The sequence below is a fragment of the Brachyhypopomus gauderio genome, chromosome 2 (genome assembly GCF_052324685.1).
Source record: "Brachyhypopomus gauderio isolate BG-103 chromosome 2, BGAUD_0.2, whole genome shotgun sequence".
Classification (NCBI taxonomy): Eukaryota; Metazoa; Chordata; class Actinopteri; order Gymnotiformes; family Hypopomidae; genus Brachyhypopomus; species Brachyhypopomus gauderio.
Window position 1 is genome coordinate 39,906,559 of NC_135212.1, and position 144,179 is coordinate 40,050,737.

Sequence of the window (144,179 nt, forward strand, 5' to 3'; positions counted from 1 at the left end):
CCTCAGTAGATCACACACACAAACACACACACACACACACACACACACACACACACACACACACACACACACACACACACACACACACACACACACACACACGCATACAGTCCCCTGTGAGATATCTTAAAGACATCAGATTTTTCCTTTATGAATACTTTGCTCCTTTACTACCCACCTTTTCCTGTCAGACCCCCTCAGTCTCCTCAGTCCCCATCAGACTATACAGTAACATCTCACACACACACAAACTGACGGAAGAACAGTCATCATCACTAAGACTGATGTTTGTTCACTCGCTCCCTCATTCACTCACTCATTACCTTGCACCCTCACTCACTCTATCCCTCACTCCTTCACTCGCTTCCTCCCTCAGTCCCTCACTGTCCCTCACTCACTCCCTTCCTCACTCACTTTGTCCCTCAGTCCCTCATTCACTCACTCACTCACACACACTCACTCACTTACCCACTCACTCATTCATCCCTCCCTCCCTCTTTTTCTCCCCTCTCTGCTCAAAGCTTTCTCTTACCTTTAAATACCTCTGGGGCAGAAATTCCTTTGGTGAAGATGCATGTCTGACTATGTGAATGTATTTGTGTGTGTGTGTGTGTGTGTGTGTGTGTGTGTGTGTGTGTGGAGAGGTTTCTTTTCTTGAGAGTTAAAAATGAGTAAAGAAGATCTTCAAGAGCTGCATTTTTGAGGGCTTCATCTCCAGAGCACCACCAGCTCTGACTTCTCTTTGAACAAAGGTAAGAGGTGATGATCAGTAATTAGGGGACCTATTAAGAGACCTCAGGTTTGGGAAGGCACCAAGAGGGACAGTGAGAGCATGTATACACAGCCGGTCATTACACTTTTACCTGAGATTACGATTTTTTGTGATTAACAACATATACATGGATTACCATAGATTACCGTGCATTACGGTGCACGTGTGTGTGTTTGTGTACTTCAGGTACCATTTAAAAGTAAAACAGTAAAACTGGGGGCTTCATCATCATCATCAGCAGCAGCAATATCACAGTCTGGTGGTGGGCAAAGGGAGTATGGTGGTGGGCACAGGGAGTCTGGTGGTGGGCACATGGAGTCTGGTGGTGGGCACGGCGAGTATGGTGGTGGGCACAGGGAGTATGGTGGTGGGGACAGGGAGTATGGCTTCACTCTGCTCTCCTTACTTCAAGGCTGACTTCAAGGCTGAGATATTTCAGCAGGGCAGCACAGTCTTAGGCTGTGAGTGTTTCTGTTTGATCAGATTAAAACTCATAGAAGTTATCAACCTTTTCTAAATTTATCACAGAGCACAGACACATTTAAAATGAGTGACCAACAGCCTCACAATGCAATGTTATCTGGAGTCCAGGACTCGATTTATAATGAGAGCTGTAGTGAGATCTGTAGTGAGAGCTGTAGTGAAATCTGTAGTGAGATCTGTAGTGATAACTGGAGTGAGAACTAGTGAGATCTATAGTGAGAACTGTAGTGAGATGTAGTGAGAACTAGGGAGAGCTATAGTGAGATCTGTAGTGAAATCTGTAGTGAGATCTGTAGTGAGAGCTATAGTGAGAGCTGTAGTGAGAGCTGTAGTGAGAGCTATAGTGAGATCTGTAGTGAGAGCTATAGTGAGAGCTATAGTGAGATCTGTAGTGAGATCTGTAGTGAGAGCTATAGTGAGATCAGTGAGATCTGTAGTGAGAGCTATAGTGAGATCTGTAGTGAGATCTGTAGTGAGAGCTATAGTGAAATCTGTAGTGAGAGCTGTAGTGAGATCTGTAGTGAGAGCTGTAGTGAGAGCTATAGTGAAATCTGTAGTGAGATCTGTAGTGAGAGCTATAGTGAGATCTGTAGTGAGAGCTGTAGTGAGATCTGTAGTGAGAGTTGTAGAGAGATCTGTAGTGAGAGCTGTAGTGAGATCTGTAGTGAGAGCTGTAGAGAGATCTGTAGTGAGAGCTGTAGAGAGATCTGTAGTGAGATCTGTAGTGAGAGCTGTAGAGAGATCTGTAGTGAGATCTGTAGTGAGAGCTGTAGTGAGATTTGTAGTGAGAGCTGTAGTGAGATCTGTAGTGAGATCTGTAGTGAGATCTGTAGTGAGATCTGTAGTGAGAGCTGTAGTGAGATTTGTAGTGAGATCTGTAGTGAGAGCTGTAGTGAGATTTGTAGTGAGAGCTGTAGTGAGATCTGTAGTGAGATCTGTAGTGAGATCTGTAGTGAGATCTGTAGTGAGAGCTGTAGTGAGATTTGAGATCTGCCAAGAGTTAAGAAACTCTAACTCTGTTCCATCTTATTTACATGTTGTCTATTATTTTATAATTTGTCACTTTATTACATTATTTTATTGTTTGTTTCCTTTTTATCTTTAATTAATTTTAATATTTTATTTTTGTCCTCTTATCTTTGCTTCCTTTTAATGTTTCTTCTTTATTCTGTAAAGCACTTTGAGTTGCATGTATGTATGAAAGGTGCTATACAAATAAAGATTATGATTATTATTATTATTATAAAACAAAAACGAGTGCTATCGTAAAGAGACTAGAGACGGCAGTAAGTCCCTCAGGAGACATGAGGACAAACTCATTTAACTAACCCTGCTCATGTGGGGTGGGCTGAGCAGGTGTTCAACCACAGACAGAGAGAGAGACAGAGAAAGAGAAAGAGACAAAGTGGTAGATAGACGTAGAGAGAGAGACAAAGGGAGTGAAACAGAGAGAGTGAAAGAAAAAGATGTAGACATGGACACAAGAAGTCATGATGCCTACAAGTTGATGTGTATCCATTAACACACAGGTTTACACTGACTTTATTTAAAATTGATACAGTAACTGTTAAATAAGGAAGTCACAAAGGCCAAAAAAGGTCAAAAGGTTCAGATGCTTTGCATGTTCTAAATCTCTAAATCTAGGGTTCTATTTTAAACCTCTGCTGAGGACTGAAGGTTTTTTTTATGTGATGTGTCCAGATGTCAGTGCATGTTTGGGTTAGGTAAGGCTTGTGTGGTAGAACCACAAGATGAGAGACATTAGTGACACTGGTTAAGGTGTATGGACACAGTCCTACAGTCTCATCGTTATACAATCTGGCTTTGATCCCTCTCATTGTATGTTGATATGAACACTGTACAAATGGTCATTGTTACAGTTTAGGCATGGGTGTGTGGACACACACACACACACACACACACACACACACACACACGCACGCACGCACACACACACACACACACACACACACACACACACACACACACACACACACACACACACACACACACACACACACACAGATAAGGAAATGATTGAATCTGGCCTTCCAGCACTTGGCCAGTGGCTGATTTGCATATGTTCTCTGAATGGTGAGAGAGACGGGTGTATCCCTGCCGTGTGCTAACCCTCCCCTCCAGACCTGCAGACCAGACACTGCTGCTGACACACAGTAAACACAAGACAACTCTCTATGTACTAATCCAACTCTTAAATGGTCTGATCTCTTTGCATTCAATAAGAGTTTACTTACAAACTCCACCTGTCTGTGAACAAGGTCTCGGAAAAATCACTTAATAAGTCTGAAACATGAAAATCTCTCTTCTCTTTCCTATTTCTCTCTCTCTTCTATGTCTCTCCCTCTCCTCTCTCCCCTCTCTCCTCCATATGTCTCTCTCTACTTTTTTTCTCTCTCCTCTCTCTCTTCCATCTGTCTCTCTCTCTCTTTCTGTGCTTTCCCTATGTGCTTCAGGCCTCCAATCAAGATGCAAGAAACTTGGACCTTTCTCAATGTGATTGATGAGGCCAGTTTTACCGGAGTTCTCTTCCTGTGTAGACAGAACACACGCACTCACACACACCCACACATACACACACCCTCACCCACCCACCTACACACACACACACACACACACACACACACACACACATAGTATGGGACAGGGTACTTTGCAGTTTGCAGTTTTCAGTCTGATAATGTTTAACTGATGAAAATTCTTATTTTAACGTTCATGAGAAATGTTGACCGTGTTTTCAGCATTATAGCTGAAACAGCTGATCTAGCTCAAGCTACAGGTGATGGGGCTGAACTATGGGGCGATGGGGCCCTGCTAGGGGCGTGGCCAATGTTTAGCATGCCCTGTGTCCTGCAGGGGGTGTGGCCAGTGTCCGGCATGCCCTGTGCCCTACACAGTGTGGCCAATGTGCAGCGTGCCCTGTGCCCGACCGGGGCGTGGCCGACCGGCGCGAGAGAGTGCAGGTGTGCAGGGAGCCATGCAACACTTCAGAGGAGCTGCGATTTCCCCTGATTGGTAATGGGGGATAATGAACGGCTGGTATTTGCCTTCATAACAACAAAAAAAGGGGCTCAGACGAGTGGAGCAGGACGGGGGAGGTCTGGGGAGGACGGAGGAGGTCTGGGGAGGATGGAGGAGGTCTGGAGAGGATGGAGGAGGATGGAGGAGGTCTGGGGATGTCTGGGGAGGTCTAGAGAGGACGGGGGAGGTTATGGGAGGATGGAGGAGGTCTGGAGATGTCTGTGGAGGTCTAGGGAGGACAGGGGAGGTGAAGCGTTCTGGGAAATCCGTGCTCATTTGTCCTTGAAAGTGCAGCGTGAAACCACAACAAGCAGATCGTTAGCAAACATTATGCAGCTGTAGGACTACACACACACACACACACACACACACACACACACACACACACACACACACACATACACACACACACACACTGCAATAATCCACTAGTGATAGGTTTGTTCCCCTGTAGATGAATTCTCAGAATGGGGAGAGTTTTATTTTCTTGAGTATTATTGATGCTCACTTGGTTTATTTCTTTAAATATTAACAATTTAATAGCCCTTTAAAATAGATATAAATATATATATATATATTACATATATTTAATATCATTGCATATTTCAATCAGTTTTCCAGTTGTTTTTTCAAAAGGACTTTACTGAATTTTCTGTCCATGTAAATGCCTGCTGAATGCACGTATGTGACATTCTCCTCCACCAGACACAGACGATATTTACAATGTGACAATTATAAGTGCTTTGTAACTTCAGCTTGTTATTTGACCCTTATTTTGGTTATCTGAAAGATAGGCAGGTGGATAGACAGACATGTACACAGACAGACAGGTAGCTGAGGGGATTACTATCACACTGGCACATCAGCCCTTAAAGTTTGTTTAGGGTTGCCAGATCTTCCAAATGCCTCTTCCATGTCAGCACCTATTATAGTGTCCTCACTATGGCCTCGTGGAGATCTCAGCAGCGTGGAGACCTCGTCCTCTTGGAGACCCCGGTGGCATTTATGTAAGGCTTTAGTAGTGGTTCCTCACTACTGGAAGCCATGTCAGCATGGAAATCATGCAATGTTACAGTTTACTTCCATGACAACAGTAGTACTGCTCCTATTTCAGACAGGCATCTTGTCTGACAGGCCTCAGGGTCCTTGTCCAGCCTTGCCCACACTTGTCCAAGAGGGTGGAGTTGAAGTAGATGGAGCCCAGGGACTCGCCCTTCCCCATAATCTATCTTCCATCACACGTCCACATCTCCTCCTGCTTTTGTGTCTCTTTCTGAGTCTCTTTTGTCCGCTTTTTCATTCCAACTCACAAAATATCTCTCTCTCTACTACTACCAGTCTCTCTGCCACTCTCTCTATCAGTCTCTCCCAGTCTCTCTCTACCACTCTCCCTCTACCAGTCTCTCTGCCACTCTCTCTATCAGTCTCTCCCAGTCTCTCTCTACCACTCTCCCTCTACCAGTCTCTCTACCACTCTCTCTATCAGTCTCTCCCAGTCTCTCTCTACCACTCTCCCTCTACCAGTCTCTCTACCACTCTCTCTATCAGTCTCTCCCAGTCTCTCTCTACCACTCTCCCTCTACCAGTCTCTCTACCACTCTCCCTCTACTACTCTCTCTCTACCACTCTCTCTTTCTGCCACTCTCTATCATTCTCTCTACCAGTCTCTCTCTCTACCAGTCTCTTTCTCTATCACTCTCTACCAGTCTCTCTCTACCACTTTCTCTACCACTCTCTCTCTACCAGTCTCTCTACCATTTCATTCTCTCCCTCCATCCCCTCCCTCCTTTCTCAGTGCTCTTTACATGTGTACACCTCTTCTTCGCGTACACACGTCTGACACTCCACGTGGCAGCACCAGCGCACCTGGCAGTGACAGGAGAGGGTGGAGAGGCGGAGTGCAGTGTTGTAGCCCCGCCCACAGCACAGGCTGCTGCAGCTTGTGTCCTTGTCGCAGGGTCTTCCCGCCGTGCCGGGCGAGTAGCGCGACGCTCTGCAGAAGCTTGGAGACTCCTCCAGGAACACCAGCTCTGTGGGGCGGGGCCTGGGGCCAGTGTTGCCATGGAGCCGGGGACCTGCCAGCTCGGTCTCGCCAGTAGCGGCATTGGTGACGCTGAGCGCACGCACTGCCATGTCGTAGCGGAACTTGAGCAAGCGTCCCGTGTCGTGAAATGGGGAGAGCTGTTTCCAACACGTGCGGACGGCGCAAGACCCAGACACACCGTGACACTTACAGGTCGTCTTCAGACCACTCTTCACAGCCTAGGAGAGAGAGAAAGAGTTAGGGTTAGAGAGAAAGAGAGAGAGGAATGAGAGCAGTCCAAGTTGGAGACAGAGGAATAGAGACAGTGAGACAGCAAGAGTAAGACAGAAAGGGACAGATGGAGTGGGAGATGTCCTAATGAAGTATGAAAGGCATGCATATTATACACTTTGAGTAAGACCAAGGAGGAAAAGAGAGGAAGAGAACAGAGGACAAGAGAGGAGGACCCTGTCCATGTGGAACATGACGAGCAGAGCCGGCAGTCTGTCCAGGCTCACTCATTAGCAAAGACCTTATCTTGGCTTCCTATCTAACCTATCTGCTATCCTACAGATTGTGTGTGTGTTCTGGGATCGGGAGATTGTATGTACTCTGGGATCGGGAGATTGTTAGTGTTGTGTCGTTGAACGAATCATTTGAGTGAACGTACTGAATCGAATCACTTCCTCAGCTGATTCGTTCTTTTCTCAGTTCAGTAGTTGAGCTCAGCAGCGACCGTGCAGGCCAGCAAGGGAACTGCTGTGTGGTCTGTGAATCACCGAATCACCTGCGAATCTGGAGGCGGAGATTGTGAGACGGAGTTTCCTCTCATTGCGAGGGAACTGCGCATGCTCAGTGATTCGTTCACTGAACTGAGGGCTCTCGTTCACTCTCTGATTCGTTCACTGAATGTACTGTCACTGTTATTCACCCAGAGAACTGTTGCTAAGGACGTGATTCACGTTTGCGCTGCCACTCAATCACATTTTCTTTTTGATTGCACATTTAAGTTGATATTTTCTTCTGAATGTAGTTTTTATCTTAATTTTGCTCTTAATTAAATAGTTATTTAGCACTCAAAGTTGTAGGTTGGTTCATACTTATTTTTTGTATTATGCTACACTGATCCCGGACCACTTTGCGCTTCAGCTTTTGCGAATTCACTCTTTCAGGGGTTTTTATAAGATAATAATGGGAAAAATTTGCGGGCCTTCGCTTTTTCGCCAGTTGTCTGCGGAATTCGATTGGCAGAAAAAATATATATTTTATGATTTTTTACATGACAAATGTATAAAAATATATTATAAGTATTAATTCTAACAATAAAGGAATGTTATAAATAATAAAATAGTACGAATTACAGTAAATAGTGCATATTTACTCACGGAAACGAGAACCAGCATCGCTTGCCTGAGACGCTACTCGCCTACATGAGATTGTAAACAACACGACTGGTTGCTCACTGGACAAGCACACATGCACAGGACAGTGTGAGTATAGTTATTAAGGGAATGGGAAAGGTTTATGTAACGTAAAGCTGTGGGGCGGGTTTATAAAGCCTTAATATAGTGTATAAATACTTAAATAAATATACTGTTTCTACTTTGCAGATTTTCGGTTATTGCGGGTGGTTCTGGAATCTCCAGAATGCGATAAACGAGGGATTACTGTATTTGTAATGTGATTTATATTTCCTATAATAAACCCAACATTTAGTTGCATATTTTTTATTTATAATTTTTTTTACAACACTCTCGTCTCCTGGTCCCTGAGGCCATGAACTAAACTGAAACATGAACCGTTCAGCCGTGTATCAGTTAGTCCTGCCAAGCACTGAACAACTCGGTGAACAAATCTTTTGAACAAATCTTTTTAGTGAACTGATTCTAATGATTCAGTTCATCTAAAAGAACTACTGGGCCCATCACTAGAGGTCGTGTGTGTTCTGGGATCGGGTTGTTGTGTGTGTTCTGGTACCGGGTTGTTGCTCTGGGACACTCAAATCATCAGCTTGTGATGGTGATGGAAACAGGAGGACTATTTAACATGGAACATCTGATCTACTTTCTCTCTTCCCTCTCTCTCCCTCTCCCACCCTCTCTCTATCCCTCTCTCTCCCTCTCCCACCCTCTCTCTATTCCTCTCTCTCCCTCTCCCACCCTCTCTCTATCCCTCTCTCTCCCTCTCCCACCCTCTCTCTATTCCTCTCTCTCCCTCTCCCACCCTCTCTCTATTCCTCTCTCTCCCTCTCCCACCCTCTCTCTATTCCTCTCTCTCCCTCTCCCACCCTCTCTCTATTCCTCTCTCTCCCTCTCCCACCCTCTCTCTATTCCTCTCTCTCCCTCTCCCACCCTCTCTCTATTCCTCTCTCTCCCTCTCCCACCCTCTCTCTATTCCTCTCTCTCCCTCTCCCACCCTCTCTCTATTCCTCTCTCTCCCTCTCCCACCCTCTCTCTATTCCTCTCTCTCCCTCTCCCACCCTCTCTCTATTCCTCTCTCTCCCTCTCCCACCCTCTCTCTATTCCTCTCTCTCCCTCTCCCACCCTCTCTCTATCCCTCTCTCTCCCTCTCCCACCCTCTCTCTATTCCTCTCTCTCCCTCTCCCACCCTCTCTCTATCCCTCTCTCTCCCTCTCCCACCCTCTCTCTATTCCTCTCTCTCCCTCTCCCACCCTCTCTCTATTCCTCTCTCTCCCTCTCCCACCCTCTCTCTATCCCTCTCTCTCCCTCTCCCACCCTCTCTCTATCCCTCTCTCTCCCTCCTTCTCTTTTCCCTCTTGTCTCCATCTCTCAACCTGAGGGAAGAGCATGATCCCTTCTTCTCTTCATGTTCACACCAGCTTCTTTTCCTTTGCTGATTCTTCTCCCTCTCCTCTCCTCCTCTCCTCCCCTCTCTCCCCTCCTCTCCTCCCCTCTCTCCCCTCCTCTCCTCTCTCCCCTCCTCTCCTCTCCTCTCTCCCTCTCCTCTCCTCTCCTCTCCCCCTCTCCTCTCCTCTCCTCTCCTCTCCTCCCCTCCCTCTCCTCTCCCCCTCTCCTCTCCTCTCCCCCTCTCCTCTCCTCTCTCCCCTCCTCCCCTCTCTCCCCTCCTCTCCTCCCCTCTCTCCCCCTCTCCTCTCCTCTCCTCTCCCCCTCTCCTCTCCTCTCTCCCCTCCTCCCCTCTCTCCCCTCCTCTCCTCTCCTCCCCTCTCTCTCCCTCTCCTCTCCTCTCCCTCTCCTCTCCTCTCCTCTCCTCCCCTCTCCCCCTCTCCTCTCCTCTCTCCCCTCCTCTCCTCCCCTCTCTCCCTCTCCTCTCCTCTCCTCCCCTCTCTCCTCTCCTCTCCTCTCCCCCTCTCCTCTCCTCTCCTCCCCTCTCCCCTCCTCTCCTCTCCTCTCCCCCTCTCCTCCCCTCTCTCCCCTCCTCTCCTCTCCTCTCTCCCTCTCCTCTCCTCTCCTCTCCTCTCCTCTCCTCTCCCCCTCTCCTCTCCTCTCCTCTCCCCCTCTCCTCTCCTCTCCTCTCCCCCTCTCCTCTCCTCTCTCCCCTCTTGGTCTGGCTCAAGGTCTGTGTGTGCAGCTTCCAAGCAGATCCATTTTTTCGTGAGTACACAAATGACACGCGTCTCCATGCGTGCTTCTCGCTGGGGGTTTTGCTCTGTGTCTATGGTAGTTAGCAAAGGACGTCTAACTGGATGTACTGGTGAACCGCCATAGGTGGCCAAGAGTTCACCAGCTCCACAAAGAGCCCTGGGGTCAGAAAGAGGTCAAATCGCCACAGAGACAGAGGCTGAGGAGGAGGACGCCCACGGGGACGGAGCTGCTACACACATTGTTCCAGCCTGCACAGGTATGAAGACACCCTGAGGCCCATCCAAGTGTGTGTGTGTGTGTGTGTGTGTGTGAGACAGTGGAGGGTAACAGGCATACAGGCACCTCTACATTTTGGCTGAAGGTGTTAACTCAGGAAAGCAACAAAACCTGAAACAGATAAAAGCTCTCTCCCTCCCCCCCCCCCCCTCTCCCTCTCTCTCCCTCTCTATCTCTCTCTCAATCTTTCTCCTCCTCTCTCCCCCTTCTCTATCCTTCCCTCTCTCTCTCTCTCCCTCCTGCTCTATCATTCCCTCTGTCACTCTCTCTCATTCTTTCTCTCACTCTCTTTTTCTCTCTCCTGCTCTCTCCCTGAGGCGGTTTGTCTCCTGGTTATAGGGCCCGCTGTGGACGATCCTTAGAGGATTTATGGAAGTCTTTTAAGGGCACTGGTTGCAGGGCTGAGATCAGCCACGCAGGAGGCATACAGTATGTCGAAAACACACACTCCTGTTTTACAGAGGCCTCATCACATTATAATAAGTTTGATGGGAAGCCTCTAATTTTCAGAGAGCCCCCACAGCCTGCCCGGAGCAGAGGCAGGAACACCTGGCTCCACACGGCCTCCTGTTCACCTACCTCGCCCTTCCCTCACAGGCCACCTTCAGGCTCACCACGGGCCAGCTGCACCGCTCCAATCCCTGCCAAGATCTGGAGTCTGCACTCAGGTCAAACTAACTGTAAAAATGTCTCTCTCAACTTTTATATAAAATAAAATCATCTGCAATAAATATATTAAGTGCAGACCTAGACCTTCCCTACGAATGAGGACAAGTTTCAACCGTTTCCAACATGTTTCGTGTGTCATGTCACTCACCCGAACGCCAGCGTTTATATTATGAGCGTCCGTCTGCGCCCGCAGGTCCTTGCTGGCCCGTTTCTGGCCCAAGAACTTTTTGAGAAACTTGGTGCTGTATTTGAGGTTGTCTCCGCACACGCCCCACTGCCACGCCTCTCGGTGCTGGAGACCTGGCGAATCGTCGCACGTGCATCTCTCCATGCGTCCCGAGCTGCACGCTTTGGCCAGCGCGTGCGAGAGAGCCGCCGATGACACCGCCAAGAGGAATGCCGTCTCTTTGAAAGCTAGCGAAAGAATTATGTTCGTTTTTCATTGATGGGCTGTTCTTAAACAGGCCACTATACAATTACTCGTATAAAAAATCTATTTAAAAACTTTTTACGCTTCATATAATTAAATCTGCCTAATTCTGCCTAGAATTATAATACAAATGCTGAATGCTCCAGTGTAATTTACCATATTTTAAAAAGCCTCAACACTCTTTCCCTGCACCGCGATCAAACTGCGTCCTCAATAGGAAACGTGCGCGAGTTTATGTCTCACTATGTTTCCCCAAGGAACTAAACTGCGACGTTTATCAGGACTTTAGTCACAGTGCAGTAATCCCAAGAACACTGTTGTTTTCCGTCGTTGGGTGTATTTCCATCCAATTAATTGTTATTTTGACTAGAGTTTTTTTCTTAGATCAAAGTACGCGATCAGGCCACCCTTTCCTCTCAGAACTGGCCGCTCTTCCGTGAATTAAAAATATCTCCAGCGGCCCCGCGAGGCCCACCGCACAGGGATTCCTAACTTCCCAAGTCGGTAATTACCAGCGCTGACCTGCGCATGCATCTTAAACTCCCATTCTGCGTTTTTCAAAAGATTTACGCACATGTCCGCTTTAAAATACAGCGCTTTTAAAATAGTAAAAAAAAAACATTAATATTTTAAATACGATTTTCATCTATAAAGAGTTTTAACAGATTGTAAGTGTATTAGCCTACAGGTAAAAGAAATGGACATTCACATAGCATTTCTACAGAATATTTAATTTTTTATTTGGTTTTTCCATTCGATCATACCTCACCTCGTTTTAGAAGACTCCCTCGACCATCCATGCTACAGTTCCAGCGCTCATTCCGGAACTGATAACGGCACTCCAAAAGACTGAGGCGCACCGACTCGCGCAACGTCTCCGCCAGGCCCGGTTCGCGGCGACACAGGCGCTTTTGTCGGCGCGTCAGGGTCATCTGCTCGCATTGCTTCACGTGCGCTTTCCCGGTAGTCGGCTCACTGGAATACGGGCTCGGTAAAAAGACCAAGGGTTCACGTCCCATCAGTCTAGAAATAAAATAAAATAAAATAAAATAAAATAAAGAAATAAATAGACAGATAGATAGATGTGAAATATCTAAACAAATTTTTACTGACAGCGGTAATATTCTGGTAATAACTAAACACAAACTTTGACTTACTGATCATTCTAAAGACAAAACGGTTTTATTATTTTGCAAGATGTAGCCTACATTGTTGTTTTAAGATTCGTAATAGTAAGTTGTTACGCATTCAATTTGCTCACAAACGATAACATAAGCCAGTTATTTGCATGCGTGCCTACATGTTTGTTGTTGCGCACGTGCTTTGAATGCATTGTTCATTTGAATAGTTGCATTTGAATAGAGGTCTTACTCTAAAGACACCAAGCTATACGCGTTCCTTCTACGCATTCATTAAGAAAGAACGTCATCGCCATCTAACTTAGTGCACGTGGCGCACTTGGAATCCCACAAATATAAATGCGCACAATTTATTTTCTTATTATAAACATCACTCGCTTAATGCCCTGTCAACACAAGCCAGAAAGATCTTAATGATCAGGTAGAGTAAGGGCACGGACGCTCTGCCAAACCAGCGGGGCACGGCAGGCGGAAGACATCTGGGAACGGCGAGGGAGCGTTTCTCCTGCTCTGTTAACTACATTAAAAAGACATTAACAGCATGTTAAACGTTCCTGGGAAAATAAAGATCTGGGGAAATATATTTTAGCATTTTGTCCAGATAACGCCAACAAAAGCAGACACGCACTGAAAGTGCAGTATCTACTGGTCTATTCCTTTATTATGATAATAACCTTTAAAAACAAAACAATAGCAATAATAATAATGCTAATAAGTATGACATCTATTTTAAAAGTTCTTTACAAGAAGTGTTTCGTGAGAATTCTTAGACAAGTTCTTCTGTGAAAATAAAATCAAATTCTAACCATGCGTAATTGCGCACAACGTTCTCTAGATCGTCATGTGTCGCAACCTGTACGTAGCAACAAAGTTCTGCTGCACAATTAACGGGGAATCTGATTAAGACCACATTAGGATAATAAAAATGAGTCCCCGTGCTACTTCCGCGAAGAAGAGATCATACAAGTAGAAAAAGGTGGCTGACCCGAAATAGGCTGCCGCGTGGGAGAATAGGATGCAGAGGGCAATAAGTCGCAACAGGCACGCAGTCCTTGGAAGCCCGGTGCACATGATGACGGGTCGGCGCTGCTCTTCATTGCGTTGTCTATCCGCGTAGAAATCCCCGCTGCGCGGAACCACGCTGCCTCTTAAAGGGGCAGATACACATTTCAGCCCTGAGGGCAGGCGCGTTCCCAAGCGGGGTGTGACAACAGAGACCGCGTGATTTCCTGAGTGGTTTTCTGCTATTGGTTGCTGCCGTTTCACGAAAGCACTTCCGCTGGGAGAGTCGCGCTTACCTGTTCTATAACCTCAGCTATAACTAGATGTTAATTAATTAGTCATTCTGAGCTATCTTCTTGTTACATAGTTTTACTTTGTTATACCAAAGCTCTTAACAACAATTTAATTGTTTAAGAAAACTACCAAATACATCAAAGTTAACTAATTAATCAATCATGGGGTTTGTTAATTAATTAATTATCTATAATTAATATAATTAATCAATTATCATACCATAACACAAAGCACGTGCCAATCATTCTTAGTTCATTAAACCTTGTATAGTTCACTTTATATTGCTCACTTTTCACTATATATTATATTATTACAGGGACTCAAATGTTTAATGGTATCTTGATATATCTATAGTACTGAGTGCAAATTGTTGTATTTCATATATTTGAATCAGTCATAGTCACAGGTGCCCACCACCATGGCAACTACAGACCTGAGGATTTCACTGATGTAACATACCTGACTGAGCCAATAAAGGTCGAATGGCCAGGATCAGACGACACAGGAGTGTATAATACTGTGAGTTCAGAATCAGACGTGTCACAAAATGGACGACACACGCGTGTAATACGGTGAGTTCAGGATCAGACATGTCACATAATGGACATGTGTGTAATACTGTGAGCTTGCAGTGCTTCAGCCCCTGCCTGCACCCCAGTGGACAGCACTGTGTTTACTGGTGCTTAATGTGAACACTGTGTTTAAAAACGACGGCTCCATTCTCATTTCCTGTGCTTCATTAACCATCTGATGCTGTTTTCTGTTAGTAGCTGTCATCACCTCACATGGGATTGTGGGTGTAAACACAGCTATGGTCTCCTCATATCTCTGCCATCGGACCCTGCATTTCCAGGATGATGTCATACTCTTTGTTTGGGGCTCTAAGAGCGGATTCTGAAGGTGGGTCAGGTGCCTTCCCTGCTGGTGCAATGAGCAACAATATGGAACAGCAGGCTTCACATACAACAAGACCCACCAAACACCCCACACCTACACACACCACACTCCCCACACACACACACAACAAAACCCACAAATCACCCCACACCCCCATTACACACCACTCACATTAAAACCCACCAAACACCCCACACTCCCATACACACCACCTACACCTCACATATACACCCCACACACAACAAAATCCACCAAACACCCCATACCCCCATACACACCATCTACAACTCACATACACAGACACACCCCACACACAAAACCCATCAAACACCACACACCCACATCCTCCATACACACCACCCACACCTACACACACAACAAAAAAACCACAAAACATCCCACACCCATACACACGTCCCACACACAACAAAACCCACCAGACACCACAGGCTTTGCATACAACAAAACCCACCAAAAAACCAACACACACAGCCAATGGGCCACCCCCACACACCCCTCTGGTTCCACACACAACAAAACCCACCAAACACCCCACACCTCCCATACACACCACCCACACACCCACAGGCTTCACATACAACAAAACTCACTAAACACACACACACACACACACACATCACCCACAGTTTTCACATACAAAGAAACCCACCAAAAACCCGACACACACACAACAAATCTCACCATACAACCCATACCTACAGGGTAGATAGGTCCAATGGGGCAATTATGATGAGATGAGACGTATCAGTCACTTTGTTAATTTTTCCAAAGATAAATGGAAAAATGAGTAAAGTCCCCTAGTGGTGTTTAAGTGCATTGCATGGTTTTAGCATGACTGTGCTACTCCTGATCCCCTAAAAATCGTAAAGGTGTTTTAACATGTACTTTATTGGGACAGACTCTATGAACATGATTCATGTGTTTGGTGCCTAGTGTTACCCACTTACCAACGAGCCTCCTGCCACAAAATAAACATATAGTGCCATCTAGAGGATTTCTGTGAATGATAATAAATTACCAACACACTCTCGTTCCAATGGAACGTATATGTACATATTTACATCTACATATTTTATTGCTAATTCTGATAACCTGATGATCTTTCTCTCTCTCAAGTGTGGTTATATGTATCATGATTCCAGGTAAGTAACTACAGTGTGCTTACATTGGTATCATTGGTATGATACATGGAGATATAAAAAATTGTAGTGAAGTACACAAAGTTTCAAGAGAAACAGGACATCTCAGACAGAGTGATCAGCTCAGTCTGAAACACCCTGTTTCTCTGGTAACTTTGATTTATAATTTATAATCGCTCTTTCTCATATACACTGCTCAAAAAAATTAAGGGAACACTCAAATAACACATCCTAGATATGAATGAATGAAATATTCTCATTGAATACTTTGTTCTGTATAAGTTGAATGTGCTGACAACAAAATCACACAAAAATCATCAATGGAAATTTATTAACCAATGGAGGCCTGGATTTGGAGCCACACACAAAATTAAAGTGGAAAAACACACTACAGGCTGATCCAACTTTGATGTAATGTCCTTAAAACAAGTCAAAATGAGGCTCAGTATTGTGTGTGGCCTCCACGTGCCTGTATGACCTCCCTACAACGCCTGGGCTTGCTCCTGATGAGGTGGCGGATGGTCTCCTGAGGGATCTCCTCCCAGACCTGGACTAAAGCATCTGCCAACTCCTGGACAGTCTGTGGCGCAACGTGACATTGGTGGATGGAGCGAGACATGATGTCCCAGATGTGCTCAATTGGATTCAGGTCTGGGGAACGGGCGGGCTAGTCCATAGCTTCAATGCCTTTGTAAACCAGGTTATAAACCACAGCACACAGGAACCTCGCACAGGGGCGGAGCCACCGCGATTACGTCATTGTCGGCACGCGGAACCTCGCGCCGGCCGCGACGCGTCATGTATAAACCAAGCTTGACTCGCTCAGGGATTACGGCACATGCAGCACTAGTGCCCATACATTTACATTGTAATGGTCCAATGAAGGTAATTTAAAAACCAGGACATTTCCTCACAGGATGTGAAATACGTCCCGGGAAATACGGACGTTTGGTCGCACTACACAGTAGACAAATCATTTTTCTGCAGTTAGCAGCGAATGACTCGACATGCATATTACCAGAGGTGGGTAGAGTATTCAACAATTTTACTCAAGTAAAAGTACAGTTACTTGAACCAAATGTTACTCAAGTAAAAGTATGCATCCCAAAAATTTACTTGAGTAAAAGTAAAAAAGTACTTTGATTAAAAGCTACTCAAGTAGTGAGTAAATGCATGAGTACTGTCTCGTGTCAATAAATCATGGGAAATTGAATTACGGGAAACAATGACTTTTAATGATAAAAATAATTTATTATAAATAAATATTATATATAAATTATTTATTATAAATAATGTGTATTTTTGTTTGTTCCTAATTATTAGACCTGTGTAACTTTAATGTGTTCCACAAAGGCACTAACTGATGAGACTGTCAGCCAATACGTGTAGCTACAACTTGACACCAACTGAATCAATTTGTAGCAGACTTAATCATCCTATAGGCCTATTGCTAGTGTGTACAATCAGTGTGAGAACTGGTTTTTAGTATTGCACTGCGTTACATTTAATAATTACATCATACAAACGTTATGCCTCAGAGATATAGCATTACACAAAATTATACATACATTTACCTCTGATCCACATCTATGATTCAATGAGTTACTAGTTCGCTCTGGCGCCAACCACTGACGATCGATCGATCGCGATATAACACTTAATTTGTGTCCATTTTACCCCACCCCCGTCAACAATTTACGTTCACCACCCAAACCCCCACCCCCACCCCGTTTTAAATCTCACTAAAAGTGATCTTGAAAACTTGGCAACCCTGCAGCGCATTATACAGCTGTCCTTTTACACGTTTGTAATGTAAACATTTGCGTATGTAAAAGTTTGCGTATGTGATCACGTGACTGACCGGCTTCATTTGATTGGTCACTCATACTCGGGTGACGAGACGTTGGTCAGTTTTCTCACTGAAAAGACGAATTATTTACAAAACGAAAGTAACGGTAGCGCGCGGCGCAAATCCGATTGTAACGAGTAAAAGTCGCGTTTTTCTCACCACATATTTACTCAAGTAAAAGTAAAAGTCTTTCATATTAAAACTACTCCTACAAGTACATTTTTGTCCAAAAAGCTACTTGAGTAAATGTAACGGAGTAAATATAACGCGTTCCTACCCACCTCTGCATATTACTATTACGAGTGCCATCATATCGCTTGTGTTTTTCAGATTTCATATGAGAATCCAGCACTTTACAACCCATTGTACCAAGTTTGAATGTTTTTCGGCAAGTTCACAACGCGCCTCATACGAATTACTGGAAGGTTTCAGCCAGCCACAATATTTTTCATCCTCCAGCCACTTCACTGAATGGACATTTACCCATGTCTGCATTGGAGCCTTGTATTGTTATTCCCGCCGCAGCCCTCAAATAAAAGCAGCTTGTTAGGCAGCTAAAGCATCGTCTGCTGTTTCCACCTGTTAGGTGACGTACTACTGCCATTAGGCGGAGTATACGGCCGTTGCGGAAATGATAATTATTGTGGGATATACAGAAAAACTGAGCAACACACTTATTTAATGCCTCCCCTCCTAAAATTCCAGACATTTAAAGACATTTTTAGACCTTGAATATGTAAAACTAAATTTAAGACTTTTTAAGGACCTGCGGGTACCCTGAAACCAGGATACCATATTTAAATATGAAAGCTGTTATTAAATATTCTAATTTAATTAAGAAATAGTTTTCCAGATATTAATACAAAAATGACAAAGAATAATATTTTTATTTGATTTATTTTGTAAAATTTCCATTGGGTACACTGAATCCAGCCAGCCAATCAGGTGGCGACTTGGACAGAAGGGGAGTTTGTTCCCGCTGACAGAGATTTCGGTTCTCTTTGCATCCTGCCAGCAGACGAGAGTGAGGGTTCTCCTGCTGCAAGACAGATAGCAACGAATTTAAACATTCAAAAACAAGTTAAATTAGATATTTATTAACCTGTTGCTAACTGGTTAATAAATAACTGAGGGAAAGTATTTCATCGAGGAACGACCAACGTATGACACTTGTACTGGTCAGGTTTTTTTTGTTGGTTGGATGATCACATTCGGACCAATCCATTGATGGCGAGCCTCCCAGACTAACCTAGAGGGTTTTCTACATTCCATGGGCAACCACTGAATTGAAACTTCCTTGAGTTGAGCTATAAATATCAACAATAACTGGTAGGAGGAACACTTACCTTGCAAACTCCATGGACTGAATAGTTCCATCAACTGTGGGACTAAAAGAGAAGGACATTAACATAAAGACACCCATTGAATTCACATTGATTTAATCACCTTGAATATTTTGATTTATTGATATATTAATATATTTATTTATTTTCTACCCAAATTATATTATTTTGTGTTTTGTTTACTTACCCTTTGTAAATAAATGCGAATGCCTTTTCAAATGCCCAATTTTCTTGAGTTGCTGGTTGCCTGAGCTCCGTAGCGATCCTGGTACTCTTCTGATTGGCCCATGTGTATACCAGTTTAATGTATACATACTCTGTCCACATATCTAAACGCTGATTATTTATATACTTACCTGTTATTATATATTTTTTACTATAGCTGTTGAGTATATATTTATTTTACACATATATAGATATTTATTGCTTATGTACGTTACACCTTCATCTTCAACTGCTGACACACTCCAGCCACATGAGGTCTAGCATTGTCCTGCATTAGGAGGAACCCAGGGCCAACTGCACCAGCATATGGTCTCACAAGGGGTCTGAGGATCTCATTTCGGTACCTAATGGCAGTCAGGCTACCTCTGGTGAGCACATGGACGACTGTGCGGCCCTCCAAAGAAATGCCACCCCACACCATTACTGACCCACTGCTAAACCGGTCATGCTGAAAGATGTTGCAGGCAGCAGATCGCTCTCCACGGCGTCTCCAGACTCTGTCACGTCTGTCACATGTGCTCAGTGTGAACCTGCTTTCATCTGTGAAGAGCACAAGGCACCAGTGGCGAATTTGCCAATCCTGGTGTTCTCTGGCAAATGCCAGGCATCCTGCACGGTGTTGGGCTGTGAGCACAACCCCCATCTGTGGACGTCGGGCCCTCATACCATCCTCATGGAGTCGGTTTCTAACCGTTTGTGCAGACACATGCACATTTGTGGCCTGCTGGAGGTCATTTTGCAGGGCTCTGGCAGTGCTCCTCCTGTTCCTTCTTGCACAAAGGCGGAGGTAGCGGTCCTGCTGCTGGGTTGTTGCCCTCCTACGGCCTCCTCCACGTCTCCTGGTGTACTGGCCTGTCTCCTGGTAGCGCCTCCAGCCTCTGGACACTACGCTGACAGACAGAGCAAACCTTCTTGCCACAGCTCGCATTGATGTGCCATCCTGGATGAGCTGCACTACCTGAGCCACTTGTGTGGGTTGTAGAGTCCGAGTGTGAAAGGACCACCAACATTCAAAAATGACCAAAATATCAGCCAGAAAGCATAGGTACTGAGAAGTGGTCTGTGGTCGCCACCTGCAGAACTATTCCTTTATAGGGGGGGTCTTGCTAATTGCCTCTCATTTCTACCTGTTGTCTATTCCATTTGCACAACAGCAGGTGAAATTGATTCACAATCAGTGTTGCTTCCTAACTGAACAGGTTGGTTTCACAGAAGTGTGGTTGACGGAGTTATATTGTGTTGTTTAAGTGTTCCCTTTATTTTTTTTGAGCAGTGTATATAGGCTATATAGTGTGTGTGTGTGTGTGTGTGTGTGTGTGTGTGTGTGAAAGAGAGAGAGTGAAAAACAAAAACAGACTTGAGACATTCACAGTCATCTAACCAGCTTTAAACAAACGTAAATAAATATATAAAATAGACAAATACATCTTAATAATTAAATATGTGAAAAAGAAATTTCAGATAAGAAGAGGTACAACACTTTGCTTGGATGTATGTTCTGTTTCTCTTTACTCTTCAAATGATAAGACTGATCTAACCAAAACATCTTTAAAAGAGGCTAATAATTGACAGCTTTGATTCTACAGAGAAATGCTAGCTGGTTAAGCAAAAAAAACAAAACAAAAAATCTAGTTTAATTAATTAATCAAAATTAATCGCATTTCAGTATTTAACATGAGAAATATTAATTTAAGTTTGAATGATGAATGAATCAATGAACATAAGCATAAACTTCAACATCTTGTTTATTTTTCCACCAGTCTACTACACAGACCAATAGATGAGTGCAGAAAACAGAGCAAACACTGGAAATTCTGACCAAAAATGTTTAATTTTGGGAGATTTGCTCAGGATATTGGAAGAATAAGAAGTAAATCAGAAGATGTTTTTAATACCATTTTAGATTTTTTTTTTATTTCCCAGGCCTCTGCCACAGCGATAAAGTCCTCTACAGAAGAGGGTTTTCCATCCACAGAGTGTTTGTGCATTTTGAAAATGCGCATGAAAAAAGCTGGATGGAAAATAGAGGTGTGCCAAAAAATCGATTCATATATCAAAAATCGATTCTCATTTACTACAATTCAGAATCGATTTTAAATGTCCAAAAATCGATTCTAAGTCGTGGTGAAGTCTCGAGTTACATAATTACAAAATTATGCGAGACTTTACGCAGCAGGTTCTGGGACACACTCATGCGCGGAAAAGGTTCAAAACAGATGGAGGAAAGAGATATTCAACCTGTCCGGTCTTTATTTAAGGCAAAAATATGGGTTCATTTGGTTTTTACCGAATGCCGGGGAAGACCGAACTGGACACAATGTAGCTCGTGTGCAAGGCTTGTGTAACGCGGAGAGCACCGGAGCGTTAATATAGAGAAGGGTGAGAAATAATATAGAGAAGGGTGGACCCAAGTGAAATAATATAGAGAAGGGTGAGAAATAATATAGAGAAGGGTGGACCCAAGTTCCGGTTCGCAAGATCAAGACATTTGACACTCGTCAAATGTATTAGCGAGAGGGAAACATGCACAGCGACCCAGAACGAACAAACAAAACAACACGGAAGACTCAACGTGCAAGAGAATAGAAACCAAAACCGTGAGGTCACGGAGTAAATAGAAACAAAAAAAAACAACGCGGAAAATACAACACGTGAAAAACACTGAACCGCAGAGAGACGGGAGAAAGAAGCAAAATAACAACAGTAACTAAAAATAGCGCGTATAAATGCAACGCGAAAACGAAACCAAGGACGCCAGCAGAAGTAACTGGCAAAAAACGCCGCAGCAAAATAAAACCCTTCCCAAAAACGGATAGGAAGAAATACAGGATTGGGAAAAGTGACGCAGGAAGCGACGCAGGAGATAGATACTCGAATAAGTAAAGAGAAAGCATAACAGAGAGGTGGAGAGACCATTAAACGATAAGCAATCACAGAGACTGGCTGAGAATGTACGGTTATGCCGGTTTAGTCTGGGACTGACTGTGGTGCCCCTAGCAATGGCTGGGGGAACTGCATCCGAGCCAGCCCTGACAGCTTGCAAAATGAAGCTCAAAGATTTTGGTAACAACAAAAACCATTTTATTTTACCAAAGCACTTAATTTTTGGTAATTAAATGTGAAATACACTTAATTTTCTGTATTTGTCATTCTGTCTTGCAAAGCAGACTGTAGTAGATCATGCAGATTTTATAGACTGAAGCAGACATTTTTATAAATCAAATCGTTTTTTGAATCGAAAATTGTTTTGAATCGAAAATTGATTTTGAATTGAATCGTGGCCCCCAAAATCGGAATCGAATCGTGAGATAGTAAACGATTCCCACCCCTAATGGAAAAAGTCCAAAATTCGAAAAAAGCCCCAAATATCGCAAAAAGATTTTTACGCTAGGAGGAGGTAGAAAAGTTAGATTATCGCATCGCCAAAATTTGGAAAAACTGGATGGAAAAGGGTTTTTCGCATAAACGATGACGTATCATGCCTCAAGTTATGTGGTTCTGTACATGATCGTGATGTAAAGATGGCAAATGCATACAAAAACAGTTCTGGAGAGAGCAAAAATTGAATTTAACTTCTCCATGTATAGAAAAAAAAAGAAAAAAATGTTTCAAAACCTCAACGTGCAAAAATGCGTAACTGCCAGATGGATGTAAAAACCACTATTGTTTGGCGTCCTCTCACGTGATCTAAAGTTTATTTGCATAACTGTAATGAATGGTTATATACTGGATACTGCATACTGGTCCTCGTAGTAGTATGCAGTACAGTTTCCAGTATGCGACAAAATCAAAGCATACTATGGGGTCACGTGAATGTGTAACCACCCATGATTAGTGTAACGTGGGTCCACTGACTACAGAGGACCCATGGGGTTTTTTGTTTGATGGGCTCAGGAGCAAACTCCAAACACAAACGGTGAACTGAGGCCTTCGCGAGGAGCGGGAAACGCAGAAAATAAAAGCAGAGAATACGTCTCTGAAAATCCCAACAGAAAACACACGGAGGCAACGACTCAACGTGTCAGCACAAAACAGGGGCACAAACGAACAAAAAAAAGAAACCTAAGAACCAAAAACACACGGAGGCAATAACTCAACGTGTCTGCACAAAACAGGAGCACAAACGAACAAAATAAAGAAGCCAAAGAACCAAAAACACATGGAGGCAATAACTCAACGTGTCTGCACAAAACAGGAGCACAAACGAACAAAATAATGAAACAATGATACAGGAAGGGAACAGTGAAGGAAAACTTGAGGTAGGCCAGGAAGGGCGCAGGAGAGAGACTCGAAGTGGAACAGGGGAAAGACAAAAACAAACGAGAGAGAGAACGCACTAGAGAGGAGTAGTAATTTCAGCATATCAGTCCAGTCCTATCAGCCCTGCATTGGCTCCCAGTTAAATTCCGTATTGACTTTAAAATTCTTCTATTAACTTATAAAGCATTGCACGGGCTTGCTCCTGAGTACCTTCAGGAACTTATTTCCTATTACGAACCCCCACGCCCACTAAGATCACAGGGTGCTGGTCTTTTATTAGTTCCAAAAATTAATAAGGTAACAGCAGGGGGAAGAGCCTTTTCTTGTAAGGCCCCCCAGCTTTGGAATAATCTTCCTAAATGCGTCCGGGACTCCGACACAGTCACAATCTTTAAGTCTAGGTTGAAAACCCACTTATTTAGTTTAGCGTTTGATAATTAATATCCCCCTTAGATAAAAGTACAGATCCAGGGGTTCATAGACAAAGGGTTTTATGGTAGACTGGGGCGCTGGTGCTGTCGTCCTGTCACTGCTCGTGGTCACTCAAGTTTGTTGACAGTGCAGTGGACGGATGCCATTGTCTCAGAATACCCCCAAGCCTATGTTACCTTCTGGTTCTGCCTTTTTAGCTAGGCTGTAATAATTTAACTAAATGCCGGAGTTGCTGCCACACTACGGAAATGTTTATAATTTTACCTGTCCTGTATATGTCCTCATACAGAGCTAATTTTCCCTGTTTCATTTCTCCACATGGCTGCCCGCCTGTTTGAGGAATAATGAGATGAGGAGACCAGCGATCCATCCTGAGCCAGCCACCTCCTGCCTAACCGGATGCATACATCATGATGGACATTATTACATCTTTTTCCTTTTCTTTCTCTTCTTTCTGTCTAAATTGTTGTTGTTGTCATGGTGACCGGTGTCGGCCAGAGGAGAATGGGTTCCCCCCCTGAGTCTTGGTTCCTCTCAAGGTTTCTTCCTCATGCAAAAAACTAGGGAGTTTTTCCTTGCCACTGTCGCCTTTGGCTTGCTCACTGGGGGCTAGGACTCGGCACTTGTAAAGCTGCTTTGTGACAACAACTGTTGTAAAAAGCGCTATATAAATAAAATTTGATTGATTGATTGAAAAGAGATTGAATAGTAAAAAGAATAGAAATATAAAACATTATTAGGATAGTCAACATTATAGGCCAAGGAAAAAAGGTAGGTTTTAAGGTGGGCTTTGAATTCGTTTATTCCTGTTATACACCTAATATCCAGGGGTAACGAGTTCCACAGTCTGAGAGCAGCAACAGAAAAGGCCCGGTCCCCTTTCTGTTTCAGACGAGACTGTGGAACATTCAATAATGATTTACCAGTAGACCGAAGTGACCTTTGGGGCTGGTAAGGGAGCAACGCGTCGCTTAAATACACCGGTGCCATGGAGGGCTTTAAAAACAAAGAGCAAAACTTTAAAATGTACCCTATATTGTTTTATATATATATATTAGCCTACATGGATATTATTACAATTTAGTCCATACTAAAATGTGAAAATGTATGTGTAAATAACAGGTAAACGCATTAGCTTATAAGTCTGCTTTTTATTGTTATGTTTAACTTTGAGCATAAGCTTGTAGCTAGCTGTACATTAAACTCGTGTTCTTTGTACACTTCGTTACACATCCTTTTTACTTTTAAATAATGTTAAGCACACCGGTATTTTTTCATACACTCCTTTTCATACATCCATGGTCCTTTCCAGCTAAGCAAAGCTGGTGCCAAGTCATGCTAGCTAGGATTCATGGGAGCCAAGGTAAAGTTTAAAGAAATGATCGCTACGCTAATCAATACAAAGATGTATCTTCGCGTCGTCTGCAGTTGGAGTGAGTGATCAGGTATTTCATTCATAGTGGATTTTGAGTGCACCATATTAGGCTAGTTTAGTTTATATCTTTGGGACTCTAAACGCAGACGGAGAGTGGCGCGCATTTCCGAAAAATGTGTGTTCGTTATTTGCATAATAGCACTGGATAAATGCAGTTAGCATCGCGTTAGCATCACTTACCACCAGCTAAGTGGACATCTAGACTCCCTGATATTATCTTCCAATAAACAGGCAACAGTTGAACAGCCTTGTTTAGATTAATGGACAAGTTTGGCTCTGTTGACAGCACTGTCAGCAAAAATTAAGAATAGCTCTACTGCAATAACAACACAACAGTCAGTATGTTTCATATATACATACATAGCACTCCCTATATCAGGGTGAAAATACACATTTTTGGCTTTTTAAGGTCTTGGCAAAAGTTGGCACAAGTTACACTGTAAAAAATGTTACCCCATATTTACTCAATAAATTTGAGGCAACAGATTACAAGCAATACTTTTGAGTAAATATTACTAGGCTTTCACTCAAAACCAAAAAACGAATTCATTTTAACACTTTGAAAAGGTTAATTTAGTAAGTAAATACAATATATGAAATAATCAATTTCAAACTACACACAAATATTGAGTGGATTCAAAGTGCAAACTAGAAATAGTACTAATAAAATTAAGTTGACTATACAGCACATAATTAGCCATATTTACTCAATAAAATTAAGGCAACAGACCCTAACCCTAGGCCTTGAATATGGAAAACTAAATTTAAGACTTTTTAAGGACCCGCGGGTACCCTGATTAAACAAATTAACTTTAACCATTTTAGTTTAACCATTCAGTACCTGTAAATGGAAAACACAGAAAAAAAGAAAACAAAAAAGTCCAACAAGCTCATTGAAATCACTTTATTAAACCACTGTCACTGCTAACAGTACTAATGTAACGAATCACGGGGCGGGTGTGACGCAAACGCAAGTATTCAAATTATTTATCAAATAAAGGAAACAAAACACTAAACAAAGGAGAGCAAACAAGGAAGGAGGTAAGTAGACTAGGGAGAACATGCAAAGGACTAGACAGAAAACCTACCAACTGAAACCTACCACGACAGAATAAACATACTACGACAAACACTTAAGATAACGTGAACACAATATAAACAGGATCAGAATTCCACACGAACATAAGGGCTAAGACACTCGGGCACAAAACACCAGTAACACAGGGCAGCTTAACTGAATAAACATATAACCAACAAGCACAAGCATAAAACACAATAACCAGAACCATTAATTAATTTTTTTTTTAGGCCCACCTCCACCCCCCCCCATCTTTGGAGGACAACTTTGTTTTTATATCAAATAATAGATCAAATTATACACTGCGCGAACGCACATTAAATAGACAGAAGAATGAGGTGAGAAGAATAATGACGAGACACACCCGCACCCACGGAGATAGACAGACGCAGACGACGTTAACACACGCCCCAAAGGGAGGCTTCGGGAACTGTAACGTGACAGACGCCCCCACCAAGGGCACTACCCGTCCTGGGGTGCCAACAGGACCGAGTCCCCCGAACCCACGTCGATGGGCGGATCCGAAGCGCCCAGTCCTGCGTCTGGGAGATGACCGCCCTCGGTGGAGAGTCCGCCACGAACAGCCTAGAACACCCTCCCTGGGAAGACGGGGGAAAACACGTTAGACACATTAAACGGGACGTTTACGAACACACAAACAGGAACATTAACACACAGAGGCACGAAAGGGAAAAGGAGATTAGGCAGACATACGGGAATACATATGAACACAGGGACAGACACACATGCAACAGGCGCCAAGCTACGCGCCAGGAGGAGAGCGATCAGGGGAGAGAGACCGGGAGCTGCTGGTGCTGCAGGCGCTGCGGTGGGTGGTCCTCCTCCTGCCCTCGCTGCAAACCCTCCACCGGGCGCAACGCGGCTGGCGGACGCGCCAGGCGCAGCGCGACTACTCCCTCCTCTCGGTGGGCCATACGGGAGTCCCTCCCCGCCCCGGGATCTCCCTCTGGGCCCGGCAGTGGGAGTGCCTTCCTCCTCCATCACCTCCTCACTGCCACGACTCCAGCTCATGGGCTGCCCCGAGCTGCCACCCCGGGAACAGTCCATTTCGCTGACTTGGGAGCGCTCGGGGGATGAGCCCGCCTCTGGACACTTCCTCCTTTTCACTGTCCCGGCGGAGAGCTCCGAAGGGGGTGGCCTCTCCTCCTCCATGTAGGAGCACCCTTCATCCTCCTCCTCTCCACCGTCGCGATGGAGGGTAGTCCTCATCCTCCTCGCCGTAGTCTGTGGCGGGCGTGGAGCACACTGACGGAGGGTAGTCCTCATCCTCCCCTCCTTCACCGTAGTCTACGGTGGGGGCGGAGCACACCGACGGAGGGTAGTCCTCATCCTCCTCGCCGTAGTCTGTGGCGGGTGTGGAGCACCCCGACGGAGGGTAGTCCTCATCCTCCCCTCCTCCACCGTAGTCCACGGTAGGCGCGGAACAGATCGAGGGAGCAGGTTCTTCTTCCTCCTCTTCCTCTTCCTCCGATTCCTCCACCTCGCTCTCGGGGGTCTTCTCCGTTGAGCAGAGTCCGAGGTGACCTACCCCCAGGGGCGAGGGGTCTCGGGATGGAGAGGGGTGTTGCTGTCTCCACCATCGCTCCGCAGCTTCGCGGAAGCTCTCCGCCTGCTCAGCGCTGCCGGCTTCTTGAGCCTGACGCAGCATGGCTCCGCAGAACGGGTCCTGCTCCAACACCTCGCGGGGTACGGAGGCGTTACGGTGCTGGGCAGGGGAAGAGCCATGGTAGTGTTTACTGGGTCTCCTCCCCTTCTTTGCCCGGGTGGCGTAGCCTGGCATGCTTTGGTGTCTATTGTAGGCTCGTCGTTCTGTAACGCTGGCGGCTTGACGAAGGATGAGACACGGAATTCCGTGGACTCTGCGACGGCCGCTGTTTTTTGAAGATGGTGTCTTTGACGTTGTTGCAGTGACTTTAGTACATTCAAAATAATGTAAATTATTTAAAATATGTCCATTCCGGAAGTAAACAAAGTTGCAGGTGTTTATTTTGGTTGACTGAAATAAGAATTTGCATATTTTGCAGACTGTATTAATAGGTTTTAATACAGTATCAGCAAAATTACCAAAATGTGAAAAAAAGCTAAAAGCTATTAAACTAGCCACTAGGGTGCACACACCAGTGTATTTTAGTGCCGGTCCCAAGCCCGGATAAATAGGGAGGGTTGCGTCAGGAAGGGCATCCGGTGTAAAAACTGTGGCAAATCAAATGATGTGGATCAAAAATAGAAATTCCATACCGGATCGGTCGAGGCCCGGGTTAACAACGACCGCCACTGGTGCTGTTGTCCAACAGGGCATTAGCAGAAATTGGACTACTGTTGGGATAAGGAGGAGGAGGAGAGGGGGGAAGAGGGTTCTGAAGCTGAAGGAGAGGAGGCAGAGCAGGAAGGTGAAGGTTAGAGTTGTCACGTTGAATGTGGGCTCTATGACAGGTAAAGGGAGAGAGCTAGCTGATGCGATGGAGAGGAGGAAGATAGATATACTGTGTATACAGGAGCCCAAGTGGAAGGGGAGCAAGGCCAGGAGCATTGGTGGTGGCTTCAAACTCTTCTATCATGGTGTAGACAGGAAGAGAAATGGAGTAGGGGTAATCCTGAAGATGAGTTTAAGAAGAGTGTAGTGGAGGTAAAGAAAGTAAGTGACAGGGTGATCTGTGTAAAGTTAGAGATTGATGAGGTGATGATGAATGTCATTGCTTATGCTCCTCATGAAGGTTGTGATATGGAGGAGAAAGAAGAATTCTGGAGAGAGTTAGATGAAGTTGTTTTGCAGGCTCCTAAAGAAGAGAGAGTAGTTATTGGAGCAGATTTAAATGGACATGTTGGTGCAGAGAACAGTGGTGATGAGGAGGTGTTGGGTAGATATGGTGTTAAAGAAAGGAATACGGAAGGACAAATGGTGGAAGATATTATGCAAATTATCATTCTATTTGTTTTTATCATGTACCATTGTTGTTTACCAGCAAAGCACATTTTGCAGTATCTCTATTTAATGACTGACTTTATACAAACTTTATACAATCTATGGTTTAAGAAAATTTTAGCTCTATAGAACAGAAGGGGTGGTGTTTATGTATATAGCTACACAACATAAAATGACCAGCTAATTAACTACAAATCTGCGCTTTTAAAATGGCATTTGAAAAGATTGAAAGGAATTCTGGGTACATTCAAATGAAACGAACTCCTCTATATGACATTTCCCAGTAGATGGTGAAGGAAATGGATGAGCTTGTACAGAAAAAAAGGTGTTACTGCGGCAGTTTGGCAATATTTTGGTTTCTAACCCGATGAACATGGAAAACCGTTCGATATTAACAATGTTACATGTCATCTATGCAGAAAAAAGATCACCACAAAAAGTGGTGCACCACCAATTTGCAAGCACATCTTAGGATTCATCATCCAGGTCAGCATGTTAAACTGGGTTCTACCCACAGAGGAGAACAAAGTTCATCGAGTCAGTCAATAATCACAAGTTCTTTTGCAAAATGTACAAAATACAAACGTGACAGCGTTAAGTGGCGAGAGTGCACCACAAGTGTAACGTGTTATTTAGTGAATGGTATGCTGCCATTCAACACAGTCAAAAAGTCAATATTCAAAGAAATGTTAAAAACCTTTAACTCACAGTACGAGCTACCAAGCCGTAAGTACTTTACCAAGACAGCGGTGCCTGAAATGTATATTAATGTTCGAGCTGACATTGAGTGTTTGCTCAAGATAGCGGAGTTTTATTCATTGACAACTGACATGTGGACAAGTACTAATATGACTTTGTACATGTCAGTAACGGCACACTTTATTTCACCGCTGTGGAAGCTTGAATCCAAATGTTTGGAAACTGTTCTTTCCGGACAGCCACACTGCAACCAATATAGCTGAGGGTCTTCGCTCTGTACTCCAGGAATGGAAGCTGAATGAGGGAAATTTAACCTGCATTACCACGGACAACGCTGCGAATATAAAGTCAGCCGTGAGAGACGAACTTGGATGGAAATGGTAAAATTGCTTTGGCCATAACCTACATTTGGGTGTGACGAATTCAATTAAGAACCAAAGACAGTTCATGGAACGAGCTCTGGGTATCTGCTGATCGATCGTTGGTAACTTTTCTCAGAGTGGGGAGAAGAAGAGGGCCTTGTTTAAAGCTCAACAAGAACTCCAACTTCCTGAACATTCCCTTAGTACCATATGTTTTGCTGTTTTAAAAGTAATTATCAAACGAATAATTTAATTACTCATTGCATCCGGTCATGCATCCGGCGCCGCACTGAGTGGCAGCCTTTTACGGCAGCTCCGTCTCTCGAGATATTATTTTAACCTATTTTAGGTTTCTTTCACTTTTCTAAGTTTCTAGGTTTCTTTCGCTCTTTTTTTCTAACATACACTACACAATCAGTGTTAGGTTGAGTCCGTCGAGTGCACAGTTTTGAATAAAATAACTGCCGGACAAGGAAACATCAGACAGCGTAATGGAGAGTTCGGTCGATAGGACTACATACGCAAGGGAGTGTCTGCTGGAGCTCCGTACATCCGCGCCGTGCCGCTTCAATGTTTCCATTCCTGCGGAGATCCGGAGACCCTACAGGGGCTGCAGAGCTGGAGCCAAAACGAAAGCAAAGCGGAGACGCTACAAGCCCTTCATTCCCTCCGTTATCATGGGGAACGTAAGGTCTGTCACAAACAAGTTGGACGAACTGAGCGCGCTGCTCCGGACCCAACGGGAATACCGGGAGTGCAGTGTGCTGTGTTTTTCTGAATCGTGGCTACACGCGGACATCCCGGACACCAACGTTTCCATCCCCGGCTTTCAGACGGTAAGGGCGAACAGGAACGCCTAGCTTAGCGGCAAGAAGAAGGGCGGCGGGGTTATACTGTTTGTGAATAACAGATGGTGTAATCCTGGGCACATTACGGTGAAAGAACGTCACTGCTGCCCTAATATTGAGCTGCTAGCAGTCAGAATGAGACCGTACTGTCTTCCATGTGAACTGACGGTAGTTATTGTTGTTATTGTTTACATCGTACCGGCGGCCAACGTGGAAAGGGCGTGTGACGTTGTCCATTCGGTTACCGCGAGACTCCAAACTCAGCACCCCAACGCACTAATAATCATTTCTGGGGACTTTAACAATGTTTTGTAATTCACACTCTCCACCACATTGCCAAAATTCCACCAATATGTTGCCTGTGGTACCAGGGAGAACAAAGTTCTGGACCTTCTGTATGCGAATATTAAGAATGCATACCGGTCCTCTGCACTTCCACCACTGGGAAGGTCAGACCACAAGCTGGTTCTGTTGACACCCACATACCGCCCGGTGGTTCTGAGACAGCCTGCAACTAAGAGGGAGATCAGGAAGTGGTCACCGGAAGCAGCGGAGGCACTACAGGTCTGTTTTGAGACCACAGACTGGGAGGTGTTGTGTGAAGCAGCTGGTGAGGACATTGACAACAGGACAGAATGCAGAACGGACTATATCAACTTCTGCACAGACACTGTTGTTCCAGTCAGGAAAGTACGCTGTTTTCCAAACAACAAGCCCTGGATTACTAAAGACCTAAAGGGGCTACTCAATAGGAAAAAACGTGCCTTCCAAGCAAACGACAAGGAGCAACTGAGGCTGGTGCAGAAGGAGCTGAAACGGAGGCTGAGAGAGAGAGCAAGGAGGCCTACAGGAGAAAGCTGGAGGGAAAGCTCCAGCAAAACAACACAAGGGAGGTGTGGACTGGCATGAAGCAGATTACTGGCTTTAAGGGAAGACAGCAGACAGTTGCAGGCAGCGTGGATGAAGCCAATAAGCTGAACACATTCTTCTACAGATTCAGCACAACACCCCTTCCTCCCATCCTTGCACCATTGCCCCATGCTCTACCACTCACGCAAACAGTCCACCTCAATGCACAGCCATTAACACAAGCAACACAGCAATCACCAAGAACAATGGAGACACCCCCTCCTAACTTATTCACCTCACAACCATCAACACAGCAATCACCACAAACAATAGAAACACCACCCACTCACTTAGTGGTGACGACTGGTCAGGTGAAGAGGCAACTGAGGCTGGGCAAAGCAACAGGACCTGACAACATCAGCACGAAGGTCCTGAAAGTCTGTGCTGCCCAACTCTGTGGGATATTTCAGCACCTCTTTAATCTGAGCATACAGCAACAGAGGGTACCAGTGCTATGGAAGACATCATGCCTGGTTCCCATCCCAAAAAAATCCACCACCACCTCCTTGAATGACTTTAGACCTGTGGCCCTTACTGCAGAAGGCACATGCACACCTGGACAACAACAGCAACTCCACTGTAAGAGTCACTTTCTTCAACTTTTCAAGTGCATTCAACACCATCCAACCTCTTAAACTTAGAGGGAAAATGGACAGGATGCGGGTGGACAGGTCCACTGTTGCCTGGGTCATGGACTACCTGTCTGAACAACCCCAGTATGTGCAAATGGGATCCAGTCGGTCTGAGTGCTTAGTCAGCAACGTTGGAGCACCACAAGGAACGGTCCTTTCCCCATTCCTTTTCACCCTGTACACCACAGACTTCCAGTATAAGTCTGACCTCTGCCACCTACAGAAATTCTCTGATGACTCTGTGGTGGTAGGATGCATCAAGGATGACAGGGATGGAGAGTACAGAGACCTAGTGGACAGCTTCGTCATGTGGTGTGAGGAGAACCATCTGACCCTCAATGTGGCTAAAACCAAGGAAATGGTGGTTGACTTCAGGTGGAGGAGGACAATAACCAGTCCTGTCAACATCAAGGGTCAGAACGTGGAGATGGTGGACAATTACAAATACCTGGGAGTTGTTCTGGACAATAGACTGGACTGGAATGCTAACTCAGAGGCTGTGTACAAGAAAGGAATGAGCAGACTCTACTTTCTGAGGAAGCTCAGGTCCTTCAATGTGTGCAGCAAGATGCTGGAACTCTTCTACCAGTCTGTTGTTGCGAGTGCCCTCTTCTTTGCTGCAGTATGCTGGGGAGGCAGCATCAGGAAAGGAGATGCAGCCAAGCTCAACAAACTGATCAGGAAGGCTGGTTCAGTAATGGGCTGCTCTCTGGAGGGCTTCGAGGTTGTTATATAGAGGAGGACCCTAAAAAAACTCACTGCCATCATGGAGAACCCCTTCCACCCCCTCCATGACACACTGGCTACGCAGCGGAGCACTTTCAGTAACAGGCTCCTTCAGCTCCGCTGCAACAAGGAACGGTACAGGAGATCTTTCCTCCCAACAGTGATCACACTGTACAACAATTCACCATTCTCAGGAACACTCTTACTGTGACTTTACTACTTACCAACCAAAGGCTCACATTAAACAGAGGACTCAGGACACTGCTAAACCCTCTAGGGTCACACAGCAGACTACAATTTGCACTGCACTTCGCACCTTGATACAACTTTACACAACACTTATTTGCACACATTAGGTCTTAGTTTTCTTATCTATCTATCTATCTATCTATCTATCTATCTATCTATCTATCTATCTATCTATCTATCTATCTATCATTGAGAAAACACCGTAAAAGGTTTTTGAATATGATAATGTAACTGATGCATGAAAGGCCCTCTAATGCTCATGTGGGGTACTGCATCAATTAATTTTTGACATGATAAAATCGTTTATCGAGATAATTCTGGAGACGATAATTGTTTGTCTAAATATGCATTATCGCCCAAGCCTAGTAGCATTTTATTGAGCTTACCCAGATCTGTTTTCCTGCCTTCTGTGTTTGTTCCTCGGGAGCCATGTCTGCAGCATGGGTCAGTGGGGGTGCTTAAGAGGGAGTGCGGGTTTACTGAGCATGTCTTTATAGACCTGCTTGGAATTCTGGGAAATGTGGGCTAGACTATCTGGAACCTTTCTAGGGGGTAAACCAGAGGTATTCAGAGTTATGTGAACTATATGTATCTTTCTTGTTTTTATGCCTAACATGGAAGTATTATGTTGGGTGTTGGGAATGGAATGTGAGATAGGAAATGACATTATTGAACTATAAGTGTTCTGTTAGTCTCTGTTGAGGGGGACTGTATTTGGTGAATTGTGTATGGTCTCACCCATGCTGTTAAAAGTGGCTATGTTGCCATGTGTTGAAGAAGCCCTTTGGTTACGTATATAACGTAATAACGTAACGTAATAAACGTATAAATTGACTCTCCTTGTGCTCCTTTGCCCTCGGTCACGCCCTGACATTAACACTTACTTTAAGAAAAAGGAAGAGCACAGGGTAACGTATAAGAGTGGGGGAACATGCACACATGTCGAATATATCCTCTGTAGGAGACGAAACCTGAAAGAGGTTAGTGATTGCAAGGTGTTACCAGGGGAGAGTGTAGCTAAACATAGCATAGGATGGTGATATGTAGGATGTAGATGGTGATATGTAGGATGTAGATGGTGATATGTAGGATGTAGATGGTGATATGTAGGATGTAGATGGTGATATGTAGGATGTAGATGGTGATATGTAGGATGTAGATGGTGATATGTAGGATGTAGATGGTGATATGTAGGATGGTTTTGGAGGTGAAGAAGAGGAAGAGAGTGAGAGCAGAACCTAAGATCAGGTGGAAGTTAAAGGACTGTGGTGTAAAATTCAGGGATGAGGTGAGGCAGGTACTGGGTAATGGTGGTGGTGTTCTGGATACCTGGGATGAGACTTCAAATGCAGTGAGGGATGTGGCTAGGAAGGTACTTGGTGTGACCTCAGGACAGAGGAAGATAGACAAGGAGTCGTGGTGGTGGAATGAGGAAGTTCAGGAAAGTTTGAGAGGAAAGCGGTTGGCTAAAAAGAATTGGGATTTGCAGTAGAGGTCTGCACTCCCGCGGTAATCCCGCGGGTCCCGCGGGACCCAACAGAATATTTTGCGGCGCGGGACAGAATTGAATTGTTATTGGCGGGAGCGGGAGTTTTAATTAGTCCAGGCGATGCGGGAGCGGGACCACATATACATGTAGAAAAATCCCGCAAATTAATAGTCTAGAAAATTATAATAATAACAACGCAATGATTTCCATGCATAAGGAACAGGACGAAAACAACGAATCATTCAGTAAGTAAGCAATAAACTAATTCAAAATATTGGCTAAGCAACTGATCACGTGAACATGAAGTGGGCGTCATTTTGTCATTTTGAGACATGGAGTGCCAACTTTAACATGTCCAGTCAATGAGTGTGCCACTATGGTGGCGAGTTTAAATTGTTGACCGAAGAGAGGGGGGGGGGGGTGTGTAAATGGACACAAATTAAGTATTATATCGCGATCGATCGCCAAGTATAAACGCCTCCGCCGAAATGGGACAGCGCGATCCATCGCTATATTGCTGTTTTAATAAATACATAAGAAAATTTCAAGTATTAAATCTAATTAATTCAATTCATATTAGGATTGCGGGCGGGGGGCGACAGAAATGTGTATGTGGCGGGCGGTTGCGGGATTAAAACAAGCGATTTTTTGGCCGGTGTGGGTGTGAGCGGAACTAACACAAGCAGGTGCGGGCGGGAGCGGGATTAAAACAAACGATTTTTTGGCGGGAGCGGGTCTAAAACAAGCGGGAGCGGGCAGGAGCAGGATTAAAAAAGCAGTCCCGCGCAGACCTCTAATTTGCAGCGAGATGAAGAAAGTAGACAGTGGTACAAGGAGATGTGTCGTAAGGCAAAGAGAGCAGTGGCAGAAACTAAAGAGAAGGCATATAGCAAGCTGTATGAGAAGTTTGACACTAAGGAAGGGGAAAAGGATCTGTACAAATTGGCCAGACAGAGAAACCGTGATGGGCAGGATGTGCAGCAGGTTAGGATGATAAAGGATAAAGATGGAAATGTGTTGTCTGGTGAGGAGAGTGTCTTGGGAAGGTGGAAGGAGTATTTTGAGGAACTGATGAATCAAGAGAATGAAAGGGAAAGAAGGTTAGAAGAGGTAGAGGTTGTGAATCAGGAAGTGCCCCAGGTGAACAAGAAGGAAGTAGGGGCTGCAATTCGGAGAATGAAGTGTGGTAAGGCAGTTGGACCGGATGATATTCCAGTGGAGGCATGGAAATGTTTGGGAGAGACAGCAGTGGAGTTTTTGACTGGGTTATTTAACAGAATCTTGGAAGGTCAAAAGATGCCTGAGGAGTGGAGACGAAGCATAATGGTGCCGATTTTCAAGAGTAAGGGCAACGTTCAGAGCTGTAGTAATTACAGGGGAATAAAGTTGATCAGTCACAGCCTGAAAATCTGGGAAAGAGTAGTGGAAGCTAGGCTTAGATGAGAGGTAGAGATCTGTGAGCAGCAGTATGGTTTCATGCCAGCTAAATGCACCACAGATGCTATGTTTGCTTTGAGAGTGTTAATGGAGAAGTATAGGGAAGGACAGAAGGAGTTACATTGTGTGTTTGTTGACTTAGAGAAAGCTTATGATAGTGTACCAAGACAGGAGCTGTGGTATTGTATGAGGAAGTCAGGAGTAGCAGAAAAGTATGTGAGGGTGGTGCAGGATATGCATGAGAACAGTGTGACAGCAGTGAAATGTGCGGTAGGAACAGTGTTGGGAATGTTACTTTAAGAAAGTAATTAGTTATAGTTACTCACTATACTCACTTGTTCAAAAAAGTAACTGAGTTAGTAACTGAATTACTCTATAATAAAAGTAACTCGTTACCAGGGAAAGTAACTATTTGCATTACAGTTTAAAAAAAGTATTTTTTGCAAAAGCAGTTTTCAGTCATTTGAAATGAGTAGATCAGAAAGGTGTTTAACTTTTGATATTTATTGCACATCAACAGACCAGTGCAGGATAAAATCCTTTAAAATCCCAAATCTTTGGGAAAAAAAGGCAAAAGTAAACAGTTACACTATATAAAGTGCATTTACATCTATCAAATTAAATTAAATTAAATTCTCTCAACCTGAGACAACCTGGTTTGTTCACAACAGAAGTAACCTTAACAATAAAACCTATATTCTTAATTAAATACCCAGTCTGGTAGACATTCAGGAACTTCAAGTATATTCTTAAATAATGTTTATATCGCCACCTTGAAAATGATAATTTTTCTTTGGCATGTTCCTGACTCACTATTTCTGCCTCTTCTCCATTTGTGTCGTGTCACTGGTGTGCTTCGTTATTTTTAACGGCGTTATTTGCAACACTGGGTAGGAATGACAGACGGGTTTCAAGTGGGGGTAGGACTACATCGGGGATCAGCCCTGAGTCCCTTCCTGTTCGCAATTCTCATGGACAGACTGACGGACGAGGTTAGGCAGGAGTCCCCTTGGACTATGATGTTTGCTGATGACATTGTGATCTGTAGTGAGAGTAGGGAGCAGGTGGAGGTGAGCTTGGAAAGATGGAGATATGCTGGAGAGCAGGGGAATGAAAGTGAGCAGGAGTAAAACAGAGTACATGTGTGTGAGAATGAGAGGGCAGATGGTGGACAGGTCCAGTTACAAGGAGTTGATTTGGTGAAGGCTGACGAGTTTACCTACTTAGGGTCGAGGGTACAGAGTAACGGAGGAAGTGAAAGAGGTAAAGAAGAGAGTGCAGGCAGGGTGGTGTGGATGGCATAAAGTGTCTGGGTGGATCTGTGATAGAAGGGTGTCGGCTAGAATGAAAGGAAAGATGTATAGAACAGTAGTGAGACCTGCTATGTTGTATGGACTGGAGACAGTGCCACTGACAGAGACAGGTGAGGGAGATGGAGGTGTCTGAATTGAAGGTGTTGAGATTCTCATTTTGAGTGACGAGGAAGGATAGGATCATAAATGAGTTTATTAGAGGATCAGCACATGTAGCATGTTTTGGAGATTAAGTTAGAGAAGCGAGATTGAGATGGTTTGGACATGTGCAGAGGAGAGAGGAGAGGTATATTGGTAGGAGGGTCTTGAGGATGGAACTTCCAGGCAAGAGGAGGAGAGGTAGATGTAAGAGGAGGTTTATGAATGCAATGGTAGAGGATATGAGAGTGGCTGGTGGGTCAGTGGAGGACACTCAGGACAGGGCCAGATGGAGGAGTTTGATCCGCTGTGGCGACCCCTAAACAGGAATTGCCGAAAGAAGAAGACTGTATTAAAAGCTATTGAAGAAAGAATACCGAATGCCGCGGTTATGTCGTTTTAATGACATAAGATCTTGTAATAACGACATGCTGAAGAATTGTTTTTTTTACATTCTTGGTAGCAATACGCTTAGTGATTGGAACAACTGATTCTGATCATTTGGATAGGTGTGTGAATACAATATTGTGAATACAATATTGTGTATATATGTGTGTATGAACATATATAAGTGTGTGCATGAAAAACAAATACAAAGCCAAAAATTCTTTCAAAATCTTCAAAAAACCAAAAGTTAATATCGGGCCGTATATCGCGATATTTGATTTTGATGGTATTGCCCAGCCTGGTATGTAAGCATTTGTTTTAACACAGCTCCCCTCTGTCGTTTCATTAAACAGTTGCACTAAATATTTTATGTTCATCTTCAGCTTTTATCAACACTCCCCTTCTGGACACTGGACCTAATTTACTTGGGAGCTGATGAACACCCCAGTCAGACTCTCACTGGTAGGATCTATTTCCTGACAGTCATAAGTTGCATTTTTACAGTTAATGAAATGTAAATGTTACATAAATTCAGTTACCATGGAAAATGTTTATTCCTGCTATCAAAAAACCTGTTCTGGTTTTTGCCTTATTTAGAGGCAGTACGTAGCCTACAGAGCCTACAGCTCTCAGTACATCTCTCAGTGGACAACATCTCACAGTGTCACCAACTCGGGTGCTTTTATGTTTGACTTGCAGGTGAATAAGTATAACTGACACTGACACAAGCACACAGAGTGTAAAGGAGGTTTAACGAGGTGTTAGCAAGTATTGTTAATGACTCAATTATTCTCACTGTATACATGAGAGAGTTGTAAAGTCATTGTAAACCACGTCCAGTAATCTATATATGGCTTCTGGATTCCCTGGAAGGGTTGCAGTGATCAGAGCCCTAGCTCGCGTAGTGGGTGTCCACGTGCAGTTTGTCGACCATTCGTTTTTGTGGTGCTGGTCAGGGCAGGTGTAGCCAGCGGAAAGTGCGGGCTGTCCCGCTGTGCTGCACTGGTGGGTGGAGGGGCCTGGGGTCTCCTGCAGAAGGGTGCTAGCAAAGTGATAGTCATGGTCTGGTGGTTGGGGAACTGGTCTTGTGACTGGAGGGTCATAGGTTCGATTCCCAGGCCCCAGGCCTTGACTGAAGTGCCCTTGAGCAAGGCACTTAACCCCAACTGCTCCCTGGGTGCCTGCCCACCACTCTGGGCACATGTGCACCACAGCCCCCTAGTGATCACTAGTGTGTGTGTTTGTTCTCACTGCACAGATGGGTAAATGCGGAGGACAAATTTAGATTGGGGTGAAAATCACAATTGACAAACATGGCACATTTATTTCTTTTTATTCTTTATTTCTTTTAGTGACGGAACCATCCTTCAGCCCGGGACTGGATCATCACAGTGAGGCACACTGGCAGGTCCTTGATCACAGTGTCATTATGAGCATTGAAGCACCTCGACATATAGGACTCCACAAAGCTGACATGCAGCTTGACATACTGAACACAAAGGACGTATTCTGCTTTCTGTTCGACACAGATTTACTGACTGCAACAGGACATTGTTTTCGATACATGGGTTTCATGTATAGATTTTGCTTTGGAGATGTTGTTCTTTAATAACAGATGAGGGGTGAGGTGGAGTCTAATGCCACATGACGGGAACCAAAGCCCAGTTCTCAATTCTGGGCAAATGTCAGAAAACATTGTCAGTAATGCATGAGGATTCTGTCAGTCTGCTTCCTTTTATTCCTTGTATCTGTGTTTGAACCTCGCTCATCACGTGGTGCTACATGGTGCTTGGGAGTCAACCCAAATTCCCTAAATCACGTAAAGTACCAGGACCGGACAGTGTTCCCCCTACTGTCCATCCAACAGAAGAAGCCTTGAGCCTCCTGCATGATGTTCATTTTGCGTGTGCCCTTCTGTGCTGCTGGTCTGCAGGGCTAGGCAGGAACAGCTCATGACAATGCAGGCTACACACATTGATCTGTACAGAGGAACATGGAGTTAAAATACATGCAGTCACACAGAACTGCTCAAGTTCAGCTCACTGTGAATGTGCGGTCAGGCTGAGTTTGAAGGTAGTCAACATTCTGAATCTGAATGAATGGGACCACGTCGAATCATACACGCATGTGCAGTGAGTGTGGGATTACACATACTCAGATACAAGGTTTGTGGAGGTTTTTAACTGGGTACGCTCATATAAATGTACACAGAGTGCATCTATGTTTACTGGTAGTGTGTTCCTGCTAAATACATTCAGTTGAGCACAGAAAATGCAGAGAGACTTTTAGTTTGAAGGAATTTCTGCTGCTGTGCTCTTCCTGAAGAGGTGAGGTATGTGGGAACAGAAGGATGTAATTTGCTGAATACACTCTTAGCAGGAGGGACCTGAGGGCTGTTTGGGGGGGGGGGGGGGGTGGGGGGCTCTAAACATGGCACACCAGGGGTCAAAGGGCTCCAGAAGTGCAGGTCCCAAGTCAATACAAGAGACCCTGTGGCTGGCACATGTGCAGTCTTGCTCCTGGTCACACCTGGTCCTCAAACATCTCCAGGAAGAGAGGGGGGAAGAGCTCGGTGGGGCACTCCACCTTCATGTGGAGGAAGCGGCTGGCGTGGCAGGCGCCGATGGTGCGCAGGTCCGTCACCTTCATTAGCAGCTTGGGCCAGAAGTGGGGGAGGTTGTGCTTTCGGTGGTTGATGTAGTGTTCGAATGCCAGCAGGTAGGTCTCCTGACACTGCTCAATCTTCTCCACACACGTCAGTCCTGAGCGGTCTGAGAGCAGAGGACAGAGATAGTCCAGCAACGACGGACACACTGTTAGGACTTCCTCACATGGTAGGTAAGTATACACACGACAGGTACAGCTACACACTGTTAAGATTTCCTCACGCAGCAGGTACGTCTACACATGGCAGGGCATGAGCGTGTCAAGGCCGCACTGGATGTGTGGCTCACCCGAGCTCATGAGCAGCACCGCCTGTAGAAGTGCCACCTCGGAGTCGTCCAGGTTGAAGTGCGCCAGGCTTTTGCCCAGGTCGAAGATGGCATCCGACACCACACCCAGGCCTCCGTTCTTCAGCTGCTCTCGTTTGACGGCCATCTCGCCCCCAAGAGTGAGCGTCTCACTGTCGGGGTCGTAGCGCACTGCTGCACGCAGGGACATGACCTCCATACAGCAGCCCTTCAGCAGGACAATCTGGTCCTCACACGGCAACTGCACACAGATGAACCAGTCGGGACGTGGTGGACCATGAGCACGGTCTTACACACACACGCACGCACACACACTCACAGGCTCAAAGTAACATACATAAGCATAGTGTGGTCTTTACATAGGCATGCTGTCTTTACATAGGCATGCTAGTCACTTGCCAAATTTCCTGTTCAAATGTTCAAATGTCTAAATGTCTTTCTTTCCTTCTAGAGAATAAAAAGATGACTTGAAATCACTCCTCAGGTGTACCTAGAGACAGGAAGCACGATGCAGTTTCAGCAGTAGCTTGATGACTGGAGCCACTCACCTCAGAGAACATGGGGACCTTCTTAGCGAAATCGACCACGCGTGTGATGGCAGGAGTGACTATTTTGATGAACTCACTGAATGCCTCTAGGTCCACTCTGTCTCGGTTCTGGACGGGAACTGTGGGAGACTGACCGATGTCCTCTGGCTGCGGTCCAGAACAAGACGTGAGACAAAACAGCCATCACATACACACCAATCCACTCAGCTGGATTGCAACATCTTGCAACACCAAATCAGCTGCTGGTAACGCCACAGGACACTATGTTCTATGAACACAAGATACTGTATGAAAGCATAATAAAATTGCTGGGGAGGTGCTCTGACCTTACAGATGACGTACAGCCTGTGTGGATGAGTGAAACGACAATGCCATAAACAGACCAGTAAAGGAACCACAAGGATGGTTTCACTGCTATTATTCTTTCTTACTGTTAAAGGGGCAGGAGCAGGGGCAGCGTCTGGCCGGCTGCTTCAGGCCTCTCACCATGAACTTGCGCCTCTGTTTCCAGTGGGAGCCCTGGGCGCTGGTGTGTCGGTGTGCCTCGGTCACCAAGCGGATGAGCTCCCACTCGAAGCGTGTGGGCTCATGCCTCTTCTGCAGTGCCTGATCCAAGACCTCCTTCCTCTTCTTCTCACGGTTCTCCTCGATCAGTCGTCTCTTAGCGACACGCTTCGAGTCGTCCAGCACCACTGGGCAGCAAAGACAAAACGACAGAAGAGTCATTGCGGTGCACGAACGCAGGGCCTCGCCACTCTGGGGTGAACACTCAAGTGCTGCTCCATCAATGTAACACCAGAGCAGAAGAACCCTGGTCCACACGTCACTGACAGGAGGGAGTGTACGGAGGGGCGGGGCCAAGGGAGGGGCTCACTCACGGTCCATCGCCATGCCGACAGCCAGGCACTTCCTGAATCGGCACAGCTGGCACTGGTTGCGGGTGACCTTGTCCACGATGCAGCAGCGCTCGTACTTGCAGGTGTAGCATGGGTGGAGCCCCTTCTGGATGGTGCGTCTGAAAAAGCCCTGCAGGCACAAACACACGTCAGTGCATGCTGTGGTCAAACGCTCTGTGTGTGTGTGTGTGTGTGTGTGTGTGTGTGTGTGTGTGTGTGTGTGTGTGTGTGTGTGTGTGTGTGTGTGCCAGTGTTAATTTAGTTGACGAATAATTTAGTTTTCGTCAACGAACCTTTTTTTCATGATGAAAAAAAGACGATAACTAAATAAAAACTATACGAAGAGATAAAAACGATGATGAAAATAATAATAATAATAATAATAATCAGACCCGATTTAGTTTAGTGAAAGGTAGGGATAAATTAAGAAGACATCCAACCGTAACTACTTTAGCATACACGGACAGGCGGGACAAACCGGGTAAACGTCCAATCAGTACTAACGTCTTCACATCGCATAGAACCCGGGAAGACCATACTAGCCTGTGAACTGTGGTCACTCGTGAAATTCAACTCGAAGTTAACTCAACAATGTCAGCAGGAAGAAAGATAAGAGGCGATTTCTCCTTTGACTTTGAGAAAAACAAGACGGTGTATAAACCATGTGTGACGGTGTATAGACGATGATGTCGGGAAAAATATGACAAATAAAATGACATCTGTAGGCTATGGCATTGCTGTTTTTACGGAACCCAGTTTTATATAGAATGTAATATGTATTGTTCATAAACTCCATATGTTCTTCAGGGAGAGCAGGCCTACTGGTCATCAATGTTTTGTTATTGTTATGCACACTAACTCTAAGTTCAGGTCAATAAAGTTTGGAAATCTGTTTTTGTATATACTGCACATACAAACAATAATATTCTGTATATAATAATAATAATAATAATAATAATAATATTCAAGTGTATATAATGGCTATTACATCATTCATATTTTAGTCAACTAAATTCTTGATAATTAGTCAACTAAATTCTAATGATAATTAGTCGACTAAATTATGACTACGTTAATACTAAAAACAACTCCAATGACTAAATTATGACTAAAACTAGTCAAAAGACTAAGACTAAATAAAATTCTGTCAAAATTAACACTGGTATGTGTGTGTGTGAGAGAGAGAGAGAGAGAAAGAAAGGGAGACTGATGTTACGACACACCTTGCATCCTTCACAGGTGATGCAGCGGTAGTGGTACCCTGTGGCTTTGTCTCCGCACACCACACACACCTCGTCCTTGTCCAGGTAGCTGGGGATGTACCCTGGAAGAGACACTCAGTACTGGAGGGGGCTTACAGAACCTTTAAAGCTCACAGCCCACTATGCGCATAGACCAAGCTAACCTCAACACACAGGCACCATGTAACTTTGGAGCCATGTAACTCCCTGTAGGTTCGGAGTCACAGCGTTTTCTTCGGCTTCCTTTGCATAAATGCAGCACATACTGAATGTTTGATTATCACTTAATTTGCCTATTCACAAATATCTTTTCTGTTGTTGAGTTACTCCTGTAGAAATCATGACCTTGATCCCAACGAACCTCTTCAGCTACTACCACACCCTTGTGTGTGTGGCAGGGCTGCTCTCTTCTTCATAAGGGTTGCAGGTAGATGACATCATCCTGCATACCACAGCTGGCCGGCTCCTCTACTCTTAAACAAGTTTCAGTTGCTCCTGCAGCACGGAGGCTACCTCCTCCACAGATTACCTTGCTCCTCCCACACCACACAGCTCTGGCCTGCCAATCACACTGCTGGCCCCTCCTACATTTAACCGCAGATGTGAGGAGCCTGACTGCTCAGAGACACAGACCAGACATCCTTACCAGACATGTCCCTCGAAGACCAGTTCTTGCGTTTTCTGTTCACAACATTGGGCCAACTGGCAGCATGGGAAGGAGAAAGAGTGAAACATTTTAAAGTTAAAACTTAAAATCTTTAAAGGTTTCCTAACAATGATGTTTTGTACATTTACAGACCTACACCTTATGATCTATGAACTGCATATTAATTTGGTGAAAATAAAGTTATAACAACATCTGACCACATGGTGGCACTATTCCAAATAGAATTCAAATGCCTCCTCTCCATACAGTCCAGTTCAGTGTTCACACACAAGGACGAACACGTTCATGCACACACAGCACACACTATTCACACAATCACTGTGTTAATGCAAGAAAACTAATACTGTTCAGGACACACAGTGTAGACTCCACCCCCTGTGTTCAGGACACACGAAGCAGACTCCACCCCATGTTCAGAACACATGGAGCAGACTCCGCCCCATGTTCAGGACACACGGAGCAGACTATGCACAGACATCAAACATGCACTGTTTTCATGTAGGGACATAGAGGCACAAAAAGTGAACTGGAGCTGAAATAGGAGAGGGTGGGAATTAATGAGAGATTTAAATGTGTGATTAATGAGAGATAAAAACATGTGATTGATATAGTGAGGGTGACAACACTACCTCTCATGGGGGACTAGGGTTCAGTCTCCTGTCTGGGCAAGTGTTCTATGCTGTGTCTATCTCAGAGTCCTCAGGCAAAACTCTGAACTCTACAATCCCTTCCATCTCTGACATGCTTGAAACTTAAGTCTGGGTAAGAACTTCTGCCAAATATGTAAATCATAGTCCTTGTCTTATACCCTTGAACCTTTTACATTCTAGTTTACTGGAAATTCAGATACTAATAACTGTGTACATGTACATGCATGTGAGCGCATGTGTATGTGTGTGCGTGGTGTGTGTGCGTCTGTGTAACACCTTGTTGCTGTATCCTCCCACTCCCCCAGTCTCAGTCAGCACACAGATGGTCAAGGTCACAGCTGAGGGCCTTGAATAATGGTGACCATGAGAACACAATACTACTGTTAATAACTCTCTCTCTCTCTCTCTCTCTCTCTCTCTCACACACACACACACACACACACACACACACACACACACACACACACACACACACACACACACACACACACACACACACACACACACACACACACACACACAGAAGGGGAGAGATGGGCAGGGCAGGCTAACCTTGTGTCATCTTCCTTTCATAGGTTATTGTTCTGGTCTTTGAGTGACTGTTCCATTCACCTCAGATCCATCCAGTAGCCAATCATGTGGGACAGATGTTGGCCCCGCCCTCTTCTGCTGCATGTGCATCGAGCAGCTGGGTGGGTCAGAGGGGCCTACGTACCTGCATCTAATTCAGGAGACACACATCAATCAAGACACACCTACTGACCCCTGAGGAACAAGCCCACAGTGACAGTGGCAAACCCCCGCTGGACTCTATCGGTCTTTGGCCTTCACTGGACAAACTGGACAGTGATGAGCAGGCAGTCAGGGGGCTGGCTGGTTATACACATGAAAGTAACGCTACTGCACTATAAACAAACTACTCATAGGAGACAGAAACATACGTCACAAGGGCAAAAATGCAGCTACTCAGCAATTCACAACAGTATAAGGGAATGAAGTCTGGAGTGTTCAGGTGAGGTGAAACTGCTCATCTAGGGTTAGGCTGCTAAACTAGGATTAGGGGTAGGCTGCTAAACTAGGGTTAGGGTGGCTGATGAGTCTAATGAAATAATAATCTTAAAATAATGGATAAAAATGTACCAACTCTCAAATACACTTAATAGTATAATTCGTAACAGCAAATGGGGAACAAAACTAGATTTAGATTAATTAATAGTTCATGGATAGTTCCCCAATAGTTACATAATTTCTTAAAACAACAACCCTTGCTTCCAATCCGTTGCTTGTCACCATGTTATGGGTGGGGGGGTGTTAGTGGAATGATTTTGGCTATACTTTTCCAATTCAATTTGAGGGTACATAATTATTAATAACGGACTCTATACTATTAGGATAGTCCATATAATGGACCAAAAAAAAACTTTAAGCTCGATAAATCGATAGATCCTGACACGATTCACCGCGAGGAGTGTGGCGATGAGTATTGTGGCAATGGGCGAGTGTTTATTATGCTAACGCAGTTGTATTTTTGAACACCAGAGGTCGCTCTTAACCTATTACTAAGCTGTTGCAAAAGTATTTTGATAAAACAGTACGTTATGAACCAAAGTTCCTTGGATTTATTTTCTTGCGCACATCTCAGGCTGTTGTTCATGGCTGGTAGCTGTTGCCCTGGTTACCACAAGATGACAATGTGACAGAGTACAACTGCCAGGTGGAAAAGGTTGACACCTGTTTGTAAACTAATCCAGACATATCAAGAGCAGGTATTCACTGGTATCATTGCATAACTTCCAACATCTAAACAGAGGTGGGTAGGAACGCGTTACACTTACTCCGTTACATTTACTCAAGTAGCTTTTTGGACAAAAATGTACTTGTAAGAGTAGTTTTAATATGAACGACTTCTACTTTTACTTGAGTAAATATGTGGTGAGAAAAACGCGACTTTTACTCCGTTACAATCAGATTTGCGCCGCGCGCTACCGTTACTTTCGTTTTGTAAATAATTCGTCTTTTCAGTGAGAAGACTGACCAACGTCTCGTCACCCGAGTATGAGTGACCAATCAAATGAAGCCGGTCAATCACGTGATCACATACGCAAACTTTCTCCACCGTAGCAAGAAAGTGACAGAAAAACCTACCGAGCATCCCTGACCTCATACAGCCAATGTTCACATTACAAACGTGTAAAAGGCCAGCTATATAATGCGCTGCAAGGTTGCCAAGTTTTCAAGATCACTTTTAATGAGATTTAAACCGCTGGGTGGGGGGTGGGGGTATGGGTGGGTAACGTATATTGTTGACGGGGGGGGGTGTAAAATGGACACAAATTAAGTATTATATCGCGATCGATCGATCGTCAGTGGTTGGCGACAGAGCAAACTAGTAACTCATTGAATCATAGATATGGATCAGAGGTAAATAAACTAGATTTTTTTCGGCGTGAGAAATCGGAGGTGTGGCGTGTAAGCGTGTGAAGACAGTCAAATGCATGTCTCACGCTCAATGCGTGAGATTTTGCAACCTTGGCGTTGCCAATTGTGTCTGCAAACGTGTGGACATTTCAGCCTACAAGAACTCAACATCAAATATGAGGAAACACGATGCGATAAGTTTGCTGTATGTATAATTTTGTGTAATGCTATATCTCTGAGGCATAACGTTTGTATGATGTAATTATTAAATGTAACGCAGTGCAATACTAAAAACCAGTTCTCACATTGATTGTACACACTAGCAATATAGGATGATTAAGTCTGCTACAAATTGTTTCAGTTGGTGTCAAGTTGTAGCTACACGTATTGGCTGACAGTCTCATCAGTTAGTGCCTTTGTGGAACACATTAAAGTTACACAGGTCTAATAATTAGGAACAAACAAAAATACATATTATTTATAATAAATAATTTATATATATAATATTTATTTATAATAAATAATTTTTGTTATCATTAAAAGTCATAGTTTCCCGTAATTCAATTTCCCATGATGTAATTTACTGACACGAGACAGTACTCATGCATTTACTCACTACTTGAGTAGCTTTTAATCAAAGCACTTTTTTACTTTTACTCAAGTAAATTTTTGGGATGCATACTTTTACTTGAGTAACATTTGGTTCAAGTAACTGTACTTTTACTTGAGTAAAATTGTTTAATACTCTACCCACCTCTGCATCTAAATCAGGGGTGTCTCTCATTTTGGTCTGGGGGCTGCATATCAGATCTCAATGGGGCCAGACTAGTAAACTCTTTCCAAAATTACATGGAACTAACAACAAGTCCACCTTTTTTCCTTGTATTAGTGCAAAGAAGTAAATTATAAAAAATCTTCATATGAATTGTTTTACTAAATATATTATGAACAACCTTTTACTTTTTAAGAAAAGTATGTGCAGTTTCAACACTTTTACTCAGTTAAACATTTATTTTAGTGCATTATGCATAAAAACTGATCACAGTGACATTTTCCACATCTGGGAAGCAATTCTGAACACAAGAATTTTCCATTTTCTTGAAAAATCATGCACATATTTCATAATGAGTACAGTACAGAATCCCAAGATTTGCTGACAACTGATTGGTGTGTAAATGTTTCCATGGTAATATCACTTAATTCAAATCACGTGTGCACAATGCACTACAGTTCATTCATAAAAATGTGTGAGACATGACCTTGTGAAATAGGAAGGAGCAGAAGAAACAGAGTAGTTCTCAAACTCTCGTTGTTAACTAGTCGTTAACACAGTTGCTTCTAAATCGGCAATCACAAACATTTGGAAATGCATTTTGTCCCATTAGAAAGACTTGACTGATGAAATCACAGTGGTATCTCCGGCTCCTAAGGCAGCAGTTCTGGCCAGAAACAGTTTCCAGGGCATTGTGGGAAGCGCAGAAGCTTATCGGCTACGCCCCATAGACGTGTGTACAGAAGTCTAATTAAAGGACAAAAGAACACTTTTCTTTTTTTTGAGAAAAGTGAACATGCAAGCCAGCCAAAAAAGCCTGCTGCGTTCAGAAATTCAGAATCTGCCAGAATGTGAGGAATACTGGCAAATCCATCCGGCCACTGACGTAGCGTGTCAAATCTCATAGACCTGACACACAATCCAAGAGCAAGATGTTCTTGTTCAAAGTGAACACTGTTCTAAGAGATGAGGAATACATCTGAGCACATCTGCATTATATCATCTGCTGCTTTAAGACAACACACACACATACATATATATATATATATATATATATATATATATATATATATATATATATATATATATATATATATATATATATATATATATATATAGAGAGAGAGAGAGAGAGAGAGAGAGAGAGAGAGAGAGAGAGAGAGAGAGAGAGAGAGAGATATGATCCCTTAGTTACCGGTCATGTGTTCTTGTGGTCAGTTCCTGGTTTTGTTCCTTGCATTATGGGTCTCACCTGTGTTTTGTTATTACGTTGCCTATTTGAAGTGTTTTCTTGCTTTAATACACAGAGACAGTACTATAATTAAAAGATGCACCTATTGAATTTATTGGACAATTTATTGGACAAATACATATTACCACCTTGTTTTGGTCAATATAAACATTCACAATCAATTTTACAATTATATTTTAATACAATAATCTGGATATAAAGTGCAGTGAGAATACATTTAAAATCTGGAGCTGTGAATAATTTTACACAGCAAGGTCAAAAAAATCAGACACCACAACTGTTGTAAACACACTGCTTCTGTTGTAAAATACTGCTTCTACTGTAAAGCAAAGCAGAATGCATTTTTGTTTAAAGCCATAATCATTATCCATTAAAAACTGTAGGGTGAACGAGTCAGGGAAGTAAAACCAGACAACTCAGCAATGACAGGAACACTGTGAAGACCTCAAGACAAACACAGAGAGGTATCCAACACTGACATAGCCACAAATGGAAGGTTGCTCACACTGTATGTCTTTGGGGGTCGATTATTCTGTAACACAGAGATGGGCAAGGCAGCACACATTTGTGTAGATGGGTAACATTTATTTTGGGTAAATCCATATTCAGAGGCCTTAATACAGTCTATGATCGAAGTACCAGGAGTCAATGAAACGTAACCAGATAACATACAAAAATGAAAAGCAAAAAACTGGTCCAAACTCAAGAAGAAGAATGAATAGAAGCATGGATATAATGCTACGAACTCTGGGAAACCACAACAGCAAAATACAGACAGAGAAAGTCAGCAGAACAACTGACCAAGCAAATGGGATGAGTGTATAAATACTCAAGACAAACCATCCAATGCACAGCTACAGATATAAAAGACTCAAGGCAAAGAAATACACTGAAACAGAAGCACATGGTAACATCACCGGGGGATCTGTGACACAGCAGCACTAACGAACTATTAACAATAAATAACAATTATCCTTACTGCCAAATAATATATTGCAGAGCTTCCTATCCTAATATGCATATCTTTGAATGTATTTGTATTTTCAGAAATCTAGTTCCACTAGCTTATGTGAAGATGATCAGTTCTTTCTAAACAAAATTGACAATGTCTACAAAGAACTGCAAACTCGTTCCTTCCAGTGTTGCCCTCAGTGACAACGTACTGTATGCATGAACATACAAGATCCAAAACACGGATGTGCTTCTTAGATGCAGGTGTGCATCGCTGTTAATAACTCTCTCTCATCGCCTTTCCAACATCGTAGACTTCAACTGTTACTCATATTCTTAAACACACTTCCATTGACTGTGGCCACTGAAGGCCATCTCTAATCTGCTTTACTAACTTAGGCATCTACGGGATCTAACTATGTGAACACGGTGGCTTGGTGGTTAGCATGTTTGCCTCTCAGCACTGGGGTCTTGGGTTCAAGTCCCTATCTGAGTGGAGTTTCCATGTTCTCCCCGTGTCTGTGTGGGTTTCCTCCCACAGTCCAAAAACATGGAGGTTAGGTAAATTGGCAGTCCCTGACAAATTCTCCCTGAGTGTGTGTCTGTGTCTCTATGTTCAATAAAAAGTAGTGTCTGAGTGTGTGTGTTTGCTTGTATGCCCAGTGGTGGATGGTGCTCTGCCACTAGGGTCTGTCCTCTCTCCCCTTCCTGCACCCCATTCAGTCCCCCAGGGGGCTGTGGCTTCCGGTAGAGAGTACGCTGTGCGCAATTGGCTGCCGCTTCTCACCAGTGTGTGATTGGTTGTCTGTGACTCGTACCTGTGTTAAATTGTAAAGTGCCTTGGGAATTTGGAAAGGTGCTATATAAATTGAACATTCATTCATCTATGGTAGTGTTTAACACTACCTCACTGATAGTCAACACTTGAAATCTCACACTACACTAGTTTTCTCCAGATGTACTTCAAGGTTCAGTTCTAATTTAATCATAAGATAAGAATCCTTTATTGATCCCGCAACAGGGAAATTTGCTATATTACAGCAGCAGAGAGAGGAAGTATACAGACAATGTATAAGGTAGATAATAATTAAAAAAACAAAACAAAAATGTATGTATACTGGTTACAAAAATATATGATATTGAAAAATATAATAATCTTATGTATGGTGATATTGCACATAGAAAACTATTGCACATTTGCTGTATTGAAAAAAAAATTGCACAATTAGTCCGGCATGTGGTAGCAATGTTAAATATTAACTACAGTCTATTGAGTGCAGCGCGTGTTGAACAGTCTGATGGCGTGTGGAAGGAAGGACCTGCGGTATCTCTCCTTCACGCACCGGGGGTGCAGCAGCCGGACACTGAAGGAGCTGCTTAGTGCGGTCAGAGAATGGTGCATGGGGTGGGACAGGTTCTTCAGCATGCATTTTAGCTTACTCCTCATTCTCCTGTCTCCCACCACCTCCACTGGGTCAAGAGGACACCCGAGGACAGAGCTGGACTTCCTTATGATCCTGTTCAGTCTCCTCCTCTCAGCAGTGGAGATGCTGCTACCCCAGCAGACCACTCCATAAAATATGGCTGATGCCACCACAGCATCAAAGAAGGACCTCAGGAGTGTCCCCTGCACACCAAAGGATCTGAGTCTCCTTATGAGATACAGTCTGCTCTGGCCCTTCCTGTTAGAGAGCAGCTGTGTTGTCAGTCCAGTCCAGCTTGTTGTTAAGGTGGACACCAAGATATTTGTAGGACCTCACAATCTCGATAGCTAAACCTTTCGAAAAAATTATGCGCAATTTCCAAGTTTTGGCAGAAAAAAATGCTAATTAAGCCTCGTTTCCATTCATTACAGTTATGCGAATAAACTTTAGATCACGTGAGAGGACGCCAAACAATAGTGGTTTTACGTCCATCTGGCAGTTACGCATTTTTGCACGTTGAGGTTTTGAAACATTTTTTTCTTTTTCTTTTCTATACATGGAGAAGTTAAATTCAATTTTTGCTCTCTCCAGAACTGTTTTTGTATGCATTTGCCATCTTTACATCGCAATCATGTACAGAACCACATGACTTGAGGCATGATACGTCATCGTTTATGCGAAAAACCCTTTTCCATCCAGTTTTTCCGAATTTTGGCGATGCGATAGTCTAAATTTTTTACCTCTTCCTAGCGTAAAAATCTTTTTGCGATATTTGGGGCTTTTTTCGAATTTTGGTCTTTTTCCATCCAGCTTTTTTCATGCGCATTTTCAAAATGCGCAAAAACTCAGTGGATGGAAAACCCTCTAATGTCTGTGCCCTGGATGTTTACAGGCACAGGATTTGAGTGTTTAGTCCTGCAGAATTCCACCACCAGTTCTTTAGTTTTGCCTGCATTGATCTGCAGGCAGTTCTTCTGGCACCATGTGACAAAGTCCTGCGTCAGTCCTCTGTACTCCCCGTCATGGCCATCACTGATGAGGCCAACGATAGCCGAGTCATCAGAGAACTTTTGCAGGTGGCAGCTGGCAGAACTGTACTTGAAATCTGCAGTGTAGAGGGTGAACAAGAAGGGAGCAAGAACTGTTCCCTGTGGAGCCCCCGTGCTGCAGACAACAGTGTCACACTGACAGCCCTTTGTCCTCACGTACTGCGGTCGGTTAGTGAGGTAATCCAGAATACATGTGGTGAAGTGGTGGTCCAGTCCAGTGCACTCCAGCTAGTCCTTCAGGAGCATGGGTTGGATGGTATTGAAAGAACTGGAGAAATCAAAGAACATGATTCTCACAGAGCTCCCAGTGGTCTCCAGGTGGGACAGAGATCTGTTTAGCAGGTGAATGATGGCATCCTCCACCCCGATGCCAGGTTGATAGGCAAACTGAAGTGGGTCCATTGATGAACTCACAAGTGGGTGGAGGTGGACAAGGAGTAGTCTCTTCAGGGTCTTCATCAGGTGAGATGTAAGTGCTACTGGCCTGTAGCTGTTGAGGTCTTTGGAGTGTGGGGTCTTTGGCACCATATATATGTGTAATTTGTTCTGTAAGTAGTAAGCAAGGTCTGTATGTTTTAATTCTTTGCACACGACTCACATTGACCTCTGAACTCACCCCACTGGCCCTGTTCTAGCACTTCATTTGCTAAACCATTTACAGGACTGTAAACACTGGATGTCATCAAATGTCATTTCGCTTAACACAATCTAGCGGTCATGCTGATAGCGTCTAGGACTGCTTGGGCTGCTGTTGATTTCAATATACACATTGACAACCACAAGGAAAATAAAACCTAAAACCAAGGAAATCTATATCATATTGGACTCTCACAACATGTAATAGGGTGCACACACATTCATGGTCACACCTTCAACTTGATTATATCAAAATGTCTCAACATTTCAACCACTGTGAAGGATGGAGCTCTTCTAGAGCAGCCCTGCGAAGGACGGAGCTCTTCTAGAGCAGCACAGCTAAGGATGGAGCTCTTCTAGAGCAGCACTGCATTTTCTTTGGGCCTAGCTGGACTACACTGGACTACACTTGGTTGTTTCAAGAAAATATTAGATGATCACAAATGCACAAATGCTCTTAATGGACAAAGTGCCTTTATTTCCAACCAATCAGGGTGATGCCTGTGAGCTGTGGTGTACTCAAGGGTTCTGTTCTTTGACCACTTCTGTTTTTGGACCGCTTCTGTTCGGGTCATATATGCTTCCATGTAGTGCATGTTTGAATACCTTACCACAACAATACAAACTAGTGCAAAACATCCTGCAGCTGAATAAATATAAAAAGATTATATTATTTTGAAACATAGAAGAGAGATTTACTGATGCTCTTGACTTTATTGCTATCTATTCAAAGGAACTTGTTCACAATTGCGGTCTCCACAAACAGATGAATGCATTTGTGGCGTGCACCATGACATGACCCTTACAGTGATTTGGCTTTTGCTGCATTTTGGAATGGGCTCTTTCAGGCCTACTGGACTGATGATTCATCACCATCAAAACCTGGCAGAGTCCATGCCAAGGTGCACTGAAGGCATTTTGGCAGATCATGATGGAACCAAGCCAACTGGGAAATGCAGTACTGATGGCCCAAAGACATGAGCAGCATTTATTTCACTTCTTCCTTGAACCCTCTGAGATCTACCATGCATTGTTGTTCTGAAAAAGCATGGAGCTGCACTAGAATAGGTAACACTCTACCTATTCTACATTATATTTATTTTCTTTATGGAGCTCAGAGGGTTAAAGGCCTTGCTCAGGGGTCCAATAGGGGCAGAATGGCAGAGCAGAGGTTTGGCATTCTTCTGATTGAAAACCCAAAGTCCTACCCACTAGACTGCCATGTGGAACAAAAAGAAAAGACTTTAACTTTGTCAGACATGTTGTTCTCATACAAGATCTTTTTCAGTTTGGTCTCATTATGCCCTGGACAGAGAAACAGACAAAAACATTGAGAAGTCTATTTTTTCACCCATGTCATGAACTCAGGCACCCAAAACATACTACCAACCTACAGAATGTGGAGCTCTCTCTGCCTTTAACACTTCCAACTAGGCACCTGGACTTGGTCATCTCAACAAGTCTCCTGCCCCTTATGTGAGTATGTACATGAACATCCAGCAACTAGTTTTGCCTTCAGTTCAGGTCAGGCTATGGGAAAAGGTCCTTACATGGTACCTACATATACATGTGTCAGTGTTCCCATGTATAGGGATACACTCGTGGGCGTCTATGCCCTTAGCGTGCTGAGGTTCTGGATCCACCTGCTCCACCTGCTCTACCTGCAACACAGGAATGGAACGGCAGCTACATGTAACTGTGCTGGGGTGTTTATTTGTTTGTTTGTTTTCTTGGTTTCCTCTCAGGTCTGTTTTGCTCTGATCTCTGTATAAGGTGAAATCATTTCATTCTGGTGTATTAACATCTATTGGAAAATATCTATTAATACTACTATTAATATCAAGTTAATATCACGTTATGAAGTATCACGTTGGACACTATTTTCACTTAGGCAGAACACACTTACATAGGATGATTTATGCTGGTGTATTTGGAAGCATTCACAGTTATTTTTATATTAAACCTCATATTATGATATTTGTGTTAGTCACATGCAAATGATAAAAGGTCTTAACTAAGTCAGCCATCTCTTGAACGCTCCATTCCTGCAGCACAGCAAGAGCAGGGATGCACTTCCGTCTGCAGCATTTAGCAGTGGCACTTATAAGGGGGACTTACAGACGCTACACAATATTCCTCAGTTACACACCACTTGCTGGTTCCAGCAATGTGTGTCTTGAAATATGCCAGTTCTGGTAAATGCAGTCAGTAATTGTAATTGATGCTTCTATTTCTGTCCAATCTGTGCAGGATACCCGTTTTGTGACCAACTGTAGTATTTATCCACTTGCATCTAAAAAGAGTTCTAATCAATAAGAACAAGGCAATCTGCTAAGTCAAGAAACTTTCTGACTTCCCTTCCAGCAGATCAGAAAACACATTCTGCTGCAAAAACTCATCACTCCAATCAGTCACGATAGTCCAAAAGCATATAGGACGACAATCCAACACACACCAGACTTTGGGAAGAAGCATCAGAGGTCTGTTAATGCAGGTCTGGATATCTGATACTGCTGAATTAGCTTTCTTTAGCTAATCACGCCACTCTAGGGACTAATGACATAATCTCTCAATCAAGAACATCATTCTGTTCCAGGTGAATTGACTTCCAACCTCAGCACGCTTATTCAGTTAGAACACGCTTACACAGTTAGAACATGCATGCTTACACATACAAGAAAAGAACAGAAAAGAACATTAGCACAATGAAGGCTATGAAGGCTATGTGCATCAGAAGAACAGCAGCACAATGAAGCAGGAGGAGAGGAGCATGATGAAGCTGAACAGCAGGAGAACAGCAGCAGAACACTAGATGTTCAATCAATCAATCAATCATCAGTTATTTATATAGCGCCTTATACAACCCGAGTTGACCAAAGCACTGTACACAATAGAAATCAATAATCAATCTACAGTTGTGATCAAATTTATTCAACCCCCACTGAAATAAAGTGTTTTGGCCAGTTTGACATTGATTTTGATCATTTCAGTCATCTTATTTACAATTATATCAAAGAGGCACTTATAAATTAGACAAACATAACATAATATTTATGATGGAATAACCACAAATGTCTTTACTGTGCTCACATCATTATCAGTTTTATTCAACCCCCTAGTGACATTATTTTTTAGTACTTAGTACAACATCCTTTTCCAGTTATGACAGCTTTCAAGCGTGAAGCATAGCTTGACACAAGTGTCTTGCAGCGACCTATGGGTATCTTAGCCCATTCTTCATGGGCAAAAGCCTCCAGTTCAGTCACATTCTTAGGCTTGCGCACTGCAACTGCCTTCTTTAGGTCCCACCAGAGGTTCTCAATTGGATTTAAGTCTGGTGATTGCGATGGCCACTCTAGAATGTTCCAGCCTTTCATGTTCAACCATGCTCTAGTGGACTTGGATGTGTGCTTCGGATCATTGTCCTGTTGGAAGGTCCAACGTCTCCCAAGCCGCAGGTTTGTGACTGACTCCATCACATTTTCCTCCAAGATCTCCTGGTACTGAAGGGAATTCATGGTACCCTGCACACGTTGAAGCTTTCCTGTACCATTAGAAGCAAAACAGCCCCAAAGCATAATTGACCCCCCGCCATGCTTCACAGTAGGCAAGGTGTTCTTTTGTTCATAAGCCTGGTTCTTCCTTCTCCAAACATAGCGCTGGTCCATTGTCCCAAACAGTTCTAATTTAGTTTCATCTGACCACAGTACACTGTTCCAAAACCTTTGTGGCTTATCCACATGACTTTTGGCATACTGCAGTCGACTTTTCTTGTTCTTTGGAGTCAGCAAGGGGGTGCGTCTGGGCGTTCTGGCATGGAGGTCTTCGTTATGCAGTGCGCGCCTTATTGTCTGAGCTGAAACTTCAGTGCCCACATCTGACAGGTCTTTTTTCAGATCCTTAGCAGTCACGCGGGGATTTTTCTCCACATTACGCTTCAGGTAGCGCACAGCAGTCGCGGTCAGGATCTTCTTTCTGCCACGACCAGGTAACGTTTCCACTGTGCCCTTTAACTTGAACTTGCGAATGATACTTCCGATAGTGTCTCTTGGAATATTTAACAACTTCGCAATCTTTTTATATCCATTGCCATTCTTGTGAAGAGCAATAACCTCTTCTCTTGTCTTCTGGGACCATTCTCTTGCCTTCACCATGCTTGGAAACACACCAGTAGATGTCTAGAAGGAGCTGAGTATCACAGTCCTTTTAAATCTGCCTAATTGGTGCTTATCATGCTTGATTGCTGCTCGTTGACATCCACAGATGTTTTCAATACCTGATGGAAAACACTGGAATGAACCTCTGTTCTTAGGAGTGGTAGTCGTAAAGGGGTTGAATAATTGTGTCAATGAAGAAATCACAAAAAGGCCATTTAATACTTTATGACAAAAAAAATTGATGCTATCTTAGTTGCATTTAGTTCTTTAACAAGTCCTTGTAAGATTTCATTATGAACACAATTACAAATGTGCACTGAATTCCATAAAACCCTTCGCAGCATTGGGGGTTGAATAAATTTGATCACAACTGTATATGATCTTAAAGATAACCTGTGTGCATTTGGTAATGATACAACTTGCAAATAATTAGGTGTTGAAAGCCATCCTAAATAAGTGTGTTTTAAGTTTGGCTTTAAATATTGGCAGATCAATGATAGAACGTAGAACAGTAGGCAAGGCATTCCACAATTTAGGACCTGCTACCGCAAAAGATCTATCACCCCACTGCTTACACCTAGACCGTGGTACCTCCAGTAGATATTGTCCACCTGAACGAAGATCTCTGCCAGGCTGATGTAACTTTAAAATGTCACATATGTAGGGAGGTGCAAGTCTATGGACTGCACAGAAAACAAACAGCAGGATTTTAAACTGAATTCTAATTATGTTCTGTCCACTACCCCCAAAAACCAACAAAACAAAGAGATTGCAGATGATTCCACTGAGAAACGCGAGCACACACTATCAAAAGGATGGTTGGATATACCAGTGTACCAGTACAGGGGGCATGAAGGCCCTTCCCAACATGACCCCTGCGAGCGCGTCTGTCTCCTCTGGCCCTCTAGCGGACATCTCACGTCAGCACACTGTGGATTTAGATCAGGACATCGGCGGCGCAGTCGAGTTATGTAACCACTGCTTTTCTTCCTTCCGCGTTGTCTCAGTCACACAATACCACATTAACGCTGAACACAACGCACACAAAATGGGGCATTACCATGTAGCCGACAGACTGACGTCGAGCTCGTCACTGTACTGCAGTTTTGAAGGAGCAGGGATCTTACTACACTCACGTATTTGACGAAGCCCAGTCGCCGGCTACAACTCGTCTCTACTTATGATTCTCTAACGAATTCTAAGAAATACGCTACCAAAATACAAAACAGTTCTTAAGAAGTTGTAAAGCTATTCAAAACAATTTAGTAGTAGTTTTATAATTCTGTTCATAATTTTTAATGCATGCATTAATGTTTACCTAGATTGTGTTCATGGGATAAAAGTCGAAACCTTTTCTAAAACGTGCTTTTTGAACAGAAATTCAAAGACTCAAACTAAATGGACCAAATTCCTAACTTGAGCCACGCTGTCTCACTCTTCTCGGGTGGTGAAATGGTGAACCTTCAAAGATAATTGGATGACACCCACTTGAACATCGACAAACCCTCTTAATTAAAAATATTAAGGCCTGTACTAAGTGCAGTTTATAGCAGGCGATTATCCGTGAGTTGAACGCTTCCTTTTATACACACAATCTTTAGAAATATACAAAGAAGAGAAAGTTAGAAAATGCAGTGAAAATCTAATCTAAAACGGAGAAATGAGCGAGTAATCAAATATTTATCCCGGGTTCAGATGCCCCTGGAGTGCTTGTAGCGCTTTCCCCCCCCCCCCCCCCCCCCCCGAAACTGACACAATTCCTGATCAGCAGCAGCACAGGATTAGAATTATACGACTATTCGAGGGTCGAAGTTGAACTTGGAAAAACAATCCGTCTCGCTTCACAGTCACAGTCAGGGACGCCTGCGTCGCGCATATAAGCGACGGCGTTTCACGACGACCGAGGCGGTGTGGAGGCGCTGCACATGACTCAGTAACATAAACAGTAGTACTCACCCAGTGCTGAGACACGAGTGTAGTGTCTCAAGGCCAGAGCCCGGCGTACAGGCGTCCAAGTGTCCTTAACCAAGTGTGATCTTCGTTGCGTCCTTAATCTTATTATAGGGTACATAGTACGTTGGACGAAAATATTATTCAAATTCGCAATCTCCAAGAACTGAATGAGATTTCCTGCGGTTTTCTAATATATGTTACGGGCGGCAAAGCTTGGCGTTTCGGTTTTATTTATTTATGGCTTTTGAACAAATGTAGACTAGCGATGTTGGGTGGCCGAAGGGAAACGCAACACTATATAGTATATAGTCGCTCCGCCCTCTGCACGGTATGGGCGCGCTGATCCTATAGAAGAATGCCGCTCGTGTCAAACACTCCGCGGGTCCTCAAGAGCCCAAACTTTTAAAGCAACTGTTGACATTATCTAGGATGGATACTGTATTATCTGAAGCTGTTTGAGTAGTTTATAGCTTCCAGTTTAGGGACACTTTTGTCGAAAGTAGCCTACATATTGTCTTTTAGAGTGACTATGTAGTGTGGTTTTAAAGAACTCAGCGTAAGTAAGAGTCCTAGCAATTAGGGAGACTTATACGTCAAAAATTGTGTGTTCTTTGTACATCATTACCGAATTACACGACCCATTAGTTGTCAAAACATACAGCTAAAGAGACCAATCAGATTAACTTTGTGTAAGACTTCCTTAGTTTTTCTAATGCTTTAGAAGTAGAATGTGCACAGTCATAATCAGACGATTAGTTGATAAGAGCTGTTTAAATCCTTTAAGTCCTCTGCACTTGAGTTCTTTTTTAGAGTCGTTATTTCCCTGGCCTAAACCTGGTGTATAAACATCTGTTTTTAACTGAAATGTTTATCGTGGATATGAGCACAAGAAGGACTGCACAGAGTGCTTGTGGTGTTCAATGGTATGGTTTTTCACATTGTTACAGCTTTAGTACGGTATGCTCTTTCATATCGGTACAGCTTTGTTACGGTATGGTATTGTGTATCGGTACGGCTTTGGTACGGTATGGTCCTTCATATCGGTACGGCTTTGGTTCGGTATGGTCTTGTGTATAGGTACGGCTTTGTTACGGTATGGTATTGTGTATCAGTACGGCTTTGGTACAGTATGGTCCTTCATATTGGTTCGGCTTTGATATGGTATGGTCTTGTGTATCGGTACGGCTTTGGTGCGGTATGGTCCTTCATATCGGTACTGCTTTGGTTCGGTATGGTCTTGTGTATTGATACGGCTTTGTTATGGTATGGTCCTTCATATCGGTACAGTATGGTCTTGTTTATCGGTACGGCTTTGGTGCGGTATGGTCCTTCATATCGGTACTGCTTTGGTTCGGTATGGTCTTGTGTATTGATACGGCTTTGTTATAGTATGGTCCTTCATATCGGTACAGTATGGTCTTGTTTATCGGTACGGCTTTGTTAAGGTATGGTCCTTCATATCGGTACGGCTTTGGTATGGTATGGTCTTGTGTATCGGTACGGCTTTGGCACGGTATGGTCTTGTGTATCGGTACGGCTTTGGTACGGTATGGTCTTGTGTATCTGTATGGCTTTGGTATGGTATGGTCTTGTGTATCGGTATGGCTTTGGTACAGTATGGTCTTGTGTATCTGTATGGCTTTGGTACGGTATGGTCTTGTGTATCGGTATGGCTTTGGTACAGTATGGTCTTGTTTATTGGTACGGCTTTGGTATGATATAGTCTTGTGTATCGGTACGGCTTTGGTACGGTATGGTCTTGTGTATGTACGGCTTTTTCTGTTGTTTTTGTGTCTTATTTTCGAAAGCACAAGAATGCTTAAACAAGTTTACATTTCTGTGGCTTGTGTCAACAGTGTCTTTATGTTGGGAGCCGTGCAGTACTGATAAGCAGATGAGTGTGTTACTTTTTTATTGGGAGGAGAATTGTGTGAATTCAGACTAACTTCAGGAGGATGTCAGTAGAGTTAAGAAGCTGTTTGAGTAGTTTATAGCTTCCAGTTTAGGGACACTTTTGTCGAAAGTAGCCTACATATTGTCTTTTAGAGTGAATATGTAGTGTGGTTTTAAAGAACTCAGCGTAAGTAAGAGTCCTAGCAATTAGGGAGACTTATACGTCAAAAATTGTGTGTTCTTTATACATCATTACCGAATTACACGACCCATTAGTTGTCAAAACATACAGCTAAAGAGACCAATTAGATTAACTTTGTGTAAGACTTCCTTAGTTTTTCTAATGCTTTAGAAGTAGAATGTGCACAGTCATAATCAGACGATTAGTTGATAAGAGCTGTTTAAATCCTTTAAGTCCTCTGCACTTGAGTTCTTTTTTAGAGTCGTTATTTCCCTGGCCTAAACCTGGTGTATAAACATCTGTTTTTAACTGAAATGTTTATCGTGGATATGAGCACAAGAAGGACTGCACAGAGTGCTTGTGGTGTTCAATGGTATGGTTTTTCACATTGTTACAGCTTTAGTACGGTATGCTCTTTCATATCGGTACAGCTTTGTTACGGTATGGTATTGTGTATCGGTACGGCTTTGGTACGGTATGGTCCTTCATATCGGTACGGCTTTGGTTCGGTATGGTCTTGTGTATCGGTACGGCTTTGGTACAGTATGGTCTTGTGTATAGGTACGGCTTTGTTACGGTATGGTATTGTGTATCAGTACGGCTTTGGTACGGTATGGTCCTTCATATTGGTTCGGCTTTGATATGGTATGGTCTTGTGTATCGGTACGGCTTTGGTGCGGTATGGTCCTTCATATCGGTACTGCTTTGGTTCGGTATGGTCTTGTGTATTGATACGGCTTTGTTATGGTATGGTCCTTCATATCGGTACAGTATGGTCTTGTTTATCGGTACGGCTTTGTTAAGGTATGGTTCTTCATATCGGTACGGCTTTGGTATGGTATGGTCTTGTGTATCGGTACGGCTTTGGCACGGTATGGTCTTGTGTATCGGTACGGCTTTGGTACGATATGGTCTTGTGTATCTGTATGGCTTTGGTACGGTATGGTCTTGTGTATCTATCGGTATGGCTTTGGTACAGTATGGTCTTGTGTATCTGTATGGCTTTGGTACGGTATGGTCTTGTGTATCGGTATGGCTTTGGTACAGTATGGTCTTGTTTATTGGTACGGCTTTGGTATGATATAGTCTTGTGTATCGGTACGGCTTTGGTACGGTATGGTCTTGTGTATGTACGGCTTTTTCTGTTGTTTTTGTGTCTTATTTTCGAAAGCACAAGAATGCTTAAACAAGTTTACATTTCTGTGGCTTGTGTCAACAGTGTCTTTATGTTGGGAGCCGTGCAGTACTGATAAGCAGATGAGTGTGTTACTTTTTTATTGGGAGGAGAATTGTGTGAATTCAGACTAACTTCAGGAGGATGTCAGTAGAGTTAAGAGATTCTTCAGACTCCAGCTCACACTGGTCCACTATTGATACAGGTCTCACAATTGACCCAAACCGACCCCAACATGCCTATTTTAATCAGAAAATGTCAACACTTCCGTAGTATTGTGTTTAGAACTATAGGCTCCTCACAGCTAATCTAAGCCACGATTTTCTAAAAATGTTTATCCATTCCTGATCTAAAAACAACTTCCTGCTGCTGCCAACTGACTTCAGTTTCAGCAGATTAGTCAATAGTCTGAAAGATATGGGTGTATATACAGAGGCGGTCTTTGCATAGAGGCGTGGCTAGGCAACTGCCTTGGGCCCCTCCCACTGCAGCCCACTGTATGGGCCCCCTGATTAGCTGACTTATTTCTCGCATATTAATGTTGATGGGCCCCATAGCAAATTTCGCCTTGAGCCCCCAAATTTCTAAGTCCGCCACTGTGTATATAAGGTAGTATAAATTAGTCAATAGTCTGAAAGATATGGGTGTATATAAGGTAGTATAAATTAGTCAGTAGTCTGAAAGATATGGGTGTATATAAGGTAGTATAAATTAGTCAGTAGTCTGAAAAATATGGGTGTATATAAGGTAGTATAAATTAGTCAGTAGTCTGAAAGATATGGGTGTATATATAAGGTAGTATAAATTAGTCAGTAGTCTGAAAGATATGCCAAGTGAATTTAAATAATTTGAGCTGTACTTTTTTCCAAACAGGACTGTGATGACTCCTTACAGGCTAACGGAGAGACAGATCCGTATTTGGCCTTTGTGAATAGGCATTGTGTAGTAATCATACTACACTACACTAATCAATACAGTATCCTCATAGACTGTGTTCAATAATCCAAAAAACAGTGATTGTCAATATGTAAGAAACCAGAATCAAAGTGTGTGTGTGTGTGTGTGTGTGTGCGCTAGGGAGCAGTATGGCACCATCGTGTGGCTGTTGTTTTATTGCAGCATCTTTCATTCCAATATGCATCTTTAATAGTCATGACATAACAAAAAGCTCTGAACATCAAGCATTAATCACTGAATCAGTTGGGTGGGTTCAACAACAAGCAAAAATAAACCTAGATAATCTTAGTAAACAATATCTATACACACTACACACCAAACACATCGTCACAAGTCCATTCACTCAAAATATGAACTCACACCAACACACAAATGTTCAAAGAAGACAAAAGGGATGTAAATAAATCTGTTGTGCCTCCTGGTAGTGTTATTTAAAGGTTTCATATACCATTCTTATTCACAAAAGTACTGGATTCTTTAACACTGGTCTCAGTACACACATACACAAAGCAGACTGAACAGGTGAACTACACATCAAGCTGTAAGCCATAAACTGAAAATACATTAAAATGAAATCAGTGGTAATAATGTGCATTGGTGTGTGTGGTGTGGGAATATTGACAGTGATACTGGATTAAGACTAATAGTACATGAGGAATCGCAAAGAAGATCCCAAAGGCAACACTGTCATCATCGTGTTACCACAACACAAGCAGGTGTGAAAGAGTGGTCTGGAAAAGTAAAGAAATCACACACACACACACACACACACACACACACACACACACACACACACACTGCACTGCTCACCTGCACTCCACACACACCAACACGGTATTTCTTACCTAGATGCTGCATGATATCATGATATATAAGTTATATATAAGTTATATATGAGTATGATATGTATATTACCAGACAGTACACATATAATACAGTTTTTTTTTTTGTCTCACTCTGAATGATTTTGTACATCTTCACAGCTCTGGGTTGTTACTTCACTGTTACATATGGTGTAGAGAAACAGCACAAGACGCTACTGGGACTGTGAGTAATATTGCAGTGGAGCAGGAGCAGCCGGTGTGCCTGGTCCTCCTGCTGCACTCGGCTGGTAAGGTGGTCGCGGTTGCTATGGAACATGCAGAATGTGTAAAATGGTCCAGTGGGCAAGAGGCCCCTCCCCTCAGTTCTTGCTACTGGTAGAAACCGCGATCACTGGAAGGAGAGGGGGAAGAAAAGAGAGAGAGGAAGAGAGATGGAGAGAGAGAGCGGAGGAAGGTAAATGGTTTGAACAGCGTGTTCGGGTCGTGTGTTTGTGTGTGTTCACCTGACCTGCCTTCACCGAGGCCACTCTTGGTCCCTGAAGGCAAGGTAAAACAGGCTCTACACACACACACACTCGGGAACATGCAGCTTTGGGTGCATTCCCCTGAAACTGCATGTCCAGAAAACCCAACACAAGCTTGTTTGCAATTACACTGACAACACCGGTGAAAAAATAGTTGGCAAAAAAAAAGAAAAAGAGGTTTTTGTTTGTTTGCATCTCGGACACCTAGCATGTGGGTTCTTACCTCTTTAAAAACCCCGTTGTGGTAGAATGTTCCAGCTATTTAACATCTAAGGGGTTTCCCGCGCTGTTGGCAACCCCTGTTCTGATAGTCCTGTTCTGCTGTGCTCTTGCACTAATCAACTCAATTTGGGTGTTTCTGGTGACAGCCAAAAACAAATTGCCCCTTGTCCAGGAAGACATTCTTTACAGACGTTTCTTTGGTTGTTACTCAAGTAGTCTACACTTTAGATATCAACATCATGTGGTTCACTTTTATTCATAAAAGCCAGACAGTTCACCAGTAACAGGCAGTCCTGTTAAATAAAGTAAATATAAATAGGACTTTTGAAGTCTTATTTTTACTGCAAAATTGCATAATTTATTAGCACCTCTAAACAGACAAATGTCAGTTTGTTTTTGTCTGTTGTAACTGTGACAGGTATGTTAAGTTTTCATTTTGGTAAGTAAGTATTTTGGTATTTCAGCAGATTCCTGTCTCCCACTCAAATCACCACTGGGCATGTTTGATATGGTAAACCAGAGTCGGTGTCATTCATAATTAATTTGATATGATAAACCAGAGCTAGCGTCATTCATCATACATTCTATGTGCTGACTGCATGCATGTTCCTATACAGCGCTGAATAAGGGCCATTATCGTTTCAGTTTGTGGACAATAACACCTAATAGGAAAGTGCAGCTGGTTGCTACAGAATTCTATAGACAGAAGCCAACTAGTACAGAATTATTTAAACTTCTACATATTTCTATAGACTCCTACAGAATTCTACAGACTCCTACAGACTGAAACAAGTTGCTATATACTTCTGTAGACCACTACAAATATCTGCAATTCATAGGCACACTAGATTGAGGGCTCTGTCTGTCATGTCTTAATAACAGATTATGTGCTGTAAGGCTGATCACCATGGCTTTGTTCAGGGAATCTCCTCTAATATTACTGCACTCACCTACTGTCACCAGCACTCACTGGTAATGCACACGGTGGTCTTAAACCAGGATACGATTGTTCTCATCCATCCTGATAGTCATGAAATTAAAAATAAAAAGTGTATTTAATATGCATTTAACTTGCTTTTGATCCCATTCCAGTTGGAAGTGTGCACTGGCAGTGGTGCCAGCATTACGGGTCTGTGATGGCATTGTCGGATGGCAAGTAAGAAGATGGCCAAACTTACGCTCCCTCGTCCCGGAGCAGAGAGAGGAACTTGGTGACGCGGTACTCCTGATCCATCTGCAGAGAGACAAGCAGCATCATCACACTGTTGCCATGGTGCTCCAGATGTGTGCTATGTAATCACACTAGGCTGCTGGGTGTGTGGATGTGTGTGTGTCTGTGTGTGTGTCTTGTTTCCCTGGTTCATGAGTTTTGTTTTTATTCAGTGCAAGTTCAGTAGTTATGTGCTGAGAAGTACATATGACTGTTGATGTTACAAAGAAATTACATTCACACCCCCAAAGGTAGATGAGAGTCACTATACAGTGGAGGAAATAATGATTCAATCATTCATTCATTCATTTTGTAAGTTTGCCCACTGACAAAAAATTTACATTTTATAATTTTAATGTTAGGTTCATTTTAACAGTGAGAGATGGAAAATCGAAAAGAAAATACAGAAAATCAAACTGAAGAAAATACATAAACTGATTTGCATTTCATTGTGTGAAATAAGTATTTGATCCCCTATCAAAACAGGGTGCTTGGTGGCAAAACCCTTGTTGTTACAGGGGTGAGATGTTTCTTGTAGTCATCTCTCAATCATTAAGATTTAGATGCTGTCGCTTGGCTCGAAGCTTCGGCTCCCTCCACAGGTTTTCTATGGGATAACAGTCTGGAGACTGACTAGGCCACTATGACCTTCATGTGCTTCTTCCTGAACCACTCCCTTGTTGCCTCGGCTGTATGTTGTGGGTCATTGCCGTGCTGGAAGATCCATCCATGACCCATTTTCAATGTCCTGGAGGGAAGGAGGATTTCACTCAGTCCATCAGCCTCGTCCATCCTCCCACTGACACAGTGATGTGTCTTGTTCCCTTAGCTGAGAAACACCCCAAAAGCATAATGTTTCCACCTCCATTCCTGATGGTGGGGATGGTATTCTTGGGGTCATAGTCAGCATTTCTCTTCCACGGCACCTTCTCCCAAGCACTCTCTGAATCGATCAGGTTTTCACAGGCAAACTTCTGACCGGCTTGCACATGTGCCTTCTTGAGCTGGGGGACCTTGCAGGATTTTAATCCATTAGGGCGTGTGGATCCCAGCTGCCTGGAGATAATAAACAAGCTCTTCCTGTGTAGTTGTAGGCTGATTTCTCTTTCTTTTGATCACTGATACCCAGTGTTGGGAACGTTACTTTAAAAAAGTAATTAGTTATAGTTACTCACTACTTGTTCAAAAAAGTAACTGAGTTAGTAACTGAATTACTCTATAATAAAAAAGTAACTCGTTACCAGGGAAAGTAACTATTTGCGTTACAGTTAAAAAAAAGGTTATATGCCAATGAATAAGGATGTTTTTGAAAAAGCAGTTTTTACAGTCAGTTGAAATGAGTAGATCAGATCAGAAAGGTGTTTAACTTTTGATATTTATTGCACATCCACAGACCAGTGCAGGATAAAATCCTTTAAAATCCCAAATCTTTGTAAAAGTAAAAAAAAAAGCAAAAGTAAACAGTTACACTATATAAAAGTGCATTTACATCTATCAAATTAAATTAAATTCTCTCAACCTGAGACAACTGGTTTGTTCACAACAGAAGTAAACAACAATAAAACCTCTATTCTTAATTAAATAAATCAAATACCCAGTCTGGTAGACATTCAGGAACTTCCAAGTATTTTCTTAAATAATGTTTATATCGCCTTGAAAATGCTAAATTTTCTTCGGCTTGCACCTGACGCCATTTCGGTCTCTTCTCCGTTTGTATGTGTCACTCGCGTGCTTCGGCGCGCGTGTAAAAACACTGGCTCTGATTGGCAATCATAACGCTGCCTTAGCCAATCGCTTACTGAATTGTTAAGTTAAACAGGTGTACAACTGTGACCTATCGAGATCTGTTACTCCTCACTAGTCTGGGCAGCGGTCCGCTCGCATTACTGTTAGTATATCAATATATAGTAACGCACCACTTTTATTGACCAGTAACGTAAACGGCGTTGTAACGACAGGAAAAGTAACTAATTATATTATCCCGTTACTGACAAAATGACGCCGTTACCTAACGCCGTTATTTGCAACACTGCTGATACCCCACCAGGTATTTATCTTTCGTGGAGCCCCAGAACACGAGATTGACTGATGGTCATTTTGTGTTTCTTCCATTTTCAAACAGTTGTCTCCTCATCCAACTTCTTGACAATGGTTTTGTAGCCGTTTCAGCCTTGTTTCAGGCCGTTTCAGCCTCAGAAGTCTACAATTTCGTTCCTGACATCCTTAGACAGCTATTTGGTTTTGCCCATGGTGTAGAGGTTGGAGTTTGATTCGGTGGACTGGTGTTTTTTATACAGGTGACAAATTGAGAAATGTGTCCTTATTGGGTTGATGAGTTGAAATTAGGAGCATCTAAATGGTCCAAGTGAGGCAGAACTCTTAATGGTTGGTATGTAATCAAATACTTATTTCACTTTAAAAATTTGCAAATCAATTCATGTATTTTCTATAATAGAATATTAAAAGGAATATCCAGAAAATTACATCTCTCACCATTAAAATTATAGACTGTTAATTTCTTTGTCAGTGAGCAAACTTACAAAATCAGTGAGGGATCAAATAATTATTTCCTCCACTGTACATGTTGAAGTGTTTAACCAGACATTTGTTATAACAGCACCTGGGCTTCAAAGGCTTCCCCTGGCTTTAGAGCTGTTTGTTTCACTCTGTGTCTGATATGTTGTCTGTATTTCACTGTTATCAGATACAGAGCAGCTCACCTGCAGAGACATTTCAATAAGCATGAGCAGCTTCTTGATGCCGATCCACACCCTCTTCCCCTTCACCTGCTGGGCGATGGTGGCCCTCTCAGCATCGGTGAAGCTCCCCAGCAGCTGTGAAACAACACACACACACACACATCAGCTGCAAGGTCAACCAGGAGATAAAAGGCACAAACTTAACGTGCATGAGTGGAGGGCAGATTGGGGGAGGCGCCAGCTGAGAGGAGGTGTTCTGATTCTGGGCTTTACCTCCAGAGCTTCTACCAGGTGCTCTCCACTCGAGATGTTCGGAATGTGGATGGTGGTGCTGAAGGCGTCCAACATCTCCATCTCTTGAAGCACATCCTTACGGCTGGTGGTGGCGATGATGAGGAGTTTACGGCCCTGTACGTACACACACACACACACACACACACACACACACACACACCTTGTTAAGTGCTTGTATGAGATGTTATTGCTGTATAAATTATTCCCAGTCAGACAGTTGTACTGTATGGGCTCTTTACACCTGCACTAAGGGAAGCAACACACACAAAACAGACACTATAGCAAACCCCACTGTATGAACATACTTGAGGAGGAGCCTTCTTCAGGAGAACTAGCAGCGCTTGTAGAACAAGGTTTGAGAAGCGAGGTCCGATTGGCACATAATCTGAGGATCACAGGGATCATCATCATCATCATCATCATCATCATGGGAAATATGACAACCACGTATTCATTTGGTGAAACAAACATGGAGTGTAGGGAGCTCACCAAGCAGCCTCTCAATATCGTCCACCACCACACAGCTCAGCTGAGACTTGTACGCGTCATCGAAGATCTGCATGGAGAGATGAACAGATTCACAGCACACAACAGAGAGCCTCCTCCACTTCAGTACAAAGGTCACTGTAACGCGGTGGGTATGGTGACGTAACCACCGTGTGAATAAACTGAGAGGCGGACCCAAGTGCTGGCTCGAACTGGCACAAAAAGCTGTGATGTAAGTAGTGAGTGCGAGAGTAAAGCACACACACACGCACAGTGGCAAAAACACCAACACAAAATAAAAAATTCAACGCGCAAAATGAAACTCAACTGTAGACAAAAACAAAACAACAAAAACAACGCGGAAAACTCAACGCATACACAGCAAAACTCACCCGTAGAGAGAGGGGAGAAAAATAACAAAGGCAACTCAAAAGATGCGGAAAGAACTCGTCGCGTAAATCGAAAGCAAGAACGCCAGGGGAAGTATCTGGCTGCCGGCAAAAACGCTGCAACATAACAAAAGCTTCCCAAAATAAATGAATAACGGATAGGAAGTGAAACAGATGGAGGAAAACTTGAGATAGGCCAGGTAGCGGCACAGGAGATAGTAACTCGAATATGTGATAGGATTTGCAAGAGAAACATAAAGAGAGAGAAAGGTGGCAAGACACCTTACTACACAGCGCAATGGCAGAGAAAGCAGAGAAGGGCTGAAGTCGCACCAGCATGACCAAAACGAATCAGCAATGATCCGTCTCCACAAGCTTCCTTAAGAAGCCATGGCAACAGGTGAAACGGATCATTGCTGATTGCGTCGATTCAGTCTAGAACTGACTCAGGTGCCTCTTGTGGAGTTAGAAGGCGTGGCATCCGAGCCTGCCCTGACAGTCACATATCCACAGGAGGTGAAGATGTGAAGGAGTGATACAGTACGGATTGCCACCCACCTTCTTGATGGCCTGGCACTTGGAGATTTCAGAATGGCCAATCATCTTGTCAGGAGAGCAGATCTTGATGAATGGGAACTGGGAATCTTCTGCAATCTTGGCTGCCAAAGCGGTTTTTCCGCTGTGTGGAGGCCCTGAAGCAAAAATCAAACACAAATTTGCATAAAACAAAATTCTACAATATTCTGCAATATTTATAACTTCTTCGTAAATGAAAGATCTTTATTAGTTATGTGGGATGTCAATTTCGGTTGACCTTCCAGGAGTACCGCCACCAAGGGGGTGCGGTCGCTGTTCTTGGTCTGCTGGACAAGCAGCTCCCCGTCATCCAGCACCCGGGTCACCGCATCCCCCCACTTAATAATGCCGTTCATTATGTAGTTGGCGTAGTCCTCCTGATTGGTCCCGAAAGCCTGACGGAGAGTAGAACGAAGGTCAGAAAAAAATACTGGAAACATGATGCAGTTCTGCTACTCTGATGGTGAAGAAGTATGAGAAAGTCATTATATTGGAGTGTAATGAAATCTCACTAGCAGCTTTCCCAAAGCAGCAAAACATACATTTACAGATTTACACAGATGGCACAATGGGAAGCAAAAATCTAAATTATAATCTGTCCAGGTTAAAAATGGAACGGACCAAAACCAAACCCAAAGCAGATTTGATTGAGAGCATGAGATGTTGCTACATACAGGTTTGATGTCGTTGTTGAGCGAACCCATGAAGTCTCCTCTGGTGACCTGGAGCTTCTCGGCTTTCTCCAGGTCCACCTCCACTGTGGCTGTAGCCTGAGACACACAGCAGCTCCACGTTTGGTAACACAAACACTCACAACCTTGACACACTTCTGATTCACTTGTTACACATACTTCATAAAAGACATTATGAGAGAGAGCATGGTCGAAGGAGGCAAGCATATTCTATGTATGTATGTATTCTATGTATTCTAAACAAAATAAGTCATCTAGACGAGAGATGCCCCACCGGGGTCCTGACTACCCATTGCCCTATAGAGGTAAGGCCTAATCACAGTCTTGCACACCTAATGTAGTTATTCTCTGCCTTTGGTAGGACATTATTGTTACACCCATGTGTGATAGAACAGACCTCTGCAGGGTGGTGGATCCTCACTGCTACATCAGATCTACACATCTCCCATCATCACTTTCAGAGTGGTTTTTAAGCCGTGATAAAGAGGATAAAGTTTGCCCTGATCTCCAGCGGATCACGGCGAGCTGGGATATTTAGCCTGATCTCCAGTCGATCATGGTGAGCTGGTGCATTTGGCCTGATGTCCAGCGAATCACTGCGAGCAGGCACATTTGGCCTGATCTCAGACGGATCACGATGAGCTGGTGCATTTTGCCTGATCTCCAGTGGATCATGGTCAGCTGGTGCATTAGGCCTGATATCCACCGGATCACCTTGCTCACCTTGATGTGGCGGTTCATGGCTGTGGACTGTGCTGCGCGCACCAGCCCCTCCAGCTCTGCCCCGCTGTAGTTCTTGGTCTCGGTCGCCAGCTCCTTCAGGTCCACGTCAACAGCCAGCAGGTTGAACTCGCGCATCTTAGCTGTGTGGATGCTCAGGATCTGGACACGTCCTTTCTCATCCGGCAAGCCTGTGATGAAGACAGCACGAGATAGCGTGTGAAAAGGAATATTTAATGAATAAACAAATCATAGTTTATTCATAGTTTTTCCATGTTTGCTATCGTATGATAATATGGATGAGCATCAGATCTGAAATCTTACCAATCTCCATTTTCACTTCAAATCTGCCAGGTCTCATCAAAGCATCGTCTATCAGATCTGGCCTGTTGGTCATACCTGAACAAGAATGCCATACAGTGATTACAGTGATGGTCAGTGCTGTGCAGTGTCATACAGTGATGTTCAGTGCTGTGTAGTGTCATACAGTGACGTTCAGTGCCGTGCAGTGTCATACAGTGATGTTCAGTGCTGTGTAGTGTCATACAGTGACGTTCAGTGCCGTGCAGTGTCATACAGTGACGTTCAGTGCCGTGCAGTGTCATACAGTGATGTTCAGTGCTGTGTAGTGTCATACCGTGACATTCAGTGCTGTGTAGTGTCATACAGTGACGTTCAGTGCTGTGCATTGTCATACAGTGACGTTCAGTGCCGTGCAGTGTCATACAGTGATGTTCAGTGCCGTGCAGTGTCATACAGTGATGTTCAGTGCCGTGCAGTGTCATACAGTGATGTTCATGGCAGCCCACTGCAGTGCTGTACCTATGACAAGGATGTTGTTGAGCTGCTCAACACCATCGATCTTTGACAGCAACTGGTTGACTACAGTGTCGTGCACACCGGTGCTGCTGGCTCCAGTGCCACGCTGCTTACAAATGGCGTCCAGCTCATCAAAGATAATGATGTGCAGACCACTGTTAGCACCCAGCTAATAGAAACAGAATGAAAAAGTAAAAGTTATTTTTGTGTATTGCAAGTAGAATGAATAAAGGGAGAATGAAAGCTATGTGAATTATGGGAGGCATAGTTGAGAAAGATTGAACAGGTGTGTGTATGTGGTTGAGGGTGCATAATGTGTGGTTGGGTGAATGTTTAAGGGTGAGTAAGATTGTGTGAGTTTGTTTGAGGATCAAAAGTGTGCTTTTGTGAATGTATATAAGGCTAGTATATGAGGTTGCGTTTTTGTATGTGTGAAGTTCTGCAAGTGTGTCTGAGCCTGAACAAGGAGGTGTGTGTTTGATGGTCAGGTTATTACCTTACGTGTTTGTGAGGTGAGGTTGTGCAAGGTGAGGTTGTGTGAGGTTGAGTTGTATGCAGCGAGGTTCTGTGCAGTGAGGTTGGGTTGTGTACGTGAGAGTTTGTGCGTGGTGAGGTTGTGTGAGGTTGAGTTGTATGCAGCGAGGTTCTGTGCAGTGAGGTTGGGGTGTGTACATGAGTTTGTGCGTGGTGAGGTTATGTGAGGTTGAGTTGTATGCAGCAAGGTTCTGTGCAGTGAGGTTGGGTTGTGTACGTGAGAGTTTGTGCGTGGTGAGGTTGAGTTGTATGTAGCGAGGTTCTGTGCAGTGAAGTTGGGGTGTGTACATGAGAGTTTGTGCGTGGTGAGGTTGTGTGAGGTTGAGTTGTATGCAGCGAGGTTCTGTGCAGTGAGGTTGGGGTGTGTACGTGAGTTTGTGCGTGATGAGGTTGTGTGAGGTTGAGTTGTATGCAACGAGGTTCTGTGCAGTGAGGTTGGGTTGTGTACGTGAGAGTTTGTGCGTGGTGAGGTTGAGTTATATGTAGCGAGGTTCTGTGCAGTGAGGTTGGGGTGTGTACATGGGAGTTTGTGCGTGGTGAGGTTGTGTGAGGTTGAGTTGTATGCAACGAGGTTCTGTGCAGTGAGGTTGGGGTGTGTACATGAGAGTTTGTGCGTGGTGAGGTTGTGTGAGGTTGAGTTGTATGCAACGAGGTTCTGTGCAGTGAGGTTGGGTTGTGTACGTGAGAGTTTGTGCGTGGTGAGGTTGAGTTATATGTAGCGAGGTTCTGTGCAGTGAGGTTGGGGTGTGTACATGAGAGTTTGTGCGTGGTGAGGTTGTGTGAGGTTGAGTTGTATGCAACGAGGTTCTGTGCAGTGAGGTTGGGGTGTGTACATGAGAGTTTGTGCGTGGTGAGGTTGTGTGAGGTTGAGTTGTATGCAACGAGGTTCTGTGCAGTGAGGTTGGGTTGTGTACGTGAGAGTTTGTGCGTGGTGAGGTTGTGTGAGGTTGGGTTCCTCTCACCCTCTTCTGTTCATCCTCAGCATCTGCAAACAGCTTCCTGATGTTGGCCTCTGACTCGCCCACGTACTTGTTGAGAATCTCGGGGCCGTTAACAATCTTTGGCTCACGAGCATTTAGCATCTTTCCGATCTGCCTGGCCATGAGAGTCTTACCACAGCCAGGTGGCCCAAAGAGCAGGATCCCCTTCACATGCTTACAACCTGCAGGTTGTGAAACCCGTCAGAGTGTCACACAAACCCACTTGGAAACAGAACTTCTTCTAACTGAACTGAAACTTGTGCACAAACATTTTCATACTCTTACTGTGAAGACCTACTGCATTTTGGTAGATTCTTATACCTATACCACGTCAGATTTATGAGAACTGAATTACATAGTCCAGAGTCTTTGAAAGCTAAGAACACGCACTCCGGTCCACCTGTGGTCCACTCCAGGATGGCATAAGGAAACAAGCTGAATGTCAATGTGGAAGACCTGCACTGCAGCTGGGGAAGCTGCCCCGGACACGGGCCATCCAACAACACGCACCGTTAACGGAATTGAGCAAAGTACTAATCGAAGATTCATTGATCCCTGCACATAATGTCTGCTGCCAGTGCAGCCACACTTATTCAGCACTTTGTGTCTGGGGTTCAGCAGACGAACAACATCAACACTCCAATTGCTGTCATGGCTGTGTGCAAATTCTTCAGTTAGAAATCGGATAGCAGAGTAAAAACATCAAATGAGAAGTCTAAATTTGATTAAACAACAAGGGCAAGTTATATATTTATTGTATCTACTTCACTCAAAGTAATCAGACAGATGAAGCCAGTTAGTCAACATTAAGTTACTTAACATTAAGACGGGGGGGGGGGGGGGGGGGGGGGGGGCAGCTATTCCTTACGATAAATTTGTAAAATTTCTGAATACCAATTGGTAAATGAGGCAAGTTTCTTCAAATGGTTAATTCAACAAGTTCACAAGTGGTACACACATGGTGTGTGAGGCGTGTTAAGTGTGAAGGTGCTCACCCATCTGCTCCACGATGTCTGGAGGGAAGACTCGAGAGGCGAAGGCCCTGCGGAAGATGTCGGAGAACTCCTTGTCCAGACCACCGATCCCCATGCGCTCAAAGTTCCAGTCGGGGTTAATAATGGTCTGACGTGCCTCTTTGGTTTTGGCCTTACCTGACGAACCAAGATGGTTCCATTAGAGAACTGTATTCTTTTTTATGTCATGAAGCAAAATAGATTACACTCACCAACTAAAGTAAGAGAAGAACTCTCTGCCTTTTCAAAGATCACTTGACTGTTTCCCACCAACAGCCCGATCTCGATCTGCAGGGGGTGGGCGGGGCATCAGTTAAAGACAAACAAATAAATGGTCCAAGTGGGGTTTGTTCTAACAAGGGTTCGAATCATGGGTTTTCCCATGAGATCCCAACCATACACCCCAGTGCTTTGTGAATGGAGATTCTAACCATACACCCCAGTGCTTTGTGAATGGAGATTCTAACCATACACCCCAGTGCTGGGTTAATAGAGATCTCAACCATACACCCCAGTGCTGGGTGAATGGAGATCTCAACCATACATCCCAGTGCTGGGTGAATGGAGATCTCAACCATACATCCCAGTGCTGGGTGAATGGAGATCTCAACCATACATCCCAGTGCTAGGTGAATGCTAATAACGGCAAACACTTTCAATGGCTGCAGAAGTGAAGGAAAACCTTTTGCTTCTTGCCCGATGCTGGCTCTCCTTTCAGAATGCTGGGGTCCATCGCCTCCATGTCCTTAACCACCAGGCCAAAGAGCTTGTCACAGAAACTGAAGACCAGCTGTAAAACAACAAAGCCAGGTGAAGAGCACATGACCCACCAGCACCACCTCCATCACCAACCATGTCTCTGGTGCTGTCTGCATCTCTTTGTGGTTGTTCTTTCACCAATCAAATTCCTGTGTTCATTTGGTGAATACAGTGACTGTGATTTTGGTGTACACACTGCATCCAGGATGCCAAAGCACTACTGTGTCCAGCACTACTGTGTCCATTAGTGTGCTGACTTCATGATCAACATTTTAGTGAAATCAATGGTTTCTTCTTAAAAATCATTTGGAAACCATTACCTGCTGGAGCATTTGAGTGTGAAACATGCATTAATTTGCTGTAAAAGGAAAAAAAGTCATATTGAAAGTTTCATTTGTGCTGACCTGTTGTCCCACAGAGAAGGCCTGGTTGTTGAACTGCTGGATGAACTCACTGGCCATCTTGTCAGAGTCGTAAGGACTAGAGTCAGTGCTCTTCTTCTGAAGGAAATCTATTTCGATCGTCATGGCACCAATGCACTGCTTTGACTTATCAAAGTTGTAGTTGGACACTAATGGGAGGAAGAACAACCATTTTCATTGGGAAATGTGTAGAGAGCAAATGTACTGACAGTGGTTCACATATCTACATAGAAGTAGACACATTATATCAGACCCTTTAAGATAATTCCACATACCTTCAACTTCTTGACCAATAGACAGGCCAGCCCATTTTCTCTTTGAGAGGGAAAGGTGGTATAAACAAGTCAGGAAAGTCTTTACAGTCTAATCAGACAATTATAATCAGACAGTTCAGCTGTTATGCCCCATGCAGACCACACCCACTCTTCAGCTGATTTTGGGGATCATATGTGGATAGACATCTCTATGCTGTAGTTCTGGACTGCTTTTTGATGACTTGTTCAAACCTGTAATTTTAGTAGCTTACCCAAGTCTTCATGTCATGAGTGAGCAGAGACTCACCTGTGGCAGACTGAATGCGATGGTTCCTGCTGCCACCGTGTGGTGACTCTTTACTGTAAACACAAACTTATGGGTGGGCGTGGTCTTGATAGTCACATGCCTGTAAGGGGGTGAGACCAACAGGTCACAAAGACTGGTGAGGTCAGGTGATTAAGGGTATCGCTCACACACAAGCTTACATATATAGGAGAGGACTGGAGGGGACAGAAGAGGACAGGAGGGGACAGAATAAAAACAAGATGTACTGGAACTAGTCCATTAAGGTCAAGAGGAAGACTTTGTAGTGAGTGGAAAATAATGTCAGCGTAAACTGAATAAACTGAAATGTGCAAATCAAATTGTAGAACAGTACGCAGTTCAGGGTAAAAGAGAATAATCCATAACACTGTTGCAGCACAAGGGTATCCTCTGTAATTCACACCATGTTAGAACTGAAGGGACTGCAGAATAAAATAATCTCAGATTAACATGGGATTACTGTGTGTGTGACGACAACATGCCAAGCGTTATTTTGATCCTCCATAAAATGTCAACAAGGAGTATTTCAAATCTGTTACAAAAACAAATTCATTCATTTGCAAGAATAGACAACAAAAAATAGAATAGAATACACATAAGAAAAAATAGTTACATTTTAGTTGTATATACACATACACAGACATGCACATACACAGTGTTTGTGTATGTTATTTGTGTATGTTATTTGTGTATGTTATTTGTGTTTGTGTGAGAGTGTCTGTGCCTGTGTGCCTGTGTGTGTGTGTGTGTGTGTGTGTGTGTGTGTGTGTGTGTGTGTGTGTGTGTGTGTGTGTGTGTGTGTGTGTGTTTTCTAGGACAGAAGGCAGCATGGGAAGGAGACTGCGGCTGCCTGATTCAGCATTCCAAGAACACTTTAACCCTCTCACACACACCCACACTTTCTCTCTGACCCACACCCACACACACTCTCTCTCTCTCACACACACACCCACACTCTCTCTCTGACCCACATACACACACACACACACACACACACACTTTCTCTCTGACCCACACCCACACACACTCTCTCTCTCTCACACACACACCCACACTCTCTCTCTGACCCACACCCACACACACACACACACACACACACATTCTCTCTGACCCACACCTTCTCTCTCTCTCTCTCTCTCTCTCTCTCTCTCTCTCTGGCCCATACACACTTTCTCCCTCTCTCTCTCTCTCTCTCTCTCTCTCTCTCTCACACACACAGACACACACACACACACACACACACAAACAAACACACACTCTCTCTCTCTCTTTCTCTCACACACACTCTATCTCACACACACTAATATGAAACACTGATTTTATATTTATTATTACACAGGGATCACTGGCATTACCTTCACATGACTTACCCCTTGTATTACTAAAATATAGTATCATATCAAAATATCATTCCCACTGGCAATCACAAATCCCCTTTGACCACAACAGAGTCTGCTCTGGCTCTGCTGCGGGTCCACTTGTCTTTAGAACCCACATCCTTCTTTTAGGCCATCATCTAATTTGTCCCAAAGCTCTAATATATAAATATTCGGATTGACATTGAACATTTGACATCATCTGAAATGGCAGAACCCTCTATTCTCTCAGCTGGGCTGCTTTCCTTCCAGTCCGTAACCCTGCACATGACCTCCGTAACCTAGTACATGACCTCCATAACCTAGTACATGACCTCCGTAACCCTGCACATGACCTCCGTAACCCTGCACATGACCTCCGTAAACATCCTGCTTTCATGGGTTATATGGACATTTGTTTCTCAAAACTATAGCAAAATGTATCAAACAGTACATATTTGTGGCCTTGCAAAAAAATCTAGTCCATGCCTTTAAGAGCCTTTTGTCATGATTACTGCGATTCCCTTTTCCCTGGTCTCCTTACTAAAACACTCTGGGGTTCCATCTTTACTGCGTATTACCTACATAATAGATTTTTTTCACACTAGCACACTGGTGTCCAGCACACGTGTCCATTCTTCAATGTCAGTGAGCAGAATGACATCATACATTTGTTATTTGCTAAGGCACTATATAAATAAATACTCATTTTAAGATTACTGCAACATTCAGTACATCCCCAGTAGTGATGATAATACATCCCTAGTACATCCCTAGTAAAGATGGAAATGTAAATCCAAACTAGTACATCATATAATAACTGCAGTATCTCTGTTAAAACGATTCACCTGCATGACCAACACTGACAAAGCAGCTACAGAGATCTTTGCAACACAAAATGCACTTCCCCAAAGAAAGAATGAGAATTCATTAGTGAGAATTAATGAGTAACCTGACAAATATATGACAGGTTTTCAATTAATGTTTAAGTAAATATGAGTGTTGTGTGATTGAGGGGGGTTTTAGAGAGGGTTACAGCCCTGTATGTGAGCTGTGGTCCTCTGAGGTGGTCGGGTTCTACAGTGGCCTGGTGGACAGGACAGGTACTCACTGGCCAGACTTCAGGTCCTTCTCGTTCACCACTGCGCAGTTCGTTAGGGACAGCTCATCTGTCGGGCACCGCGCTGCTTGCATCGTCTGGGGAGGAGAGAGGAGAGGAGTGATCAGGAGAGGGGGGGTAAGACAGGAGTGATGAAGAGAGAGAGAGAGAGAGAGAGAATGGGGGAAAAGAGGAGTGATGAAGAGAGAGGAAGAGAGAGAGAGAGAGGGAAGAGAGGAATGATGAAGAGAGAGGAAGAGAAAGAGTGAGGGGGGTGGGGGGTAAGGTGTGGGTTGTGAAGAAATAGGTAGGGTTTTCCAGACATTGTTGGATTTTTCTTTTTGTGTTTCTGTTGATGGGTCCGTGCAGCTTCAGCTCCAGGGATTGGTCCATCCTAATAGTCTCACAGGCGCTTCCTGTGATCGTCAGCTTATCAAATATAATGGCTCATTACTGCATGGTGAGCTGGGCTGGGTGAGGCAGATGATCATCAAAGATGACCATGATTAGGTGGAAATTATGACCACATCCTACTTCTGCACTGACAGCCTGAGCTGCCACAATGACAAGCAGAGAAACCAGCACAGAAGCACAAGTGGAAAGGTGTTTTAAGAGTAGCAGATAGCAAACCAGCCAACAGACCAAGAAAGTAACTGTTATAGGGAAATAGCTGAAAAATCTAATGTACTATACGCCCGAAAGGAAAAACAGAGCAGAGCACAGAGCAGCGAGAAGACTAGCAGGCAGTGACTCCAGCACACAGACACACAGAGCAGCCAGAAGCCTAGCAGGCAGTGTCTCCAGCACACAGACGCACAGAGCAGCCAGAAGCCTAGCAGGCAGTGTCTCCAGCACACAGACACACAGAGCAGCCAGAAGCCTAGCAGGCAGTGTCTCCAGCACACAAACACACAGAGCAGCCAGAAGCCTAGCAGGCAGTGTCTCCAGCACACAGACACACAGAGCAGCCAGAAGCCTAGCAGGCAGTGTCTCCAGCACACAGACGCACAGAGCAGCCAGAAGCCTAGCAGGCAGTGTCTCCAGCACACAAACTGACACACAGAGGTCGCATTTGGAACAGGAGGATGACTCTGCATGAGGTCTGGGGACTGAGTGAAAGGCAGATAGAAACTCAAGTGTTGAACACACTACCTGTAGTTGATTACAGTGGCATCCTTTACAGGGATATAATGCCTTCTAAAACAGTACACCAAAATAACAATGGCAGCTATTGGAGAAGTACACTGAGGGTAAATTGCCTGAAAGGAAATGCTTTGATGAAAAGTCTTCAACTTGCTTTATTATAGAGGTGAACATGCACTGCATATGATGGTGAGGGTGTTAGCAGCATGTCTGTACTGATCTCTCCAAAACACAGACATACATTTGAGAAATCATTAGCAGATGAGGTCATTGGACTTGTTTAGAAGAGGTACTAGCAAACATCCTAAACTAGGATTTAAGGTTAAGGTTAGGGTTAAGGTTAAGGTTAAGGTTGAGGTTAGAGTTAAGGTTAAGGTTAAGGTTAGGGTTAGGGTTAGGGTTAAGGTAAGGGTTAAGACTAGCGTGGATGGAAGGAGTGTGGTCTTTCTCTAAGAGTGAGATTTTCACCTTGACAGACAAGAAAAAGAATATTTGAAGTGCAGTCAAAGAATCACAGTATTGGGGATGCTGCAACATTGTGGCTCTCGACACCAAACAGGCCAGAGTTTCATACACACACCATCTAATGTCATACGTGATGTCAGTAGTACACACTCATACGAGCACAGCACACTCTGACACTGCAGGCCAATCAGAGGCCAAAACCTGGAAGGAACACGTGTGTCATCCGAACACGTGTGTCATCTGCCCATTTCTAGTACGCCCTAATTCCCTGGTACCACCGTAACTGCATCACACCCTATCACACCACGCCATGACCCTGTCACTATCCTGAATGCTAAACATATGTGTATATGTTAATGTAAGAGAGAGTGTTCGTTCACACAGACTACCTTTTCTCTCAGGCAATGTGTGTGTGTCTACTCCAGTGTGCGTGTCTATTGCAATGTGCGTGTCTACTCCGGTGTGCGTGTCTATTCCGGTGTGCATGTCTACTCCGGTGTGCATGTCTACTCCGGTGTGCATGCCTGGTGTGTGTGTGCATCTACTCTGCTTTGTGGTTTTGCACTGTGAGGAAGAAGAAGAAAAAGCCCAGCGCTCCAAAGCCCAGCGCTCCAAAGCCCAGGCGATGGCACAGTCACACATGTACTCCTCAGAGCTGCAGGTGGTTCACTATCTATGCAGATGTTTGCATGAGAGAAAAGGAAAGATACATTAATCACTCTCATTCTCAAACCCTTCGGAGACACTCTCAAACCCCTCAAACACACTCTCAGACCCTTCAAACATACTCTCAAACCCCTGCAGGAAAATTATGGAATATCTCTCTATCTCTTCATGTCAGTAAATAATTGTAACAGTATATCAATGTAATAGAATAATAGAATATAAAACTCACTGTGTAGCTGAGAATAGAAATAAAAGAAAGTAATTCTATATGACAATAATTCTCTGACAGTAATTCTGTATGTCAGTAATTCTATATGACAATAATTCTCTCGGTGGCAGTAATTCTCTATGACAGTAATGCTAAATTGCATAGTAATAGTAATTCCATATGACAGTAATTCTCTTTCTGGCAGTAGTTCTATATGACGGTAACTCTATCTGTCAGTAACTATATATGACAGTAATTCTATATGACAGTAATTCTCTCTCTGCCAGTAATTCTATATGACTAATTCTATATGGCAATAACTCTATATGACTAATTCTATATGACAGTAACTCTATATGACAGTAAATCTATACAATTGTATTTCTATATGACAATAATTCTCTCTCTGGCAGTAAAAGCATGCAGCACCTGTGCTCTATGTCTGTAAAAAAAAAAAAAAAAAAACTAACAAAATATAAAAAAATCAGTGATCCCTCTAGCAGTGAAGTAATGGCACACTCTCTGTCTGCCCATAAATAACAGCTTTCTCTCTCTCCTTCTCTCCCTAAAATAACACACTCTCCCTCTCTCTAGCAGTAAAATAACAGTACTCTCCCAGAGTTGTTGTTTTTTTACTCAAATTAATGCACTCCCTCTGGCAGTAAAGTAACAGTATTTTGTCTTTGCCAGTGCTCTCTCTCAGGTACTATAATAATGCAGTAGTCCTTCCTGAACTGGCAGTGCAATATTGCCACTGCCATCAAGCAGAGGTCAAGACGGCAGAGTGGGACTGGCCAAGGCCACCGCCCAATTAAACAGCCTCAATCACCGGACTCAACAAGGGAGGTGAACTCTGTCGAGGAAGAATACATACCTTGAAAAATATAACGACCTTGATGGCCATCGCAAGCACAAGGGAGGGGAAGAGGATGTCAGACAGAGGACTGAAAGAGCCAAAAACACAGAGAGGTGGGGGAGGTCTGGTCGAGGAGCAGGCTCACACAGCACAATGTGGGACAGTGGGTGGGGCAGCAGGTAGGACAGGGGGCGGGAAAGGGGGTGGAGTCACATGGGCACAGTAGGTTAAGAGGCTGCAGGCATCTACAAGCTTGATCTGATCAGTCACACAGAGTCAGAGTTAAAACCATCCTAACCTAACCATTAGCTGCATCTCCTGAACAGGGACAAATTTAGAACAAATTCACCAAATTTAGTACTAGACTCTTCAATTCCCAAAAGACTACAGCCCTTTATTGTTCAGAGACATATCCTAGAAATGTTATAAGGTGTGATGTGGGTTCAGAAGATATCACTTCACTGCAGTCCTGAAGAGCAGGCCAGTGGAGGTGTGCTAGTGGAGGTGTGCTAGTGGAGGTGTGCCGGTGGAGGTGTGCCGGTGGAGGTGTGCCAATGGAGGTGTGCCGGTGGAGGTGTGCCAGTGGAGGTGAGCTAATGGAGGTGTGCCGGTGGAGGTGTGCTAATGGAGGTGTGCTAATGGAGGTGTGCCGGTGGAGGTGTGCTAATGGAGGTGTGCTAGTGAAGGTGTGCCGGTGGAGGTGTGCTAATGGAGGTGTGCCGGTGGAGGTGTGCTAATGGAGGTGTGCCGGTGGAGGTGTGCTAATGGAGGTGTGCTAGTGGAGGTGTGCCAGTGGAGGTGTGCCAGTGGAGGTGTGCTAGTGGAGGTGTGCTGGTGGAGGTGTGCTAGTGGAGGTGTGCCGGTGGAGGTGTGCCGGTGGAGGTGTGCCGGTGGAGGTGTGCCAGTGAAGGTGTGCCAGTGGAGGTGTGCCAGTGGAGGTGTGCTAGTGGAGGTGTGCCAGTGGAGGTGTGCTAATGGAGGTGTGCTAGTGGAGGTGTGCTGGTGGAGGTGTGCTAGTGGAGGTGTGCTGGTGGAGGTGTGCCAGTGGAGGTGTGCCGGTGGAGTCAGCAGAATCAGGGCTGGTTCCTGCTCCTGAGAGGGTTTACACTCTACACACTAACAACAGAAACCGCAGGCAGTGTGTTCCACAGAACTACAGGTCTATCCAGTCTGAAGGTCATCATGTTGCGCAGATTCAATTTACCACAAAATTGGGTCTTTTCATGTGCTTGAGGATCAGCAAGCCTATCAAACGAAAACATGTAAGGCAGCTATTTCAGGCAACTCTGGCCTGCATATTTAATGATGCCACTCATCGAGGGAAGTGTTTACTCAGGAAAACCTCCAGGAAAAACAAACAATCAGCAATGTGGAGCCACAGCCCCGCCCTAAGCCTGCCCTAGACACGCCCTACACATGCCCTAGACACGCCCTAGCCCTCCTCCTCATGTCCATCTGTGGAAATAAAGCTCATTGCATTTTGGGTGGATACAGTGATCTGAAGAACAAAAGCTCACTGCATTTAAGGTGGATCGAGTGTACAGTACTGCAGGATAAAAGCTCACTGTAAAAGCTCACTGTATTTCTTAGAGCAGATCCAATGATCTGCATCACAAAAGTTCACTGTATTTAAGGTGGATCCTACATTTTTAGAACAAATGTTCAGTGCATTTAGGGTGGATCCAGTCTTTAAGTTGCATACACACAAGCACATATTACTCGTAGAATGTTATACAAGACATAAAAACCACAGTAGTCCCACAGTACAATCAGACATAAAAACCACAGTAGTCCCACAGTACAATCAGATATAAAGACCACAGTAGTCCCTCAGTACAATCAGACATAAAAACCACAGTAGTCCCTCAGTACAATCAGACATGGGCAGAATATTCCTCTGCTAATTTTATGGTGGACTTATATGATGCAGAATATAGTCATTGGCGAAAGATGACAACGTAGCCTACTGTAACTACAACTACAACGTTTCTCTCTAAAGACAGACACAACAAACACAGTAAATAAAGTTTTGTCCATAATCTTTCACTCTGAAACCACTTACAGATTTTATTTATTTATTTATTTATTAACCTTTAATTTAACCAGGCAAGCCAGTAAGAACAATATTCTTATTTACAATGGCGGCCTGACAAGCGCCACAGGACACTTGAGAAGAAAAGAGAAACAGAAAAAGAAAAAGAGAAGTAAAGAAGATAAAAAATTTAAGAACAATTACAAGCATCAATAAGTAATTTCTTAATGCAGTCCTTGAAGGCAGTTAATGAAATAAAAGTGTCCAATTTTAGGGTTTCTTGCAGTTTGTTCCAGTCGTTGGCAGCAGCATGTTGAAATGCAGTACAGCCTAGAGCAGTAGATGTTTTAGAAGGTTTTAGCTTAATATATGATGAAGACCTTGTGTTATATGTAGCTGAATCTATTTGCAGTAAATTACATAGATAAGGAGGTGAATGACCAAGTAGAGTTTTGTAGATAAAGGTAAACCAGTGAATTTTACGTCGAGTGAACAGAGAGGGCCAGTTAACAGATGAGTAGAGCGTACAATGATGAGTTCTAAATGGAGCGTTTGTTGCAAACCGTATGGCAGAATGATAGAGAGTGTCCAACTTATGAAGCAAGGATTTGGAAGCTGATTGATAGATAATGTCACCATAATCAAACAGAGGAAGTATAGTCATTTGAATGAGCATAAGTTTGACCGCTATAGTAAATGAAGAACGATTTCTGTATAAAAAACTGAGTTTTGCCTTAATCTTTAATTGTAACATGGAGATATGATGGGAAAATGATAGTGAACTGTCTAACCAAATGCCTAAATATTTATAAGTGTTGACCAATTCCAGAACCTTACCCTCGATGGATGAGATCTTTAGAGGAGGAGAGGATTCCATCCCTTTTCGACTAAACCACATAACTTTGGTCTTAGAGGAGTTTAGCGTTAGATTGAGGGTACAAAAAGCCTGTTGAATTTGAATAAAACTATCCTGGAGACCTTTTTCCACAGAAGCAGGGGAGGGGCCAGTGGCATACAAGATTGTGTCATCAGCATACAGGTGAATAAATGAATTTTGTGCAGCATGAAAGATGTTGTTAATGTATATAGAGAACAATGTAGGTCCTAGTATTGAGCCCTGTGGAACACCTTTAAGTACAGAGAAAGGGTGAGAAAGGCAATTATCTAGCCTAACCTGCTGTGTCCTATCAGAAAGATAATGAGAAAACCAGGCCAAAGAATGATCTGAAACTCCGACACTGACCAACCTACTTAGAAGAATGGAATGGTCTACAGAATCAAAGGCTTTAGCTAAGTCTATGAATATTGCGGCGCAATATTGTTTTGCATCTAATGCATGAGTAATATCATTAAGGACCTTCATGGTGGCAGTGACACAGCCATAGCCTGGGCGAAAACCAGATTGCATCGGACAAAGAATATTATTTTCATCGAGATACTTAGTGAGCTGCCTATTTACGAGTTTCTCTAAAACTTTAGATAAGCATGGCAGAATAGAGATAGGCCTGTACGAGTTTGGATCAGCCTGATCACCACCTTTAAAAAGAGGACGGATAATAGCTGTTTTCCAATCAGCGGGTAATTCAGATGAACAAACAGATAAGTTAAAAAGATCTGTGACAGGGGCTGCAATAAAACGAGCTGCAGAATTTAGAAAAAATGGTGCTAGCTCATCTAACCCTGGGGACTTTTTGGGGTCCAGTGCCAACAGTTCAGTTAAAACCTCACATACTGAAAAGGGCTGAATTGTAAACGTAGAACTGGGCCTGGTAAAAGAAGAAGCTGCAAAGGGAGGGGAAATAGGGAGAGAGTCCAGTAAACTATTTGTCAGCCCAGCAGAATTTAAGGGTTCATAAAACTGACCAGGATTGCTAAAATGTTGATTAAAAATATCCGCCATACGTTTTTTATCAGAGACTAAAATATCGCCAGATCTTAGTGCCGACGGCGTGCCGACTGGTTTATGTTCCAACTCTCTGACAGTTTTCCAGAACAGACGAGAATCAGAACCACAACGTTTAAATTGCTCCTTGTAATAATTAGATTTAGACTGACGCACTGCTTGTGTAGATTAGAGGACATTCCTAGGTTTCATCTGGGGGCTAAATGGCATGGTGTTCATTACAGTGTTATTGCCTCCTGCTCCAGGATTCCACCAGGCTGTCGTAACGAGCACAACAGATTATGTTGTAGTTATGACTCTGGCGCTTCAAAAACAAATACGTATAACGGAAACCAAGTGTCTGGTTCTGTTTTCAGCGTCACTCTGTTGTCTATTGTCTACAGCTTGACAAGATGTGAGATTATGGGGTTTAGATTTTTGGAATGTTATAAGATGCCTTATATTATATCTTTATGTCACATGAAGCACTTACAAATGCATTTTACACAAATCTCATCATAATATCAATACAATATGACTTACACTCAGGCACAAATCACTTTATTACTGGGCCAGTGCATGATCATACCTGACCAATAGTGTCTGTCCTGGTTTGTCAGTTATTCATTTCCCTATAAACTTCAACACACCCACCTGTGGGACATGACTTGCAATCTATACTTGAGTACTACTGACCTTTTACATTAGTGTCAGTGAATTTACAACTGAAGTTGTTGCTAGGATGAACATGACTGACTTTAATCAGATGTGATAGCACCACAGAGAAGAATGTTGTTCGCAGACAGAAATGAAACCTCTGTAAAGAACTTAAATGGCTCATTAGAAAATTCCATAATGAAGCGAGTCTCCACTCTCTGATTGGTTACCCACAAAAATGCATTTGTAGGTCATTACATCACTTCCATTGTAAAACAGCATAGAAAAACTCCAAAGATATTAGTCTACGTATCACATAATGCTGCTTGTTTATGAGAAGAAGAGAGTAAAGGAGTCGCTGACTGTATCATGTCTGGGACCGTGTTACTGTTCAAATATAGCTGCTCCTAGGATTAGTGATTACACACACACACACACACACACACACACACACACACACAACTTCTCATTCGGACACATCATTGACCTGCACTCTGCAAATTACACAACCAGCTCTGCAGGAAAATGTGGTGTTGTGTGAATATGTGTGTGTACTACACCAAGTTCAAGTGTTCAAATAAGCAACAAAGTGAGACACCTGCGCTCTTAGACTGGATCTCAGTGCCTGGACTGGATCACTCTCAGACTGGATCTCAGTGTGTCCTGACAGTCAGCGGAGGTGTTCTGAGAGTGAGCATGCCAGGGTGTCTTGATGTGCCCAGATGATCCTAGTTGCGTTTGGCAGTGTTGTGTGGCCTGGTGTCTCAGGTGAGACAGCCTGCAGGTAGTTCTAGGCAGTGGAAGCATGACGGAGCCATGCAGCTCCTCCGGTGGCTTAGAACAGCAGGGGGCGCCACAGCCTGAGAGCACTTGGCCTACTCCCAAACATAAGTAGAGAGACACAGTCCAACGCGTCTGTGGGCTGTACCGGACACGCAGGATCTTAGTACTCAATGTGTCTGCAGCATTCATAGATTCTGCGATTTGTCCCAATCGAGAGTCTTATGAGCCAATTCAGTCTCACCACTGTGTGTAAGCGTGCACATTCAAGCCTTTTTATTTCCCGAAACAGCTTCGTACAGGGTGCAACTACTCTTCACAATATTAAATATACATTGTAGTGCCGCTTTTGTCTTGATGATATCTGTACCAGAAACGATTTTGCAGTGAGATTCATTTCCCTGATAAGTACGGAGGCTGGTATAGTTGCGGCACAGTGTGGTGCTTACGATGTCCGTCATTATTTGGCTAATGTCGTTGATGTTGTCAGACGTTTCGCTCCTACGGTTATTATAGCGGCCATTCGCTCATACTTTAACCTTACCAATCTATATACAAAAAAATAATTAACAAACGGGCAGAATTTTGTGTACAGTGAGCATCACCCTATGTATCCATGTTGAGTCGTTGGCAAGAAACGTTCATGTACGTTCAGTAACGTTCACATGTGTTAAATGAAACCCAAAGGTTCTCAGTCGCTGTTGTGCTGTGAAAACACGGCGTTTTGCTGCAGGACTGTTATCAAAGCAGCACTAGGCTGAATGGATCACCTTGCGCTTAACTAAGGAGGTTAAAGCTTCAGCTCAGCTGACAGTCAGATGCGCTTAATACTTCAACAACGCAGTAATTGTATTTAAAATGAGTTGCATCCTTTAGGGTGTATATTACTGAAGATAACTGGTGTGTTGCTTTTACCAAACCTGAGACTGAATAAATGTCTGTCGGGGTATTACCAGTTATCAACAGCGTATCCTTTTTTACATGTGGACATTACACAGAATAAAAACATACATCACCGTGGCAAATATTTGATGTGCCGTAAAGCCAGTTGACATACTACACTGCAGCGGCGTTTTTACTGTAGCCGTTTTTTTTCTTGGATAGGTACAACTGACAAGATGGCACGACCAGTTCAGATGGTTTGCGCATTTAAAAAAACCTACTGTTGAAAGCAGGCTCTAAATAGAGGATTTAAGATAGGAATATAGCATCTCCACATTTTTGACAAGCGGGTGTACGGAGCCATGACAGAATATATAACATTAGGAGTATCTCTTACCCGGGCCGCCATCTTTGCCTACGGTGACGCTCCTCAAGCTATGCAGATCAGAGGCTCAGAAGCAGCACCTACGAAGTGGACAGCGACTCTGGGACGCGCTGCGCATGAGCACAACTGCGCTGGAGCCACAGGGAGGTTGACATGGCAGCATGGGGCCATTCGCTATGCGCAACTCAAATATTACTCAAAAATGAATAAATAAATACAACGAGTATATAATCCCTAGAACTCGCCGTTTGGAAGGTTTTATTTTATAATATAGCTATAAATAACAGAGTAATTAGTCATCATAATATCTACTTAAATCATTATAAAAAATATTGAACGGGACCGGTTTTTCATATGCACTGTTTTTGAAAGAGACAAAGCGTGACTTGAAATTCAGTGCAGCGTTTGATGATCATTATACAAAAGGTTTTAAAAAATCATGGTTAGTGCACGAGGACCACTAGATGACGCTGATGTACACGAGCTCAGAATAACACCAAACGTGTGCCCACTATCCACCATTTATCGATATTTTTAATTAAAATCTGAATAGACCAAAAAAAAGAACCAAAAAAGTCAATGTGAACACGCTTCAGTTTAACACGGAATGTTCCTTCAGTACCACATGAATCCCACTCATGTGACCATGTTCTCTTGGTGACTTTATTATGTTTTTAGCGTTATAAAAAAGGCGTGACAGCATGGCAGGCCATAGACACGGGCGCTTGGCAACGTTATTTACAAACAAAGAGGAGGGGCCAGTAAAGCAGTGCCGGGGCGGCCCCACATTCTCCCTACGCTCTCCTGCCCCACCCACAAGCAGAAAGTCCCAGAATGCTGTGTTTCAGAGGCAGGTCTGCACAGGGCCTCAGGAGGAGGGGCTTCTGGACTCAACAGTTCCTCTAATAACACAAAGGGGGAGGGGTGTTCTAGGTCAAAAACACTGACCTTTAGGCAACAGGGCTGACTCATCCATGTGTCAGCATTGCTCTGCAAGAAATCTGTGTATATATACATTTATTATAGAATTATAATGCATGTGTGTGTGTGTGTGTGTGTGTGTGTGTGTGTGTGTGTGTGTTTATTATCTCAAGATTCCCTGATGTCTCATTGGAGGCAGCCAAGATACAAATAACCGAGAACAAAGAAAAGAGAAGGAAAGGTGTCGTGGGAGGGGCAGAGGAGTCGATCTTGGAGGAGCTCAAGTCTGTCCACAGAGGGAAATGTTCAGAATGTCCAGGTGGAAGCTAGCCAGACCAGCAGGCCCTCGGTGGGGGTGGCGTCTCCGTTAGTCCGTGTGTAGACTTTACTCCTCACGGCCGTGCCCGTGAGCGCCCCACGCTGGTCTGGCTCTCAGCTGCAGGAAGCCTCCACCTGCTCCAGACCACACCAGCAAACGAGAACACCACCATCAGGACCAGAAACGCTATGCATAAGGTGACACGCTACAGGTTAAAAAACAAGACCAAACATGCAGAGTACACCATCAGGAACAAAGTCACATTTCTGCAGACACTACACTGACAGGTTTTCAGCATTCAGCAAAGGCTGCTGTAGTGCTTAGTAGCTCTGAGTCTGAAGACACCATTAAGCTAGTAACGTTAGAGCGAACACACACACACACACACACACACACACACACACACACACACACACACACACACACACACACACACACACACACAAACACACACACACAAACACACACACACACTTTTTATGTAAGCGAAGGGCCGATAATTACTCCACTGCACTAAAGTGACTTTGGAAAGGTGTTTGAAAACGGCAAGAGGTTCCACCGTGTGGACAGGAGTTTATCCACCACCTGGCCTGACTGATCACTCTTAAGTGGTGAGCAGTCAGCACTCATCAGCCATCACAATCACTAGAGACTATTATTATTTTTCAGTCTTTCATTTTATCCATGACAGACAAAAAACCCCCACATAAGCTACATTAGCAAAGCACACCGACGTCAGCACAGCTCACCTACGACAGCTTCTTGGCTTTGTTGTAGAGGGAGTCCACGACTCTGCTCATATTGTGAATCGTGTCCAGAGCAGCTTGGTACGTTTGGTCTACGGGAGGCTGGTCAAACACAGTAAGCACCCCTTCTCCTTGGTCCAGGATCCCTGGGAGAGCAACAGCGAGGCGATCGTCAGCACTCACACACAGACTGGTCAGGCCCCAACCTGGACTGGACTGGTCAGGCCCCAACCTGGACTGCACGTCTGGCTCAGTCGGGATTTTGATGATTTTGATTTAAGGCCAGTACTGCAGCAGTATTAAACACAGGCGCTGACGATGAACAGAACGAACAAACAAAAACACTGCAACGTCACACTGAGTGAAATGATCGGGCCTTATTATCTCGGTAACTATTAGTCCACAGTAGTTCTTTGTAAGACTAGCAGTCAACACAGTACCCAATGAATGGTGTACTTGAACAGAGATGTTTTTCTGAACAGGTCCGTATCAGAGCTGGTTACTATGAAATCAGAGTGCAGTCACTAATATGTTCAGTTTATTGCTCATTCTTTAAAGTGATGCTGTATTGTGCCCCGAAAAATTAATAAAAATAAAAATCCTTGAAAGCACAAAAAAAGAAGCTATTGGGTGTTGTGAGCATCCTCATTAATCTCTATGAACTTCTATGCGAATTTTGCTACTGTAACAGAATTACAAACCTATGTGACACTGCAAAGTTGTTGACTTGACAGAAAATAACGAACACAGCAACTCCAAAAACCATGTTCACTCTTGGGACTAATGCGTTGCTCATGTATGATGCCCCAGTGTTTGATTTGCTCTTAAGTGAGATCCAGTTGTTCGACATTTTACTGCAGTTCTTCCATATAAACACAAATTTAAGTAAATGAAAGAAATGAGGTCTCATTCAATTCTTAAAACCAATAAATAAAGATATGGGCTTTTTGCTTTTGAGAAAACAGCGAAGTCATCTCTACACAGGTTCTATGATCTATAGCCGAATAAACAATTACCATGAAATTTCTTATCTAGGATCATCTGTGACAGCTTTCTCTCCACACCTCCCTGGAACAGAGGAGACACAGCCTCATTACTCATAAATCAGTACAAGCACATAAGCTATCCAACCCTGTTAATTACACGCATGCCACATAAATGAATTGGTGTTCGCTCCAAAAACAGTCAGACATTTTCACTGCAACAATGTAAAAGTAATTTTCACTTTTCAACTTAATCTTCTTTTGCCAAATGTGTTACCACATACTAAATGTATTACCACTAAATGTGTTTACCATGGACAACAATCCAATCTAAGGGCAGTTCCATCGATAAACATTCATGATAATCACACATTTGAACGAAGCTTCCATGAATTCTTCTTCAGTTAACAGGTGTTTGGAATTTATGGGACTACTTTTCCAGAGGCAAGCTGGACAATTATCATGCAGCTCAAAGTAAATGAGGCTTCTGCCTGATCACACACGGATACCATAAAACCTCTAAGGAAGTTTGAGCAACTGGAACTGGATTTTCTCTGTGCTGCTTAAACATTAGATGAGATTACATAAGAGCAGCTTTGGCAAGTTGTTTCCTCATGGGGGCCTAATACCTCACAGCATGGAACCAGTGACATCTACAGACAGAAGCACGAAAGACCAGAAAATGCAGACATACTCCTTTAAGGCCACATTATGCCATCCCTAAATCCTTGCTTTTACATTCTGTGTTAGATGGAACTCACCACATTTTTGGGCTCTTACCTTTGAGAGTTTTATGAGGCTGGAAATGTGTTCAATCTGTGAAAACAGAATGAATAGTGAGTGTTTAATGGGCAGTGTTTAGTCATACTGCTGAACAGTGTGCGCTCCCAGTGAGGCAGGAATGTGCAGCTCACCTGGACTCTGGAGAAGGGCTCAATGACCCTGATAAGGTTCTGCTCCAGCAGGTTGTCGTAGAGCTTGGTCAAGTGGGTGCTGATGATCGGGTCATCCCGTAGCTCAGGCCTGTAGTCCGTCAGCGCCTGAGAGAAGAGAGGAACGTGGGAGGAACATGGGAGGAACATGGGAGGAACATGGGTACACTCCACATGAGTAGACTGCAGAAGCGCTCAGTGCAACAGGAGGAGAGACTGAATGAACAGGGCAGGGCCTGCATTAACCCAAGTCTCCACTTACCTTTTCCAAGTCTGCCAGTGACCTGTTCTTGCTGGCCTGGGCTACGCTCTTCAGTGCATCGGTCTGCAGAGAGACACATGGTGAGGAGGGCGGGACCTCTTGTTCCTGCTCTGCTGCACATCACGTAGGAAAGAGACTGGAGCGGAGACCACATGAAGGCTGCATAGATGAAATCAGTCCTGAGTGTATGGGCTTCCCCATCTCTCTGCACTGTGCAGATGTTTGCCCTATAAGCCAGTGTGTATGGGGTTCCCTTACTCTGTCTTTACGTTCCTCTCTTGTGAATGTGATCAACTGTCCTCGCATTCTGTAGGGACAGACTTGAATAATCAACTCTTAGAGTACTCATTATGTAACCACCCACTCAACTGGTATAATACCACTACAAATCTAGAGTTGGGCTGGTTAATGGGCTGTTTAATGACCTGGTGTGTGGCCGTGTGTGTGTACCTGGGTCACGATGGTCCACAGGACACTAAACAGCCCAACTGTCACCAGAGAAGACATTTTTTGCTCCTTTGACACAAGAATGTGAACGTACCAGTACAGCATTTACCCGAAGGCCTTCACTCACTGTGGCATACAGTGGTATTCAGGTGATAATATACTGCAGCTTTGCAGCCTTTAAGCACATTTAATCTTAACGCTTAGAATGAATGAATGCTGAGCATAAGCTGAAAAATCACATTTACGCAATAAGCTAATTTTACTTTCAAGCACGTGTTTATTTTTTGTATGACCAATTAAGTGACAAAATGACTCAAAAAAGCTACGATTGGTACTCATTCAGTGCATGTGAAAAGCCCGTTTAGCCCTAAGCCCGTTTAGCCCAAAGCCACAGTGCTGATATCAGCTTTCACTCCAGTTCCCCTCCCACACAGAGCACGTGCGAGTGTGGACTACAGCGTTAGCGTGTTAGTGTTAGCGCTAGCTCACGCACGTACCTGCCTGCCAGCGTATCGCAGGGCGAGCTTGCCACTGATGAGTGCCTGCACGTCCTCTGGTCTGCACACAAAGTTTCAGTCACACACCAGATGTTGGTACAATCACAAGCCTGTAGTGGGTTATGAGTACACAACTCGCCCATGACAAATGTTGGTAGTTTATTGTAATCTTGCTATATTCATTCAGCAGAAACTCCCAACAGTCATGCTCTGATGCAAAAGAGTGAATGTGCGGGTTGTGCGTAGACGGGGATCTACTAGGCAGGACTTACGCGCTGAGCATAATCTTACACAGCAGCATGTACTTCAGGGCGGTGATGGCCCGGGGACTGTCGATGGAGTCGTTGCCTTCAAACGCCTCATAGAAATACGAATAAGCCGTCTTCCAGTCCTTCTCCTCCGCTGCGTGGATGATACCTGGAAAAATAACACACCCTCAGGTGACAAGGGCCCAACTTTTAGAGCTCAATTTGCATACACCTCAGTATACGACTGAAGCTTCAAGTGTCTCCAGACCCAGGAGCAGGAGCAGGGGCCCGTGGGTGGTGCAGGGATCCCAAATCCCAGAGCCTTACCTGACTGCATGTCCAGGGCGGCCTGCAGTTTGGGCGGGCAGTAGATGGCATTGGCTGTAGTCCTCGCAGACGTGAGGGCCGCTCTGGCTTTGGGCAGATTACTGAGTGCGTGGTAGGTCTTGCTCTCCAGGAGCTGAACCTCCACAAGAAGAGCTTTGTCATCCATCTTCTTCAGCTCCTGCAGTAGCTGAGAGCCTGTAAAGAGGGACATGGGAACCAGGAGAATGGGAGCGTCCCGGATCAGACAAGAAATGTGTGTGTGTGTGTGTGTGTGTGTGTGTGTGTGTGTGTGTCAGAGCAGAAGTGAGAGTCAGAAGGTTTCTTTTGCGGAGCTGACCTAGCTGGAGAGCCTCCTGATAACGCTTGGTGTCAAAATATAGAGAAACCAGGCGTGCCTGTAAAATGAAAACACACACACACACACACACACACACACCTATAATTTCTATTTATTGAATTATGACTCACAAGATTACATCCTTATTTCAGGTTTACTAAACTATTGTATTTTCTACAAAGTGCAAATACACCACGGAGAGATATATCCCTGCCAGCCCAGAGCACACGGGGGCCGTTCACCTCCAGGGCCTGCCGTAGGAAGGTCCTCTTCTCTGCTTTGGCCCACTGGATGCACTCCAGACACAGCTCCACCTCCTGGCCCGTGGCCGCTTCCATGTCCAGGAAGAGGTCAAGCAGGGAGCGCACCAGCCGAGCCGCCTTCGCCTTGCTGAGGGAGTTGAGGAACGGCCGGACATACTTCAGCAGCCCTCCCAGCTCTGAAGGACACACACACACACACACTCAGAACACACACAGCCCCAACGCCAAGACTAGCTCTTCTGCAGGTGGAGAGTTTAGCATGAACATCACATGGTGTGAGGAAAAGGGTTGGATCCCAAGACACGAAATGAGTGGCGGTACTGACCGGCCGCCTGTCCGGTCTTGGCGAGCAGCCCCCCCAGCTCCAGAATGCTCTGCTCCTTGACCCGCACGGCCTCCTCATCGCTGTCCTGCACGTCCCGCTTCACTAAACACCAACACACAGTACACAGGACATCAGTCTACACACGTCCTCCCCTACATGGAAAACGTCTGTCGTAGCGATACTCACAGAGGCACTGCCCCCCCCATGACACTTAACTTACATTCACAAACTTGTAACTTGTGTTCAAAATGTAATGTACACAAAAAAATACTGTGATTATTCAACTCTGTACTGCTATTGTGATGAGCCTCACAATATTTCATGATGGCAAACCCTTGATGGACATGCATTAGACTGCATTAATTTGATCAATGAGTATTTGTTTGATTAAATGAATGAAGCGATTCATCAAACCCACTGAGACTCCTCAGGATGTTGACAGCGCCCCCTAACTGTGATTTGTTGCACATCCCTTCCTTGTGCAACATCAGTATTACAAAGGCCAACACGATTATCTTAGGGTTCCCAATTCTGAACAAATTTCAGATTCTCTGAATTTAGGAGTTTCACCGACTGAAAATAAACTTAACAGGTAGCCTTTCTTAAATGGAAAAATCTAAAAACCGTAAGAACCACTCACACAATACAGCTCTGTAATATAATCCATTTCAAGTGCCTGACGAAAGAAAAGTGACGAGTACAGGCAGGTCAGTGACGCTGAATCTACTGAAGATTGAATGGTAACTGAGTTTAAAACTTTTAAACAATGCCGATGCTCTTTAGAAGTACAAAATGTATTAGGCTAATCATTGCACAGTGGTTACTGAATTTGAAAGAATTCAGCATTATTAATATCTGAATTATTTCAGAATTTGGAGCAAAAATACTAATTCAGTACTCTTAACATGTACCTGCTAGCCAATCTTATGTACCTATTACCAAGTAACGATTTATTCAAATATAATGCAAGTCATTCCAATAAATGTATTTTTAAAATATAAGAATATAAGAGATTTATTTTGTTGAGAGATGTACTGTCAGCAGTACAATCAATAAACTAGGGATAATTTATTGCTAAATTACCTCATATGGCACAACACTTCTGGCATTAACTTTTGTAAACGTAATATGAAAAAGCTGACCGTTATCTACCTGCGCTCAGGTGGATACACAACACACCTGGCAATCTACCTGCGCTCTGATTTAGAACACAACACACCCGGTTATCTACCTGCGATCAGGTGGAGAACAAAACACACCCGGTTATCTACCTGCGCTCAGATGAAGAACACAACACACCCGGTTATCTACCTGCGCTCAGATGGAGAACACAACACACCCGGTTATCTACCTGCGCTCAGGTGGAGAACACAACACACCCGGTTATCTACCTGCGCTCAGGTGGAGAACACAACACACCCGGTTATCTACCTGCGCTCAGGTGGAGAACACAACACACCCGGTTATCTACCTGCGCTCAGGTGGAGAACACAACACACCCGGTTATCTACCTGCGCTCAGGTGGAGAACACAACACACCCGGTTATCTACCTGCGCTCAGGTGGAGAACACAACACACCCTGTTATCTACCTGCGCTCAGTTCCCGCGCTCAGTCTCACGCGACCTGCCGCGCGCAGTCCGGAGCGTTATCTAGCGGTGACTAAGTTCATTAGGAGAACTTAACCTTAACTGCACTTAACGATTCGTCCAAAACCACCTAGTTATATACTGAGCATTTACATTTAAATTATGTACAGTATCATACAAAAGTGTGTCACACTAAAGTGGCTAACGGCGCTAGCTCGCGGAGTTGGTGTGGCGGAAGCCAAGCCAGCTCATCCATTTTTTAAACACATTTTAAACACGGCCTGCGATACGCTGTTCTGGGGACCGCGTTCAAGAGGGCGCCGTGGGTGTAAAACAGCCCAGAGTACGCGGACCTGGCCAGACAGGCGGCTAACGAAGACGTTAGCATGTTTAGCCGGCCGGGGCTCGCCTGTCACGGTGAGTCAGCAGGAGACCGGGTAGCCCGGACCGGCCAGAGCGGCGCTACCGTGGACGCCAGCTGAAGATCTTCATGGTGAAGATGCTCCGGCGGGGTCGGCGAATCAAGGCTGTGTGCAGAGCCCAAGAAATCGCACGTCAATTCCACACGCAAGCGGCACTTACCGATAGCGTGTAAAATGTCAATAGACGCATTCCGGTCCGTGCTGAGCAGCGACTGTGCTCTCTGAAATTCCACTGCTGCGGCCGCCATCTTACCAGCTCACCAACTGCATGATTCACATAACAATGTCCAAACCACGGGCACGTCCGCCCGCACACGCATGCTGGGACTTGGAGTTCGCCACAACGGAGAAGCTGGAAAAGACGAGGCAGACGCGGCAACATCACACTACACTAACAGTGAAAAAAACAACAACTAAGTTTTAGCTACCTAACAGTAAATCAAATACTTTCACATCACTTCTAATAAATGAAATGATGTTAGAAATATTTTAATGAGTATTAGGAGGAGGGGTGAACAGTACTCAACCACCCAACCTTGCATTGCATGAGTATATAATGCAATAATTATTACAACGTGTGTGTGTGTGTGTGTGTGTGTGTGTGTGTGTTTTGGGGGGGGGGGGGGGGGGGGGGGGGTCACTTCTCACTAAAACGATATCTATAATTATTAGTATTTGATCCATAGTCCTGCCAGTAATAAAGCATTAATCATAAGCTAACTGTCAATACTCACACACATTTTGTATTCTCTGAACCAGCTTCTTGAGACCCCCTACAATGCATCTCACATTCTCAAACCTCTTTGCTGAGATTTCAAGACCTTAAGCTCAATCCAAGATCCACACAAAGATCACCATACCATTTATGTAGAAAACGTGAATTAGTTGATGTTAAGCTGTTTGAGACATTTTGTTGACTGTTGGATTAAGGTTGGATAAAGATCCATTTTAAGTGACCGCTACAATCTGTGATCCAGTTCAACCATTTCACCACAGTGAATATGTCTGGATGTAATGTGTTTACATTTGACTCATCCGGTCCTTCATCATCAACCTGGTCCTAGTTATCCTCTCCATGTTCATCCCCACTGCTGGTGCACACATGCAGTAGCATGACTCATACTGATGCTGACTAAGCTCCTGTTCAGTTTACTGCCAGCAGATGAGCCAGTGTTGCTAGCAGATGATCTGATGCTGTCAGGACAGGAACATCCCGTTGACCCCAGACCCACTGGAGTAACTGAGGCTCCACATCTACACTGACGTGGCTACTTAAACTAACAATACATGCATAATAATGCATGAACTGGTTACTAGCTCGGTCATCCAGTTGAGGATGGATCCCTCTAGAGTCTTGGTTTTCTTCTCACGATTTCTTCCTAATCCCTCCCAGGAAGTTTCTCATTGCCACTTTTACCTCCGGTTTGCTCATCAGGGATCTGCATTTGTGAAGCTGCTTTGTGACAGTGTGTGTTATAAAAAGTGTTATATAAATAAATTTGACATTGACTTTGGCTTCACTGCTGTGTTCTCTACACTCACACTCCTCTGTCCTTTGGCTATGCTGGAAATGTACATATATAAAAAACATCCTAACAGTTCATTATATGGATGTTCCCACTGGTAGTAAATAATTTAAATGTAATATAAAGCTTAGGAAACTGGACATCTGAATTCATTTGTAATGAAGGTATCACTTTGTTTTTGAATGACTCTGAGTGGCTCTTCTACTCCAGTAAGGTCACTGAAAGACTGAAATGTGTAAATCTGATTCTAATAGTCCTGGCTCTGTGAGGGCCAGTTCCAGCAGATTTTGAACTAATCTAGATATCAATTTTCTTTGCCTAATGTATCATAAAGGCTTCTCCTCTACTCTTCTGATGGTGTAAATATGCAACCCACTATAAGCAATACAACAGATATAATCAATACCACAGATATAATCAATTCCACAGATATATTCAACACTACAGGTCTTCACTAAAATACATCTTTAGGCTTCACGATAAGATAAGATAAGATAAGATAAGATAAGATAAGATATCCCACATTGGGAAATTGCAGTGTTGCAGCAATATACAGTAAACAAAAAATCTTAACATCTAAGGACAGTATAAAATATAAAAACCTAAGAATGGTAATAGGAAATACAACACATTTAAACATAAAAGATAAGTTGTGTAAAACTTGAAAAGTTGTATACAAATAGTACAGTATAAAATGTACTAATATATATTTAAATATATTTAAATATAAATAAAATAACTTTTAAAATATTGCACAAGTTATGGTCCAATTGTAGTCTAGAACAGAAGTATTGCCAGGGTAAAAGTGTATTGCACAAAGTATTTTTGATTAGTCTCTTTCTCGTTCAGCACCTTTCAATGGGATTATATTACCATGAGATCTAAATGAGTGTGGTGGCATTTGTGATGTGAAGAAAATAATTGTTAACACATTAACACCTGGTTGTTTGTAGTTTTCAGCTGATATGATATGAAGATGGGTGGAAAAGACTGGAAACACAGAATTAACGGATTACGAGGTATGCGCAGGATACCACGTCAGATAATCACATTTAGGCGCCATGAACACAGCTGTTGAGTTCCTGGTGAGGACCTTCACAAAAGCTACTCGGGAACGAGCACAGCTCACACTAAGGCACGTCCATGTGATCTGCTCGTCGAGGAGATGTTTACCCGCTTCAGTTTTATACTGAATACGCGACCTGTCTTCGAGTAACAAAGGCGGGGCTTTTACGGTTAAGCGCCCCGTTTTATCTGTATCGCTTTACACCATACAGATGTTGACGGGGGAGGGGAAATTAGAGCACAATTGGCAGGACCATGGACAGATCCCCGAATCTTAGCCAACCACCGTCTAGATCCATCCCAGCGGCCGACGTCCTTTGCAGCGATTCAGCAGCTGTATAGTAATAGCCAATAGCATGCCATCACCCCTCTGCCTCGGCAATCACTGCAAAAACCTGCAGATGTCTGCGTCAATGCGTATAATTCTCTCGCGTTTAGTCACCAAGAAGCGCTTTTTATGTATTTATATTTTGCATTAGTCTATTCATTTCTAAATATATCCACGTATCGACCAATTTTTTTGTATCTATAGCTGCCGGGGCATTTTATTCAGAAAAAGACCTAGCTACACGCAGACACGAACCATACATGAAATTGATTCATTTGTGGTGAATGAAACGCTCAAAGAAACGCGGAGCCCGTTAACTGCCACACGTGAATGGTGATGTTCGCGTATTTTGTACGCCAAATAGTAATGTGGCCTCCCCCATAGAATTAGCATCTCGCGAGGCACATATAAATTTACCGCATAGATATTTGTGATTTCATCACTGGCAGTCCAGTACCTTGGAGAGCGACGAGTACGTTCATTCCACAGCGGATGGAAGGATGTTTTAAAAGAAAACACCTAATGAAATGAAATAATGGTTCATTATATCGACGCTGACTAGGACTGACTGGTGAGTATTTCGTATTTTTCCTATTGATAATTTCACCTTAAACAAATACGTCTACCGTTCAGTCTCTGTGGACTTGGTCGTTTTATTTTATGTTTCTGAAACATCTTTGGCATACTCTAACATTATATCAAAACATTGTTGGTGTCCTTTCTCGAGTAGAACTGTTTATTTGAGTCTTCAGATATTTCCGTTGTATGGGAACCATGTTGTTTTGATGAATTAATACAACTTAAATGTATTAACCATTTGTTAAACACAAAATATTTCAAGATTACGAATTTCATATCTATTTATGTATGTCTTAGGAAACAACCCTTTAATTGATAGCTCCACGATAATTAGTAAAAAAAAAACCTTTTAAATGCCGGCGATGTTTATATTCTCGGCTTCCATTTTGGAGCTAAGATGGATGCTTGCGCACATTTTCCTATTTTAAGCTAGTCGTTCACCCCCATGTCAGAAATAGATCTGACGTGTCTCAATATGTTTACGGGTTCATGAACATTATAAAGTCTAAATCCTTAATTCACAAAAGAATTGGAGTAAGTTTTAACTGCCTGTCTAACATTTGACAACCACATGGCTTAGATGTCTTTATTAAACGATGCATACATTTAATGTTGGATCATGAAAACTCAAACAATTGTGACTTTTTTGCATTTCTTCACTTATTTTCTGCATTTCTTCAGTAATCTTGTTTGTGTCTGGTGTTATTTAAATAGCACAATCTAAGTAAGATCAGGTTTAATGTGGAAAGGAAATATGTGATCAACTCACACTGTTGATTTTGATTTCAGGTATACCTTCTCTTCAGGCAGAGTTTATTGCACCTTGGCATATAGAATCCTTCTAGTGGCCTGCAAACCCAAAGCAAGATGGGTACAGTGCTGTCAGTCTCCCCCAGCTACCGTAAGGCTGCTCTCTTTGATGACATCCCCCCTGTGGGTCATTATGCAGCTGTCCAGAACAGTAAGAATGCCAAAGACAAAAATGCAAAGCGCCAATCACTCATCAGCGTCCTGCCGTGGAAGCGCATCGTGGCTGTGTCGGCCAAGAGGAAAGGTTCGAAGAAGCTTGCCTCAGGAGAGAGCCACGAGGAAGATAGTGTGGACACCCTCAATAGCCAGAACTTAAAGAAATCACAGTCCTGTGCCAACCTCGCCACCTTCACCCAAGAAACAGTTGTAAGCTCCATACCCACATCCAAGACTACTACCAATGTGATCTCAACTACCAAGAGGACCTCCATTACAGGATCAATGGGGCAAGCTACCAGCACCGGTACGCCCAAGAGGGTAATTGTGCAGGCATCTACCAGTGAGCTTCTCAGAAGCCTGGGTGAGTTCTTGTGCAGGCGCTGCTACCGGCTAAAACGCCTCTCTCCAGCTGACCCGGTTCTGTGGCTGCGCAGTGTGGACCGCTCCCTCCTTCTGCAAGGTTGGCAGGACCAAGGCTTCATCACCCCAGCTAACGTAGTCTTCCTCTACATGTTGTGTCGTGACGTCATCTCGGCTGAGGTGTCTAGCGAGCGGGAGCTCCAGGCTGTCCTGCTCACCTGCCTCTACCTGTCCTACTCTTACATGGGGAACGAGATCTCATACCCACTCAAGCCCTTTCTGGTGGAGGCAGAGAAGGAGGCCTTCTGGGACCGCTGCCTGGAGATCATCAATCGCATGAGCGCCAAGATGCTGCAGCTGAACTCAGACCCGCACTATTTCACACAAGTCTTTGCCGACCTAAAAAATGAGAGTCAGAAGGAGGAGGAGAGTCCGCTGCTAATTGGACTGGATCGGTAAAGTCTCTTGTGGTGGGGGCAAAGGTGGAGGGGAAGTAAATGTTTGGTTCCTTTATTTTGTTTGGAGTCATTGCTTAAAGAATACTTTGATACTAGCACCCATGTAACAGGACATGGAGATCCCCCACTGTTCATCCATGTGATGTGTGAAGGAACATGATTTCCACAGCTCCTCCCCTTTCTGCTCTAGACGTCTGAATCTGTCAGTGTTAAGGAATGCAGACGCACACAGGGGTAGTGACTTCAGCCCAATCACTGGATCCTCAGCATGTAAATTCATTACATGAGATGTTCGAAAGATGCCAAACGTAATCGGGTGGAAGAAGAGGAGCTCAGGTGGGGATACAGAGAGTGGGAAGCCAGCATAAGCTGCTGGTGTAATGTGCCATATTCCAATGAACAAGATCTGTGTAGAGCATTGTGGGAATTAGAGTTCATAGACTGGCTTCTGGGCGTAACAGCTGGGATGACTACAAAATAAAGCCCCTTATCAAACCAAAGACTCAAAACTCCTGTAATTAGAACTGTTGTCACTTCACCTTCTGTCATGTGTAATTTTGTCATACGACCACATGCAGTGAACAGATAGCAGAGCGTTTCTGCTGCGCTCCTCACAGTGTAGCTGTGCAAGCTCACAACTATGAACATCTCCAACTCCAGCTCAGCTTCTTCAGCACAGAAGTGCGCTGCTACTGTGACCTGCCGGGTTCTCCATGGTTCTGCATATCTTTCCCTCCAAATTGGTGATTGCAAGATCTTCAACTGCTGAAGGCACTGTGCATTTTACAGATACAGCCAGGCAACATTGCTGAATGAAAAGAGGGAGGTGAGGAATCTGTGGGCTGTGGTGTTCAGTATTACTGTGCTCGATCAGACAGTGAGGTAATGAATATCACGCAGCAATGAAGTTAAGGCTTTTATTTCAGAAAGGGATCTTCATCTGACACATTTTAGATTACAAGCTGCCTGTTTTCATTGTCTGAAGAACAGAACAAGTCCATATTGTGGTGCAGTATTATTTTGTATTCCCCCTCCAAGTGTTATTAGAGTACGTGTTATTATACGGGTGACTCATCATGCATGCGTATTCTTTGACAAATAAGTCATTTTAAGAACCCCCTCCCCCCAGTTTTAGTTTAAACTTTCCCACCATTTTATCAGCTGTGAACTGTAAACTCTAAATGTTCTGCACAGACCTGTTGAACTGGTCTTATGTTGAACGTTGGGTCAATCCTCAGCCTCCAGACATCAAAACCATCTGGCATGGGCTTTCAATAATCTTTAAAACATGGATACAAGATTTTAGTGGACAAAATAAGTACCATATTTTTTATACCATTTGGCAAAAGGAATCTGATGTTCCAGACATGGCTTATAAAACTTGAAATATATTTTCCATAATGGTGTTATCCGCATGAAGTTATAAAAATGATATTTTCATCACTTTTCAAACTAAACACAAACTTAAGAGTGAGGCTATAATTACATATCAATAAATGTTATAAAGGCAAGAGGATCAGAAAGTAAGGAAGATTGCAGTATTTGGGTTACGTCGAGGAAAACGGTGGACATTATTATTATATTACAAATACAGAGAGACAATGTTGTGGGATTAGGGCTGGTCCATGTACACCCTCCTGATACAGTTCATGCCTATGATATAGCATATATTATTCATGTAGGACATACTGCATATTATTCCTATAGCAGATACAGTATAATAAGCCTAGGACATACTGTATATTATTTCTAAGATATACAGTATATTATTCATATGATACTATTTTTCCTAGGATATGCTGCATAATAAGCCTAGGACATACTGTATATTATTTCTAGGACATACTGTATATTTTTGCTGTTTCTTTAGTGATGTAATCACTCATAAGCTGTGAATCCAACAGTTTTACTTTTCAAGGAGGATAGGTATTTCATGAAAAAAACATCCTGTGAATTTGCATAATATTGTTAGTCTGGTACGTGGGGTGGTGCTTTGATCTTTGTTACCTCAGAGAATTCTAAGTGGATATTTGAGAGAAATGTCTGAACTAGATGCTAAGATCATGTATGCGTTTCTTGAGTCTGCTGCACTTGTTGCTGGTTCAGATCCGGCACTAACAGGGCATTAACCCAGTGCCAGGAACACCAATCACATATGGCCAGAGAGCAGCATGGTAACAAAACCGCAAAACATGAAGAAGAGATAAGAACAGAGGTCAAGTACATGGTCAACCAGGCTAGGCCAGAACTATGAGATGACCGTTAGATCAGACGGATAGGCTTAGAGTCTGTACATGCACATGACCATAACATACATATCAGCCTTAACACCTCTGTAATGATACATATATGTCCTGATGAATCACTAAGGTGTGATATAAACATGACTGTATAATGGTGGACATAGATATCAGGCTAACTGAGGCCGTGGTGGGAGTAGCCGTGCTATACTGGTGTGGAGGAGGATTAGACACGATGATGTCACAATAGCTAACCCCTCCCACCTTTTTGAGCAATTCTCATGCCTGAATCACAATGGAGATTAGAATGGAACAAACACATTTAATTTTATGCTCAGTTTTGCTCATGAAATTAGTGATGTAGAGTCATAAGAATATATCACAAATTTGATGTAAGTGAAAACTATTTAAAGTTTCTTACAAACAACTACAAACTAGTATTTTGCATTTACAAGAAGATCAAATGTACCACAACATGTCATAGAATAGGGAGGTCAGTGGTGAGCTGATAGCACAAAAGGAAGCAATACAGACTCATTCACCCTGAGTTACAATACAGCTGTAGGTTAAATGTAGCCTGGGCTATACTTTACCACCAGGGGTCAATATTGCCTGGGTTATACAAGTTGAGAGTTAAAAACCTGACTATGCTAAAGATGTTCCAGTCCAGAAAAATTTTGAATCATTTATATTTGTATTCATCCATGGCCTTTTGCTGTTTGGAAATATTTTTCTTGTACTCTTTAAGAGACACATATGTAGCAGCTGTCTGTGTGCAGTAGAGGAGCTGGGTCAGCACCAGCACAGCTGGACCTGTAGAACTCTGGATCTCTGTGGATATGGTCTGGCCTTTGGTGAAGTCATGCGGCTTGTCATGTATATTTATATACGAACATAAACACTGGAGCGACACCATGCAAGCACACAAGACTGTCATCCTAACCACCCCTTCTCCATCAGACTGAAAGATGTACTGTAAATACTGACTGACTACGGAGTGGGAGGGAAGCAGTTTGATTTCTCTCTTTCTCTCATGTCTTATGGTTTTGAGCAAAAGACAAGAAGACAAGTAAATAGGTAGCATACTGAAGGACGCAATCTGTAACTCCAGTGTACGAGTGTGAGTATGTGCAATGAGTTTGGTTGGCTCTTGTATTCACTTTATATAAAAAAACACAGTGGTAAACTATTGGTCTGTCTGTGTTCATTTGATCTGCATGTCTATGAGATTGGTTTTGGGGCAATGCAAAGGGGAGAAATACAAATAAAGCAATTGAAGAGGAAAGAAGAGAAGAGGAGAAGAGAGGTGAAGTTAGGCACATTTTATGAGAGGGCTCTGTGTGACTGTGTGATTTAACTGTAATGCCCTACTAATCTGTTATCTGTGTCATAACATTCCCATGCTGCCCAGGGACTCTTATAATCTCTACAAAACTAACTCTACTTAATATTAGCAACATAAAAAAAGATATCCTACAATAGACTATTTCAAGAACGCTACACATTCTGTGGTATATCAAATTAAGTAATACACACAAATACCACAGAATTACAAATGTAAACAGAACATAAAGCTACACATGACTGTATGTGGGAGACCTATAGCAATAAGAAATTGGACTGGAATCAAATAGACAAAAACAAACCTGATTGAAATTCAGAAAAGACAGACAACTAACTGTTTATCTGGAAAAACTGCAAAATTAGAAACTTGCTCTAAACATTCAAAGAAACCTGTTCTATACATCCTGACACTTCCCTCCAGTGTCCCATGTTGTCATCCACATCACACTGGATATCTTCCCGTGATCTTCTTTGAACTATGTACAGCTTCTTTCATGATCATCTGGTGTCGTTTCAGAACATGGTCAATAGTGGAGATGGGTGAGGATGGGTTCCCTTTTGAGTCTTGGTCCTCCCGAGGTTTCTTCCTATTCCCCACCATCTAGGGAGTTTTTCCTTGCCACTGTCGCCTTTGGCTTGCTCATTAGGGATTTGGACCCATAGCATTGTTAACCTTGTAAATCCAGTAAAGCTGCTTTGTGACAACATGTGTTGTGAAAAGCGCTATACAAATAAATTTTGATTGATTGATTGAGATGCATACTGATTGATTATTTTGAATAACTGTTGTCCTGTATAATGGCTTGCTGGATTTTCCTCAAACTTAAGGCATTATTTGCTATGACCATAGCACATACAACCTCCTCTTGTTCAGGTGTGAAAATGGGACCTCTGCCACCCCTATGAGCTGGTCTTGATGTCCTACAGTATATTGTATAAGAATGCAAACATGCAAAACATAAGATTGAATAACATTTGAGAATTTATGTCAATATACAGCATTACAGCAGAGTGCACATTTCTGAATTACATACATGTTTTCTCTATGAAATGTTTGAATGATTGAAGACACAGTTGTTCTTCCAATATGCGGTTGTAACCAGTTTCAGCCATTGTGAGACCATGATATATGTAAAACATGGTGCACAATTGATGCCCTTCAAATGTTATAAAATCTTGTGCTTTTCATTTTTATAATAATAATAATCTTTATTTGTATAGCACCTTTCATACATACATGCAACTCAAAGTGCTTTACAGTATAATTTAAAAAGAAACATAAAAAGGAGATAAGACAAAAAGAAAATGTTAAAAGAAATTAAAGATAAAATATTAAACTAACATAAAATGTAAAAAAGTAAAGTATAAAAAGAAAACAAACAATAAAATAATTAAATAAGGTGACAAATAATAAAATAACAGAATAAACTAAATAAGGTTGAGAGTTTCTTAACTAAAAGCAGATCTAAACAGGAATGTTTTGAGACTGTGCTTGAAACTATTCAGGGATTAAATGCCTCTGAGCTCTTCAGGAAGAGAATTCCAGAGCTTTGGGCCATAGTGGCTAAAGGCACCCTCACCGATCTTTAATCGACTTTTAGGAATCACCAGTAGATTACTGATTGAAGACCTGAGAGACCTGACTGCAACATATCTAACCATCATTTCACTGAGGTAAAGAGGGGCAAGACCATGAAAACATTTAAAAACCAAGACTAGAACCTTAAAATCTATTCTAAAGCTGACAGGTAACCAGTGCAGTGAGTGGAGTGCAGGTGTAATATGATCTCTCTTTCTCCTTCGGGTCAGAACCCTTGCAGCTGCATTCTGAACTCTCTGTAGGTGCGAAATAGAGCTCTTTGGAAGAGCAGATAGAACAGCATTACAATAATCTATCCTTGATGTGATAAATGCATTGACAAGTTTTTCACTGTCAGCAGGAGAGAGCATATCTCGGACCTTAGCAATGTTTCGAAGGTGAAAATAAGCTGTCTTGCATGTAGTCATAATGTGTGATTTGAAGCTGAGCTCATTATCAAAGGTGACGCCCAGGTTCTTAACACATTGACTGGCATTCAGATTCATTTGATTTAAATAAGTCTGGACATCATTCCTTTGTGAATCACTGCCAAGAACAAGAACCTCTGTCTTCTGTTTATTTAATTGCAGAAAATTGTCAGACATCCATGTCTGTATATCATCTATGCAGTCAAACAGTGAGCAAATTGATTTTAGGGCTTTAGGTTCTAGAGAAATGTAAAGTTGGGTGTCATCTGCATATTGATGATAACTAATACCATGTTTATTAATGATATGTGGTAACGGAAGCATATATAGGTTGAATAGTAACGGCCCAAGAATTGATCCTTGGGGGACCCCACAAGTTATTTTTTGACGTGTGGAGGAAGAGGTACCTAATGCTACATAGTAATCACGCCCAGTTAGGTATGACCTAAACCAGTCTAAGACTAAGCCACTAAGGCCTACCCAACTCTGTAGTCGATCAAGAAGTATTTCATGATCAACGGTGTCAAAAGCAGCGCTTAAATCTAGCAGAAAAAGGACTGAGAGTTTACCTGCATCCTTATTCAATCTCAAGTCATTTACTACCTTAACTAGGGCTGTTTCAGTGCTATGGAGAGCTCTGAAACCAGATTGAGAAGTGTCATTTATTTGATTTACTTTGACATAATCATTTAACTGGATTGACACAACTTTTTCAATGATTTTGCTGAGAAAGGAAAGGTTAGATATAGGTCGATAATTATTGAGAATTGTGGGATCAAGATTTCTGTTCTTTAATAGTGGTTTAACCATTGCTGTTTTAAAAATGTTAGGGAATTCACACAATTGCAGAGACTGATTAACAATCCTTAGAACTTCATTTGCTAATGAGCTCAGAACCTGCTTGAAAAAGCTTGTTGGTAGAGGGTCCAGTTCACAAGTAGAGGATTTTAGTGATGAAATCTCATCAAGTAGTGTTACCATGTCAACTTCTTGGAAATAAGACATATTAAAGTTAGGCTGAGTAACTGATATAAGGGTTGATAGTCTATTAGTGCTTGTAGCTATGTTCTGCCTTATACTAGTAATCTTGTCCCTAAAAAATATTGCAAAGTCATCACATTTTTCAACTGAAACAGTCTCAGGGAAGACACAGGAGGGGGGGTTTACTAGCTGATCTATACTTCTGAACAAGACAGCTGAGTTATTATTTGATGAATTGATTAAGGTAGAGAAATAGTTTTTCCTTGCTGATTTCACTTCACTGTTGTAATTGTGCAACGTTGTTTTATAAATATCAAAATGTACTTGCAATTTTGACCTTCGCCAACGTCTCTCAGCCTGCCTACAATCTTGCCTAAATTTTACTATAGATGGAGTATTTCTCCAGGGCATCTTAATTTTACCAGAGATAATTTTAGTTACCTTTGGTGCCACAGCATCAATACAGTTCCTAACTCTGTGTGTGAATGTTTCAACTAGCTCATTCCCATTTTCTGAGAGAGGAGGGAGGGACTGTATCATGTCTGTGAAGGCCACGGCACTGCCAGCACTGAGATAACGCTTGGTTATTGTGCGCTTTTCACTGAGTGTTCTAGTTGATAATGACATATTGAAAAATACACCAAAATGGTCAGAGATTGCAACATCAATAATTTCAGTATTATTAACCTCTATGTGTTTAGAAATGATCAAATCTAAAATGTGGCCATGCTTATGAGTTGGGCCTGATACATGCTGTATGAGATCAAAAGAGTTAAGCATCCTCATGAACTCTGAAGTGATTGGATTTGTGGATGTATCCATGTGAATGTTAAAATCCCCAGCAATTAAAACATAATCAAAATCAATTAAAACCCTTGAAAGCATTTTTTTGCATTCTTATACCATATAGAATCTCAAGATCAGCTCATAGGGGTGGCAGGGGTCCTATTTTCACACCTCAACAAGAGGCATCTATATATGGTCATAGCAAATTATTCCAAAAGGCTGAGGGAGATCCAGTAAGACATTATTCAAGACAACGGTGATTTTCAAAATGTTACTGTAAATCTGTAAGCATCTCCACCATTGACTGAGCAGATGAGCATTCAAAGAAATGGTGTCAGAGTGAAAGTGCACCGGTACAAACATGTGCAGGTAAAACCCGTATGCCTACTGACACACTTCGCAATGGCTGAAATGTATGTAACTCTTTCTTGTCCAAAATGAACATTTTATATGCATTTTGTTATTCCTTTTGTGCTGTAGCGCATCATGGAGCTGGAATCAAGAGAACCGCTCCACACTTTTATATACCTGGATGAGGCTGGATTCAACCTTGCAAAATTCAGAAGGAGTGGTCGAAACATTATTGGCCAAATTGGCCTGATTGGCAGCTGGGCCCGCCTAATCACAAGCTCAGAATACAGTTTTCCGTATGAAAATTTATGAAAATCAAGTAAAATTGCTGCAGGATGGCGCCTAGCGCACGAGTCATTTAATGACCATACACCCCCCCACCCCGAACAACTTTCGTTCGACACCCCCCCCCCCCCCCCCCCCAAAAAAACAACTTTCAACTTTCGTTCGTGCTTGCCCACCCCAATTACACTTTGGCCCGTCCAAAAACTGCCGGCTGCATCCGCCACTGCATAGAATGCTGATGGAGTTCCTCCCACCCTGTTCCCCATTCTTGAACCCTATTGAGGAGTTCTTCTCAGCCTGGAGATGGAAGGTGTATGATCACCAGCCACACGTCCAGATGAACCTGCTGATTGCCATGGATGCAGCTTGTGGGGTTATCACAGCAGATGCCTGCAGTGGATTAGACACCCCAGGACATTCTTTCAATGGTGCGTTGCAAGGGACGATATCCAGTGTGACGTGGATGAAAACATATGGCCCAACAGAGAGGAGTGTCAGGATGAATAGAAAAGATTTTCTATTTTTTTTGTCAACAATTTGCATGCAGTTAAAAAAGAATAAAGAATAATACTGTATACATTTGATTCCTGTCCAATTTCTTGCTGTCAGTTTCCCACATAAAGTCATGTGTAACTTTATGTTCTGTCAGTTTGTATTTTGTGTGTAACACATACTGTTTCAATTGATATACCACAGAATACGCAGCATTCTTGTAATCAAAAGCTTAGCTAGTTTCCACCAGAATATCCTAACAGTACATGTACAGAACATGCACACCGTTGCACTGACAACATGACTAAGTATTTTGCTTTGGAATAAACTGACAGATGATCTTTATAGGCCCATGATTTAACAGGTCTGATTTTTTAATATCTTTTGTGTTTTATTATATTCTTACTGCATCTTTCATGAGCAAATTTGATCTTTTTGCCTTTTTCTACTTTCTACTTTTATACTTTCTGTCCATTTGTCATGTCTGGCTCCACCCCTCCTGTCAATCTTGTCCTTTTGTGATCACCAGGGTCCTGCTGGGACAGGCCAACACCCTTCAGCGTCAGTGTGTGGGTGGGCAGATGGAGACGCTGCACCACATACAGAAGATATTTGCTGTCACAACACTGCCACCGTGTGGTAACAGCGCTGAACAGCGCTTCCAAGCTTTCATATGTGCGTGTGTGCGCGCGTGTGCGTGCGTGCGTGCTTACAGTTTTTTGCAGACGCTAAGAACCAGACCCAATTTCTGAAAGTACGTCCTTTTGTTACAACATAAAAAAAGCAAACACTTCAACCAAAAACTCTTGCCAAAACCATATTTTTGCATCCCAAACTCTACACACAAATATCAGATGGATAGCCTTTGCTATATGACTACACACTGAAGTGACAAATGGAAAACACTACTACCATGTGTTTGAGTGGTCAGTGTGTAGTCTGCTGTAAAGGTCTGTCAGAGTACTCACATATACATGAATATTCACAAATATACAGGTTATGTATGCATATTCAGTACATCATAAAGTGAAACATGATTACAAGGGGAAGGTTTATTTTGGTTTTGCATGAAAACTACAGCAACACATGTACTGTAAACACATGGATAAAATATACTACAAAAAAAAGAAATACAAAAAAGGTTTGTAACTCCATCAATCCATTATCTTAATCACATAATGCCACTAGTCAGGGTCACAGTGGGGCTGGAGCCAATCCCAGCATCATTGGGCAAGGGCAGGTTGCCAGTCCACCACACACACACTGGAAATTCCGATCAACCTAACACACATCTTTGGACTGTGGGAGGAAACCGGAGTACCCAGAGAAAACCCACGCAAACACAGGGAGAACATGCAAACTCCATACAGAGTGGACCAAGAATCGAACCCAGACCACCTTGCTGTGAGGCAACAGCACTAACCACTACATCACCATGCCACCCCTTGTAACTCCAGCATAGTACATTGGGGTGCATCTTGGACTACAGTATCAGTGAGTGGACAGCAGAACATGCTTGCGTATATTCATAGCACAGTTATTTCACACTGGAGTTGGCTCAGTGCCGATAGGCTCACTGAATGGATGTTGGATGTGATGTCAGTAATGATATCCTGTTGTAGTTGTTGGAAATGTATTCTGTCGTTTGCTCTGATCATATTGACAATCGTCTCTTTCTGTTCTGAGGTGGATAGCCATGCACATCCCCCATCAAGGGGTAGTCTAGTGCAAAAACATGATGTAGTATATATAGAGGATAGATCTACTTATCAATTCTCATTTTGAAATGTCCGGATGACGCTAGAGTGTAGCAGCACAGATTAGGCTGGACCCTTTGTCTGCAGAAAACTCAATGCATGGTTGACCACATGGTCACATGACCACATGGCTCTGACCTCATCCGCTATGGTTACTCGTCCTCTTCCTCATTCCTGTTCACTTCACTGTCATAACTATGCAATATTGGACTCCAAGATATTGGACACCAAGATTTGCTATTTGTGGCCTCTGATGTCTGAAGATTTGTATAAAATGAATGTTTTCACTTGTGACGACTGGGTTTGGGTTTGGTAGGTGGGTGTAGCAGTTGCATGGCAGTGTTTTCCAAACAAAACACATGGTTTTCAGTTTTGAATGTTGGGTCTTAAAGAACTATGATTAATGTTTTGCAAAAAGTGTGTTTTAGAATTTCTCAATGAGTGTAAGGCAGAGCATAAGGTTTAGAGCACCAGGTCAGTAGATAGGCTACACGGGTAAGTGGTTTCTAAAACTGTGCTATAAGTACAGTTAGCAGCTGTTAGGGTCTTAGCAGCTGCAAAAAACTGTAACAGAAATGCTGCAATGTTTGCTGTGAAATCATGCTGAGGCATTGGTGTCCATGCTACTTGTGGCCAGAAGGGGGAAGCCAAGGTAAAGGTTTATTTTTGCTGTCCTGGACAAAGCAGAGACAATACAAGAAAGTAACCACTAATTCATGATCATTCCAACAGTCCAATTGATCACATGTCAGTGGTCAGTAAGTTCTGTCAAACTTGTATAGAAAAGTTAAATCATGAACTTGGGATCTCTAACATTTAGACAGCTGGTGTTTGTTTTCATTCTCTGCATGGCAAGACAGTGGGTATGAAGTGTAAAAGCCCACAGTGTGACCCAGCAGGCAGAGCACTAGTGTGATTATTCTGAGTGGGCAGGGGGAAGGGAGGCTGACATCTGGCAGCCTGATCCACACACACTCCACACATAATGGATTCTCTATCGATGATGCCACCTTCATCTCGCCTATAAATACACACACAAAGATGCACACGGGGCCCAGTGACACACATACGCAGAATGGTAATGACACACATACACAGAATAGGAATGACACATCCACAAAATAGGAATGACAAAATCATTGCATGAATTGCTATGGAGGTGGATTATTTCAGGGAAGTCATTTGGCAATTATGGTTTAGGAGGCACTTAGCCAGTGGTCACTGCAATACCCTAAAATACCCTTCAATACCCTGCAGTACTCTACATTTACATTTACATTTATGGCATTTGGCAGACGCCCTTATCCAGAGCGACTTACATTTTTTATCTCATTTTTTATATAAGTGAGCAATTGAGGGTTAAGGGCCTTGCTCAGGGGCACCGCAGTCATGGCTTCAGGTCTGGGAATCGAACCCCCGACCCTCCGGTTACAAGACCAGTTCCCTAACCACCAGGCCATGACTGCCCTGCCTCTACAATATCCTACAGTACCCTACAATATCATGAAAACATTTGCAGTACCCTGCAAGACCCTACAGTATCCTGTAATACCCTACAATAGACTACAGTAGCTGGCAATATCCTGCAATACCCTACAGTACCCTGTAACACCCTGTAATACCCTGCAATGTCCTGCTCCTGATTAGGTTCAACCCCCTCATGTGACACCACAAGCAGCGGTGAAGCATCAGCAATAAAAAACAAAAACAGGTTTGATTTGCAGAAAATGAAAACAGGACACTAACAGTCAGAAGGCCATTAGGTAGTGCTGGTAGACTACACAGCATGGCGACACTAATAGTCAGAAGGCCATTAGGTAGTGTTGGTAGACTACACAGCATGGTCCCAAGGCAAGACTCAACTTCAGCACCCATGGGTTTAAATAGGAGGGAGATGATGAAGGAACAGGTGTGAGCAATGATCAATAATCTGGTGACCCAGAGCAGGGAAGTCATGGGGGTTTGTGAGAGTGGGGGCGAATGCTGTAGTAGTGTTTTGACTGACATCTTAACTTTCAACTTATCAGCAGGGATTCAGCTGGTATTTAATGTTATTATCTTTCTGCCATAAAGGGAACTGAACCTTCGCTCTAGTGGTTGTGGTTAAGGGTTTCAGCCACATTGAGTTCCACATATATATCCCTGCCCACAGGTTTCAGAACTCCAGTCCCTCCCACACATTTCAGAACTATTAATAGTATGAATGACGTTTCACTGCAATGATTACTCTTGTTTGAAGGATGGGTTTTATGTTCAAACATTTAAACAGATTTTTCAACAAATTTTGTATATAAACTCTTTTTCAAGTGTGAGCAATATGACACTCACATTCTGCTAGTGGTCCAAGCAGATACCATACCAGTTGGTTTCAAATGGACTGATGTTGTGCAAAGGAAATGGGAGTAGTCAGAAGCCAATTTTGAAAACACAAAAACGGCACAGAAAATCCTAATTGTGTTTGGACAGGACCTCGTGATGGACCACTGATGACCCCGTGATGGCCCTGGTGATCACTGTGATTATTTAACACTGCACTTCACACAGGACTGTACAGACATACCTGCCATTATTTGGATAATTCAACCTGTTTGTACTAGTACATTTACAGTCCTACAGACCCAACTCAACAACAGATTCACTTTAAATAATCCAATATCCAGAATCAGTGCAAAGTGATAGATATATTCTAAGAATGGTTTTACACATGTTTACTTGTTTCCAGTCATATGTACAAGTGTGCATGCCCACATGGGGTATTTCTGCTACTCAAAACTGGTAGTTATGAACAATAATCGCCTCATTTCCTTTCAGACTTTGGCTGATTAATGTTTCAGTTCTCAGTGTCTGTTTCTATCTAAGTGGTGAGACAGGAAAGAGGAACCAGACTGTGGTAAGCTTGAGTTGTCTTTAACTGCCCACAAAATATGTCTTCCATGTCTAACATATCTTGTTAACTAAGATCAACTTATGATGGTGAGTCTGATAAACCCGTTCCCATTAAAGTCAACGTCCTGTTTTAATTTCTACAGCATGATTAGGAATGTGATGACTCATGACGAGATGACCCAAGGCTTGAGCGTGCAGACCTTTGTGAGTCAACAACAAAAACAAAACACAAACACATTCAAGGGGTAGAAGTTCTCATAGGAAAAATATACTTTCTTTGTCTGCCCATCACAAGGTCCTGCGTTTAACCATGATGTTGATTCAGGGGGAACCGAAGCCTCCCCCTGGCTCTGGTTGAGCAGCAGGTGTGTGCTGTTCCGAGCTTGAACAGCACTTCTCTCTGAAGCTCCCTCACTGTTGCCTGGCTCACGTGGGAACACTGCATGCAACATTCAATCGCCCCTTTTAGCAAGACCACTGAAAGCAGGTCACACTGTGAAATGATGAAGGAACAGAGAATCACACCAGTCAACCAGGACCCAGAAACAGCATCAGCCATGTAAACTACAGCAAAACAGCAAAACAATGCTATGAAATTTTACTCAATTTTGCTAAATTGATCATAATATTAAATCAAAGACTGTGTTTGAAGCACTCCTTTCCCTTTTTCTCCTGGAGTTCAGTTAATGTTAATTATTAATTATTAATGTTAATTATTAATGAATCGCTACAGAAATAATGACTGCTGTCAGAGGTCATTCAGACTTTCATTCGAAAAGGTTTATACATTAATCACTGCGTATGGCATTAATAATACAGTACACCATTGCTGGCTGACTCGAATGGCATATTAACCCAGACATCAAACCAAGCTCACGGTGCCCCTGGGCCCAGCACCAGGCCTGTAGGACTGGTTCTGCTGGAGTCCACCATGTTACACTCGGACCCTGTTCTGCACTGAGAGGAGAAAAAAATACTACCGAATTAAGTTTGCTGCTGCTGTTTGGAAGAACCTTTCAATATAGACCAAACATGTCCAGCAGATGGCAGTAAATCCTCACGGGCTTTAAAAGTCTGGGCCTATGCCAGAAAAGAAGTCTGCGAGCAGGCAAAACCAGTCTTCTCAAGCTTTGAGCAGGTCCCCCTGGGAAGTGTGTCCAATCTCCTGAGGCAGTACTGTTATCCAAACTGAGCTCCTTCTCACTGATTATTTTCCACATTACTGATGGTCTGGAGACACACAAGACAATCTCCTACCTTATCACGATTTCTGTAACTTCATTAGCATGTTCTGAGCTTCTCATGTGACAGTACCACGCAGAAGTGCAGAAGTGGTGTGTTCTCCGACCACAGACACTCTTACAATCTCATGATTGTGGTACTATTTCTTCTGCCCTTTTTTGTAGCAGGAACTCAAGTAATAAGCGACTTCCTGTCAGTTATCTCAATTATACATCCTCATTCCTGGACCTGGTAATTAATCTACAGGACACAGATTTGTGTGTGCAGTTCATTCATATTATTCAGCTCTGGAGTCACTCAGGAAAAATGAGAAGCCATCAACCTGAATGTATTAAACATAAAATAATGGGTTTGAAGAATGCAACTTCCTAGAAGCCAGAGCATATTAGCATGTTCTAGGGAAAACGTTAAGAAGCCTAAATGGTTCTGTACTGTGTAAATGTGTGCAAGTTATTACTGTTTTGTACAAATATGACTTTATATTTGAACAGTTCTGACTTTATAGGGTTATTTGTAATCCTTCCTGTGGGAGCCTATTTAAATAAAACATTTACAGCACAAGGCCTGGTAATGCTCTCGCTAGACACACGCAGTCATGGTTACAGAGGTCCGAGGGAACCTAAAGTAAAAATGAAGTCCAGGTAAAACGTGATCTCCCCCCCGAGGAATGTCGGTGTTTTCACTGAAGGTAATCTCACGGGAGCCTGCTAATGCAATTCTTCCACAAATAACTGCAAGTAAACATTCAGGTTTCCAGTGTGTCCAAATGGAGGGTGCAGTTTGGGTTATAGCCCGAGAGCTTTAATACGCGCAGTGCATTTCTCAGTGTAGCTGCTCCTGGACCTCTGCAGATGGAGAGGAAGGGAGGTGCCCGGGCGCGTTCTGGGTTCATCTGGGTTTCACATCAGCGCACATCTCCAGTGAGCTGTGCTCTGGAAGAGCACGGTGGTCAGCTGTCGCCGCTCTGTGGCATGCTTGTATCGCACCTGCTGCTACAAGTAGGAACATCGATGTTTCCACTATGATCCATATCAGCAGCAACGGACTGAACATTATGGGGGTAATGACTGTAGAGCACAGAGCTCTAGGAGATAAGAGCAATGAACAGATCAAAGGCCTACAGGACAAGAGAGGAGGCGTTTAGTTAATGAAGAGCAGGGGGGTGTTTAACTTCACTGTAGGAGAGTCTCAGTGACCTCAATCACGCACATGCACACACATTTACACTTACAAGTAACCCTGCTTACCACTGTGTTTATCCCAGTGAGAGAGCCGCTGAATGAAAGTGGATCTAGTGGATCACATGAGGCTAGTGGATCACAGTGTAACCCAAGCTGGCCAGGCCACTGATCCCCACTGTGAAGCAGAAGACTGAACCGACTGGGCATGCTGACTTCCTGCTGCTCCGTTTCCTCCTCCAGGCCTGCGGGTGGGGGTGTGGGTGGAGGTGGAGGGGCTTGGCTGGGGAAGGCCGATAACTCAGAGCGGATGCACAAAGAAACAATCAACAGCGCGCAGGAACTGTGGGCTGATTTCTTTCTGGAGCACGGGCTGTGATGAGTGTCAGCAGCGCCTTCTGTTCAACGCTGGCTGCTTTCAGAGGGAGGATGTGACCCCATTACTCAAAGGCCAGTTTTAGGGACTGAGCCTTGCTTTGTTTTCAGGCGCAATCTTGATAGAGATAATGTGGTTTGTCACCATGTTCATTCTTAGTCACATGAGGCCGATGTAGAAACGTTTGACGCCCAGGCTTTCATCCTGAGCTGTTTGATGGCACGCTGTGTATGCTCTTATAATCAGAGCAGACACACACACACACACACACACACACACACACACACACACCACCCTCAAGGAAACACTCTGATCCACTCATTAGCCTACTTGAAAATTACTCACTGGCCAAACACAATGTTCTTGATCAGTGTTCAGGATGTTTTTCTCAGTGTGCATGCTGGGCCAACAACTGAAATTATTAAATAGATTAACATAATGATTCAAGCTGTTTAAATTGCACGTGGTCTTAAATCCACGTCTCCTTCTACGGTTTCTGCCTAGAAGATCACGGAATGTGCGTGTGTGTAATGCATAGTCTTCGTTAGTCTCTTTTGCAGTGCGTTACCTTTTGATGCTTTAACATCAGATAAATTACGACTCCAACCCAGACATACCTCCTAACATTAATCTTCACGTGCGCACCGAGCCCGAATCACGGAGAGTGGCTGATGTGTCTGAGCTGTCCGTCGTCAAGGTGCCCGGGCTCAAGGTGCCTCCGTCAGCTAGTCGGTTCTGATTCATATATGGTCTAACACCCCGGAAGAACAATGAATGTGCAGACTGTTCCCGACGGCGGTAGATATCGGTCTGTACGCCTGTACGCGACCATTGACGAGTAGAATACACGCAGTCTTGTGAGAATACGGAAAGTTGCCGACGTACAACTCCACAGAGTTCATCAACAAAATGAAAACGAATTCACGCGCGTATCTTGTATTCTCAAAGTATTTGTACCTCCTGTTGCTTCTTGTACTATGCGATGTCAGTCGCTGCTTGGCGTTCAATTTGGACGTGAGATTCCCCGTTGTTAAGGAAGGACAGACACCGGGCAGTTTATTCGGATTTTCGGTCGCGCTCCATCAGCAAGTTGTCGGGGGAAACAGATACCTGTGAGTAATATGGGTCCTTCAGAACTGACAAATTCACGCGTAAATTCATTTGCATCTTTTGTTCTTTGCACCTGTTGAGACTGTAAATGATTAAGTTTTTATTTATGCAGTGTCATTGCTGGAGCTAGCCTTTCAAAAGCAGGTAAAACATGATTAAATAAGTTTCAATTAGTAGTGTGAAACAAAAAAAGAACTGCTGATTTTTTTTGTATTTCATTATTGAACATTAACAGACAGTTAGTGCATGGGAGGAAGGAACTCAAGAGTGTTTTTCCAAGGTGTGGTGGCGTTAAGTGAATGATTAACGCACTAACGTCTGTTTCAGCGTTAAACTCGAGGTGGAAGATTGGACGCGTTGCGTTGACGCTCGTCATGTTCATTTAAACATATTTACAAATTATTTTTATTCCACATAAAAAGCTGCTGAAAGCGTCAGTATTCAGTATTTGCCAGCTGCCTGTCAAACTGGACGGTTAGGTGCAGGCGTATATTCTGTATTCCCTTTCCTTCTCTGCGAATCCAAAGCCTGAGGAAATATCACTTATTCTCGGTTCTCCTCCTGTATGAAATACCTCTAAGATCCTGAAAATCCACCAATCAGCTGGGACTTCAGTGAGTTTTTCTGAGACCACCTTCCTGGTACATGAGCGCCTGGACGCCTTCATGTTCCTTTGATATCAGTTCTATATAAATCACACAGCTTATTGGATAAAGGGGAACACGAATGCCCGGGGAGAAAGCTCATAAGTGCTGTAAGATACATTTCATCCGACTGCCAGTGACCTGCAGAAACTACAAAAGAAGAGAGCAACGTGCGTGTGTGCGTGCATGCGTGTGTGCATACGTGTGTGTGTACACATATATTCTTTATAGATAGATCAAAGGAGAGCTTAAATATTATGAAGATTGTATATAAAGTACTTTTATGTATTTACTTTTAGTTTTAGAAAATTGCCTTGAATGAGCTTTGGCCATTATTTATATGAAATCTGCTGAAATAATAAAAGTTTAAAAAGTGTAACTATTATAGTAGAAGGTCTGTACTAGAAGGAAGGTGTCAGTGAGAGTCCTGTACAGGGAAGTGTCTTGTACAGGCAAGTGTCCTGTACAGGCAAGTGTCTTGTGCAGGTCAATGTCCTGCTCAGGACTGTAGCAGCATCATGTGGGTGCTGGGCTCTGTTGACTTGGCTGTTGACGATGGTGTCCTTGTGTGGTGCCCTTCAGCCCAGCACACTTACTAACAACACTGATAGCAAGTGTGGAAAGTTCTTCTCAAAGCACAGAGACGAACACAGCTTTGGCCATGGCTGAGGTGCAGTGAACCTGCTTGGTGGGCGTGACTGTGTCCGTCTGCTCTGCAGGCGTGTCTGTGCACCTGCATCTGGGCACTGGTGACTGGTTATATAGACTTGATAAAACTAGTCATAGACTTGAAAGGACTAGCCATTTTTTAATCATTACAAATGGCAGGACTCATGCAAACAAAGAGAACATAAAACCCCGGGACACTGCAGTGATGTGTGGAAACAGTTGGGGATTTCACAGAGAGCACAATGAGAAAAGGGTGTGATTCTGCAGGAATAAAGGGGTCATAAACCAGATCTTCTCATTATAAAGAGATTAAGAAATTCCACCACATTTGAGCGCTGGGTTGTGACCAGACCCAAGACTTGTGGAGGGTTGAAAACGGAGTGATTTCAAAAGACACTAAACCAGGAGTGACCTGCTTCAGTTTAATTTCTCAGTTTAGAAGCTTTGGACTGCTGTGTGTGTTCTGTAAAAACAGCACTGCTAATATAAGGTTCTGGCAGTGTAGCTGACCTGTCTGGTGACTTAATGGTTGCCTGTCACTTTACTGGAAAGAGAGTGAGACCAGAATCCAGCCTCATCCCAAGGGAGCGTGCTGCAATGCTGTCTATCTGCTCTTCTGTGTTCAAACCCTTAATGGCTAATGGTGCAGTAAGCTCGCATCAGCTGCTGGAAAAGAAGGCCTGTTTTTTCAGCGTGTCCACACTCTGTCACTATGTCACTACACGGTTGTGTGTATTGTGTATGTAATAGTTTTTGTATGGCGAGGATTGTGTCAGGTATTTTATAAATGTTGCTAAAATGTTGCTGATAAGTTCATGTTGAACATTGTTCAGCCCACTTGAGGTTCTGTGAAATTCCATATTTACACCAGCTATGAGGGGAACCTGGTAATCACTACTAGGTGTTATGAAGCCATCTGTGGTTCAGGCCTAGTGAACATTTCCAAGGCTTTCAGACCGTCTGTATGTTTGGGCTGATCGGTGATTGAGTGTACGTGTCTGTCTGCAGCTCAGTGAATTCATTGACTTTCAGATAAAAAAAAAAAAATCAGAAGTGTTCAAATCGTTTAAACAAACACCTAAAGATTTCACTTGGTTATCATGGATCTGTACTAATCCCAGGATTGGAATATTAAAAAATGTCCATAATACACTAGCCATGCTTGGTAGAAGTAGTGTATTCACATTAGGAAAGATAACAAGATGTAGTGTAGTACTGATACTCAACCTAGAACCAAAACACGATGATCACTTTTACATACATTTACTGTTGCAGACAGCCGTGTGTATCAGAAGGGGAGATTCAAGCAAGAGCAACACTACATTAAGATTAAGCAGATACAAGTGGGCATGTCTTTGAAGTTCAGTACTGAGGAGTGCAAAACTGACCTCTTAAGATTTAAAATGTGCATACACTGCCCCCTGCCCATCTTTTTGGAATTGCACTTATTAGCTAGTACTTTTCCTTCCTTACATAAAATTGAATACAGTAACATCAAAGTAATGACACATGTTCCATCTTTTCTCTAGATATTTAGCACAACAAAGCAACTCTAAGTGTAGCAAAATATAAGGTTAGACTAACACACTGCCCTGGTAGTAGTTTGTTACAGTGTGACAAAAACAAAAGACCAGGTTCAACTTTTCAACAATTGTCCAAAACAATGCTGACAAGGCCAAGGCCCAGCTAGAACAGCGTACAGGCAACAGTGATGGTCCAGCTGGAACAGTGTACAGGCAACAGTGACGGTCCAGCTAGAACAGCGTACAGGCAACAGTGACGGTCCAGCTAGAACAGCGTACAGGCAACAGTGACGGTCCAGCTGGAACAGCGTACAGGCAACAGTGACGGTCCAGCTGGAACAGCGTACAGGCAACAGTGACGGTCCAGCTAGAACAGCGTACAGGCAACAGTGATGGTCCAGCTAGAACAGCGTACAGGCAACAGTGACGGTCCAGCTAGAACAGCGTACAGGCAACAGTGACGGTCCAGCTGGAACAGCGTACAGGCAACAGTGACGGCCCAGCTAGAACAGCGTACAGGCAACAGTGATGGTCCAGCTAGAACAGCGTACAGGCAACAGTGACGGTCCAGCTAGAACAGTGTACAGGCAACAGTGACGGCCCAGCTAGAACAGTGTACAGGCAACAGTGACTGCCCAGCTGGAACAGCGTACAGGCAACAGTGATGGTCCAGCTAGAACAGCGTACAGGCAACAGTGATGGTCCAGCTAGAACAGCGTACAGGCAACAGTGATGGTCCAGCTAGAACAGCGTACAGGCAACAGTGATGGTCCAGCTAGAACAGCGTACAGGCAACAGTGACGGTCCAGCTAGAACAGCGTACAGGCAACAGTGACGGTCCAGCTAGAACAGCGTACAGGCAACAGTGATGGTCCAGCTAGAACAGCGTACAGGCAACAGTGACGGTCCAGCTAGAACAGCGTACAGGCAACAGTGACTGCCCAGCTGGAACAGTGTACAGGCAACAGTGATGGTCCAGCTAGAACAGCGTACAGGCAACAGTGATGGTCCAGCTAGAACAGCGTACAGGCAACAGTGACGGTCCAGCTGGAACAGTGTACAGGCAACAGTGACGGTCCAGCTGGAACAGTGTACAGGCAACAGTGACGGTCCAGCTAGAACAGTGTACAGGCAACAGTGACGGTCCAGCTAGAACAGTGTACAGGCAACAGTGATGGTCCAGCTAGAACAGCGTACAGGCAACAGTGACGGTCCAGCTAGAACAGCGTACAGGCAACAGTGATGGTCCAGCTAGAACAGCGTACAGGCAACAGTGATGGTCCAGCTAGAACAGTGTACAGGCAACAGTGACGGTCCAGCTAGAACAGCGTACAGGCAACAGTGATGGTCCAGCTAGAACAGCGTACAGGCAACAGTGACGGTCCAGCTAGAACAGCGTACAGGCAACAGTGACTGCCCAGCTGGAACAGTGTACAGGCAACAGTGATGGTCCAGCTAGAACAGCGTACAGGCAACAGTGATGGTCCAGCTAGAACAGCGTACAGGCAACAGCCAACACCCTCCAACAGCCTGACACTGTGCCTCTGCCCGGGTCAATGTGCTCCCAGCCGGGCACTTGTACAGAACAGCGTCTGCTTCCTGTCCATTTGGATGCCCATGGAAATGTCTTTTTTGGTTTTGAGGTGCCCAGTGAATTTATTAAATGTTCAAAACATTTTATGGACCTTGATGTCGTAAAATATTAACATGTGTGGACTACCCTGAACATAAAGCTTTAACCTGAACTCCACTGATAAAGTGAATCTTTAAACAGATGGAAGTTTCAGGAAGAAAGGTAGCGCACGTGCCCTGAGTCATATCAACCTGAATCAGGTCAACTCTGGATTAAGCTTCCAGGCAGGAAATGAGTCAGAGCTGGTCGTGTTGGTCCTCCAGTTTCTACTGATTCCCAAAAAACAACATTTAACCTGTAAGTCTCTGAACAGGCTTGTGTGTCCTGTCAGTAGTGTGATTGGAGCTTGTTTTTGAGCTTGGTATTGAGGGCAGGTGCTTGACCTTGATTGGACAATACATCTCAGTATTTGTTACTTAAATGATGAGGAACAGCTTCTTTCCATTTTGTGTCCATTTTACTATCTCCACTTCCCATATAGGAGCCCGTTATACTTCTGCAGTTACAGACTATAGTCCATCTGTCTGCGTGTTTTATTAGCCCTGTGCCACCCTGTCCATCAGTGGTTATGACCCCCACAGTGCAGGTGTTCTCTGGGTGGTGTATCATTCTCAGCACTGCAGTGACATTAATTTGGTGGTGGTGGTGGTGGTGGTGGTGGTGTGTGCTGCACTAGTAAGTGGAGCTGATGGAAGGACGTTGAGTGTAGGATGTGTTCCTGATGTCCTCTGTGTATAATACCAGCGTCAAGGACAATTTGCCTATAAACAAAAGTAAGAAAACAGTAAGAACAATATGTTCAACTTCCTTACAGCCTTCCAGGGTAGAGTGCAGAGATGTTGCATCGTGATGCAAATAACTTTCCCTCCTACGTCCCTAGCAAGCATGAACCTCGATCACTGATCTTCTGTTTTGCTGCTGGGTTTGTCGGTATGCTTGGAGGCGATGCAATCTGCTGTCTGTGGAGGGGATGTGTTCTGTACCTGCCCGAGCACGACCTTGTCCCAGCCTGCCAGACACCTCCTCTTAGCCTGCAGAAACACTTTCTTGAGTCACAGTTGTTCTCACTAGAGCCGTTCTGCTCTGGGGCCAGTAGCTGTGTTTACTCAAAGGGCAGGTCTCTCCAGCTGTACTTTCACTGTTCTAGAGTTGGATTTGAATTAGTCACTGAATCCATTTGAACATCTTTCATTGTTGTCAGGCATGTGTACAGCACTCTGAATTGCAGTTAAATTTGTTTGAAATGTGCTGTATAAAAAAGACTCCACTGATTCACTGATAGTCAGAGATGTGAAGTTTGCAAAAGAAATAACACTATTCCCAGTTATAGTAATACCTTGGGTACTGGGTAATAAAAAATATATCCACAATACACTTAAGAAAGAATACATTTGAATACATATGAATGTAATTGTATGCATTACATTTGGAGATTTACTTTACTTTTGAGCACTAATTATTAGTGCTTGATGGTTAATGGTCCGGGCTATGGACCTCTTTGAACGTCGTATCAAGCTGAGAACTCTCTGATGAACTCTGAACATGGCAGCTAGCTTGTGGTTTATTCAATTGCATATGAGGTATGTGGTATGCTGGCCACAAGGTGTGTCGGGAGATGGGGGATTTAAAACAGCACTCAGGGAGTGTGCTCCTGTTCAGCCTCTCTGAACACACATATTCACTATGTGGATCAGCAAGAAAGGAGTCTGCTGGACTGTGGAACCATAGAGCAATGTGGGTGGGGCCTGCTGGATGTAGGGCATTGTGGGAGGGGCCAGCAGTGTGGGAGGGGCCAGCTGTATGGTAGAGCTCTAATCCTGTCTGATGGAGCACTGTGTCTTTGGAAACTGTTGGTGGTATGTGTTCAGTGACCATTTTTCTTAGAGCTTCAGTATCTGTGATATTAGCATTCGTATTGTCTGGGAGAATATACAGGATGTGCTCTTCACCTGTCTGTGCTGTTCACCTGTCTGTACTTGGCAGAAAACGAGACTGTACCCTGTAAATTAGATCCCCAAACTGGATTAGCAGGATGAGGGGTATGGTGGGAGTGGGTTGTCTTTTACTCCACCTTTAGTCTGTCATAGACTCACCCCTCCCCCCACACCCCTCCCCTATTTGACTGCTCTGACTGTGACCTCTGTCTGTGTCCCTCTCTGCACTACCTCATCAGGATGTGCGTCGCGTATGGACCGGAGCACAGAACCAGAATCAGCTCAACAAAACGAGAAGCAGAAACACAGAGCAAAAGAATGTGGTGTGGATGGTGTAGTGGGTGGTGTGGAGGATGGTGTGGAAGGAGGTGTGGAGGGTGGTGTGGATGGTGTAGTGGGTGGTGTGAAGGTGTGGAGGGTGGTGTGGAGGTGTGGAGGGCTTCCTTTGTTATCCATAAGTTTCAAATGCGTTTCAGAAACGTCCAGTGGGAGCTGTGCAGTCACGAGCACTGATGTGTCACCGGGCAGACCCACTGAGAGAAAGACATTAGAAAGGTTCAGTCTGCACACTGTGGTAATCCTGCACAAATTTCTTAGAAATGCAGTCATTTTGTAGCTTTGCACAACATGAAAGATTGTTTAACATCCTTTTGCTGTCAGTAAACATTGACTTAAAGTGAGCCTTCAATAGCAAGTGGGATTGAAAGGCCACATGGTGAGTTTAACTCTGAATCAGTGAGTTACATGGCAGCCATGGTGTTACTAACTCTACAGAGCAGGAACAGGATGGGACTTGATTCCTGCCTGATGCCCAGGACACTGCAGCATGTCTGAATCTGCAGCCGGGCTGAATCAGGATGAGGGCCCAGCCCTGCTAAGCCTTCTGTTTGCTGATCTGTATCTTTTGGAAATCAAATATACATGTTGCAGTCTAAACTCGCAAGAAAAGAGGATAAATGTCCCTGTTTTGAAGTCTAAGAGGAGAGGGTTTAGGGACACTCTCAGTCATCAACATCTGGGTGATGAACCCTGACCCTACAGCGCCGAGCGATGTGTGTGGAGGTCATTTGATGGAGCAGCAGGAGAGGGTTTAGTTTTCCAGCTTCAGTGAAATGTATGCCACGCTTGTTATGACGTGTTTCATGTGGGATTGAAGGTGTTCAACTAGCTGGGTGCATCATGCATGAATGAAAAATGTTGATAAAGCTGTCTGGAACTATTAAAAAATACCAATTAAATTCATTTTACTGGTTGAATGTCATTGACTATGGAGCTTGATGTTTTTGACAAGTCAGGGTAACACTGTGCTGATGACAAGACCTCTGCCGGATACCCATGCAGAAGCATTTGTATGTTTAGAAATAAGGAACTGCATGTAGACCTGTGTGTGTAGACCCACATATGTAGACCAGCACACTTAGACCTGTGCATATAGACCTGCGTACGTAGACCTGCGCAGGCAGACCTGTGTTTCTGATGATGTGAGGTGCAGATCTGGAGCTCATGGGTCAGATGTGAAGTGTGTAAATGTTTGTAGAATTTATCACTTATTTCCTTTTCTTACAGAATGCTTGTAGGAGCCCCAAAGGAAAGGGCAGAACCTTCTTTGTCAGCCAATCAGACAGGAGATATGTTTGCTTGTCTAATCAGCACAAACCGTAAAGACTGCAAGCGAGCAAATGTAATCAGCTCAGGTAACGTACAGTAGTGTTATTTTACAAAACACCTTTTTTTCTTTTTTTTGTTATTTCTTCCCAATCTACCATCCTGCAGAGTTGAGTTAAAACTGCTCTAATATTAACCTATAGCATGTACTGTAGATATTTACCTATACATGTTTATGTGTATGTTATATATGCAGAGTTGAGTTAAAACTGCTCTAATATTAACCTATAGCATGTACTGTAGATATTTACCTATACATGTTTATGTGTATGTTATATATGCAGAGTTGAGTTAAAACTGCTCTAATATTAACCTATAGCATGTACTGTAGATATTTACCTATACATGTTTATGTGTATGTTATATATGCAGAGTTGAGTTAAAACTGCTCTAATATTAACCTATAGCATGTACTGTAGATATTTACCTATACATGTTTATGTGTATGTTATATATGCAGAGTTGAGTTAAAACTGCTCTAATATTAACCTATAGCATGTACTGTAGATATTTACCTATACATGTTTATGTGTATGTTATATATGCAGAGTTGAGTTAAAACTGCTCTAATATTAACCTATAGCATGTACTGTAGATATTTACCTATACATGTTTATGTGTATGTTATATATGCAGAGTTGAGTTAAAACTGCTCTAATATTAACCTATAGCATGTACTGTAGATATTTACCTATACATGTTTATGTGTATGTTATATATGTTGTGGTACTTAAGGGCTTGATTGGCTGGACCATGAGTGTTAGATTAGGGTTGGACCGTAACTCTGCAGGGCAGTAGATCTCCAGGACGATGGTGTCCCTGCATGAGAGGTGTACTGGATGATCTGAGCAGCTGTTTGTGGTTGTTTTTGTTATTGTTACTACACTGCAGATCCTCCTCAAGGAGATGAGATGGTAGAGGACATGTGGCTCGGGGTGTCAGTTGCCAGTCAGGGTCAACCAGGGGGCCGGGTCATGGTCAGTCACCTTCTGTCCTGCCTCTTTAATCACAGAACCTCATCTCTTCCTGCATCGGTTATTCTCTGAAACACCTCGTGTTTCTGTTCCTGTCTCCTCAACAGGCTTGTGGTCATCGCTACACAAGAAGCATGGACAGGGGTACGAACTTGCGCATGATTGGGAGGTGTTACATAGCCGGGAATGATTTGAACTTTGACCCAGATGGAGATGACCAATGGCAGGTAAAAAACGAAGTGTGTGACCCCAACAGCAACCAGCTAGGGGAAGGGATGTGCAATATGGGGATATCAGGCACTATCACCCAGACCGAGGTCATCACAGGCGCTCCGGGCTGCTATAACTGGCAAGGTGAGAAGGCTTTCTGTCATGTAAACCTGCCTGTTCAGTCATTATCTAAATGGTTCAGTAACCATTATGTATATGCTGGACTTCTCGCTTATCTGGTCCTGAGGTTCCCTTCATAACTGTGATGTCTTGTTCTCCAGGTAATGCATTCATGACTTACAGAAACCCTAAAGACATGTTTGATACTCAGAAGACCAAGTTTCCAAACATGAATGATGGAAACATATATATGGGTAAATATATACATGCTATAGTTTGAATTTTTTGAACTTTTTTTAGATAAACACAAAATTCTGAGCGAACACCAGTATGGGAGAGTAGAACTATTACATATGCAGTAATGGAGAAAGTAGAAGAAATATCAAAGGCAATAGAAAATGACAAATGTTCAGTTGGTGTTTATATAGATTTACAGAAAGCATTTGATACTATAGATTACAGAATATTATTGAGAAAATTGGAGAAGTATGGGATAAGGGGTGTGGCTTATTCCTGGATCAAGAGTTATTTGGAAAATCGTCAGCAATGTGTACAAATTAGTAAGACTATGTCACAGTTCAGGAAGGTCACTTGTGGAGTACCCCAGGGATCTGTGATTGGTCCAAAACGTTTTCTACTTTACATCAATGATATCTGTACTGTTACTAAACTATAAAAATGTGTTATTTTTGCAGATGATACAAATATGTACTGTTCTGGGAATAATTTGAAGGAACTTTTGTCATCTATTGAAAGGGAATTAGAAATCCTTAAAATTTGGTTTGATGTCAATAAGTTGTCGTTGAATATAAAAAAAACTAAATTTATGGTTTTTGGAAATCAAAAAGAAATGGATGAGGATATTAAATTAAAAATATGTGATACTAAAATTGAAAGAGTTTTTGATATAAATTTTCTAGGTGTTGTTATTGATCATAAATTAACATGGAAACAACATATTGGACATATAAATAGAAAGATTGCAAAGTCAATTTCAAACCTGTATAAGTCCAGAAATATATAAAATTATAAAGCTCTATATATAATCTATTGTTCACTTATACTTCCTTATATATCATATTGTGTGGAAGTGTGGGGTTCTACGTATAAAACATCATTAAATGCTATAGTTATTTTACAAAAACGAGCCATACGTATTATTAATAAAGTTGGATATTATGAGCATACTAATATACTGTTTATAAAATCCCATGTTGTGAAATTTTATGACTTGGTTTATTATAAAGTAATGCAAATAATGTACAAAGTAAAAGTTAATTTACTTCCTGCCTGTGTACAAAGGTTTTTCTCAATGCAAAAGTCTAAATATGACTTGAGAGATGTTTGTAAATTTGTTGTTCAAAAAGCTAGAAAAGAGGTTAAAAGGAGATGTATATCTGTTGTTGGAGTTAAATATTGGAACGATGCTAACATGGATTTACAAATGTGTAGAACATTTTTATTTTTAAAAAATGGTATGTAGGGAAATTTTTGAAAGTTGTTTAACACTGCTATTTTTCTTTCTTCTTTTTTTTTATACTGTAAGAAATTTTTATGGGTAGCTTAATTTGTTATGTAGGACAGGCATAATAATAAGCATTATGCTTCTGCCTGCACCTTTTCAGTCATTATTATGTTGACAAGGTTTGTCATGCTGATATTTGTATTATGTGATAATTATTTGACTGAATAAAGAATTATCATCATCATCAATTGCTCACAACTGCAAATTAAGATGCAAGAAGTTCTGTCTTTGACATGTTTACCATGTTTAATTTCCATTGTATGTGAGGTGTTTTTGTTTGACAGCCTTTGTGGAACTCTGTGTCTGAAGCCTGTCGTTGATTTGCTTGTCCCACAGGCTATTCTGTGGACAAACAGAGGGGAGTCCTGAGCCGAGATGAAGACACAGTGGTGACCGGAGCTCCAAGAGACCAGTCCAAAGGGTCCGTCTTCCTGGCCCAGAGCGTCACCAAGCAGAACAGACTTCCTGAGCTGCAGAAGCAGGTCACACTGGAGGGGGAGCAGGTCGGGTCCTACTTTGGCAACAGTTTAGCTGTGATGGACATTAATAACGACGGGTAAGAACTGCATATTGCAGGAGAGCTGGGTAGTTCCTCACAGGTGTGAACATGGTATGAATATATTAATACCTGTTTATCTGTTTAACCATGCAGGTGGAAGGACATAATAGTTGGAGCCCCATTTTATTTCAATCGAAGTATAAATAGGGGCGGGGCCGTGTATGTGTTTATGAATGAGAACGGCTCCTTCAATAACAAGACTGACATCGTCTTCACTGGGCCCAGAAACTCAGGGTTTGGGATGGCAGTTGCGGCTATTGGCGATGTAAATCAAGATGGCTTCCAAGGTAAATTAATGTTACAAATCATTTATTAAAATATAGAAACTCATAAAAAATTACACGGTCCTTTATTAGATTTGTAGATTCCTGGCAGTTTCCATAATCAGAACAGTCCTGCTCTCAAACTGCAGTATCATGCTCTGCTGCCATCTGGTGGTGACAATGTTACATAGCTGACAACCTCATTTCATTAGACTTTGCTGTCGGAGCGCCCTTTCATGACACAGGCAGGGTCTATGTATGGATGGGCAGCAAAACCGGCATTTCCAACAAACCTAGTCAGGTAAGAAAAGGCTTAAACCAGTCACATTTGTCAGATTGCCTGAACCTGTATATTTAATAGAGATTGAAAACTTCTCTCCCAGTTCAGTTAATAATGACAAAAGGTTTCACTGTAAACCATTCTGTACATTATCTAACCCCAATCTCAGGTTATTGAGGGGAAAGACATCACTAACGGAGGCTTCCGGACGTTTGGCTACTCCATCAGTGGGGGCCTGGATGTTGACAGGAACAGCTATCCTGACATTGTGGTTGGATCCTTAGACGACCGCGTGGCCTTGCTAAGGTAAGTCTTGCAGTGTTTTCTCAGTTTTCTGTTTTGTACTTTGGCCAGAACATCGGGGTGGTTTGCCCTGTTTTTATTTTAGTTGTCTGTTGTAGCTAATTTGATCATTTGTGGTTACTCCTCTGTAAGTTTCTTCCTCTATTAACAGAGCTCGTCCTGTGATCCACTTAACGAAAACTTTCACTGTGATGCCGCCTATTGTGGATCCCACTGACTGTGGTGACTCCTGGTAAGATTTTTACAATTCTCTTTACCAGAGGTGGGCATTCCAGGTTCAGAAAGTAAACTCCTTCCCAGGAGTTTCAAGCTTGCTGGATTTTCTAATTAGTGGCAGGTAAAATTAGTGGAATCAACACAATCCAGGAAGCCTGAGCAAAATCTTGGTGAGGACTTTTACTTTCTGAACCTGAAATGTCCACCTCTGCTCTTTACTTAACAACACTGTACAGAAAACATGGAATTCAGTTTCTTAACATGGGGGGAAAGAATATCTGTGGAGTACAGGTATGAAGGACATTAAAATTACTAATGTCTCTTTAATAATATTACTAATGTGTACTAATAATCTTACCTCTCATTCCCTGTTCTGCTAATGTTATTGAGTGTATGACTCTGTGCTGTACAGTATTAGATTGCAGTGTCTCTTCTGCTAATGGGAAGGGAATGTTGTCTTTGTGTGTTGCAGTATTGAGGTGAAGGTGTGCTTTTCTTACACACTCAGCACCGGGGATTCAAACTTCAGGCAGAATATTAGTAAGCAATACTCCAAGGCTCAGATCAAGACACTCACACACAGACACACACAGACATTGATTGAGTTTAAGACACGTGATGCTGTACTGGACCCTCTACTGTCAGTTCTGCCTCTTTAGAAGACCCCCCAGCCCGTTGGACAGATTAGACACTACACACTGCATGATGAGGTCAGTGGGCATTTAAACAAACACCCTGTAACAATGAACTAAAGGCCGTGATCTCCTGCAGCTGTGAAATTTACAGTGGACGCCGATCTGCTTCGACGCTCATCCGTCAGCCGTGTCCGTTTCCTTAGCAACAATAAGGACAGCTACACTGGCTACTTATCCATGCCCTCGGAGGACTGTCAGACTCTGAAGCTTGGAGTGGTGGTACGAGACTAAAGAGTCAAGCTGCTTACACATGTGCTCATACACATATATACATACATATATACTATTACTGGGTGTGGGGCTGATATTTGTCTGCCTACTGTAGGCACCAGTCCAGGACAAGGTGACGGCTCTCTCCTTCTCCCTCAATGTGTCCCTTTACGAGCCTGAGTCCAGCTCTTCACAGCAGCTGCAGAGTCTGGACGCCTTTCCTGTTATGAGCCAGCGAGAGGCGCCCATGGACAGGACAGAGGTGAGAACCTCGCCCTGCTGGCCCACAAGCACCCTGGGCTTTTCTGCAGAAGCTTCATTGTCCATGGTTTCTCTTTAGATTCACTTCCAGAAGGCCTGTGGACCAGACAACAAGTGTGAAAGCAACCTGCAGATGACGGCCATGTTCGCCAAAAACCTGCAGGAGATTTTCCCTGTGTAAGATCACCTACTGATGACCTCAGCAAAGCTGATCCGTCCAGCAGTTTAAGTCAAAGCCACAGAATGAGGCCTTTATCTACATTTAGATGCAAAGGACGGGGTTCCTGGCCCCTCCAGCTCTAAAAGGGGGTGTGAAAGACTCTGGATCTTAGGGTCTGATTAGATGATGTGAAATTTGGGTCTAATTGATCATGCTTAGTTTGTTTGTGTGTGTGTGTGTGTGTGTGTGTGTGTGTGTGTGTGTGTGTGTGTGTGTGTGTGTGTGTGTGTGTAGCCGGGATGGCCAGCAGGTCCTACTCTATGACTCCAGCATCAAAAAGCTCAGCCTGCTGGTTAACGTGAGCAACACTCCTACTGCAGAGAGACCAGCGGAAGACGCCCACAATGCTCTCCTGAACATCACCATCCCACCTTCCCTCAGATACTCAGGCATCAGATCTGAGGTGAGAACAATGTCTAGATGTATGGTGCAGAGATAGTGGCTGTGCTTCAGGATGGTCAGGGTTTGGATTGTTTCACTTTTTTCAGTTACCCAAATAATTTTTTGAATTTGAATCAAATCAATCTGCCCCCATACTGCAGAACCTTGATCCAGGGCAAAATATGTATTACACACATTGTTGGGGGTGGACATTTTGCATTAAAATTCTTGAGCCTTATATTAAGAAATCCTCTCTGTCAAAATTAATCTGTCTCTTTCTCTCACTAACACATACACATGGACACAGAGTTCAACGATTGAATGCAGGCCCGAAGGAACTGTTCTATGTGAACTGGGGGACCCTTTTACTTCCAATCAAATGGTACAGTTGGATCTGATAATTGCTCATGAACAGATGTCACTGCTGTACAGTGTTTCATAGATGTGTTTGTAGTCATGATTGATTGGCTCCTTTCCAACAGGCCTCTTTTGCAATAATCTTTGAGACTGCTGGGATCACATTGGACACCCAAGAAATCCAGTGTGTACTGCAACTCTTGACGTGAGTGTGGTTGTAGTTCTGGTTCTCCGGGAAATACTCTGATACGGCTGTGCTCACATGTTCCCCCACCACAGCAGCAGCGATCAATTCATACAGCAGAATAAAGCCCCCGTTGTACGTGTTTTTTTATGTGAGCACAAGGTAATTCTGGAAAATTCCATCTGTGATTTTCTACGTAGGTCGATGTATTTCAGCTTAGAATAGTGTGAGATGGAGTGTATCTTATTCAATGTCTTAATTTCATGTTGCTTTTTCTTATGTGCAGACTGAGCATACAGAATGATTTAACGCCTCTCACCAAAGTACTGATGGTGGAATATATCCTGCAGACATCCTTTGCAGTGTAAGTGCTTTTCTCATTATACTGCTACAAAATACACCTTGATGGTCACCTTTACACTCATCAGGTTTGTCTCCCTTTGTAAAATGTCCTTTGCAGATCTGTCTCCTCAACTGGGGTTAAGCTGCTTCTTTGTAACCAGCTGGGTTGTGCATTTGTGTGTGTGTGTGTGTGTGTGTGTGTGTGTGTGTGTGTGTGTGTGTGTGTGTGTGTGTGTGTGTGTGTGTGTGTGCGCGTGTGTGTGTGTGTGTTCACCCCAGTGTTCCCCAGAGAGTTCAGACTGAGTTCAGTGGGAAGGTAGTGGGGGAATCAGCTATGAAAGCCACCCGTGATATCGGAAGCCCAGTGGAGTTCAGCTTTATGGTGGGTGTCTGCTGTTACAGCTTGAGAAACTACCTCATCAAGTTGACGTTTACAGTTTTGAGTGCCACAAGGTGGTGCTGTGATCCAGTCTGTAATTAGACAGACTGGCTGTTTAAGGGCTTCGTGTAGTGAACCCCAGCCTCTCATTGTCCCTCTGGTCAGTCCATCCTCATTGTACGTAGTAATTGTAATGCAGTCATAAACTACAAACCCCATGATTCCCTGTGCAGCTGGCTGGTGCTGAAGGTGTGTCCTTCTTCCTTTCCAGGTGAATGTGGTAGGGAAACCTCTGGAGGACCTGGGTTACCTGCAGGTGGACTTTGACTGGCCCACAGATGTGGACAATGGGAAGTGGCTTCTGTACCTGTCAGAAATTAAGATGACAGGAACCTCAACCTCTGTTTGTGTTCCACCGGGAAATATTGTGAACCCACTCAACCTGGAGGTGAGACAGGGGACATGTTTCTTTGTGATTTTACAGAGCAGATGTATTCCATCAAAAACTACAGTTTCCTGTTTTCTGATCTTAATGGTTAAAGATGAATCTAACAATAAAGTCTCAGTAAAGTCTCATAACATCTCTTCATCTGTAACAGGTCTTTATTGTTGTGTGTCCAAAACACGATGTGCACAAATGTGCTTGTTCCATTGTGATCTTGCTAGGTGTCTGAGCATCACAGTGAGAGGATGAAGAGGGAGGTGGAAGGGTCAGTGGAGTCTGTCCAATCAGTGGTACAGCCCTCTCTTACCTCACAGCGTGGACAGAGAGTTTCCCTGGTCAGTTCATCAGTCAGTCCACCATTTTGTTGTTTAGTTGCTAGGCAACCTGCACAGACATGATACATTTTCTTCATCTTTTATGCACTAGCATGCAGCAGCCTTGACATGATCTGAGGAAAATAAAGTTCTTTGTTCGGTGGTTCCTCCGTCCCCCTGCAGGGCTGTGTGACAGGTGGAGCGCAATGTCAGACCTTTACCTGTCCATTACAAAACATGACCAACACAGCCACGGTGACGGTCCAAGCGCGCCTGTGGAACAGCACCATGCTGGAGGTGACGCTCAAACTCCTTCCCACAATACACGTTCCTCCTCTTCATCAGGAAGCTCTCAAACTCCTTCCCACAACACATGTTCTTCCTGTTCAGTCGATCGGGCCGAAAAGTGCTGTATTCGTTTACATTGGATTGTTTAGAATTGTTCTTCTAGATTATAGTTATTGATGTTGAAGTAGCTTGATAATCAGAAGGTTGATAGTTCATGTCTTACCAACACTGAGCTGCCACTATTGGGCCCCTGAACAAGGCCCTTAACCCTGTGTTTATGACTGAAAATGTGTAATCATTTTTGCCAGTTGTATTCTGCCAGTTTTATTGTCCTCTAACAATAATATCAGTCCCAATAATTGCATGTACCATGAACAGATTTTATATTTATATACAGTGGGTACAGAAAGTATTCAGCTTTTAGCTATTTGCTAAAATCAAAAAAGTTCATATTATTTCTCATGAATGTACACTCAGCACCCCATTTTGACAGAAAAAAACAGAAAAAACAGTCCATTTCTTATGATCCTCCTTGCGATAGTTCAACTCCTTCAATGGAGTCCAGCTGTTTAATTCATCTGATTGGACTTGATTAGGAAAGGCACACACCTGTCTATATAAAACCTCACAGCTCACACACCTGTCTATATAAGACCTCACAGCTCACACACCTGTCTATATAAGACCTCACAGCTCACACACCTGTCTATATAAGACCTTGCACGCCTGTCTATATAAGACCTCACAGCTCACAGTACATGTCAGCGCAAATGAGAATCATGAAGTCATGGAACTGGCCAAGGATCTCAGAGACAGAATTGTGGCAGGCACAGACCATGGTCTTGGCCAGGTCAATTTTTCCCTGTGCTTGCTCAATAAAAGTAACATTTACTTTGTTTCCGCAATGTTTTTATTTATTTATTTTAGTGTTTCTGAAAGCCAACAAGTTGCACTTTGGAATGACCTTATTATTGTATCATGTTTTTGATCTAAGTTTGCTCTAGAATAAAATGTCTAAATGAGTGCTCATTCCAGACTGGTGATTCCATACTTTTTGCCAGGGGTTGTAGTTCTAGCAAACTAGTCATTACTTTCACAGCTGGTGATGGAGTTCTCACATGCTGCTTTGTGTCTGCAGGATTACAAAAAGGCTTCAACAGTAGAGGTTTATGGCCAGGCCACGCTGAGGCTGAACACAAGCAAACCAACCATCAGGATGGAGAATCAAACAGCTAAAGTAACTGTCTATTCTTTTAATATATCTGCATCTTCATCTCATCACTTTAAATGAACTGACAAAAGCCACTCAGGACATGTTAACATTATATATATGAAACAATGTACTAATCAATTAGTGTCTAGTATTAATACTTGGCATACAGTGCCAGCATTGCAGTGTTTTTAACTGTCCATCTCTGCTTCTTCATCTCATCACTTTAAATGAACTGACAAAAGCCCCCCACCACATGTTATTATACATATGCAATAATGTTCTAATTAGTGTCTAGTATTAGTACACAGGATGCATGCCTCATTCTTACAGAGTCCCAGCACTGCTGTGTTTTCTGTGCTCTAACACATGTAGACCATCTCATAAGGGTGTCAGGTGTGTTCTAGCAGCGTTCCCACTAAACCTGCAGCTGTGTGATCCTCTTCCCTCTGCTCAGTTCTCAGTGGAGATAACACCAGCACGGCAACATGAGGCTGTCTATGAAGTGCCCATGTGGATCATCATCGTGTCTGCGCTGGCTGGAGTCCTTCTCCTTGCCATCATCATCCTGCTCTTGTGGAAGGTGAGTATGTTTACTGCTTCAGCCCTGTAGAGGAAGACAATTCAGATACCAGATCAAAAAGAGTCATAATGTTGATTTATAATGTTGAAATAAACACAACAAAATTAAAATAAACAAAGCAAGAGATTAGTCTGGAAAAGCAACATTTAAGTGCAGTGTAATATCTGTGGTGTGCTGGAACACTACCCTCTAGATCAGGGGTGTCCAAAATGCGGCCCGCATTCAGATTTGCACTTACTTGCATTCAAATCTTCAGGCCCACAGCCTCCGTTGACCACAGTATTTTATATTTCATCAGAAGATGGCAGAACTATTCAAACAAAATCTAAAGCAAAATGTCTGGCTATTTCCATTTCTGTTAGTTATGTTTATTCAGTCTATCGCAAATATGAAATCAATACTGTGATCAGTATCAGAGTTTTCATTGGATGTCTGTATGTGATGATCTGGTTTTGACTATATTAATTTTATTCTTTGTTCTCCAGTTGTGTTGGATTGCTCATCCTATTCAGCTCACAGTGTGGTGTTTGACTGCTATCTAAACCCTCCACAGTGTGGTGTTTGACTGCTATCTAAATCCTCCACATTGTGGTGTTTGACTGCTGTCTAAACCCTCCACAGTGTGGTGTTTGACTGCTGTCTAAACCCTCCACGGTGTGGTGTTTGACTGCTGTCTAAACCCTCCACGGTGTGGTGTTTGACTGCTGTCTAAACCCTCCACGGTGTGGTGTTTGACTGCTGTCTAAACCCTCCACGGTGTGGTGTTTGACTGCTGTCTAAACCCTCCACAGTGTGGTGTTTTACTGCTGTCTAAATCTTCCACAGTGTGGTGTTTGACTGCTATCTAAAGCCTCCACAGTGTGGTGTTTGACTGCTGTCTAAACCCTCCACCGTGTGGTGTTTGACTGCTATCTAAACCCTCCACCGTGTGGTGTTTGACTGCTATCTAAACCCCCCACGGTGTGGTGTTTGCTGTCTAAACCCTCCACGGTGTGGTGTTTGCTGTCTAAACCCTCCACGGTGTGGTGTTTGACTGCTGTCTAAACCCTCCACGGTGTGGTGTTTGACTGCTGTCTAAACCCTCCACGGTGTGGTGTTTGACTGCTGTCTAAACCCTCCACCGTGTGGTGTTTGACTGCTGTCTAAACCCTCCACCGTGTGGTGTTTGACTGCTATCTAAAGCCTCCACAGTGTGGTGTTTGACTGCTATCTAAAGCCTCCACAGTGTGGTGTTTGCTGTCTAAACCCTCCACCGTGTGGTGTTTGACTGCTATCTAAACCCTCCACCGTGTGGTGTTTGACTGCTATCTAAACCCTCCACCGTGTGGTGTTTGACTGCTATCTAAATCCTCCACAGTGTGGTGTTTGACTGCTATCTAAAGCCTCCACAGTGTGGTGTTTGACTGCTGTCTAAACCCTCCACAGTGTGGTGTTTGACTGCTGTCTAAACCCTTCACCGTGTGGTGATTGACTGCTATCTAAACCCTCCACCGTGTGGTGATTGACTGCTGTCTAAACCCTCCACCGTGTGGTGTTTGACTGCTATCTAAACCCTCCACCGTGTGGTGTTTGACTGCTATCTAAATCCTCCACCGTGTGGTGTTTGACTGCTGTCTAAATCCACCACAGTGTGGTGTTTGACTGCTGTCTAAACCCTCCACCGTGTGGTGTTTGACTGCTGTCTAAACCCTCCACCGTGTGGTGTTTGCTGTCTAAACCCTCCACCGTGTGGTGTTTGACTGCTGTCTAAATCCTCCACCGTGTGGTGTTTGACTGCTGTCTAAATCCTCCACCGTGTGGTGTTTGACTGCTGTCTAAATCCACCACAGTGTGGTGTTTGACTGCTGTCTAAATCCTCCACCGTGTGGTGTTTGCTGTCTAAACCCTCCACAGTGTGACTGCTGTCTAAACCCTCTACAGTGTGGTGTTTGACTGATGTATAAACCCTCCACAATGTGGTGTTTGACTGCTGTCTAAACCCTCCACAGTGTGTTTGACTGCTATCTAAATCCTCCAGTGTGGTGTTTGACTGATGTATAAAATCTCCACAATGTGGTGTTTGACTGATGTATAAACCCTCCACAGTGTGGTTTCTTCCGGAGGGCCAATACCAGAGAGCTTTATGAGGCAAAAGCCCAGAAAGCTGAGATGAGAACACAGCCATCCGATAAAGACCGACTCACAGAAGAAGAATGAGGCTGGCTGGGCTGTATGGTCCAAGGCAAAGTTACAGTGCTCCTGGGTAACCCCTGTCCCAAACTCTTACAGTGCTCCTGGGTAGCCCCTGTCCCAAACTATCTGCCTGAACTCTCTAACCTGCTTCTACTGTTCAATCCTGTTCTTTGCTCCTGATCTAGGACTAAGGCTCTGTTTGAAATAGACTACTACATACTGGATACTGCATACTGGACTCAGTATATACTGGATACTGCATACTGGTCCTCGTAGTAAATGCAGTACAGTTTCCAGTATGCCACAAAAGCAAAGCATACTACGGGGTCACGTGAACGTAGCGTTGCATGATGGCATGCAGTACACCACGAAGATAGCTCTGTTCGCGTACTGGAATATTTTGCGGAAGTAGTAGGTCATCCGGGTATGTTTCGTGTACTGGAAAATTTCACTTTGGTCACATACTGCATACGGCATACTGATTTGGGGCTCGATCAGTACGCCAGTAGTATGTAGCTATTTCGAACACAGCCTATGTGAGGCCACTGTTCTATGTTTCTGGTGTTTTCTTTCACAGCTGCAGTAAGCCTTTTAATCCTGTCTTCAGCCCTGCTCTTGCATATCTCTCTTTAATGTCTTGATTATCAACTGAACTGTTCTAGCTTCTCGCTGCATATTTAATGAAGAGCTGTTCTAGATTCCTTTAGCTAATAAGCACCACTTAAATAGAGAGGAAAGGCTAGAGGATGACCAACACACACTGCATGGTAATATATTGCCTGTAGACTCTTAACTACACCCCTCAAAGTGTATCTACAAGGTCATGTTCTAATACACGGGCTGCTTTGTGTAAACCATTAGAATTACTTAACCTACCTCATACATATTCAAAGTAGCAAACACAGAACTGAAGCTCTGTAGAGCAGCTAATAAATGGAGGCTCCTTGTGTGCCAGTGAAAAGCGTCAGATTTGGGCGTGACCTCATTAGTAACTTTCTCGCTGTGCTGTATGTGTGTGCAGTGTGGATTCTTCATGAGGACAACATCCTTCAGGACCATGCCCAAATACCACGGCATCAAGATCCACAAGGAAGAGCGCTACCACCTGAGCCAGGGATTCCTGATTAAGGACTTTAGCAAGAAGCACTGGATCACAAACTGGACAGAAATACACCAGTACCACTGAGTAGATCTACCACCGATCCCACCCAAACCAGAATGGGAGATCCAAGTGCAGGATGACCCCGTCCACCCTGTGCTGCAGTGTCAGTATTTAGATATTCCTTCCAACACCACCTGATTTTATGAGAGCTGACCACTGTAACACAGAAGGAGTAAACCCAGTAAATCCATGTAGTAAACCTAGATGCTGCCCTGCAGGGATGGAGCCACAACACAATGGTTGTAGTTTGCTAATATCACTTTTCCACCAGCGGTTTTGGTGCTCATGTCAGCTGTAGATCCCAGGAACTAGCCAACCGTACCCTAACCGTACAAGATTGGTTTGAAAGATCTGAGTAATAACTGGAATAACTGTGTCTATGGTTCTAGATATTGATACCCGTACTGGATCATGTTGGTGGAAAAGCGCTATGAGTAATGTATTTAGGAGGTTCTGTATTTCAACCCAGTTGATGAATACTAGCACTGGGTCTCTACTTCTGCATTTCTATGGTAACAGGCTACTCTCCCTGCAGGAGGCTGGTTTAATGTTTACACTTGGGCTTACACTTGATTTTAAACTCGGGAGTAACAGACACTGCTGCACTTGGTGGACCAAGATCTCTAGGGACCAGATAGTATTAGGAAATTGTTTGTATGAGATAACTGTTTGTGACTACTAAATTAATAGGAGTTAATATTGTATTTGGACTGGTTAAGAGGTAGATATATATTTACTGGTTTGTTCATACATTCCAATGTCATCCACCATGGAGACTCAATCATGGGGCAGAAGTGTATGATATCATATCCATGTCCATATTCCATGTTTGTGGTGTTGTAAATACTTTGTTTCTTGTCGTTAAAGGTTTATTAGAAAAATAAATGTCAAAGGTTTTTGTTTTTTTTCTGCAGCAAGGCTAACTTAAAATGTTGATCATAGTGATACATTTTTATTGTTGTAGTTATGATGACTTTTATTTTGTTGTAGGGCACTGGCTGTTTTTCATACATGAGCAACACAACTACTGTTTGCTAATTTTGTATTAGAGGGATAAGTTTACAAATATTTGGTTT

General features: G+C 43.4%; 6 protein-coding genes across 11 annotated transcripts in view; 2 read left to right on the plus strand and 4 right to left on the minus strand.

Moving 5' to 3' along the window:
• Positions 1–4,746: 4,746 nt before the first annotated feature.
• On the minus strand, positions 4,747–13,529 carry wnt9b (wingless-type MMTV integration site family, member 9B). The gene is made up of 4 exons (XM_076995914.1): positions 13,380–13,529; positions 12,025–12,278; positions 10,974–11,239; positions 4,747–6,556 (listed from the first exon to the last, which is right to left on the minus strand). Exons 1-4 carry the CDS (start codon positions 13,463–13,465, stop codon positions 6,086–6,088), a joined length of 1,077 nt encoding a protein of 358 aa, XP_076852029.1. The 5' UTR covers positions 13,466–13,529; the 3' UTR covers positions 4,747–6,085.
• Positions 13,530–39,845: 26,316 nt separating this feature from the next.
• LOC143504405 (thyroid hormone receptor alpha-like) lies at positions 39,846–60,364 on the minus strand. 3 transcript variants are annotated; one of them, XM_076995915.1, is made up of 10 exons: positions 60,092–60,364; positions 46,029–46,197; positions 45,753–45,822; positions 44,806–44,861; positions 44,142–44,242; positions 42,901–43,048; positions 42,509–42,714; positions 42,023–42,169; positions 41,457–41,715; positions 39,846–41,273 (listed from the first exon to the last, which is right to left on the minus strand). In XM_076995915.1, the coding sequence occupies exons 4-10, from the start codon at positions 44,810–44,812 to the stop codon at positions 41,026–41,028; spliced, it is 1,116 nt and encodes a 371-aa protein (XP_076852030.1). In that variant the 5' UTR covers positions 44,813–44,861; positions 45,753–45,822; positions 46,029–46,197; positions 60,092–60,364; the 3' UTR covers positions 39,846–41,025. The 3 variants fall into 3 exon arrangements, with proteins under 3 accessions (XP_076852030.1, XP_076852031.1, XP_076852032.1); XM_076995916.1 differs by lacking the exon at positions 60,092–60,364 and adding an exon at positions 47,312–47,641; XM_076995917.1 differs by lacking the exon at positions 60,092–60,364 and adding an exon at positions 47,072–47,111.
• Positions 60,365–64,429: 4,065 nt separating this feature from the next.
• On the minus strand, positions 64,430–90,574 carry nsfa (N-ethylmaleimide-sensitive factor a). 2 transcript variants are annotated; one of them, XM_076995918.1, is made up of 22 exons: positions 90,458–90,574; positions 80,502–80,587; positions 78,018–78,117; positions 77,732–77,771; positions 77,439–77,605; positions 76,958–77,065; positions 76,488–76,563; positions 76,258–76,413; positions 75,245–75,444; positions 73,752–73,917; positions 73,254–73,328; positions 72,933–73,120; positions 72,192–72,287; positions 71,756–71,912; positions 71,500–71,633; positions 70,556–70,622; positions 70,372–70,451; positions 70,046–70,180; positions 69,794–69,907; positions 67,042–67,097; positions 66,814–66,884; positions 64,430–65,508 (listed from the first exon to the last, which is right to left on the minus strand). In XM_076995918.1, exons 1-21 carry the CDS (start codon positions 90,467–90,469, stop codon positions 66,854–66,856), a joined length of 2,244 nt encoding a protein of 747 aa, XP_076852033.1. In that variant the 5' UTR covers positions 90,470–90,574; the 3' UTR covers positions 64,430–65,508; positions 66,814–66,853. The 2 variants fall into 2 exon arrangements, with proteins under 2 accessions (XP_076852033.1, XP_076852034.1); XM_076995919.1 differs by lacking the exon at positions 66,814–66,884.
• Positions 90,575–90,686: 112 nt separating this feature from the next.
• On the minus strand, positions 90,687–99,378 carry psmd11a (proteasome 26S subunit, non-ATPase 11a). Of its 2 annotated transcripts, none has more exons than XM_076995920.1 (13): positions 99,223–99,378; positions 97,053–97,154; positions 96,707–96,903; positions 96,465–96,522; positions 96,128–96,322; positions 95,825–95,969; positions 95,553–95,613; positions 94,609–94,671; positions 94,329–94,454; positions 94,195–94,230; positions 93,448–93,499; positions 92,435–92,577; positions 90,687–91,819 (listed from the first exon to the last, which is right to left on the minus strand). In XM_076995920.1, the coding sequence occupies exons 1-12, from the start codon at positions 99,308–99,310 to the stop codon at positions 92,435–92,437; spliced, it is 1,266 nt and encodes a 421-aa protein (XP_076852035.1). In that variant the 5' UTR covers positions 99,311–99,378; the 3' UTR covers positions 90,687–91,819. The 2 variants fall into 2 exon arrangements, with proteins under 2 accessions (XP_076852035.1, XP_076852036.1); XM_076995921.1 differs by having other exon boundaries at positions 90,687–91,822.
• Positions 99,379–102,046: 2,668 nt separating this feature from the next.
• cdk5r1a (cyclin dependent kinase 5, regulatory subunit 1a (p35)) lies at positions 102,047–108,736 on the plus strand. The gene is made up of 2 exons (XM_076995922.1): positions 102,047–102,552; positions 103,350–108,736. Exon 2 carries the CDS (start codon positions 103,428–103,430, stop codon positions 104,346–104,348), a length of 921 nt encoding a protein of 306 aa, XP_076852037.1. The 5' UTR covers positions 102,047–102,552; positions 103,350–103,427; the 3' UTR covers positions 104,349–108,736.
• Positions 108,737–121,181: 12,445 nt separating this feature from the next.
• LOC143504510 (integrin alpha-3-like) overlaps positions 121,182–144,179 on the plus strand; it is a 23,375-nt gene continuing 377 nt past the window's right edge. The window contains exons 1-26 of one of the 2 annotated variants that reach the window (XM_076995923.1): positions 121,182–121,384; positions 129,352–129,479; positions 130,342–130,427; positions 130,532–130,778; positions 130,916–131,008; positions 132,616–132,835; positions 132,932–133,125; positions 133,314–133,402; positions 133,551–133,687; positions 133,836–133,916; positions 134,373–134,440; positions 134,672–134,814; positions 134,921–135,067; positions 135,146–135,243; positions 135,521–135,689; positions 135,975–136,049; positions 136,150–136,229; positions 136,495–136,572; positions 136,830–136,932; positions 137,201–137,377; positions 137,596–137,709; positions 137,872–137,985; positions 139,115–139,213; positions 139,644–139,769; positions 141,855–142,011; positions 142,963–144,179. The exon at positions 142,963–144,179 is cut by the window's right edge and continues 377 nt beyond it. In XM_076995923.1, the coding sequence (XP_076852038.1) occupies positions 121,182–121,384; positions 129,352–129,479; positions 130,342–130,427; positions 130,532–130,778; positions 130,916–131,008; positions 132,616–132,835; positions 132,932–133,125; positions 133,314–133,402; positions 133,551–133,687; positions 133,836–133,916; positions 134,373–134,440; positions 134,672–134,814; positions 134,921–135,067; positions 135,146–135,243; positions 135,521–135,689; positions 135,975–136,049; positions 136,150–136,229; positions 136,495–136,572; positions 136,830–136,932; positions 137,201–137,377; positions 137,596–137,709; positions 137,872–137,985; positions 139,115–139,213; positions 139,644–139,769; positions 141,855–141,965 (3,180 nt within the window). In that variant the 3' untranslated portion in view covers positions 141,966–142,011; positions 142,963–144,179. Of the gene's footprint in view, positions 121,385–129,351; positions 129,480–130,341; positions 130,428–130,531; positions 130,779–130,915; positions 131,009–132,615; positions 132,836–132,931; positions 133,126–133,313; positions 133,403–133,550; positions 133,688–133,835; positions 133,917–134,372; positions 134,441–134,671; positions 134,815–134,920; positions 135,068–135,145; positions 135,244–135,520; positions 135,690–135,974; positions 136,050–136,149; positions 136,230–136,494; positions 136,573–136,829; positions 136,933–137,200; positions 137,378–137,595; positions 137,710–137,871; positions 137,986–139,114; positions 139,214–139,643; positions 139,770–141,854; positions 142,012–142,962 lie in introns of those variants that run through there. The other variant, XM_076995927.1, reaches the window with a different exon arrangement.

What these genes read in the sequence shown, in the direction of transcription:
- wnt9b (XM_076995914.1), bottom strand. Translation starts at nt 13,465, where the DNA reads ATGTGCACCGGGCTTCCAAGGACTGCGTGCCTGTTGCGACTTATTGCC. An exon ending in CACGCGGCAGCCTATTTCGG is followed by an intron (nt 12,279 to 13,379) that starts GTCAGCCACCTT and finishes TTTTATTTCTAG; the next exon opens with ACTGATGGGACGTGAACCCT. An exon ending in AGGGAGTCTTCTAAAACGAG is followed by an intron (nt 11,240 to 12,024) that starts GTGAGGTATGAT and finishes TTCTTTCGCTAG; the next exon opens with CTTTCAAAGAGACGGCATTC.
- psmd11a (XM_076995920.1), bottom strand. Translation starts at nt 99,310, where the DNA reads ATGGCGGCCGCAGCAGTGGAATTTCAGAGAGCACAGTCGCTGCTCAGC. An exon ending in TCCTACGGCAGGCCCTGGAG is followed by an intron (nt 96,523 to 96,706) that starts GTGAACGGCCCC and finishes TTCATTTTACAG; the next exon opens with GCACGCCTGGTTTCTCTATA. An exon ending in CGCCCTGGACATGCAGTCAG is followed by an intron (nt 95,970 to 96,127) that starts GTAAGGCTCTGG and finishes TTATTTTTCCAG; the next exon opens with GTATCATCCACGCAGCGGAG.
- LOC143504405 (XM_076995915.1), bottom strand. An exon ending in TGTCGGCATGGCGATGGACC is followed by an intron (nt 42,715 to 42,900) that starts GTGAGTGAGCCC and finishes TTTGCTGCCCAG; the next exon opens with TGGTGCTGGACGACTCGAAG. An exon ending in AGGTCCCCATGTTCTCTGAG is followed by an intron (nt 41,716 to 42,022) that starts GTGAGTGGCTCC and finishes ATCTGTGTGCAG; the next exon opens with TTGCCGTGTGAGGACCAGAT.
- nsfa (XM_076995918.1), bottom strand. An exon ending in CAACAACATCCTTGTCATAG is followed by an intron (nt 73,329 to 73,751) that starts GTACAGCACTGC and finishes ATTCTTGTTCAG; the next exon opens with GTATGACCAACAGGCCAGAT. An exon ending in TGAAGAAGGCTCCTCCTCAA is followed by an intron (nt 70,181 to 70,371) that starts GTATGTTCATAC and finishes GTGTACGTACAG; the next exon opens with GGCCGTAAACTCCTCATCAT.
- cdk5r1a (XM_076995922.1), top strand. Translation starts at nt 103,428, where the DNA reads ATGGGTACAGTGCTGTCAGTCTCCCCCAGCTACCGTAAGGCTGCTCTC.